Genomic DNA, 126,528 nt, shown 5'->3' with positions numbered 1-126,528 from the left:
CAGAACAGCTCTGAGAGAATTGTGACTGACCCAAGGTCACTCCATCAGGTGCAAGTGGAGAGTGAGGAATCAAACCTAGTTCTCCCAGGTAAGAGTCCGCGCACTTCACCACTACGCCAAACTTGGATCAACCACCAGTCTTAGGCGGGTGGCTTCTGTGTCCTCTTCCCCTTGGCATGACAGCCCCCACTGACACTTTTCCCAGCACCCACAAAATGGTTCTAGAAAGTGGGTGGGGCCAGTTGAGGCTTTTGCCCAGCAAGGCTTCCGATTGGCCATTGGAGATTTGATTGGCACAAAGATTTTCACTGTACAATGGAAGGTGAGCTCCGGTAGGCATTTTGTGGCTGGGCACAGCACGCTGTACCAGAAGTCTGAAGGTGCCCATGGCTTCGAATGAATCAGGGACCCCAGTCTTAAGATTTTTCAGTCTAGAGAAAAGATGTGGAGGATGGGAAACGGCCTACTTTTACAAAATAACGCAGGGTTTTGAGAAGCTTAATAGAGAGGATGCTTTCTTTCATTCAACTAGGGCAGTAGATTCAGGAGATGTAAAATAAACCACTCCTTTCCACAATGAGTAATGGATTTGTGGGACTCACTGCCCCTGGATGTAGCAAAGGTCTCCAATTTAAATGGTTTTAAAAGGAAACGAAGGGGGGAGGGATTATGGATGGTTAATCCGTCACCAGCTGTTAACCATGATGATCCAATGGAACCACTAAGGGCAGCATACCAGTTCCTAGGTCACCAGAATTAGTCCAGACAACAACAAGGCAACCCCTAAAATACAAGCCCACTCAAATATTTACTCCCCGCTCCACTGAAGACTTGCAGCCGGATCCAAGGGACAGCGAGAAGTTCAAGGAAGACTCCACTCTAGGGTGTTCAGAGAGCTCAGCCCTGGCCCCTCTCCCAAAATCTGGTCTTAATGAGTTACACAATGGGGCTTCTCGGGCAGATCGGATTACTTCACAGGTCTAGATTAACGACTGGCCCCCAGGGATTCCTCAGCAAATGCTCCTGCTCTGGGATGGCATCTATTTCAAATGAACACCTGAAGCGGCCTTCAACTGAATCAGGCCCTTGGCCCAGCAAGGTCAGTCTTGTCTACTCAGATGGGCAACAGCTCTCCAGAGTCTCAGGCAGAGTCCTTTCCCATCACCTACCGCCTAGTCCAGGGGTGGCCAAACTTTCACACATATTGTGTGGCTCTCAAAGTCCTCAGTGCTCGGTTGGCCTGCTTGGAGAAGGCATTGGTCTCTTTAAATCACCAGCTTGGAGAATGCATTTAAAGTTAAAGTTGCTTTCTTTCCACCTCTCTCCATGCATCTATTTTCTTTCCTTCCGTTCTTCCTTCCCTCCCTTCCCTTCCTCTTGTGGCTCTCAAACATATGACATTTATTCTACGTTAAGAAAGTTTGGCCATGCCCGGCATAGTCCTTTTAACTGGAGGTGCCAGGGATTGAACCTGGGACATGCAGAAAGTCCCAGGTTCAATCCCTGACTGACCCACAGCCCCTCCCCCAGCGGTTACCCGAATGGCTGCTCTGATCCCTAAAGGGTGCCTTGAGGGCCACCCAGGCATTGATACTAACTGTAAACAGAGCCTCTTCAAAACTTTGTTTTTTAAAATAAAAAATAAAATATGTGCCATCTTTCTGCCACTTTTTTTACTAAAGGATGATGCAAATTCAAATCTGGAACATGCTGTGAAATGAAAGAAGAAGTGGAGAAGATGATGATATTGGATTGCAGCTTTCCTTTATTTTAAAATTTTTTATTTATTTACTTACTTCATTTAACCCCTGCCTTTCTCCACAAGGGGGACCCAAAGACCCTTAGCATGGTTCTCCTCTCCTCCATTTTATCTTCACAACAGCCCTGTGAGGTAGCTCAGGCTGAGAGCGTGCAACTGGCCCAAGGTCACCCAGCGAGCTTCTATGGCGGAATGGGGATTTGAACTTGGGGTTCCCAAATTAGAGTCCGACACTTTAACCACTATGCCATGCTGGTTCGTTATACCAATAAAAATTCTCTCCCTCAGTACTTCCACATTAGCTTCAAAGCAAATTTACAGAACCATCCGTAAGGGGTTGTGTGAATACAACAGACATCATCTGGCATCTAACTCTAACTGCAAATTTGCCAGGTTGGGGAGGAAGTCCCATAATCTGGATCTCAGCACCAAAAAGACCATGCCTGCCCCATCTCTGAAGGGAGAACACCTGGCAGAGCTCCCACAGGTAACCCCAAGGAGTGGACAGGTGTGGCTTCAGATATCCTGAGCAGACGTGTCAAACTCATTTGTTACAAGGGCCAGATCTGACATAAAGGTCGCTTTGCCAGGTCGGACCATGTGTACCATAAAAGCTAACGCCAGGTACCAGAGATATAAACATTATAAAGGACACAGGCAAACCCAACTAACTATTAATTCTTTTACTCTAAATACAAACATGCTTAAAACATTTAACATTCTTACAGTATTTCTGATGTCCACCCTCCCACTTCCACCGCCTTTTACTCCTTAGTGCTGGGACACTATGCAGGGGACGGTGGGGAGGGACGGTGGCTCAGTGGTAGAGCATCTGATTGGGAAGCAGAAGGTCCCAGGTTCAATCCCTGGCATCTCCAAAAAAGAGCCCAGGCAAATAGGTGTGAAAAACCTCAGCTTGAGACCCTGGAGAGCCGCTGCCAGTCTGAGAAGACAATACTGACTTTGATGGACCAAAGGTCTGATTCAGTATAAGGTAGCTTCATATGTTCATGGACATAATTCACAGCCTCTGAGAACCTGTTGTGCCAGACTGGAAGCAGAGAGCGATTGCTGTGAAGTTAAAGTGACAGAGCACTGGTTCCAAATTTAATTGTGGGCAAGGAAGAAGAAAGCGGAAACGTGAACGATACCTAGGGTTCATGTTGCCGCTGGAATACTGCTTATACATTCTACAATACATCCAGAGCAATGTTCCCTCTAAGCTGCAGAGTCTTGTGAGCAAAAATTCTACTTTGTGAGCTACTGGTATTAAAGTGGTGAGCTGCTGCATGAATTAGTGTGCTCTGGGGTCATCCTTCCTGAGCTAAGACAAAAATGTGTAAGCTGGAGGCTAAAAATCTGTGAGCTAGCTCACACTAACTCAGCTTAGAGGGAACCCTGGACCAGAATGTGGGCTATTATCGCATAGTGGACTGCTAAAGAAACTGAGCATAAGAAACATTACTACATTCTGCAAGCCTTCAGCAAGTCAACTGCAGCAGGCACACGCACAGACATTATTGGGACTGTTACCTTAAACATTAGAGGGACGGTGTAGTCCTTTGAGAATGTCTTATAAGTTTATTTTTGTTTATGCAATATGGTGAAATAGAGAAACAAATGTAGTCTTATATAATACTGGAAAAAAATAGAAATTAATGCTAAAACAATATATAGCTTTGTGTGTGTGTGTACATCTGCTGTAGTTTCCTCGAGTGTTTACACAATCCCCAGGTGGGGGCAGGGGATTCCCCAGTTTGGTGGCCTCCCCCTGCTTCAGGGTCATCAGAAAGTGGGAGGGATGGAAATTGCTGCTGAGCACTCCATTATACCCTATGGCAGTGATGGCCAACGGTAGCTCTCCAGCTGAGAACGAAACGTCTGGAAGGAAAACTTTCTCCAGTAGAACATGGCACTTGAGCCCGAAAGATTCTACAAACCCTAATGACGTTACCAGCCGTGAAAACCTGAAATCTTTGGTAGCTCTCCAGATTTTTTTTTGCCTACCTCTCCCATCAGCCCCAGCCAGCATGGCCAATGGCTGGGGCTGATAGGAGTTGTAGGCAAAAAAAATATCTGGAGAGCTACCGTTGGCCACCCCTGCCCTATAGAGATCGATTCCCATAGGGTATAATGAAGAATTGATCTGTGGGTATCTGGGGCTCCAGAAGGGCTGGGGGTTTTTTTTGAGATAGCGGCACCAAACTTTCCGCATAGCATCTAGTGCCTCTTCTCAAAACACCCCCCAAGTTTCAAAAAGGCAGGACCAGGGGGTCCAATTCTATGAGCCCTCAAAGAAGACACCCATATCCTCCATTATTTCCTATGGAAGGAAGGCATTTAAAAGGAGCATGGTCCCTTTAAACGTGATTGCCAGAACTCCTTTTGGAATTCAATCGTGCTTGTCATGCCCTTGCTCCTGACTTCACCCCCAAGGTCTCCTGGCTCCACCCCCAATGTCCCCAGATATTTCTTGACTTGGCAATCCTAGGTGCAGTTAAAAATTATATATATTTACTTCTCAGCTAATTGGTAATAGTTACGGATCTTGTTACTTACAGGTTTGTAGCATTCGTTCAGGTAGAGGAAAGTTTCTTTTAAAATTGAGCCAAAACCTGTTGAGCGATGGATGGCTTGTCTTATCTCTCATGGCCATGGGGAGTTTCTCTCTTGCTCTCTCCTTTGTTTCCTTTCCTACAATCATCAGGACAGAATAAAGTCTAGCTGTTATACTTAATGGTTTTTATATTTACTTCATATAACAATGCACAAATTGCAATTTGGGTTTTAAAATAACTTTTATTTACTTGTATAATTTTAACTAAATAACCACCACTATTATGTAATCCTGAAAACTCTGTACTGCATTTGTATGATTAGCCGCCCTGAGCCCGTCAGGGGAGAGCGGGATATAAATATAATAACATAATAAAATAAAATAAAATAAAAATTATAGTACAGATTTCTCCTGAAGTAGCCTCTTGCTGAAACATGCAAGGGAATTTTTAGCTGAGTAATAAAATATATATATTTTTTCTTTTTCTGGCAGCATTGGCCTTGGCCTTAGTTTTATCTCTTAGTGACTGAAGTGGCTCTTTTATTTTCTCCGGGTTCTAGCTAAATACATCACACACTCACACACTTCTCAAAGGCATTCCAAAGAAAGATAAACCATGTTGCAAATGACAGAGGCGGTATTCTGTCAACAGCTTTCTCCGTCTGGATTGAGCTGTGGTCTCACTGTCCCCTGTTCGGCCGCATTACTGACTCCAGTCCTGTTCAGGAGAGCCACAGCCCCACATAGATCAGGGGGGCCAGAAACACAGACGTCACCTGCATCCCAAGGTTTCAAAGGTATCCAGGTCAAAAGGCCTTCAAAGCCCCTGCTTCCCTGCTGCCAGCCACCTCTGCCAATCAAAGCCTGCCCGCTTCAGAAATGCCCGTGTTCCAAAACCTGGGCATGAAAAAAAATTAATTGCAGAGTTCAAGGACATGGAAACTCCAAGGAGCAATGGAATAATCGATTGCATGTTGCATTGTGTGTTAATGGCCTTGGCTTTGAAAGATGGCACTCAAAGGACGATGAAATGCATCCACATGGTGCCAGCTATCCAGCAGTCTGGTACCGGAGCAGCTTCGATACCTAAAAGGATTGCTTTGTTTCCAGGGTCCCGACTTCTCTGCAGTCTCGCGGCTCCTGTGTAAACACATTCCGGCACTGCCAAATTGTAAACAGTCCAACAATAATGGTTGAAGTGGAGCAGCGGCCATTATGAGCCTCTGTTTTGCTCTGCAGGTGTCCCGGTAAAGCAGAGTGAGACAGTTACATTGCCTGTCTCGCTTCCAGCGCCGTTCTCTCGATTACTCTGGCAAAATGCTCACACGCCTCGAGGCAGCAGCAAGAAGGGAGGGGAAGAAAAGGGATGGTGTGGAAGTTGCAGTAGCAAAGTCTCCCCAGCCGCTCAGTCAGGCCAGGAGCCAGGATTTCTCAAGTCAGGGGCCATTTTCGTTTCTTGGGGAGCACTAATTAAACACAGTGTTCCGAGTCAGCATCGTGTTCCGAGTCAGGGCATCGGTCCGCTCACGTCAGAAACTTTCGGGTGGGAAAGGCCCCAGTGGTGGTGGCACCCTTGAGCGAGTCCCAAGTGAGGCTGGACGGGTGCAGGTGGTGTGCGCCTTGCAGGCTTCTTCCCCAGGCTTGAACGTGCGCCTGGAAAACCTCATCAAAGCAGCACGAGGAGGGGGGTAGCCCAAGAAAGCCATCCATGGCTGAGCAGTCCTCGATGGCTCCAGAACCCCAGTGTGGTTCTTCCAGTCTCCCAGCCTGGTGATCCACCTCCCCTGCTGGGCTGCTCTCTGCAGCCATTAGATTGGAGGAGGAGGAGAAGATTGCAGATTTATAGCCCGCCCTTCTCTCTGAATCAGAGCGGCTCACAATCTCCTGTATCTTCTCCCCACCACAACAGACACCCTCTGTGAGGTGGGTGGGGCTGAGAGGGCTCTCACTGCAGCTGCCCTTTCAAGAAAAACTCTTGCGAGAACTATGACTGACCCAAGGCCATTCCAGCAGCTGCAAGTAGTAGATAGGGGGCCCCTATCATCATCAAGCCGCATTCCAAAGTGACAGCTGCCCCGCCCACACATGCACACACACATACAAAGAACGAACGCTGTATGTTTCCTTATGGGGGAGTGACGCAACAGTCCCCATTGGGAGGCTAGGGATCCGCCCACCCCATGGAATGCCGGATGTTTCCTAAGGGGGAAAGGAGGGTCAGCCACAGGTGTAGCAGGCTTCATATTGTTTGGGGAAAGCGTGTTTTGCAACACAGACGTTATTTAGAGAATTGTGGAGCAGAGGCTATTAGCCGCAGTATGGGTGTGTGTATTGGAACAGTCTGGGGCAGTGATGCTCTGTATTCTTGGTGCTTGGGGCGGGGGCAATGTGGAAGGGCTTCTAGTACCACTTGTGAACCTACTGATGGAACATGGGTTTTGTTTTGTTTTGTTTGCCACTGTGTGACACTGAGTGTTGGCCTGATCCAACACGGCTTCTCTCACGTTCTTATTATGGTCCGGAGCTTGTGTTTCACAACTTGGCGCACGCTTAAAGTCACTGTTACTTACTTGATCCCTTTTTAAGATTGGCAATGTGTGGTGATTAACATGTGGAATTCACCGCCACAGGAGGTGGTGGCAGCTACAAGCATAGTCTGCTTCAAGAGGGGATTGGATAAAAATATGGAGCTGAGGTCCAACAGTGTCTATTAGCCACAGTTTACATGTGTGCGTGTGTGTACGTACACACACATATATTGGGCACTGTGTGACACAGAGTGTTGGACTGGATGGGCCATAGGCCTGATTCAACATGGCTTCTCTTACGTTCTTATGTTCTCAGTGTGTTTTAAAGTAATTAGTTTCCCTCACATGTCAAAGCAATGGACATTTTAAAAAATTTTTAGTTCTGTGGTCTGAGAGTGCCTGCCACAATATGAATCACCCAGTAAAGAAATTTTATTTTTTACACAATGTATACTACTTATTAAGCAGTTAGGCATTCACAACTCTACCTTAGTAATATTTGCTTATAACATTGCAAATTATTGTGACTATCTCATATTATAAATGGTATTATTGCACCAATTTTTTAATTTTGTATTAATGTTGATATCTCACCCCTTGAAATAAAAAATAATCATTGTGTCTGGTCACAGCTATATAGCTTAAAATCCATCCCTGTCTTCATTGTTGGGGATAAAGACTGCCTCTTCTCCATGTAGGGGGAATGAAAACTGTCTCTCGTCCTCTGCAAGCACAGGGAGGTTACCAGTCTCCAGGCTGGAGAATCTAGCTCTGGCTGTCAAAACAAGAGTTCTCACAGAACCGTGTCTGGGAAACTAGTCTCTCCCAAGGTATCGTTTCCCACCTTCTAATTTGATCGATCTTATATATTGCTAATTGTTAGACAAAAGTATTTAACCCCTCAAACTGTCCTAAAAGGTCAACTGCTCAAGGCCAGTGATTTTATGGTGAGAAGTGCAGAAATGTATACCTCTCAGACATAGGAGAGGACACACCTGCAGTTCAACAAGAATGTTGACAAAATACGGATATTATTAAAGCTGACACAGCTTAGACCGGACAAGATAAACAGAGAGAAGCGAGGAAATTAGGTTCTCATGCAATATATTTTCAAAGTCAAGCAGCAAATTAAGATACCAAAATGGGCGTTTGAGAGAGAACTTGGCTGGAGGTTTCAGTTGACTTACAAGGAAGCGGCAGGAGCAGCGGAATGCAATCAAAGCCTGGGTTTGCGTGAAGGCTAGAATTTTTCCTTCAGAAGTCAACAAGCAACAGAGGGACTCCTGTGGAACTTTATGATTGAGTCTTAGTACTCAGTTTGGACAGCCTCGCAGAACTTAACATCTGCACAACTTACACACACACACGGGCAAAAACGGCTGTGGACGTATGTCCTGTGAAAAGCGATGAGCCTATACCACGCATCGTTGTTGAGTACAGCGTCGTTCATATGGAAATTTATTAGTAAAGATCTGGTCTGAACGATCTCTTTTTTCAGAAAGGCCTGGGGGTAAAGTGTTCCCACACGAATTCTCTTCTAGGCTGTCCTCTTTCCTTCTGAACATGTGTGCACGAATCCTGCCTTCTGTGTCCTGTCCAGGCCTCTCCAACACAGATTTGTAATTTTTTTTAACTCATCACAGAGCACAAACATCCGCCATCTGAAACAAAAGAACGATCCTAACAATTTGTGAGAAACGGAAGAGATTATGAGCAGCGCATATAACACCGGGAACAAACTTTGTGGCTTCAAAAATATAATGGATCATAACCAAATAGTGTTGAAATAAATAGTTTTTTAAGGCGGCTGGGCGATTTTATTTCCTTTGTTTACGGCTGTACCTATATTCTAGAACATAATAGCGTTGTTATACATAACAAATATCGTGAACACACGGAAGATGATCTAGAAGATGCATTTCAGTTTTAATACAAAGGCACGCAAATTGGGGCCTTTGCGGTAGTTTCTAAAGCATCCGTGCAATTCGGTGTTTTGATTACTCGTGTCTTAGTGGGTCACGGCATATAACTGAATAAAATATAATATGCAATCACAATGTATAACATTAGACAACCTTGTTACTCTGTAATACGCTCATCGCTAGCGATACCGCAACCCTGAGATAGGCCACCCCTTTGTGAATTCAGCTCTGCAACCCGTCTACTTTGCCCCCCCAAGCACCAAGAATACAGAGCATCACTGCCCCAGACTGTTCCAATAAAATGCTGTGGCTAATAGCCGCTGATGGACCTCTGCCCCATATTTTTATCCAATCCTCTCTTGAAGCTGGCTATGCTTGTAGCCTCCACCACCTCCTGCGGTGGTGAATTCCACATGTTAATCACCACACATTGCCAATCTTAAAAAGGGATCAAGTAATTAATAGTGACTTTAAGCATGCACCAAGTTATGAAACACAAGTTGCAGATCATAATAAGAACATAAGAGAAGCCGTGTTGGACCAGGCCAACACTCTGTGTCACAAAGTGGCCAATATATATATATATACCACATGTTAATCACCCTTTGGGTGAAGAAGTCCTTCCTTTTATTTGTTTTAACCTGACTGATCAGCAATTTCATTGAATGCCCACGAGTTCTTGTATTGTGAGAAAGGGAGAAAAGTACTTCTTTCTCTGCTTTCTCCATCCCATGCATAATCTTGTAAACCTCTATCGTGTCACCCCGCAGTCAACGTTTCTCCGAGCTAAAGAGCCCCAAGCGTTTTAACCTTTCTTCACAGGGAAAGTGTTCCAAACCTTTAATCATTCTAGTTGCCCTTTTCTACACTTTTTTCCAATGCTATAATACCAGAACTGTACACAGTATTCCAAATGAGCCCGCACCATAGATTTATACAGGGGGGCATTATGATACCAGCAGCTTTGTTTTCAATCCCCTTCCTAATAATTCCCAGTGTGGCATTGGCCTTTTTTATTGCAATCGCACATTGTCTTGACATTTTTTCAGTGAGTTATCTACCATGACCTCAAGATCTCTCTCTTGGTCAGTCTCTACCGGTTCACACCCCATCAACTTGTATTTGTAGCCGGGATTCTTGGCCCCGATGTTCATTACTTTGCACTTGGCCACATTGAACCTCATCTGCCACGTTGTCGCCCACTCACCCAGCCTCAACAGACCCCTTTGGAGTGCCTCGCAATCCTCTCTGGTTCTCACCACCCTGAACAATTTAGTGTCATCTGCAAACTTGGCCACTTTGCTGCTTACTCCCGACTCCGGATCATTAATGAACAAGTTAAAGAGCATGAGTTGTATCGACACGCAACCTGATGCAACCTGATGTTAAAGGGACGTGTTACACGTATAAGGTTAGCAGTGTTCAGTTTTAAAGCCATCATTTTATCTGTTGGGTACGTCTCCTCTCCAAACTATGTCCGCTTAGAACCGTTGCATCTCCACAATTCTCTAAATAACGTCTGTGTTGCAAAACACGCTTTCCCCAAACAATATGAAGCCTGCTACACCTGTGGCTGACCTTCCTTTCCCCCTTAGGAAACAGCCGGCATTCCTTGGGGTGGGCGGATCCCTAGCCTCCCATCGGGGACTGTTGCATCACTCCCCCATAAGGAAACATACAGTGTTCGTTTTTTGTGTGTGCGTGCGCATGTGTGGGTGGGGCAGCTGTCACTTTGGAATGTGGCTTGATGATGATAGGGGCCCCCTATCGACTACTGCTGCAAGTGGAGGAGTGGGGAATCAAACCCGGTTCTCCCAGATAAAAGTACGCATGCTTAACCACTGCACCAGACTGGCTCTCACAAAAGCTGCCCTTTCAAGGACAATGTGAGGGCTTCGGCTGACCCAAGGCTATTGCAGCAGCTGCAAGTGGAGGAGTGGGAATCCAACCCGGTTCTCCCAGATAAGTGAGCTATGGCTGACCCAAGACCATTCCAGCAGCTGCAAGTGGAGGAGTGGGAATCCAACCCGGTTCTCCCAGATAAGAGAGCTATGGCTGACCCAAGGCCATTGCAGCAGGTGCAAGTGGAGGAGTGGGGAATCAACCCCAGTTCTCCCAGATAAGAGAGCTATGGCTGTCCCAAGGCCATTCCAGCAGCTGCAAGTGGAAGAGTGGGGAATCAAACCTGGTTCTCCCAGATAAGAGAGCTATGGCTGACCCAAGGCCATTCCAGCAGCTGTAAGTGGAGGAGTGGGGAATCAACCCCAGTTCTCCCAGATGAGAGAGCTATGGCTGACCCAAGGCAACTCCAGCAGCTGCAATTGGAGGAGTGGGGAATCAAACCCGGTTCTCTCAGGTAAGAGAGCTATGGCTGACCCAAGGCCATTGCAGCAGGTGCAAGTGGAGGAGTGGGGAATAAAACCCAGTTCTCCCAGATGAGAGAGCTATGGCTGACCCAAGGCAACTCCAGCAGCTGCAATTGGAGGAGTGGGGAATCAAACCCGGTTCCCCCAGATAAGAGAGCTATGACTGACCCAAGGCCATTCCAGCAGCTGCAAGTGGAGGAGTGGGGAATCAAACCCAATTCTCCCAGATGAGAGAGCTATGGCTGACCCAAGGCAACTCCAGCAGCTGCAATTGGAGGAGTGGGGAATCAAACCCGGTTCTCCCAGGTAAGAGAGCTCTGGCTGACCCAAGGCCATTCCAGCAGCTGCAAGTGGAGGAGTGGGGAATCAAACCCGGTTCTCCCAGGTAAGAGAGCTCTGGCTGACCCAAGGCCATTCCAGCAGCTGCAAGTGGAGGAGTGGGGAATCAACCCCAGTTCTCCCAGGTAAGAGAGCTCTGGCTGACCCAAGGCCATTCCAGCAGCTGCAAGTGGAGGAGGGGGGAATCAAACCCAGTTCTCCCAGATGAGAGAGCTATGGCTGACCCAAGGCAACTCCAGCAGCTGCAATTGGAGGAGTGGGGAATCAAACCCAGTTCTCCCAGGTAAGAGAGCTCTGGCTGACCCAAGGCCATTCCAGCAGCTGCAAGTGGAGGAGTGGGGAATCAAACCCATTTCTCCCAGATGAGAGAGCTCTGGCTGACCCAAGGCAACTCCAGCAGATGCAATTGGAGGAGTGGGGAATCAAACCCGGTTCTCCCAGGTAAGAGAGCTCTGGCTGACCCAAGGCCATTCCAGCAGCTGCAAGTGGAGGAGTGGGGAATCAAACCCATTTCTCCCAGATGAGAGAGCTCTGGCTGACCCAAGGCAACTCCAGCAGATGCAATTGGAGGAGTGGGGAATCAAACCCGGTTCTCCCAGGTAAGAGAGCTCTGGCTGACCCAAGGCCATTCCAGCAGCTGCAAGTGGAGGAGTGGGGAATCAAACCCGGTTCTCCCAGATAAGAGTCCACACACTTCACCACTATACCAGAGAGGCAAAAAGCTGGTTGTGAGAGTGCAAGGACCTGCTGTGGCTGCCTCTCACACTCCCTTCCTGCCCTGCCAGGGGGGCCTCAGTAGGAAGTCAGAGGCAGGCCCCAGAGGCCCCCCTGTAGCTATGGGCCTGCATGCAGCGCTCCATGGCTGCTCTTTGAGAGCTTTTGAAATGGGGGATGAGAGCCTGGGACCCTCTGCAGACCAAGCAGATCTTTCACCCCTGAGCCACGGCCTCTCCCTGTAAGAAGCGACCCTGCACTGAGTCTGACCTGGGGTCCAGCACAGCCAGGATGGTCTGCTCAGACTGGCAGCAGCTCCCCAGAGTGTTAAGCTCTCTCGCTGAGTTCCGTCTCACCTGCAGGGCCGCTCTCTCTTTTAAAACCGCACTGTTGCTGCTGTTGTTTGTATTCTGCTCTCCCTGACTAATGTGGGGCTCAGAGCAGATTCCGACATATAACAGATAAAACATATATCAGATGAAAACATTTCAAGTAAAACAGTTCTAACAAACATCATCTCTTATCGGATAATATCACCAGAGGCTGAGGAGACATCAGAAATGCAAGAGAAAATTGTTCATATGTATTATTTCAAACATTTTCATGCCACCTTCCCACCCCAGCAGGGTCCGCAAGGGCTGTGATCACACACACTCAAGAAAGCACTGTCAATCCACTCCCAACGCACCTTCAAACTGGATTTTACTGGGTGAAGTGGCAAAATCCAGTTGGGAAGAGCACTGAAAGTGGATTGAAAGTGCATGATTTGGTGTGTGTGATCGCAACCAAGGTGACAAACTTAAAAATAAAATATTTCAACAATTAAAACTGCATTTAAAATGATAAAATAATTTAATTAAAAACACATAAGCAAACAAAGCCAGTAACTGGTATTGGGGGGGATGCCAGATTTGGGGCGGGGGGGGGGAGAAGGTCACATTGCTGGCTAAAGACACTGATAGAGGGGGGCAGACCAATCTCCCTGGAGAAAAGGAAAGGAAAGGTCCCCTGTGCAAGCACCAGTCGTTTCTAACTCTGAGGTGATGTTGCTTTCACAACGTTTTCACGGCAGACTTTTTACGGGGTGGTTTGCCATTGCCTTACCCAGTCTTTTACACTTTCCCCCCAGCAAGCTGGGTACTCATTTTACTGACCTCAGAAGGATGGAAGGCTGAGTCAACCTTGAGCCAGCTACCTGAAAACCCAGCTTCCACCGGGGATTGAACACAGTTCGTGAGCGGAGCTTAGGACTGCAGTACTGCGGCTTTAACACTCTGCACCACGGGGCTCATCTCCCTGGAGAGAAACCAAGTCACAAATTACAGTTTTGGTGCCAAAACTGAGAAGGCTCTTTCTCAGGTCACAACCCATCTAGCCTCAGTGTGCAGGGGCAATGGAAGTGAACCGGCAGGTTGATAGTCTAGAATAGTACAGGGAGCACTACTGAGGGCGAGGGAACATGTTCGTAAGGCCCACTGGATCCCACCTTCCAGGGAAGGAGAGTCTGAGCGGAGGTCAGGCCAGTAAGAGTTTCACTCTCAGGATATTTATTAAATTATTTATAACCTGCCTTTCTTTGGGACTCAAGGCAGCCAATTTAAAACACAGATTCAACAAAGCCCCAGATAATCCCTCCCTCCTGCTAGGAAAAAGACCGGAAGTCTGCCTGGGGCTTGGAGATTTGGGGGTGGAGCCTAGAGGGCGGGGGAGGGACCTCAATGGTGCAAGTGCCATAGGCATAGAGTTCACCTTCCAAAGTTTTGACTCCCTGCTTGGCCAGGCATCTGATCTCACCCAAACCTACCTCACAGGGTTGTTGCGAAGTTAAAGTGGAGGCGGAGAAAGAAAGGGAAGTGCAAGTCCAGCAGGCCATGGGAGGGAGCAAGGAAGGGGCAGGGTGGTGGGGAAGGCCCAGCTTATTGCCATGTGGGGGGGGGGGGAAGCACCTGCACAGGAGCTGGGCTTGGATTAGAGCGGCAGCTGGCCCTGGGGGGAGCGGCATAATGCGAGAGAGCAGAGGGCTGGTTTTGCTAGAACTCCATGAAAGAGGATTGCCTCCAGAGATCATAGGGGAAGGAGCAGAATGCTCCTCTCAGCAGCTCACTGCTGGAAAGGAGGATGCTGCCGTCCCCATCAGCTTAGCAACCCGACTCTGCTTCCTAGGGAGAAAGAAGCACTCGTATGCAGAGCATTTGCTCCAGAGCTGGGGCCGGCTGCAAGGCTTCAATGGAGCAAGCAGCTGGACGGTGCGGCTCAGGTTGAGGGCAGCTGCTCCAGCAGCCTGCTGCTTCCAGGATGTCTGTTGCCCTCCAGGTGGCACCTGGGGATCCCTCCGAATTACAGAGATCAGTTCCCCTGGAGAAAAGGGCTGCTTGGGACAATGGGCTCTCTGGCCTTGCACCCCACTGAGGTCCCCGTCCTCCCAGGACGTGCCAAGTAGCCCACCCTCCAAATAGGAGCCAGTTTGGTGTAGTGGTTAAGTGTGCAGACTCTTATCTGGGAGAACCGGGTTTGACTCCCCACTCCTCCGCTTGCACCTGCTGGAATGGCCTTGCGTCAGCCAGAGCTCTGGCAGAGGTTGTCCTTGAAAGGGCAGCTGCTGTGAGAGCCTTCTCCAGCCCCACCCACCTCACAGGGTGTCTGTTGTGGGGGAGGAAGGTAAAGGAGATTGTGAGCCGCTCTGAGACTCTTCGGAGTGGAGGGCGGGATATAAATCCAATATCATCTTCTTCTTCTTCTTCCAAATAGCCAGTGGCAATTCCAGGAACTCTCCAGGCCCCACCTGAAGGCTGGCACCCCTCAAATGTGTTCTGAGCTAGAGCTAGCCCTGTGTATAGAAGGGGGAGGTCAGGCCGTGAGGAGGTGAGAAGTCCCGAGGCAGAGCTGCAGGGTGGTCAGTACAGATCAGTGGCAGTCCAGCTGCAAAAATGTAACTCCCTAGAGGAAATAGATCCAGGTGGGCAGCCGCGTTGGTCTGAAGCAATAGAACTAAGTAGGAGTCCAGGAGCGCCTTTAAGACCAACCAAGTTTCTGAATAAAACTTTGTTAGTCTTAAAGGTGCTCCCTGGACTCCTACTTTTTTCCTAGAGGAAACACTGGCAAACTGTAAAGGGCTCTTGGGGGCACACATTGTAGGACAGCAGTGGCCTGGGTTCTCTCCTGCACGGTCTGCCTTTTCGAGAACCAGCATCTCTGTATCCTCCCTACATGCTCTCAACTAATGATCTCCTAACCTTTACGGCACAATGAGCCACAAGTCAGTAATTCTGGGTATAAGATCTCCCTTCAAACAGCCCTGCTTCGCCAGGGATCATCCCTATTTTCTGGTTCTCCCATCTCAGGTAAATTCCTGTCCTTCTGAGGATGCCACACTGAAAACATTGGTTTGCACAAGTCGCTGCCTTTGCCATTCTCTGAAGTTAAGCCTTGTCCCTTCCCCTCTCTAGCAGTTAATTCTTTGAGTTGGGGGGAGGGGGGGTGTTGATGGAATAGGATGGCTGCATCTTGCTGCTTGTCGGCATGGATGTGAATTCGTGGGGATGAACACCAAAAGCACTGCGCAGTCCCCAACTTGCCATCTCACACCCTGGTGAGGAGAATTTGGGTCGCTGTCTTGTTAGGACAACGTAGGAATCCAATAGCACCTTTAAGACCAACACTCTAACTTTGTACCACTGTTTTATGACTGCCCACCAGCTATATGTAGCTCTGCTCACTTGTACCCCACCCCCTTGCCTGAAGACGTGTGCCTGCATACGAAAGCTGACACTCTGAATAAAACTTTGTTGGTCTCAAACGTGCCCATGGACTCCTACTTTTTCTATTGCTTCAGACCAACAGCGACATTTTTTTACCTTGCATGCCTTGAAGCCAAAGAAGAAAGTCCCTCCTGGCATGTAAAGGATAAAAAAACCCACGTATGTCAAGGATAGATGAATTTCTGAACATCCATTTAGATATCAGCATTTCTGACCTCAGATACCAATTTCCATGTGTACAATGTAAGATTCAAGAATCAGAGAGTGAATCAGCCTGCTAGCTTTCACAGTGACCCCCCCTCCTGCACAAATGGTCCCATTTAATTATCAAGTGGAGGAAAGTATCTCTGTGCAAGCAAGTGTTTGTGAATGGGCTGGGCTCTCTCCCCTCCCTCACGATAAATTATAAATGCAGTAAAGGGAAATCTGTTCCCAATAAATCAGTGTATTGTCAAATAAAAAGGACTTCAGAGTTAAACGCCTGGACCACCAGCAGCTAATTTCCCTCGGCTAATACAAATTACTGTAAATACACCATAACAACAGTTAGATGGAGGCAGGGAGGGGGGGAGGGAGTGGAGAGGAGAGAAGACTCGCCCTGCCAACGTGGGGGAGCAGACCCAGCCTTCTCATTCAACCAGCAATTGTCTATTTAAATGCTACATCGAGCTTGGGAGTCATTTGCAACAACCACGTTTTGCATTATTTTAAGATCTCAAGGCTTTGAACCCGAAGTAGAAGGACGCAACAGTAGGCAGCAGGATCTGTACCTGTCAGCAAATGAGCCCTGAGGGCACTTTTCCCGCTGCTTCTAAAGAGGTAGAACTTCATGCTCCTAGCTCAGTCCCCCAAACAGAGAAGGGAGGGGGAAAGGAAGGCACTGGAAGGAGACCATCACCCATGTGCTCATGAAGAGATGGACAGTGGTGCTGCCTGGGTGGGATGAAGCTAGCAAGCTCTCCTGAGCACCACGGGACTTAACTGTGAGTAAAGCATGCGAGAGCCAGGTAGCTGCGACATAACCTGTTTATCTGCAGAGACAGAGGGATGGGAGGAGGGAAGCTTGTTGAATGTCAGTTTCCTTCTTTGCATTTGAAGTGCATGTTACCCCAAAGGAGGTGGGCAGAAGCAGGGCCTTTTTGTAGAAAAAGCCCAGCAGGAACTCATTTGCATATTAGGCCAGACCCCCTGACATCACCATCATTTCACACAGGGCTTTTTTTAAAGAAAATGCCCAGCAGGAACTCATTTGCATATTAGTCCACACCCCCAACATCACCATCATTTCACACAGGGCTTTTTTTGTAGAAAACGGCCAGCAGGAGCTCATTTGCATATTAGGCCACACCTCCTGACTCCCAGTCTGCTGGAACTGCATTCCTGTGCTTCATTCTCAAAAAAAGCCCTGGGTATCAGACCTCTCAGTCCAGGGCCTGAAACAGGCCCATAGCCACAGGAGGCCAGGGGGGGCACGGCCCCTCCCCCCAACCTCCACTCCCACCTGTGTGGCCCCTCCTTTCCCTGCCGCTCTCCCTGCGGCCCCATTTTCACTGCCATCACCGCTCTCCCCAGGCTCTTCCCACCCCCATCCTGCCTGCCCTGGTCTCCCGGCAGCCCCGTTTTCGCTGCCGCCGCACTCCCTGTGCTCTCCCCTGCCTCCCAAACTCTCTCCGCAGCCCTGTTTTTGCCACTGTCACTCTCCCCAGGCGTTTCCCTGCCTCCCAAGCTCTCCCTGCAGCCCCGTTTTCGCCGCTGCCGCTCTCCCCTGCCTCTCCCATTCTCCCCGCACTGCCCGCAGCCCCTATTTTGCCGCTGCTGCTCTCCCCAGACTCTTCCCACCCCCAAGAGCGTGAGAGAGAGACAGCTGGGGCCTGGCAGCTGGCTGCTAGAAAAAGCAGGCAAGCCTCCAGGCCCCCCCCCCCAAAGTTTTATGTCCTGGGTCCCCCACCCCAAAATTTCTGGCTACAGGGCTGGCCTGAAATGACCTCATATCACCATCGCCGAAGATCCCAGCCTCCCCTTTGAGCCATTTCATGGCTCCCCCAGGCTAAGCTCCAGTGCTTTATGACCTGTGGCTCAGCTGAGAGGCAGGGAAGGGCATGGGGGGGGGCTGCCATCCTCCAGGTAGAGCTTGGAAATCTCCCCAAATCACCGCTCATCTCCACATTACAGGGATCAGTTCCCCTGAAGGAGAAAGTGGCTGCTTTGGAGGAGATCAGGCCTCCCCAGGCCTTACCTCCAAATTTCCTGGAATTTCCCAGTCCAGAGCCGGATTGTCTCTCGGTTGTCGGTGGGCACTTCTGTGTCAGTGTAATGGAGGGACAGGGATGTGAGGAGGGAAGGGACAGGGCATACAGGCTCCACCCCCATCGCTGCAGCTTCCAGACTGGGGACTGGGGACAGCTTTTCCTGCCAGTTTGGTGTAGTGGATAAGTGCGTGGACTCTTATCTGGGAGAACCAGGTTTGATTCCTCACTTCTCCACTTGTACCTGCTGGAATGGCCTTGGGTCAGCCATAGCTCTGGCAGAGCTGTCCTTGAAAGGGCAGCTGCTGTGAGAGTCCTCTCAGCCCCACCCACCTCACAGGGTGTCTGCTGTGGGGGGAGAAGATATAGGAGATTGTAAGCTGCTCTGAGTCTCTGATTCAGAGAGAAGTGTGGGGTATAAATCTGCACTTTTCTTCTTCTTCTATTAGCATTTCACACAGTCATTGCTTCCCCAGCACCTTATCATCTAGGTCAGGGGTGTCGAACACATTTGTTATGAGGGCTGGATAAATGAGACCTTGTTGGGCTGGGCCGTGTGTCTCATAAAATGTAATGCCAGGCAGGGGACAATCAATCTGATTTCTGTGTTGCCCATCAGGTGATGTCCACGTGTAGAGTCGCCTTTTAGGTTGTTGGAAGAGGGTGTTTGTTATAACCAGCTTGTTCTCTTGACAAAACTCTATTAGCCTTTGCCCGGCTTCATTTTGTTCTCCAAGTTGTCAATTGTTCCGGTCACCTTTTGACTTCCCACTTTGGCATTCCAGCCCCCTATGATGAGGAGGACATCTTTTTTTGGTGTTAGTTCTAGAAAGTGTTGTAGATCTTCATAGAACTGGTCCACTTTAGCCTCTTCTGCATCAGTGGTTGGGGCATAGACTTGGATGACTGTGATATTGAATGATTTGCCTTGGATACGGACCGAGATCATTCTGTCATTTTTGAGATTGTATCCCATTACTGCCTTCCTCACTCTCTTGTTTACTATAATTTTACAGATTTTGTAATTATGATATTGTCCAGTTTGGATGTGGTTTGTTAATGGTTCTGTAAGGTTTTTTTGATGTTGTAAGCCGCCCAGAGCTCGCTTGCGGGATTGGGCAGGGTATAAATCGAAAAATTAAATTTAAATTAAATTAAACAATTTGTTCATATAGCAGATGTTGAAAATGAAATGTGCTTGGTATAAAATATGGCTCCTCTTCAGCCAGTGAGACACCCCCCCCCTCCCCAGTCTCTAGTGGATTTGGAGCCAGCGATCATTTCCTTCTCTTCCCTCATATTACTCAGATCCAACAGGAAAATCAATCATATGACTGTCCAGAGTGACTGTTGGACAAATGAAGCTGCCTTCTACTCAGTCAGATCCTCCGTGGTCCACCAAGATCAGTATTGCCTACTCAGACAGGCAGCCGCTCTCCAGGGTCTCAGGCAGAGAAAGATCTTTCACATCACCTACTGCCAGATCCTTTTAACTAGAGATGCCCAGAACTTAATCTGGGACCTTCTGCATATATCAGGCAAAGGCTCCAACGCTGAGCCATGGCCCCTCACCTCCATTGCTGCTCCTTGCAACTTCTCAGCTGTATTTTTGTCTGCTCTTCCTGTCTCAGGTGAGCTTAAGCCAAAGGGTAAAGGTCAAAGGGTCCTGGTCCATGGCTTATAGCCTGTGTCTCCTTCCCCCCGGGCTGGGTCACTGGCCCCAGAGTATCAGTTTTTTTAAAAAAATAATGTTGCACCAGGTACAGTTCATCTATTTTTGTAGATATGGATTTTATATAATTGAATTGTACCTCTTTTATTGTATCTAATTCTATTTTTATTTGTTGCAAGCTGCTTCAGGGAGAATAGCAGCAAATAAATCTACCAACTAATTTCCCTCGGTCCCTGGAATTTGGTCCCCTCCCCAGCAGTTCTGTGAAGAGGAGAAACCAATCCCCACAATTTTTCTAAAAGGGCTTTTTAGATTGGCATCTTGGGTTGCTAGGCAACTTAAAATGCCTTTTGTTGTTGTTGTTCAGTCGCACAGTCGAGTCCGACTCTTTGCAACCCCATGGACCAAGTCACACCAGGTCCTCCTGTCTTCCACCATCCTCCGAAGTCTGCTCAAATTCGTGTTTGTTACATCAGTAACGCTGTCCAGCCATCTCATCTTTTGCCGTCCCCTTCTTCTTTTGCCTTCTGTCTTTCCTAGCATCAGGATCTTCTCATTTGGTAGCAAAAGTATTTGAGCTTCAGCTTCAGCATCTGACCTTCCAGGGAACAGTCTGGGTTGATTTCCCTTAGGACTGACTGATTTGATCTTCTTGCAGTCCAAGGGACTCTCAAGAGTCTTCTCCAGCACCACAGCTCAAAAGCATCTATTCTTCTGCGCTTGGCCTTCCTTATGGTCCAGCTCTCACAGCCATACATTACTACTGGGAATACCATTGCTTTGACTATACGGACTTTTGTCGGCAGGGTGATGTCTCTACTTTTTATTATACTGCCCAGGTTTGCCATAGCTGTCCTCCCAAAAAGCAAACATCTTTTAATTTCATGGCTACAGTCACCATTTGCAGTGATCTTGGATCCCAGAAATGTGAAGTCTGTCACTACTTCCATGTCTTCCCTGTCTATTTGCCAAGGTGTGATGGGGCCGGATGCCATGTTTTTAGATTTTTTGATGTTGAGTTTCAAGCCTACTTTTGTGCTCTCCTCTTTCACCCTCAACAAGAGGTTCTTTCGGTCCTCCTCACTTTTTGCCATTAGAGTAGTGTCATCTGCATTGCGGTTGTTGATGTTTTTCCCAGCAATCTTAATTCTGGCTTCATTCAGGCCAGCATTCCGCATGATGTACTCTGCATATAAATTAAATAAGCAGGGTAACAATATACATCCTTGTCAAACTCCTTTTCCTATTCTAAGCCTATCAGTTGTTCCATATCCTGTTCTGACAGTTGCTTCTTGACACTTATACAGGTTTCTCAGGAGACATGTGAGGTGTGTCTGGTACTCCCATCTCTTTAAGGACTTGCCACAGTTTGTTGTGATCCACACAATCAAAGGCTTTAGCATAGTCAATGAAGCAGAAATAGACATTTTTCTGATACTCCCGTGCTTTCTCCATAATCTATCGAATGTTGGCAATTTGATCTCTAGTTCCTCTACCTCTCCGAAACCCAGCTTAAACTTCTGGTAGTTCCCAATCGACATACTGCTGAAGCCTAGCTTATAGGATCTTTAACATGACCTTGCTGGCATGTGAAATGAGTGCAATGGTGCAATAGTTTGAACATTCCTTGGCATTACCCTTCTTTGGGATTGCACAAAATGTTCCCTTGATTTCTCCAGTTTTTTTTTAATAGATCTCTTGTCCTTCCCATTCTGTTATTTTCCTCTACTGCTTTGCTTTGTTCCTTCAGGAAGGCCTCTTTATCTCTCCTTGCTGTTCTCTGGAAATCTGCATTCAGTTGGGTGAATTTTTCCTTTTCACCTTTGCCTTTCGCTTTCCTTCTTTCCTCAGCTATTTGTAAAGCCTCATCAGACAGCCACGTTGCTTTCTTGCATTTCTTTTTCTTTGAGATGGTGCTGATTGCTGCCTTCTGTACAATGTCATGAACCTCCGTCCATAGTTCTTCAGGCGCTCTGTCTATCAACTCTAATTCCTTAAACCTATTCTTCACCTCCACTCTATATTCATAACGGATGAGATCAAGGTCAAACCTGAAACCTTACAATCTCCTATATCTTCTCCCCCCTGTGAGGTGGGTGAGGCTGAGAGGGCTCTCCCAGAAGCTACTCTTTCGAGGACAGTTCATGTAAGAGCTATGACTGACCCAAGGCCGGCAGCTGCAAGTGGAGGAGTGGGGAATCAAATCTGGCTCTCCTGGATAAGAGTTTGCACGCTTAACCAGTACACCAAACTGGCTTTCAAGATCTGGGAAGATGTATCCTAGCCGTGCTTGGCCTTCCCTTGCAGGTTTTTTGATCCTCCCATCATTAGTAGGGGGTTGGACTAGATGAAGAAGAATTGCAGATTTATACCCTGCCCTTCTCGTTGAATCAGAGACTCAGAGCAGCTTACAATTCCTCCGTAGCTTCTTTCCCCACAACAGACACCCTGTAAGGTGGGTGGGGCTGAGAGGGCTTTCCCAGAATCTGCCCTTTCAAGGACAACCTCTACCAGAGCTATGGCTGACCCAAGGCCATTCCAGCAGCTGCAAGTGGAGGAGTGAGGAATCAAACCCGGTTCTCCCAGATAAGAGTTCACGCGCTTAACCACAACACCAAACTGGCTAGATGGGGTTGGACTAGATGAAGGGGGTTGGACTAGAATCCCAGAATTGGCCCCTTCCAATTCTGGGATTCTAGGATTCTATTAGATACATATTATAGATGGAATAAAAATAGACCCATCCAAGATGAGTTTAGGAATCTGAAAGGCATTTATGGCACCTTTGCCCCCCCCCACCCCCACGCCGATGGCAAAGATGCCAGATTCGCACACTGCTAACCTCTCTTTCCGCACTAGACTTTTAATCCAGGTCCAGCTCTGTCCCCAAACTGAAATTCTACACTTGAATCATGGAATCATAGAAATCAACTCTATGCGTTTATGATTCTATGATTCTAGTGTAGAAAACTTGATTTCCCTTTGCACTCTGGACCATTCCTCTATTAGAGACCTTCTGCCGTCAGCTGAAAATTTTCTTATTGCAGACGGCCTTTTATAGTAAAGTAACTCTCTGGTAATTTTAAGAGGTTTTAATGGATGCTATTTGTTTTATATTGCTTTTTTTGAGGCTGTAAAGTTTTTGTAAGTTTCCTTGAGTATTTCTTTTTATTAGGAAACCTGGATATAAATGTTCTTAGACCTCCAGGGTCATCTAGTCCAACCCTCTGTAAAATGCAGGAAATTCACAAATACCTCCCCCATTCTTAATAAAATTTTTTTTTTTTTAAGAATGTGGACCCATGAAGCTGCCTTGCTGAGTCAGAGTACTGATTTATGAAGGTCTGACTCGTCTGCTCTGACTGGCAGCAGCTCTTCAGGGACTCAGAAAGAAATCTTCCACAACACAGACTTATCCAATCCTCTTAACTATTGGAGATGCTGAAAAAGAAGAAGAAGAAGAAATTGGATTTATATCTCGCCCTCCAATCCGAATCTCAGAGTCTCAAAGCGGCTCACAATCTCCTTTATCTTCCTCCCCCACAACAGACACGCTGTGAAGTGGGTGGGGTTGAGAGGACTCTCACAGCAGCTGCCCTTTCAAAGACAACCTCTGCCAGGGCTCTGGCTGACCCAAGGCCATTCCAGCAGGTGCAAGTGGAGGAGTGGGGAATCAAACCAGGTTCTCCCAGATAAGAGTCCACACACTTCACCACTACACCAAATTAGCTCTCTTGAACCTGGGACTTCTACCTGCCAAAAGGTGCTGCAGCCACTCTGCTCCATATAAAAAGACGTTAAAAGAGAGAACACTCACACAGCTGTATTTGCAGAGTTCATGTTTGGGTTTCAGGGTGTGACTGAAATCCAGAATCGGTAGGCCCTTGGAGCTTGTGATTTCATGGCATCAGGATGAAGCAAGATGTACTTGGACCAAAGTATTAACAAAGTTTCCTATCAAACCAAGCAGAAAATGGCTCCTCCGCCCTGTCAAGATTAGGGTTGCCAAGTCCAATTCAAGAAATATCTGGGGACTTTGGGGGTGGAGCCAGGAGACTTTGGGGGTGGAGCCAAGAGACATTAGGGATGGAACCAAGATGAAGGCTGTGACAAGCATAATTGAACTCCAAAGGGAGTTCTGGCCATCACATTTAAAGGGACAGCACACCTTTTCAATTCCTTCCTTCCATAGGAAATAATGGATAGAGGCACCTTTTGGGGGGGCTTATAGAATTGGACCCCCTGGTCCAATCTTTTTGAAACTTGGGGGGTATTTTGGGGAGAGGCACTAGTCGCCATACTGAAAATTCAGTGCCTCTACCCCAAACAACAGCCCCCCCCCAGAGCCCCAGATACCCACGGATCAATTCTCCATGATTTTCTATGGAAATAAAGCTCCATAGGGAATAACAGAGTTCCCAGCAGACATTTCCCTCCCCTCCCCCCGCTTTCTGATGACCCTGAAGCGGGGGGAGGGCCTCCAACCCGGGGGATCCCCTGCCCCCACCTGGGGATTGGCAACCCTACTCATCACCTACCTTGTCCATTGAATAGTGGGTGCAGCTGCATAACAATCCCTGGATTAGGAGAGCGGGCAACCAGCCAGCCACCTGGGGCTTTGCCATGCCCCCAGCAGCCCTCATTCACCCCTGGAGAAGCCACTCCACCCTTTCTCCACTTCTAATGTGATTTTGGGTGGCAGGTGGCTTGCTGGCCTTTTGACTGGGGGTGGGGACAGCCCAGGAGAACCCCAGGCAAGCGAGACCTGCTTGGGCTGGCTAGATCTCTAGCCAGCCCAAGTAGGCCTCGTTGACCCTGGGATTTCCTTTCTTGCATCGGGTTGCTTTTGGCTTGGGGGGGGAGGGGGATGGCATATGCTAATGAGTTATGCTAATTAGTTCCGCCACCTATTTTTCTACAAAACAACCCCTGATTAAAACTTTCCTCTGTCTCCTGTATCTCCTCTGTCTCCTGTGTCCCCTGAGCCACTTTGGTGGGAAGGGCGGGATATAAATTGAAACTAAACTAAACTATCTGAAGAAGTGTGCGAGTGCACACAAAAATTCATACCTTGAATAAGCTTTTGTTGGTTTTAAAGGTGCTGCTGGACACAAAATCTGTTCTCCTGCTTCAGAGCAACATGGCTGAGCACCTGGATCTACTCTCCTGAAAAATTAGTCTATTCAGGTCTTAGAGCTGCAGCACAGCAAACTCCTGAAGTTTAAAAAAAACAGCATCTCTTCCAGTCCTTCTATTATTAGGTAAACAAGAAATGCAGTAAACAGCCAGAAAGGGCAAAATCTGGTCTTGCCAGTCAAAAACTAGTCAGCTGCCAACATTAATTTAAGAAGTCATGGATTCTCCATTCATTTATTTGACCCCCACCATGATATGATAGCCCAACCTAACAAGGATGACCGGCAATGGCCTCAGACTTAACCACAACACAGATAGTAACTTAAAAATTCATTTGCAAACCAACAGCAGATCTAAATCCTGGACTGTTGCCAGATCTGTCCCCTTTCTCTGAGCCTTAGGATTTAAAAAATAAATAAATAAACACAAATAATACAATAAAATAGTGGTACAAACCTTTAATTAGACAAGACAATTTACGTTAATAGGCTTGGTTGATAACTGAGGAGAACTGCACATTACAGTGACAGGCATTTCAACAGTTCTTGCTAGAGTAAAAAAAGGAAAATCTATTAAAGAAAAGAGAACAAAAGGAACTGTGAATTTAGCCATGAAAAATGGAAAGAATATGCAAGTCTCAACAATAGGAGTAGTTCTTGAGAGTGCTTTCTATGGCAGGAACTAGCAAATGTACCCAATTTGCGAGTGGAAAATCTACATAAGCAAAGAAGGCAAAACAACACCAATGCTACACACAGAGACAGACAAAAATGTGTGTGCGTGTAGAGGGGGGAAGCCATTGATTTCTAAAACCTGACAGTCTTTCCATGAGTTTTGTTTTAGAAAAATTAATACTATTTTGTGATACTGGGAAATGGGGAACTTGAGCCAAAGTCTGGGCCGGTCTTTGCCCAATCTGGAGTTTGTGAGCCAAGGTCTGGGGAAGACGCCTTCCCCCAAACACTGACTTTAATTTTTAATTTAATTTAATTTTTCAATTTATACGTTGCCCGATCCTGCAAGCAGGCTCAGGGCGGCTTACAACATTAAAACGACATTAAAACGAATCACTTCAAGAACATCATCACCACAGAAAGGTCAATCAGATTCAAGTGCAGCAATCAGTACAACAAACCACACAACATTGTGTAGCCTGGAAACTTTCAACACAGCTTGAGCACCTTGATGGTAGGGTGCTGGGTAGGCTTCCCAACCCCCCCACCTTGGCGGGGGACCCCCAAATTTGCAGCCTCCTCCCCCGCTCTCCAAAAATCCGGACGCGGGGGGGGGGGGAGAGAACATACCTGTAGGCATCATGTTGTTGTAGAGCTTCTGATCCATTTGTAAAATGTGTGCCCCTTTAAGGCTGCGCAGGAAACAGGAAACAGGAAGGGCTTCATTGGAAAGGGTCAGTAATAGTTTTGCTGGAGAACGGCCCCTCCCTTTCTTTTGCTTTCGTTTTCACAGCAAGTGAAGTACTGCAGGAAGAAGAAGACCCAGTAAGTATTTGTGTGTGTGAGAGAGGGAGGGGGCAGGGGATTCCCTGGTTTGGAGGCCCTCCCCCCCTTTAGAAAGCGTGTGGGGGGGAGAGAAATGTCTACTGGGCACTCTATTATTCCCTATGGAGAACGATTCCCATAGGGAATAATAGGAAATTGATCCGTGGGTATTGGGGGCTCTGGGGGGCTATTTTTTGAAGTAAAGGCACCAGATTTTTAGTATAGCATCTAGTGCCTCTCCCCAAAATACCCCCCAAGTTTCAAAACGATTGGACCAGAGGGTCCAATTCTATGAGCCCCAAAGAATGGTGCCCCTATCCTTAATTATTTCCTATGGAAGAAAGGCATTTAAAAAGGCGTGCTGTCCCTTTAAATGTGATGGCCAGAACTCCCTTGGAGTTCAATTATGCTTGTCACATCCTTGTTCCTGGCTCCACCTCCAATGTCTCCTGGCTCCACCCTGAAAGTCTCCTGGCTCCGCCCCCAAAGTCCCCAGATTTTTCTTTAATTGGACTTGGCAACCCTAGTGCTGGGTGACAGTGTTCCCTCTGAGTTAACGTGAGCTGGCTCACAGATTTTTAGCCTCCAGCTCACACATTTTTGTCTTAGCTCAGGAAAAGTGACTCCAAAGCACAGTAATTTCTGCAGTGGCTCACAACTTTAATGCCAGTAGCTCACAAAGTAGAATTTTTGCTCACAAGACTCTGCAGCTTAGAGGGAACATTGCTGGGTGAGCGATGCCTTCATAGGACACCTGTTGGATCAAGTAAAAGCCTGGTGGAAGAGCTCCATCTTACAGGCCCTGCAGAACTTGGATCGGTCCTGGAGGGCCCGAATCTCCAGCAGGAGTTTATTTCATCAGGTAGAGGCCCAGATGGAAAAGGCCCTGGCCCTCACATCAAAGCCAGGTAGGCGTCCTCAGGCCCAGGAATCACATGAAAATGTTGTGTAGCTGACCGGGGGAGTGGGGGGTGTCATATGGGGAGAGGCAGTTCTGAAGCTATGCAGACCCCAGGCCATAAACGGCCTTAAAGGTAAGGACCAACACCTTGAAACGGATCCAGTACTCAATGGGTAGCCAGTGCAGTTTGCGCAGCACCAAGTTTTTCTGATCGGTTTAGCTCACGTATTTGGCAAGCCACTATCAGGTGGCACATTCAGGCCTTGACCCTGTTGCACCAGTGTTATCCATAAGTGATGCAAGCATGTTCCAGGGAACACAGGCGCACCGGGGCAGGGCTGGATGCCACCGAAATCAGTTCAGTTCAGGCAGGTTTTTTGTTCAGGGGGTTCAGTTCAGGGCTGCTTGGTTCCTGAGCCCTGGACCGAACGGGGCTTTTCCAGTCTGTGCCCATCCCTATTGGGAAATATTCTTTTGTATTTTGTGTGTTTGTCTGCACCTGGAAGTCATGTTGACCTCTAATGACTCACTCCTACTGGGGGCCTGGAGGATATTCAGGGAGGCGGCTGAATAAGCCTGCCCTCACCTTCCAACTGGGTATTTCAAGACCGTCTCCCATCCAAGTACTAGCCAGAGTAGACTTTGCTTGGCTTCCAAAATGTAATGAGATCAGGCTTGCCTGGGCTATCCAGGTCAGGGCTGGGAAATTATTTTCTAAACATTAATTTATATTCTGCCTTTCTCCCAGTGGAGACTCAAAGTGGTTTACGTTGTTCCCCTCTCTTCCATTTTATGCTCTCAACAACCCTCTGAGGTAGGTTAGGAGGGTGTGACTGACCCAATGTCACCTGGCAAGTTTCCATGGCATGAGTGGGGATTCAATCCTGGGGCTCCAGATAGTAGTCCAGCACTCCTAACCACCACACCACACTGGTGCCCCCTTGCCTTGTCTTAGGCACGGCAGCTGGCAGAGAGAGAGAGAGAATGAGAATCAGGACTACTGATAGACCTTCTGCAGAAGAAAGTAGAATGGGATGTTGCTTCTTTGGGCTGCAGGAATCCCCAGAATGAGGCAGTATGTTGTGTCTTTAGAGTTAGTAAAAAATTGCAGCAAATGACACAATGACGGATGGTTTCAAATGTAATGAAGCAGTCTCACGCCATGGAAGCTGGAGCCCCCAAGGAGCTAAGGGCTACAAAGAAGGAAGCTCCTGCCACTGACTCCCTTGGTCGCCTTGGGCATGCCCTTCTGCCTCGTCCACCTGTCTGCACTAATACTCACTGACGCTGTGGTGCCATCTTCCACATCCAGCCTCTAACAGCAGCACTACACTGACTTTCTTTAGGCTGAAGATACACAAAGGCTTTTTCCTTGGGAGGTGGTGGGCTCTCCTTCCTTGGAGGTTCTTAGACAGAGGCTAGAGGGCCATTGACAGCAATGAGGATCCTGTGAACTTAGGGGAAGGTATTTGTGAGTTTCCTGCATGGTGCAGGGGGTTGGACTAGATGACTTCGGGGGTACCTTCCAACTCTATGATTTTATGAAAGAGGTCAGAGTGTAGAACTAGGATCTTCAAGACCCAGGTTGGAATCCCCTCTGCCATGGCTGCTGGCTGGGTGACCTTGGGCTAGTCACAGATGCTTTCAGCCTCACCTACCTCACAGGGTTCTTGTGAGGGTAAAAGGGAGGTGTGGAGAACGATGGAAGTCCCCGTTGCTGAGAAAAGTGGGAAGTATCAAGGAAATAAATCAAACATGGGTGTGCCCCAGAGACAAGCTGTTCCCGCTCTTCCCGTGTGGAAGGAAGCTGTAGTCTGAGGAATGAGGACTCCGGTAGTTCACAAGGGTGAAAAGGTAAGAAAAAGGACAATCATTGACTGTGATCAAGTACATCTGGGCAGGTGGTTCTTATTGCTGGCCCCATACTTAAGCTCTTGTTGGCTGAGATGATTGGTAATTAGGTTGCTGTTGCTGTAGGGTTTTAAGGTTGGAAGTCACCCTGAGCCCGCTTGCAGGATAGGGTGGGGTATACATTGAAAAATAAAATAAATAAAAAAAATAAAATTTCTTTTAGACACAATTTAGTTTTGGTTTTAATTTGTTAGTAGGTGGATGCTGGCTTTAACGAACCATTTCATGTTATTGATGCACTGACGTATTATTAATTGCTGGTGATCGACTTGAATGGCAGATGTGTGGGTATATTTGCCAGTCAGGGTCTTTTCCTGCTTTGTTGGGATTATGGAGAAGAGCCCTGGGGACATGCTGCAGGTCGTAGATACACTGCACCCACCAACACCTTTCCTGGTGCCGAGTATTTTTAGAATGTGGGTGAGGCCTAAAGTTGCCAGGTCTGTGTTGGGAAATACCTGGAGACTTTGGGGGTGAATCTAGGAGAGGGTGGGGTTGGGGAGGGGCCTTAGCATGGTACAATCTCATAGAGTCCGCCTTCCAAAGCAGCCATTTTCTCCAGGGGAGAAAAAAAAGTCTGCTGTAAAAAGTCTGCCGAGAAAACCCATAAAAAGTTTGCCGCGAAAACGTTGTGAGAGCAACGTCACCCCAGAGTCGGAAACCACTGGTGCTTGCACAGGGGACTACCTTGACCTTTTTTAACTGTTTGTGTTATCTGACAGATTGGCTTTTAAATGTGTATTGTGTGCCACTTCAGAATTTAATGGAAAGTGACACATAAATCTCTCCAGATAAAGAGATTAAAAACACACACACACATCCTCTCCCCAGATCTGTACAGAGGTTCCCGAAGAGCAAAGGACCTCTTATCATTAGGTGGACAGGCACAATCTAACAGGGCTGGCTGCCTCAATGCAGACCTGGCCTGGGGGCACCTTTGGAATTCTGCGAGGAATGTGGCAGGTGCTGCCCCAAAGGACTTCTCCAGGAAGCAGAGCCAGCCAGGCAGGCAGCTGCTGCAGCTTAGCCTCACAGGGGAAGGTCCTTGGGCTCTGCTGGCAGCTTCTGCCTGAGCAGCAACATTTAAAGAAATGTAGTGGGCACCAGGAAATGGCACTCATGGGCACCAAGTTGGGGACCCCTGTGAAGACGAATGGGGAAGACTTCTGATGACGGATGGCAGCAGTTACTAGGAGAGTGGAGAAGAAGACTGCAGATTTATACCCCACCCTTCTCTCTGAATCAGAGACTCAGAGCAGCTTACAATCTCCTTTACCTTCCTCCCCCCACAACAGACACCCTGTGAGATGGGTGGGCTGAGAGGGCTCTCACAGTGGCTGCCCTTTCAAGGACAACTCCTGTGAGAGCTATGGCTGACCCAAGGCCATTCCAGCAGCTGCAAGTGGAGGAGTGGGGAACCAAACCCAGTTCTCCCAGATAACAGCCCACACACTTCACCACTACACCAAACTGTCTCCAGCTGGGCACCCTGGCACTGTGCACGAGCGCAGCACTGGCAAAGTGTCCCATCCTCCTCGCTGTGGTCAGCTGCCAGCATCATGTCTGTCTCTGTTCTCTCTGGCCAAACCCAGCAGACGCAAGCGGCTTGGCTGGAAGGGGGTGTGGTGGGTAAATAGCAAGAGCAAGATTTTTGCCCCCTCCTGGCACAGCTCCTAGCTGTTCTCACCTTAAGGCTTTCCAGCAAGAGATGCAAGATGCTCCCACAGAACACCTGCTCAATGTAGAGTGTCGTTGCACATCCGTTTCTAGAAGCCAGCACAGGTCCCAGAGGGAATCGGCCAAACCTGCAAACTGTTATATCCCAAAGTACCGTGCGAGAATTTTAGCCTTTCAGAACTTCAATCTCTGCAATGCTTGCATTGCAGTTTGTTATGAACACAACATCAGATGATAAAAACAAGAGTGATGTATGATCTCTCTTAGCTTTGCCTCCAGAGATCTGGGTGAGCTCCCCCAGACCACTGCTAGCAGAGCCGGTTTCTTCACTGGAGGCAATCACCTCTGCTTGTGGAATTGAGTGGCAACAACTCACACAGCGGGGGGGGGGTGGGGGGGAGGAATCCCACATCTCCCCTCTCTCTGAGCCTGGTGAGGCTCCAGCCCCCCCCCCCCCCACCCCAGCCTGGCTGCCAGAGCCTCCTCAGCTAGTATCATTAGAGAAACCATGTTGGATCAGGCCAATGGTCCCCATCCAGTCCAACACTCTGTCACACAGTGGCCAAAAAACTAGGTGCCATCAGGAGGTCCACTAATGGGGCCAGAACACTAAAAGCCCTCCCACTGTTGCCCCTCCCCCCCAAGCACCAAGAAGACAGAGCATCACGTGCCCCAGACAGAGCATCCAGCTATACCCTGTGGCTAATAGCCACTGATGGACCTCTGCTCCAGATGTTTATTCAGTCGTCCCCTCTTGAAGCCATCTGTGCATGTAGCTGCCACCACCTCCCGTGGCAGTGTATTCCAGCAGGGCCTGCGGCGCCTGGACTGTGCAAACAACACAGTTGTATTTCGGGCAGGGGGTGGAATTTAACCCCCCTATAGACTATATTTTTGAATTTACTTGATTTCTATATCCTGCGCTTCCTGCAAAGCAGGCTCAGGGTGGGTTCCCTCAGAAACTTGACATTCAGATTTTTCTGCAAACTTGGGAGACCTATTTAGTGTCAGTGTGGCCTCAGTCCACAGACTTAGGTATCCGCAGATGGGAGCCATGGCATATAGATGATTCAAATAATGGAATGGGGAATTCATGGCATCAGCCATTGGTCAACATGGAGTTATGATAAAGGATCAGATTAATCCAAACTCATAGTAACCAAGGCCATGACTATTAGCCATACAAACTAGTGGGGCCTCCATATTCAGAGACCTGACGCCTCTCCATGCCTGCTGATGCTGAGCTTCCCAGAGGCATCTAAGCAGCATGGGAAGAGGGCCTGGGCTTCCATGCTGTCTGTTTGGTCCACTGTGGCAACCAGCTGGCCCCTCTGCGATAGTGTGCTGGACTCAATGGAGTGTGGATCCGGCATGGATGCTCTTACGACTGGAGAGGAGTTCTGGTTTCACGTGCAGGGACAATTCATTTTCTTCATATGGGAAGAGGAGCTGGCCATCTCACTGCTGACGGGAGTTGTCAAGCAGGGGGTGATGAGGGAGAGGGCTAAATATAGTTAACTTCCAGCAAACTGGAGAGAGCCTACCACAGATTGCATGTGTGATTCAACAGCAATTCTGGTAATGACAAAGCCTTGTTCTACGTACGTATCTGGCTGGGATCCAAAAAGCCAACACAAGATGGAAAGATACAGTGCTTCAGAAGAAACCTGCTTTTGGACTCCCCGTTCTTTTCACTGGCAATTCTGCCGGTCTAATGCAAGAGGGGTGAGGGGAAGAGAAGATGGGGGGAGGAAATCGATTGCTGGATTTGGTAAGTTTTCAAGCACTTAAGACTTCTTCCCCGACACCAGACTGCTGATGAAAAACCCAGCTTTTGCAAGGCGCCATCCCTTAATGGCTGGCCCGGTTCCAAGGGCCTTTTGCGAACTTGAAGGCCCCGCCCACTCGATATTAAAAACAAACAAACAAATGAAGGTTGCATCAGAGCCGAAGCTCCATAATTCATATTCTGGACATTTCACAAGGGAGTCACTCATCTGTACTTACAGATACATTTAAGAAAATGCATCCTCTCTCCTCTTCTCTCCCGCACCATTTATGGCTCTCGGTCTGATGGGCAACCATCCTCTCTCTTCAATTAAGGGACACCTTAGGGTTCATCATCACACGATTGCTCCCAGAGACCCCATGCCAAATGCTCTTTTGGCACCGAGCTCGGAAGATGAATTAGAAGGAAGTCTTCTCAGTAATGCCCCCTCTCTAATTCCCAGCCCCATCATCAGCATTTATACCTCCTCTCTCCCTCTTCCATTCCCCCCCCCTCCTCCACCCGAGTGGCTTTTACCGCCCTGTCTTTCATGCGGGGGGCCCAGCTTGATTCTCTGGAGGTGTATTTAAGAGATGTCATATCCCCCCTTTTTCTTCCGGCTTTCAATGGGCCTTCAAGTTGCCACTTTTGCAGATGGGGTCATCTTTTTTCCTCATCAAGCAGATGCTGGGGTATTGGGGGAGGGGGGGGGGGTGTAAACTGGTGGAGGTGGCGGAGGGTGGGAAAGGAAACCAAGGTTGTCGACGATAACGTTATCGTTATCATGGGGTCTGGCCCAATCCACGTTGGGAGCAACGACTGAAAAAGTTTCTTGGCGTTGGGGAAACCCAATTTCTTCCCAAAGGACTTACACTACCAGGGGCCCGTGGGCGCAAAAATATTCTTTTAAGGAGCACAGGGGATAAAAGAGTAGAAAGGACAGGGATATAACTGTGACCCCCCAACAGCAACAGAGGAAGCCCCTGTATCAGCCCCACCAACAGAAGCTTCCTTTCACTGGGTGATCTTCTGACCGGGGATTGCTACTTAACTATCATGGTCGCTTACTTTGGGGTGGGCGACTTTTTGTAGCAACACAGAAATGGCACTTGCACATGATGCCCGGAGCAGAGCAGGATTCGAACGACAAAGCCACCCTGGGAGCAATGAAACCCACCAGTCAGTTGTGTTCCCCTCCCCCAGTAAGACTTTCCAAACCAAAGAGACGCAGGCTGCATTCGCTGCAAAGGCAGCTGCTTCTACAGGCTGTCTTGGAGGAAAAGGAGCAGGGACCAAACAGATTTAATACTTAAGCCACAAGACACCTTGTGGAATTTTTTTTATTATAGAGAGAGTGTAAAATGCAACTGTCAGTCAAATAAAAAGAACAAATTTCTTTGTTTAAAACACATCATGCTCAACATTATCCAATTGTGCCTCTGTATAGTTAGACATTTCAAGCATTATAAAGAAATAAAGGGCGGGGGGGGGGGGAGGAAAGGTCTTAGAACAGTCACTTCAGTACATTTCAAAACGGAATGTCCCCGGAGGTCAATTAAAAATGTCCAGAAAAAATAGCTTTACTTCTGGGTTTTTTCTCTTTTAAAAATACACTGTTATCTGTACAAGAAAACACTACAGTAAACATTGGAAACCATATTATCCCTTTTATTAAATCAAAAAAATTATTTAGCGCATACCTGTGGTTAATACTAGATTTCATTTTATTTCTCTAGGTAAATTCTGACAAATATTAAGATAAGAAAATACTTAAAAAGAAAACCAAAAACCAAAAATGAAAACAAATGACGGGGGGAGAGGGGGGGGGAAGCCAACACACACCCTGGAATTAAAAAATAGCTACTACTATTTTATATGTTTTAATGTTCCACAGTGTTTGTTAAAGGTACTAATAGCAGTTTCTTCTTAATATTAAAAATAACAGTATTTATTTCTGAAATAGACAAAAAGTATTTTGTTTGCTTTTTTTTCTATTTTTTAAGACAAAGCTTGGAGGTCTTAGATACACAAATGCAACCAACAACGGAGACATGGAAAAAAATAGTATCGCTAAAAAATTAAACATTGTTTTTTTATATTAACCCTTTAGATCTCTAGAAATTATACAACCCCTACAAAATTCTCCCCCCCAATAACCTGCTGGACAGCGGACAGCGAGGCTGCCTTGATAAAGTCACATAATTACAATACATACCATAATTCAGTTTTTTTTAAAAAAATGCAATAAAATCAAAAAAGACAGCCAAGATACAAGAAATTAGAAGTAAAATATTTAATGAATTTACATATTTAAGAATATTTAAATACTGTTTTTTTAAAAATTTATCTTTTAGAATTTGTTACATACCACCTAAGACTTCCAAGCCTCTTTCTGTTACAACAGAAAAGATTTAAAATTAAAAACACAAGGGAGGGGGGGAGAACACACAAAAACCCACAATGTTGAAATGTCACAGCTCTGGGGTACATTTTGGTGCCGTCTGTACTCTGGCTTCCCTCCAAAAAGAATCCCAGAGATTTCTTTTATTTTTTTATTTTTTTTCCTTACAAATTTGGAAACAAAAAAAGCCAAAGGGTGGGGGAGAGAATAAAATTAGCCCCCTCCCAAATTACCCAGCATGTCCATGAAGTTTAGTACATTACTAATTGTTCCTGATTCTTAGAAAAGTTCAGTATAGATTATCCTAACAACTAGTGTTTCACAAAAAAACAAACAAAAAGTCTTCATCAAAATGTTGCAAATCTAGAAACCTCTGTTACAAAAAGGTTTACTTCCACATTGATTCCAAGAGAAAGAGAAGGGGGGGGGGGAGAAAAAAAAAGGTCACGCAGACTTCGTCCTACTGTTCCTGCAAGAGAGAGGAAACGGGAAAGTCGGTTAAAATCTCTGTGCTCAACCAGGGGCACCCAAAAACTTAGCAATAAGACAACTGCCCCCCACCCACTCATGCTCCCTGGAGAACCACCTTGTGTGGGAGCAGAACACTTGTGTCAAGTCAGACAAACAGCATGGATCTGCTGCCTGGATGGCCACTGTTGAAAGCAAGATGTTGGACAAGGCAGCTCCCTTTGTTCTCACCTGGCACGGGTCTTCTAGTCTTTCAAAACCAGTAGACAAAGTCACGAGGTTCAACCTCCAGTTAATTGGAACCTCCCAAGTACAGGGGAAGTCTGTTTTGCTCACAGCCGCTTATTGACCCACCCTCCGTGAGCACATCTCATGGCTGCCCCTCTGGAGCTGACCAGGCCACCATCCTGCCCCAGCAGTGCCCCCCCCCCCAACCCTTTTGAGAAACTTCCCTCCACCAGGCATCTATAGCTGTGCTAAATGTCGAACTCGGAAGTTGCAGCTAGTGCAGAATGCCGTGTCCCGGCTGCTGTTGGGGCTCCCAAGAAGGGAGCACATCCGGCCGGGGCTCCGGGATCTGCACTGGCTGCCAATAACCTACCAAGTCCGGTACAAGGTGCTGGTTATTACCTTTAAAGCCCTATATGGCCTAGGACCTGCCTACCTGAAGGACCATCTCTCCCCACATGTTCCCCAGAGAGTACTGAGATTGGGAACTCAAAACCTCCTCGTTATCCCCAGGCCAAAAGAAGCCCGCTTAAAATCTACCAGGGACAAGGCCTTCTCTGTTATGGCCCCTTCCTGGTGGAACCAGCTGCTGGAAGAGGTGAGGGCTCTGCGGGACCTTGCTCAGTTCCGCAGGGCCTGTAAGACAACCCTCTTCCGGCTGGCTTATAACTAACCGGCACAAGAAACTAAGTGTGGTTCTATTAGACTTCTGTTGCTCTTAATGTTTTAAATATTTTAACTGTATTAAATACCTAAACTTAATTTATGTGGGATTTTATGCTGTAAACCGCCCTGAGCCACTTGGTGGGAAGGGTGGGATATAAATCATAAAATAAATAAATGGAACTTGGCAGGAGCACAGAAACGCTGCGAGAAGACAAAATTTGTATTCCATTTCTCTGAGAGGGAATTTGACCAGCCTTCCATGGAAATGATCTGGACACACGTGAAATTAAATCTAAGGTCTGGGCAAACCAGAGTTGGTGGGAATAAAACTTTACAACAAGAATGAAGCGCATGTCTTTCTCAATTGTCCGTCTCTCAAAACCATCAGGAAGGGCTGCTGGGCCATTTAATGGGGTATAAACTGCAGGTATATTTGGGGAGAGGTGGGGTGATCTGGCGGTTTTAAATTGCGGCGATGTTTCAAAATAGGATCTGTAGATACATTTCTGCTTCTGCTAGCGAATCTCTGAATGTGGATGAAACGGCCTTCTACAGATTCAAAGTACAGGTCCAGCAAGACCAGTCTTGTCTCAGCAGACAGGTTAAAATGGATAAAAGGAAGTACTTCTTCACCCAAAGGGTGATTAACATGTGGAATTCACTGCCACAGGAGGTGGTGGCGGCCACAAGCATGGCCACCTTCAAGAGGGGTTTAGATAAAAATATGGAGCACAGGTCCATCAGTGGCTATTAGCCACAGTGTGTGTGTGTATATAAAAATTTTTGCCACTGTGTGACACAGAGTGTTGGACTGGATGGGCCGGTGGCCTGATCCAACTTGGCTTCTCTTATGTCTCTTCTGACCAGCAGGGCTCTCCAGAGTCTCAGGTTGAGGTCTTTTGCATCACCCACCGCTTTTAAACCGGAGATGCTAGAGACTGATTCAGGGCATTTTGCCTGCCATTGAGCCTCTCCCCTTCTCCTCTTGCTCTTGGATCACTTCAAGCACCCTTTGGAGATTCCGATCACTCATGCGATTAGAAGCGTGCCTGGCTCCCTCATTTGGGTGACACACGGGCCACTTTCTGGGTAAAACTTTAAAGCAAACCAAAGCTTTTGGCAGTATCTTGGCCCCCACCAGGTGTCTGCTGTTCCCCAGGCCCATGGAAACATCTGCTCTTCAAACCGTTTAACCTTATGTGGCAGAGACACCAAAGCCACAAGCCGGAGCCTTTCCTAGTGCTGCTTCTAGATGTCTTGCCACCATAAGGAAGTTGCCACACTTTGGGCTTCTTATGACTGGGGAAGGCAATGGCAAAGCACCTTGTAAAAAGCCTGCCAAGGAAACGTCCTGACGTGACATCACCCCACGGGTCAGTAACAACTTGGTGCTACCGTTACCTTTTTTTTTGGGGGGGGGGGAGAGAATGAGCTCTGAAGGACCGCTGTCTGAGTAAAGTTGTAACTGTCCCTCTTACAGCTTGGGACAGCTCACAGGGCAGAGACCGTGGCTTCGGTAGAGCCTCTGCTTCTCATGTGAAAGGCCCCAGGTTCAATCCTCGGCTTTTCCAGTTCACTCGATCTGGCGGTAGGTGCTGAGCAAGGCCTCTCCCTGAGACCTGGGAGAAGCAGCATCAATCCAAGGGGGCGACACTGACTTGGATGGACGAAGAGTCGGATTCAGCAGAAAGCAGCTTCCTGTGAGGGGCCGTGCAGCGTGTCCCGGGCTCCACCTCTCTTGCCAGAGACTCTCGAATGCTCCTCCCCCCCAGATCTGGTCCATCTCTGAGGCGCTTCTGGACTTCGATCTGGCTGTTCTGTGGCAGACCAACAAAGCCAGCCTCTGAAAGGCTTTCCTGCCTATCGTTTGGAAAGTGCTTAGATAATGAGAGCTCCTTTCTGGATCTGATCCCTGGGTTAGCCTGCTGCTTTGCTTCCAAAGGTGGTCAGCCAGCCCCCCTGTGTCTCTCAGCATCTCATCCTTAGAGGGAAGTTGCTGCAGCAGACACTGAAGTTCCATTTGGCTGTTGAAAGTCCTAGCGGCTCCGCAGAGTTTTCATTGTCGCCCTGCCGCGTTTCCAGGATGACCGGAGCAGGCCTGGAGCCCTGTGGGGAAGAGGTTCCCACTAAAGGACGCCCCAACGGTAACGAACGGCTGACCTGACTTAACACAAACCGGAACACCATCAAAGATGGCGCCTGATCAATCCTGTCACTTCAGAGCTGCAGGCCAGGACAACTGCCGTGTGGCTGGTGGGAATGGCTACTGCTCTACAAGAAATAAAAGGCTCCCGTGAGGATCAACTGCAACCTTCTGCCTGCTGCATCTCTGTATGATTCACTGTTCTATTCTCATGTCTCAGACAGTGGCTCCTGAGAGACAACAGAGGCGAATCTCTACGGCACAGACAAGGTGAAGTTGCCTTTCAGAGGAAGCTGCATCTTGCCTGTCTGTACGAATAACTTCTGAAGCCATTCAATGAAGAGGACTCATGAAGAGATGCAGAGGGTAGGCTCCTGTGATGGCAGGTGGTTAAAAAAATAAAAGGCACAGCTAGGACAACAAAACATTTTCCTAATTTTTGTGCTGGCAGCTAGACAATCCACTGTGGGCAAGCCACATCTGCTCGGCCTGCAGGGAGTTAAATTCACTTCTAAGTGACTTAGGAAATGTTTGGAAATGGACAGCTGGTTCCACACACACGCCCCTCCCCTTCTGTGCAAAAGTCTGGGCATTCCAAGAGAGATCTGTGAGGCTGAACCCAACACAGGCCGGCCGGCCAGGAAAGCAGGCTGTGCTAGGGATGAAGCAGACAGGAGAACACCAACCTGGCTGTGGGCCTGAGCCTGCCCTAGTGTCTGCCCGTAATAAGCCGCTTGCTGTCTGTAATACTCTGCCCAGGCCATCGTGTAGTCTGGCTGGGAGCTTGCTTGAGACGCAGCAGTCGCAGCGTGACCTGGAGGAGGAAGAGAAACACGCACAGTCAGGAGGCGAGGAAGCCAGAATGCAAGTACTGAGCCCTCCCCTGTACAGACAGAGCAGACTTCTAACCGCAATCAGTGATAATGGTGGTTAGCCCTGATGGGGGGTGTGGTGTGCGGTGTGCGTAGGCTCCAGATGCCCACTTGGCGGCTGGTGAGCAGGCAGGTTGGAAAGGAAGGAAGTCTGCCTTAAGCACGGTTTGCTCAGTGCAGATTACGTAAGAAAAGCCAATGCCCCATCCGGTCCAGCACACAATGGCCAAACCACCCTGAAGTGCTTAACCACCCCTTTAGAAACAGTATGGTACAGTGGTTAGAGTGCTGGACTAAGGCCTGGCAGACCCAGGTTCGACTCTCCATTTGTGTCATGGAGTCTCGCTGGGTGATCTTGGGCCCATCACACTTCCTCAGCCTAGCCTACCTTGCAGGGTTGTTCTGAGGCTAAAATGGGAAAGAGCCGAACAATGTCAGCCGCCCTGCGCCCCCCACCACGGGAGAAAGGCGGGACACGCATGAAGGAAACCAACTAGTGCAGACTGATCAGAAGCCAGCTGCAGGAAGAAGTTCCACATCCTGTGGCCATTCCTTCACCACAGTCGCGGCACGGAACCTTGGTCAAGGAAAACAAAGCACGGGTGGCTCATCCGGATGCCAGCACAGAGCCAGGGGCTGTCTAATGGACCGAGGGCACCAGGAGAGGGAGAAGCTTTGGAACAAAATGCCGCCCCCCCCCCGGCCCCACCCAGCTCTCACAGCCATACGCAGCTAGAATATCTGGCAGGAGGGATTCCAGCTCAAGGTCTCTACAAGGAGCAGAAACGCTGGACCATGCCTGGAACACTGGTGAGGTCGCCATAAACTGGTGTGGGGAGAGGAGGTTTTGCAGCAGTGACTGTTTTGGGGAATGAGAGTGATCCACAGACCCTTGAGCCAAGGTGCTCCACAGCCCGGATGGTGTCTGGGGATGGGTGTAGCAGCAAGGCTGGTCTCCACCAGCCCCTCTGAAGGCAGGGTCCCCTCCTGGCCTGCTTCCAATGCACAATGCGATTTCCCCCTCTGACCCAGAGGGCTCTTCCCTACTTAAGAGCTGATTAAGAACTGGAAGTCCTAATACAGAAAGGAGACTATGACCTAATAGGCCTTACTGAAACTTGGTGAGATGACACTCACAACTGGAATATTAGGATTCAGGGGTACAACTTATTTAAAAGGGACAGGCAAATGAGAAAGGGAGGAGGCATAGCAGTATATGTGAAGGAGGTATATACCTGTGAGGAAACGTGTGAATCTGAGCATGGCAGCTCAGCTGAGAGTCTCTGGGTTAAAATAAAAGAAGTAAGAAACAACAGTGATATTATTGTGGGGGTCTGCTGTAGACCACCAAGCCAGGCAGAGGACTTGGATGAGATACTCCTACAACAGACTGCAAAGTTCTCCAAAAGATGGACACAGTGATCATGGGAGATTTCAACTACCCGGACATCTGTTGGAAGCCCAACTCTGCTAAAAATGAAAGGTCAAATAAATTCCTGACTTGTCTTATTGACAACTTCCTTTCTAGAAAGCGGAGAAGGAAACAAGGGGACCTGCTATTTTGGACTTAATTCTCATCAACAAGAAAGAGCTGGTTGATGAGGTGGAAACAGTGAGCACCCTGGGCAGTAGTGACCATGCGATTTCGGAATTTACGGTCTTAGGGAAGGGAAAAGCTGTATGTAAGACGTATAGGTTGGACTTCAGAAAGGCAAACTTCAACAAACTTAGAACTATGTTAGGTAAAAATCCCATGGTCAGAAATACTTAGGAAGAAAGGAGTTCAAGATGGGTGGGAGTTTCTTAACAGTGAAATACTGAAAGCACAACCACAGACGATTCCTATGAGAAGAGAAAATGGAGCTGAGGTGGCTCCATAAACAGCTCTCTAAAGACCAGAGAAATAAAAAAGACTAATTTAGGAAACGGAAGGAGGCCTTATAACCAAGGATGAATATAAACAAAGCACCAGTGCTTGTGGAGAATGAGTTCGGAAAGCTAAAGCTCAGTATGAGCTCAGGCTAGCAAGACATGCTAAAAACATCAACGTAATAAAAAGAGCAAAGACCATGTGATTCGGCCCACTGCAGGGACAGGAAAGTGAAATTGTAACAGGTGAGGAACAGAGGGCAGAACTGCTCCATTCCTACTTCTCTTCTCTTGTGAGGGGAACGGTGCTCAACATGGCAAAAACAGAACATATAAGGAGGGTAGAGAGTTGCAACCTAGGCTCAGCACAGGAGTAGTACAACATAAACACCTCGTTTCTTTAAATGAAACGAAATCCTCAGGGCCAGATGAGCTGCATCCAAGAGTACCAAAAGAGCTTGCGGATGTAATTCCCAAGCCTCTGGCCATTATTTTTGAGACTTCTTGGAGAACAGGTGAGTATAGTGCCCAGATTATATGAAGTGATGGTATCACTTTACTCTGCTCTAGTATGACCTCACCTGGAGTATTGTGTTCAGTTTGGGGCACCACATTTTAAGAAGGATATAGACAAGCTGGAACGAGTCCAGAGGAGGGCGACAAAGATGGTGAGGGGTCTGGAGACCAAGTCCTATGAAGAAAGGTTGAAGGAGCTGGGGAGGCGGCGGCTGGGGAGGAGGCGGCTGAGAGGTGATATGACCACTTGAAGGGCTGTCATATAGAGGATGGTATGGAATTGTTTTCTGTGGTCCCAGAAAGTCATACCAGAACCAATGGGTTGAAATTAAATCAGAAGAGTTTCCAGCTCAGACAGAGCAGTTCCTCAGTGGAACAGACTTCCTCCGGAAGCGGTGGGCTCTTCTTCCTTGGAGGTTTTTAAACAAGGCTGGATGGTCATCTGACAGCAATGCTGATCCTATGAAGTTAGAGGCATGTATTTGTGAATTTCCTCCATTGTGCAGGGGGTTGGACTAGATGACCCTGGGGGTCCTTCCAACTCTATGATTTTATGATTTGTGCTGCTCCGTGCCTTTTAATGTTTCTCCCACCATCATGCTCAACCCGAGGGTAAAAAAAGAAACCATCCAACATTTGAAGTACTTGAGGGGCAAGCAAAAAGTAAGTATTCTGAAATTATAGAATCTGGATTAACCCTTTTTGGAGCTAACAAAGGAACTGGAGAACTGCCTTTCTGAGGCACCAACCCGCTGCTCTATTATTCAGGATGTCCAGTCTCCTCCCACTCCTCTCCCCACCCCTCCACAGCCCAGTGCTACTCACTCTGTTTTTTGTAATAATCCTCCCATGCCTTGCTGTAATCTGGTTGGCTGTTCTGCTGCTGGGTCTGTTGACCTACACAAAGACAACACAGGAGAGATGCCCGTCAAGGGTGGGACACTGCCTCTTGCCCAACGGCCAAAAGCGCTGCAGGGTAGGTGAGTAGAGGCCCCGACCAACGCTGCCCCTTCCCTTGTACCGCACACCCAAATGAGCTGCAGAAGGTGGGACGTGTGTTTATGGCCAAGCAGTCCAGGCCATTTCCTCTGTTCAAGTCACAGGAGGAAAGTTATCTTGGAAGTAGAGAGAAAGGGATACTAGGGAGAAGAAGACGGCAGCTTCATCTCGGCGCCTGACTGTCTGAAGCAGGGCCGTTTATGCACAAAAAGCCAGGGGAAAAGGGACCAGGGCAAGCAAGTGGGTTTCTGGATGTGGAGCCCACGAGCGGCGATGGCTGCTTCTACCATCTCCCCTCCTTGCTGTGTGTACACACACCCATTTGCTTCCTTTTCCACTTTGCCCTCAAGTTCTGCTCTGCCTATTTCCCACTCTGCAAATGAAAAAGATGCTTTTAAACACCCTCCAGAGTGGGCAACACCCAAAATCCTTTGGGAAGAGCTTTTGGGGCCTAATCCCAGGCACCAGGTCCTCAGCAAAGCAGCCAATCTCGGCCTGGGTTTGGATCACTTGACACCACCACGCCTCAGGGGTTCGCAGGGCTGTTAACATTGAAAGAGCTCCCCCAAACCAGGAAGTCTGGGAGAAGGGTTCTCATCTAACCTTCAGCACTCACCCCTCTGTTCTCCAATCTGGCTCCTCGTGGGCTTTGGGTACGTTTCTGAGCAGCCACAGGAGCAAATATGCTCCTACTGCCCTCACACCCCTTGAACTTGCTCATGTGCTATTTCCCGTACCTAGCCCAAGGCACAGCAGGACACGCTCACCACCGGCCTCCAATTTAGGGGTCAAAAGCTGGTACCAACCTGGGGTGTGTCCTGCCTGGTCTGCAATTCCATCCTTCTAACACTAGAAGACAAGTTAGATCCCGCTTGTGGGATAGGACGGGATATAAATCCAAACATTAAATTAAAATCTAAAAATCCTGTGGCTCTCCTCCACCAATGGTGACAGTTCCATTTTGGTGTAGAGCCAGTTTGGTGTAGTGGTTAAGTGTGCGGACTCTTCTCTGGGAGAACCGGGTTTGATTCCCCACTCCTCCACTTGCACCTGCTAGCATGGCCTTGGGTCAGCCAGAGCTCTGGCCGAGGTTGTCCTTGAAAGGGCAGCTGCTTTGAGAGCCCTCTCCAGCCCCACCCACCTCACAGGGTGTCTGTTGTGGGGGAGGAAGGGAAAGGAGATTGTGAGCCGCTCTGAGACTCTTCGGAGTGGAGGGCGGGATATAAATCCAATATCTTCTTCTTCTTCTTCCCTCTGCTGCAAGAAGCCCTTCCACCCACCTTCCCGTGGGATCCCCTCAGACTTCCAAGCAACTTTCCCCTGCTCCCAAAGGGGGAGGCACATTTTGCAAAGGAGAGATTTACTCTTTCTCAGAGAGGCCCATCTGCCTCCACACTTGTGATCTGAGCAAGGCGCTAGCGGAGTTCAGATGCGAGGGCAGCCCTGTTTGCTTGTGGCAGGAATGAGCCTGGGGAATAATGTGCCCCCCCCCCTTGTGCATGACTTAAAAAATCAAGCAGTTCCGCATTTCTCATTTTGCCTGAGTCCAAATGACCGTTGGTGCTTTTCTCACCAGACTGGAATTCCACAGCATCGGTCATTTCACTTCAAACTCTTCTATCCAGCCCCTCCCATTAGAGCTGCTCAAGGCAGCTTACAGACAATCACGTATTAAGATGACGTTTCAGAGTGAAAAGAAAACCTGGGCGGAGCCAGGCCTTCTGCAGTCTGTGCCTAGAAATCTGCACCTGCTCAATGTCTGTGGGATGCCTGTACCGGCACAGAAAAAAGCCCTCCCTTGCGTGCCCACCCACCTTACTTCAGCTACCAATGGGATGTCGGACAGGGCATCAGATGATGAGAACAGTAACCAGGTAGGTTTCCATGGGAGCAGGCAGGCCTTCAAGCACCCTGGACCCAGGCCACGGAAGGCTTTCGAGATCATAACCAACACTTCGAATTCAGCCCAGAAGCAAAACAGCCCTTGGTCAAATGGGAAAGGGGGGGGGGCAGTGGCATAATTCTGGCATGGAGGGAAGAGAAGAGGCCAGAGCGTGCGACTATCACAGAACACTTGCTTGGAAAGCACAAGTGCTGAGTTCAAGCTGCATGTGAGAGCAGAATAGGGGGCTCCAGAGTCTGTCTTGTAACAAAAAGCCAGATGCAAGGGTGTTGTCACATCTGAACCACCTCAGCCATGCCAGTGACTGGCACAGAAACCAAACCTGGGCTCTTTACAGGACGTCGTGCGTCATTTATAATGATCTCTGAACTGAGACTGCTGCAGGCGGATTTCCTGATGGGGGGGGGGGTGCTGCTTCCTAGGTTCCAGTGGGCGGGAGGCTGCTTTTGTCCTTGTGTCGAGATCCATGGGAACTAGATGCTCCCCATCCCCAAAGACCCCCCCAAAAAAAATTCAACACCCCCCACATTTGAAAAGGGAAGCACATCATAAAGAATACGAACCAAGAGTCAAAAGATTCAGGCAGCAGGCAGATGAAAATGCAGGGGGAGGAAAGCAGCATGCATTTAAGGAAAGGGGGGTGAGGGGGGACACGAAGCAGGAAAACCACCCAGGAGAAGAGCCTTCGGACTGTCCAAGGACACCCAACCTCGGGCCTCTGCAGGAGCAGCAGCAGCTCCTCCGAAGAGGTTGTGGAAGGGAAGGAGTAAGTGTGAAGAGGATGGAGAAGAAAACTGGCCCTTGGTGGTGGAAAGCAGGAAGGGGGAGGCGTTGGGGGCACTTAAAAGGCTCCACCAAAGCTGGAAGTCAGCAACTCGCCGGGGGTCAGAGCCAGCGTGGCAAACCCCACCCCCGCTAATGCCAACAAAGGCCCCCTTCAACGCCTTTTCTTCCAAGCAGAATTACAGGCTACAGGCAGGTCGAGAGGCCACGCTGGGAAAAAGTGTCTCAAGGCAAAGTGTTTTCACCCCGGGGCTGGCTAACGTATCAGAGGTGGGAAGTAATTAAAAACTAAGAGGACATGTGGGGGGGGGGGGCTGGGAGATACAGGCGTGAACAGACTGTTCCTCTCTCCCCACATGCAAAATGGCAAGAGGATGTGGCTTGAAGCTACTGGGAGAGAGGAAAGGAAAAGGAAAGGTCCCCTGTGCAAGCACCAGTCATTTCCAACTCTGGGGTGACGTTGCTTTCACAACATTTTCATGGCAGACTTTTTACAGGGTGGTTTGCCATTGCCTTCCCCAGTCCTCTACATTTCCCCCCTCCCAGCAAGCTGGGTACTGGGAGAGGGACAACCCTACAAATTCTGCAAAGAGGGCTAGAAAAGAGAACAGCCCAGACATGGGAGCAAACCCTGATTTGCTGACACATGCTTCCATTCCTACGTGCATGGCAAGAGAGTTCACTTGCAAGGGAAACCCAGCTCTCACACATGGGTTCATGCACACTCATTGGTTTGCCTTTTTAAAAAAAGGTCATAGGTGTTACACCAAGCTTGTGGTCTTGTGTAAGTGAAGCAATTAAGCCAGGTTGCTTTCTTCTTGTACTGTTGAGGTGCTATTTTTAACGTTTCCCTTGGATTTTGCTAATCACCGGGAGGACAGGGAACTACCTGCAACCCTCAGGAGCCCACCCGGAGGAAGCCTTCAGCCACCGACTCCAGCTGCCAAGGTTCCAGCACGCACTGCTCACATGTTTTCAAGTATATAACTGCAACACAAAAGTGCTAGAAAGAGGCTCTTGGTTTTAAAACCAAACCCAGGAAGCAGAACAAGGTCAAGCAATGTGTTCATGCAGGTTTTCCTGCGTTCTTTCGGAACTGCAGCGCGCGCACAGGGTGCCCTGTGTTATGTGACACAATGGAAGGTGGAAATGCTGAAGGCGTGCAAAAATCTCGAGCCATATGAAATGGAGGCTGATGGGGATGGGGTGTTTGTGGTTAAAAATAAAGTGAACAAATGGGGGAGAGAACTAGGCCATGAGGAGTTTTGTAGGTTATTTACCTAGTTTCTTATAATAATCCTCCCATGCTTTGGTAAACTCCACCTGGCCTGACTGGGTGCCATTGTGATCTGCAGCAGGAGGAGAAGAAACCCGTGAACCCCACGTTGCACTCATCTCCCCACCCCCCGACGACCACAGGAGCCTGTAGCTTGGCCACAATTGGGGGGCAGCAAAGAGGATGCTGGGAGAGCACAAAGTCAGCCCCCCAACCATCATCAGGATGGTCAAAGAGACCAGCATCGAGACCTGAGCCAAAATTCACCGCCTTCTGATATTGCTGGCAGGCAACTGCATTTCCATTTGCACCAGTCACCAACAGAAACTTTTGAAAAAGGGTTCTTTAAGGATATTTAGGCTAGTGGAGGACTAGAAAGTTTTGACTCCCTGATCCTTCCCCTGCTCTCCCCCCTACCCCCACAGGTAAGCCGAAGAAGCTGGCAGCAGAAGGGAGGGACAGAGAGACAGGAAGCCGAGCGGCCCCTGGGGCTAGCCTGAAGCCTTGCCAGGTGGCTGGAGGGCAGGGGAGCAGAGGGGGATTGGAGCCCCTGAAAGCAGAAGGCAGCACACAGACAGCCGGGAAGGGAAGAAAGAAACTGTGCTTTGAGGAACAAGGAGAAGCAAAGACACGGGGGAGGGGGGGGGGCTCTGACAGGACTGCTTTCCTTTCTTAGGCGGGGGGGGGGGCAGGGCAGTGCAGAGCAAGCTGCACACACTGAGGAGCTCCCAGCTCCCACTTGCTCACTCAAGAGAGCTCAGCTCAGGCTTCAGCTCCAGACTGGCCATTTCACTGGCCTCCTTTCCAGCAGGGTCCAAGGGGGACTGCCTGGATGCGGCATGAACCTTACTGGTGCACCAGCCCCTGGGCCAGCTTCCTACCCTCAGTCTGCACCACAGAGAAGTCACAGCCCAACCTGGAAATCTGGATTTTTCGCACCGGACCTGGTTATAAACCAGACTCAACTTATCTCTTTTATCTTTTTCCGTTTATGCAAAAAGCCTTCCGGCTACAAACTGTTCAGATGTTATTTGTACCCCAAGAATATGTTAGATTCCCTATACCCTGCTCAGAGTGAGTCTTTAATTTTTTAAAATTTTTAATTAAAAAAAAAAATAACTTCTATGTCTATTCTAAATAATATTGGTGTTAACGTGTCTTGATGCAATTGCGTCTATTTGCTTCATTCGATCCCCTGACAAAGCTTATCGCAAAATGTGTCGGGGTCGAGAAGGTCCAATAAACTGCTCTCCCTTGCCCCCTTGTGCTTTTGGACTTTCAGCGCGGTCAGGAGTCAGACCCCGCTGTGCCCTGGAGCTGTTTCACACCCGGGGCTGCAGGAGGGTCATGCCACAGGACTGTACCCAGCACATAGTTGTTGAACGACACTGGGAATCTTGGAGCATGAAAAACAAACACAGGAAGTTTCGCAGGGATGAGGGAGTGTCCAGAAATCCAACCGTCCACTCCCCAAATCTGCAACCTGAAGACGAAGCAGAGAATTCCGGCACTCTAACATTCAGTGGCCAAAAGTCAGTGGAATTGTGCAAGGCGGCCACAAAATTTACAATGGCTCTCCCCAGCATTTGGCGTAGAGGTAACTGCATCTGAACATGAAGGTTCCATTGAGCTATCCAGCCAGTTTGGTGTAGTGGTTAAGGGTGCGGAATCTTATCTGGGAGAACCGGGTTTGATTCCCCACTCCTCCCCTTGCACCTGCTGGAATGGCCTTGGGTCAGCCATAGCTCTGGCAGAGGTTGTCCTTGAAAGGGCAGCTGCTGGGAGAGCCCTCTCCAGCCCCACCCACCTCACAGGGTGTCTGTTGTGGGGGAGGAAGGGAAAGGAGATTGTGAGCCGCTCTGAGACTCTTCGGAGTGGAGGGCGGGATATAAATCCAATATCTTCATCTACCTCACAGGGTGTCTGTTGTGGGGGAGGAAGGGAAAGGAGATTGTGAGCCGCTCTGAGGCTCTTCGGAGTGGAGGGCGGGATATAAATCCAATATCTTCATCTACCTCACAGGGTGTCTGTTGTGGGGGAGGAAGGGAAAGGAGATTGTGAGCCGCTCTGAGACTCTTCGGAGTGGAGGGCGGGATATAAATCCAATATCATCATCATCTTCTTCTTCTTCTATGGGCTAGCTGAATCTGTCAGATCGCGCTCTTTTTTAGCTAGCTGCTAGAGGGGTCCCGCTTGTCTTGGGGCAGCCACCACAGCATCTCGCAGCAATGAATTCCAAGCGTTGCAGGAAACAAAGGACTTCTGCTCGGCCTCGTCCTGATTCCACCTCCCCCCAGTTCTGTAACCCTGAGACACTTACTTGGAACCTGCTGTCCCGGCTGCTGCCACGGCTGGTAAGTGCCGCCCCAACTCTGCGTCATGAACGCCTGAGGGCCACTGCGGAGGACAAAGCAAGAGGGTTGGTGGAGCAGGACAGACACGCTGGTGCTAAAGGCACAGTTGGGCTGCACACAGAATGATCGCCAGCGCTCGCCGAGATGCGAAACGGCACCCTGAACACCAATGCATCACGTAAGCACCTTGTTTGGGCCCATTCTGAGCACCAGCTGGATCAGGAGAATGTCAGTCTCAACAGATTATAGGAGAGCCCATCCAAACACCATCCCCACCCCAAGAAAGGCTGCCTGGCAGGAACAAATGCATTTATGTCTGGGAGGCCAAGCCTCACCTGGGGAGCTTGTCTTCCTCTTTCATATGCAGATGGGCTCCCTTGCTAATTTAGCCCCACAGAGCCCACCCACCGACTGACGAGGCTCACACAGGAAGCTGCCTTACACTGAATCAGACCCCTGGTCCATCAAGGTCTGGACTGTCTACTTGGACTGGCAGTGGTTCTCCAGGGTCTCAGGCTGAGGTCTTTCATATCACCTCCCGCCTGACGTTCTTTAATTGGAGATGCCGGGGATTGATCCTGGGACCTTCTGCATGACAAGCTGCTATCTGTTGGCTGGGCCCTGCTCCCCAAAGTGATACCATCCGAATCAGATAATGGTGCAGGAAGATGGAAGGGGCTCTGGGCCCTTTGCTATTTAACTTTCATATTAATTCAATGGCGCAAGATCTCTTGAATCCAGATTTTGCCTGCCAAATTTAGCAAACAGAGGAATATCCGCTCTACTAGATTCAGACGACAGAGCCACTTTCTCCTATTCTGAAATAGGGTTTTGAAAAGCCCAAAGAGACCCTGTGCAGCTCCAGAGGGTCCTTCTAGGTCCTACTTCAGAATAGGATAAAATGACGGTGCAAGAGCACACTGCAAAAGGGAACAACTAAAAATAAATTTCCAAAAGACTAGAATTAATGTTCCCTTTAATCCCCCCCCCCCCCAACACACTGAGCAGAGCAGTTCCTGTCCTGAGCAGAATAGAATTGCTGCAATCTTGGGACAGGCAAAAGGCAAACAGAAGACCTTGTGTGGCTCCTATGTGAATGAGTGGCCGCTCACCCGCACAGTTTAAAGGGAACACTGGCCAAGGTTCTAGTCTTCACCAGGAGATACATTAACTGCAGATGGCAAATTAATGGACATGACATAGAAGAGGAGAAGATCTTCAAATATTTAGGGGCAAAGTTTCAATCAACAGGTTCATGGATGGCTCAGATGACACAGGTTACTGAGATGGCACAAAGACCGGAATCAGCTCTTCTGAGGTTGTTCTAATCAAAAGGTAGGGGAGCTCATGTATCCCCTCTGTAATTAAAGTTTTCTAAGGTAAAGTAACACCTCATCATTGTTCACAAATCTTTGTGTCTGAACCCTTCTGTCCCTTGGAAGCACTTCAGTTCAAATTCCTCAGACATATATTTGGCGTTCCTCGTTGTGCAGCAAATGCAATTCTCAGAACAGCCGCAGGGCAGACGTCACCTGAAGCTTGGACTTGATATGTTTTTGGCTGAAGCTAACCCACCTGGACCAACCCTCTGAATTATTGCAAAATGCCACCGCTCAAGTCGGGTGGATACAATGGAGAACAAAATACAACTGTGTGGCTTCTTCCCATTAGCAATAGGACATCTCAGGTTCTCAGGAATCAAATAAATACTCAAATAATGAATTTGGGAGACAGCTCTCCAAGCTGACAGAGCTCAGGCAGGGAATCTGACAGTAGGAAACAACAGTCAAAACTTTGACCCAATGAACTCTTTATACTTCAGAATTCCCCAAACACAGCAGAGCTTTTCACCCTAGCCTGTTTTAACCCCCTACCCTCAGCATTACTGGAAGGGAGATACTCACATATTCCCTACCCTCAACTTCTGTGTTCCTGCAAGCTGAACACAGTCAAAACAGTGGAATATGTGCTATTAAGATTGTCCGTTTTAGAAGGACATCCATTCCGCTTCTCTTACCCGCCCAGTCTATCCATGTGCCTAGGAAGATCAGAAAAATTCTCCACATATCTCCTCCTTGCAGGCTGCTCCAATGTGACCAACTCCGAAAGTGGCTGAACTTGGTACTGAGACTCTTTCCATAAGAAAGCAGATGTCCCAAATTTTTAAATAACTTTCAAGTATGATTAATTACAATAAAATATGAATCTTAACCTCTGCATATTAAAGTTATGTTTATATGGAAACTACATTTCTTTGTTGATTGATTTGTTAATCATAATCGATGACTGACTGATTGATTGATTGCGGGACCTAGCTGGCCTCTGTACCCCAAGGTAACGCCATCCAAATCAGATAACGGTGCAGGAAGATAGAAGAGACCAGATACGTTTCTCAGGCATTGCCAAAAGCAGGTCTGATCCCTTGTCGTCCGCCCACCCCCGAACTGGGCATGGCTCGTCTGCCAACTGAACAAGGTGGGGAACTGTCTGGCCTTGTATTCCCGCCCCCCTCCTCTGGTAAGCCACTCTAACAGGCAGTCACTATAACCACACAGGCAGAAGCTCTGCATGTTACTGGTGCTGTGTTGGAGTTACCATGGAGGCAGCACTATTTTCTTCTCCCCCCCCCCCACACACTGTGCAGCCTTATTCTCACGGTCAAGGAGACCTCTCAAGCCAACACTTACTTCTCTGTTCCCTTTATTTCCCCTAAAAACGGAATATCCCACTTAATGTTCTACTTAATACAACAAAAAGTGCCTGTGATGTTAACTTAAAACACAGCACATCAGACCAACCAGAAATAAAATACACCCAAGCATGTGCTTCAAAGACCAGCCACCCCTAGAAGGATTCAGCCCCAAACACAAAAACGTTATTTCTACAAGAAGCCACACAACAGAGCCCACCATAACGTAACCCCACCCCAATCCGAAACAAAAGTTCGCAGTCCAAGTAGGAGCCAAGGTGACAGTTCTATTTATTTCTTCCTTTCTTTAAAACATTTGGTAGCTGCCTTTGTTCCTAAAGAATTTGCAGATGATACTAAATTGCGGGTGGGAGGGTAGCAAATACAGCAGAAGACAGAATCAGGATACAAGATGATCTTGACAGGTTAGAAAACTGGGCTAAAACAAATAAAATGAATTTAAACAGGGATAAATGTAAAACTCTACATTTAAGTTGGAAAAATCAAATACATAATTATAGGATAGGGGAGATTTGTCTTGGAAGTAGTCTGTGCAAAAAGGATCTAAGGGTCTTAGTGGACCATATGCTGAACATGAGTCAACAGTTTGATGTGGTGGGTAAAAAGGAAAATTCAATTCTGGGCTGTAATAACAGAAGTATAGTATCCAGATCACATGAAGTGATGGTGTTGCTTTACTCTGCTCTGGTTAGACCTCACCTGGAGTCTTGTGTTCAGTTTTGGCCACCACAATTTAAGAAGGATATAGACAAGCTGGAACGGGTCCAGAGGAGGACAACAAAGACGGTGAGGAGTCTGGAGACTAAGTCCTATGAAGAAAGGCTGAAGGACCTGGGCCTGTTTAGTCTGGAGAGGAGGCAGCTGAGAGGTGATATGATCACCATCTTCAAGTACTTGAAGGGCTGTCACGTAGATGGTGTAGAATTGTTTTCTGTGGCCCCAGAAGGTAGGACCAGAACCAATGGATTGAAATTAAATCAAAAGAGTTTCTGGCTCAACATTAGGAAGAATTTTCCTGGCAGTTTAGAATGGTTCCTCAGTGGAACAGGCTTCTTTCAGAGGTGGAGGGCTCTCCTTCTTTGGAGGTTTTTAAACAGAGGCTAGATGGCCATTTGACAGCAGTGCTGATTCTGAGAACAGGCAGATCATGAGAGGCAGGGAAGGGAGGGCTGCATCAGGGCTTATTTCTGGTGGCCCCTTCTTACACGCCCAGCTAAATGCTGCTTACCAATTTGGGGTCCAGCAGCAATTTTTCTCCAGGCCAGTTTGGCAAGGGTCCTGAAGGTTTTTTACCATATCCTAGGCATGGAACTGTGGTCAGAGTATATGTGTGTTGGGGGCGGAGGAATTTGTGAGTTACCTGCACTGTGCAGGGGGTTGGACTAGATGACCCTGGAGGTCCCTCCTAACCCTATGATTCTATAAAGGAGTTCAAGGAGGTTTACAATGTAGATAAAACACATAGAATTAAAAACCTTAAAATTTAAAACCACAACTTGGGACTGCTATTAAGTTGTTCAATTGTGGGGCTGCCACTGAAAAGGCCGTCTCTTGTGCTCCTGTTCAAACAGTACTAAGTTACCTAATGGGGAGAAGTCTTCCTAGCAGTGGCAACATTATCACAACTTCATCATTCCCTTTAAGGCATCCCCCCAAGTCATCCCTTCAGCTCTGCTGCTCTCAGATGTCTGAAGCTCTTCTGCAGCCCCTGGCATCTTCCGTTAAAGGATCCCCAGCAAAGGGATGGAGAAGTCCTGTCTCTGACCAAGGCCTTGAAGGGCTGCTGCTTCTTGGAGTAAAGAATACCCAGCTAGATGCATCGACTCAGGATACTGGGCAGCATGCCCCTATCTTATGGTCCCTGGATCAGGGACAGGGCAACCGCACTGCATGCAGCATGTCCCAGATTCAATTCCCATGCTCTCAAGTAGCTCTGTCATCCTGGTGTTTGTGGGGAGGGCTTCTAGTGTCCTGGCCCCACTGGTGGACCTCCTGATGGCACGTGGGGTTTTTTGGCCACTGTGTGACACACAGTGTTGGACTGGATGGGCCATTGGCCTGATCCAACAGGGCTTCTCTTATGTTCTTATGTCTGGGGCAGGGATGCTCTGTATTCTTGGTGCTTAGGAGGGCTTCTAGTGTCCTGGCCCTACTGGTGGACCTCTTGATGGTGCCTGGGGTTTTGGGCCACTGTGACACGGAGTGTTGGACTGGATGGGCCATTGGCCTGATCCAACAGGGCTTCTCTTATGTTCTTATGTCCGGGGCAGGGATGCTCTGTATTCTTGGGGCTTAGGAGGGCTTCTAGTGTCCTGGCCCCACTGGTGGACCTCCTGATGGCACGTGGGGTTTTTTTGCCACTGTGTGACAGAGTGTTGGACTGGCCGGGCCATTGGCCCGATCCAACATGGCTTCTCTTATATTCCTAAGTGCTAAGGGTGTCCTTGTCAAAGGAGGCAACACTGAGCAAGATGGACCAATAGTATACAAGGGCTTTCTATGTTCTTAACAAAAGGGGCCAGACACATGCCCAAAGGCATCAGACGGCCAAAGGTGCTCTGCATTCAGGAAACCACAGCATCAGCCTCCAGAGCCTCTAGCCACAGGATCCCAGGATTGAGGGCAAAAATTCTCTTCCTTCCTGAGAGCCACTGCCAACACTACGTTTGATGAATGGGACACACATTCGTCCTCCATTGACCTGGCTTCTCTCCTTCCCATGGTTTCTTGCATGAAATTTTATATTGTGCTCTCTTCCGAGGCAGGGACTGCTCAGCTTAGCAGTTACCCACACCAGGGTGCTCTGCAAAAATGCTAATGAAAACAAGACACTGGGGTGGGGGGGAACGGCATTCAAGAGAGGCAAGTGAGGAAGCTTACTTTTGATGAGTAGCAGGTGGCTGGCTGAAGGGGTTCTGCCCAAAGCCTCCAGGGCCCCCCAGGCTAGTACCCTGTCAAAAGAGAAGTCGGGGTGGAGGGGAGAGAAAGGAGGCTTATAGGAGGCTGTCAAAGGGGTCTCAACATCTTCCTTTTTAAAAAAAAAATCCAAAAGCAAATTGAGGTTTGGTTTTTTGGATCTTCGTAAATGCAACATGATGGGAATGGTAGTGACCACTCTCCCCCTCCCACCAGTCCACACCCTTCAGTGGTGTTGCTTCCACCTAGTCCACCAAAGAGGAATGATCTTGTGGGGGGGGGGGATGCTCTCCAGTGGCAGTTCCAGGACCGGAGGCCTCCAATCAGGGCAGGGTCTGAGAAACCTGAGCGCCTGGCACTGTACTCACACCAACTTTCTCATCTATGAGATGTCTGGCAAGCTCGATCTGCTGGGGAACTCCCCGAAGGGTGAATATCCGCACGTTGGGGTCAGTGTTGGGAGGCGGGTTCCTCTGAAGTTCCACGTGGGCTCCTGACTGCTGGTTTATGCTCTTGATGTTCTCGCCGCCTGGGGAAGAGGAGAGAAAGGGGGAAGGGAAAGGAGAGAAAGTTCAGTTGCTTTGGACATTTGCTTTATGTTATGCCCAAAGGCAACAGACGGTCAAAGGTGGAGCCACTTGCTCTGCATTCAGGAAACCATGGGAATGGTAGTGACCACCACCCTCCACTAGCTTTATGTTATGCCCAGGTGATCACTGGGCATTTGCTTTGTTATGCCCAGGAACAGGCTTCCTCCTCGGGAGGTGGGGGGCTCTCCTTCCTTGGAGGTTTTCAAACAGAGACTAGATGGCCACCTGACAGCAATGAAGGTCCTGTGAATTTAGGGGGAGGTATTTGTGAGTTTCCTGCAGTGTGCAGGGGGTTGGACTAGATGACCCTGGAGGTCTCTTCCAACTCTATAATTCCTGACTGTGAGAGCAGTTCCTCAGTGGAACAGGCTTCCTCCTTGGGAGGTGGTGGGCTCTCCTTCCTTGAAGGTTTTCAGAGACTAGGTGGCCACCTGACAGCAATGAAGATCCTGTGAATTTAGGGGGAGGGGTTTGTGAGTTTCCTGCATTGTGCAGGGGGTTGGACTAGATGACCCTGGAGGTCTCTTCCAACTCTATAATTCCTGACCGTGAGAGTGGTTCCTCAGTGGAACAGGCTTCCTCCTTGGGAGGTGGTGGGCTCTCCTTCCTTGGAGGTTTTTAAACAGAGACTAGATGGCCATCTGACAGCAATGAAGATCCTGTGAATTTAGGGGGAGATGTTTGTGAGTTTCCTGCATTGTGCAGGGGGTTGGACTAGAAGACCCTGGAGGTCCCTTCCAACTCTATGATTCGATGATTGTTTGTAGGGGGAGGGTTTACTGTGGCCTGAGCCCACAAACGCATGTTGGGGCCTCCCAGGCAGATGTCAGGAAGGCCCAGAACACCCGCCAGTGGCCTTTTGAAGCTCAATCTCTGCCCTTTTCTTGCAGGTAACCATTTAAAACTCGAGCTGTCCCAGAGGCGTAAGTGGAAGGGCAAAAGGCTCCTGGCTTGGATCTGGGAAGTCCTGCTGGTAGGAAGAGGCCAAGATGTACTCCCATTGGGGAGCAAAGTCAGTCACCTGCTATTCTGATTTGCCACTTTGCATAGGCTTAATGTGCAGCCTGCACAGGTGGATGGGTCCTCCGGTGAAAGAAACAGACAAGACTGCCTCAATCGGCCAATCAAAGAGCCACTATTATTTTAGCATTCTTCCTACATGAAAAAACAATCTTGTCAAGGAAACAATAAACCAAGCAACAGGGACCCCAAGCGTGTGAAATGCGAAAATATGGAAAACCAAGGGTAGACCACAAAAAAATTCTCAAAAATTCACAAGTACTAGTAGACATCAGTCTATTGAAACATAATCATAGTAAATAGAGACGAAGTAGAACTGGTGGCCACAATTCAAGCACAAGTAGTAAGAACGAAATAACATGATTCAAGAAACATTCTTCAATAGTAAACATTAATCCAGCAAGAAACTCCTCTGTGCTCCTTCATATAATAGTGGAAGAAGACGACCGCAAATTTATACCCTGCCCTTCTCTCTGAATCAGAGACTCAGAGCGGCTTACAATCTCCTGTATCTTCCTCCCCCACAACAGACACCCTGTGAGGTGGGTGGGGCTGAGAGGGCTCTCACAGAAGCTGCCCTTTCAAGGACAACTCCTACGAGAGCCATGGCTGACCTAAGGCCATTCCAGCAGCTGCAAGTGGAGGAGTGGGGAATCAAATCCAGTTCTCCCAGATAAGAGTCTGTGGACTTAACCACTACACCAAACTGTCCGAAAGACCTCCTAAAGTCCAAAGAGAAGGCAGAGGACGTCCCAGAGAGACTTCTACAGCCGATATATCCTTCCCAGGTATATGAGACGTATACAAGACTGTGCAGACTGGGCACAAGGTTCCATCTGAGATATGAGGTGTGCCTCGAGTAGTATGGAAATTGGGTTCCATTTTTCAGCCGCATAACTGATGAAGGCGCACAATGGGCAGCCCCTGTTCTGTTATGTCTACACTGGGGAAAGCTAGAAGGCACTGAATTCAAGTGAATCACTGTGCTCAGTCACACACCAAGCCGCCTTCTACAGAGCCAGACTATCAAGCTCAATATTATCAACTCAGACTGGCAGTCACTCTCCGGGGTCTAGGGCAGAGAGCCTTTAAAGTGGAGATGCCAGGGACTGAACCCGGGACCCTCCGCATGCCAAAGAGATGCTCACCTGCTGAGCCACAATCCCTCCCCAGTCCCTCCATTAGAAATGAATAGCACCAGTGGAGGGAAAATGCAGATTCATGAAATGAGTAGAACACTGGTACACAGCATCGTGGGGATACACTTTGGGATCAAAGAAACTTTGTTTTAATTATTTCTCGCAGCACTATAATGTGCACACCATCACAAAGCTTTGCCCACTCACACCCTTGAAAGAAAACTGATGCCCACCTGCCTCGAACAAGACATCAGCCCCCCTCCCTTCACCTACCAACACAGACTCCTTAAAATGAGCAAACAGAAATGGCTCGCAATAGGGAGGAGCGGGACTAGTGAAAGTTTGGTTTGACTCGGCAGCCAAAAGGAGAGTAAGAAAGAGGCACACACACACACAATTTGGGGGGCGTGGGGGAGAAACGGTGTCTTGGCCTCAATGAAAGTTGCCCGACAAAGGCTTCTACTGCAGCTCAAACGGCTGAATTCTCTTTCCTTCTTTTGGAATTTCACACGGCGTCGGAGGGTAGCCTCACTTAAGCAGAGCAAAAGGGGGCGGAGAAGCGCCATACCTCGCGTGACCACTCCCGCCCTCCCTGAAGTCCTGGATGGGGCCACCAGCAGGAGCCAGGAGGCCAATTTGTTGAACTGGACGACACCAATTAGGAAGCATCTGCAACCACTTGCCCTTCCAGTGGGGATATGTTGGCAAACAAGTCAAGGTGCTCTTTCCTGGCCGATCCTCCCCCCACCCCTAGTATATATATTTATAGCCAGGAGACAGGCAAGCCCTTCTTGCTGTAAATAGACAGCTCGTGCTCTCTTGGTCCAGAAGAACAGAAACTGGACTATGCAAACAGTCAATCACACAATCCAAGAGGCTCCTGACATGCAGCTGGGAGTCTGCCAGCAGAGGGTGGGGAGTGGCACATACAGAGGCTGGTTGCCTACCGTTCCGACCTGCCACCTCCCTTCTGACTGCAGTGATGCTCAAACCTCCAGCCCAGAGAAAATCAGCACAGCCCACCCACTCACCCCTGGGAACACAGCAGTTGTTAATACAGACCATTAATTCAAGCAGACTGTTTGAAGAGTTACAGCCCAGGAACATAGATGCAGCTGGGCAGCCATGTCGGACTGAAGCAACAGAACACGTTTGAGTCCAGGGGCACCTTTAGGACCAACAAAGTTTCATTCTGGGAATAAGCGAAAGCTCATTGGGCTGACTCCAGCCAATGGGGAAAAGCGAACTTTACCCAATGTGGATTTGCATCCAGGTTCCCCAAGTAGAACTCAGTAAAACACAACACTTTGCTGTGTGTGTGTGTGTGGGGGGGGAATACGGAGGGAGAGGGGAGAACAATAAAGTTCCATTAGCACAAACGATGAGGCAGAATTTATATAGAGCTTTTACCTGTCCTACATCCCCCTGCTAGGACAGCATTATTTTGCAATTGTCTTCACAGCAACGAGCAAAATCATTCGGTTATGCGTTTTAAGTACTTTCAGTATTTAAGGTCATTTTCCTGAAATGTTCCACAACACGCTGTAACGCGTTATTATGGTTTATCACTCCGTCCAGTAGGGAGGTGGTCGGCCTTCACGCCAACTGTGAAATTAGATAAATCAGGTCAAAACCGGTGCTACTACTTGGGGCATCCCAAGATATGCAGAAAAACGACACACTGCAAATTAAATTTTTTTGGGAGGGGGCAGCATGTCCCAGAAAGGCCCAGAACACCAAGAGCAGCTAAGAGTCAAATGATAAAAGAAGAGTAAAGGAACAAAGTCAGTCTGCTCCCCCACCCCAAGAATGTGCCAAAACATGAAGGGGGGGGGACCCTTGGGGATGGAATGGGGATTTTTTACAAACTGTCTCTCCCCCCTGGGATTTCAAATGGCACCTAAACTACAAAAACAATTAATGTAGTGATGACTGAAAACAACAACATACCCATGAAAAGCTGCTGAATAAATACTAGGTCTTATTCTGCAGTTTAAAGTACTAATTAAAACATTACCACACCATTAGTAATAATTATTCCAGTCTTATTTACGCTGGAAATGAAGCACCAGATCAGCCTGGATTTGAAATACGTTCCTGGCAAGGTGTCAATCAGCAGAAAAGGAGACGCGGAGACATCATTAACCTCTTTGCAGCCCATAAGGCGCAAGCAGCAAGGAATCCTCTCCCCCTCAGCCTGCCTGTCCTTCGGCCTTGGAGCAAAGGCCTTGATGGGAGGGACCTTTGCCCTTAGAGAGACCTTCAAAAAGACTCTAAATGCCAGCCGCTTCCTCCAGGAACAAGAACAGGGGACTGATAAATAGCTACTAAGAGCTGCTGCTCCGCCGATTTAATTTTTGACCAGGGCTCGTTCAGAAGGTGGCTGTGAGATCTCCCCCCCCCCCCACTTACTCCTGAGCCCACCGAAAAGAGCCAGGGCTTTGGTTGCAAACAAGCGACAGCTTTGTCCGAAAAATACAAAAGCAGCACCATTTGTTTCCTGGGGTGCGAGAATGTATTTCTTTTGTTGCTGCTGGTCAAAACAAGTTTTGCAGGTTTGGGAAGCACCACAAAAAACCAAGCCAAGCCTCCATGGAGACAACAGCGGGAGCAGCCTACCGGCAGTCCTCCCCCTCTGAGCCAGGGAAGCCCTGGGGTTTGGGAGAAGGCAACGAGGGACAGCAAGCACAAGGCCGGGAGATGTCCCTCGCCCCTTTGCACAAACCCGCTCAGCACATGGCACCCATCCGCAAGAGGCATTCAACGGGTGCACTCCACTCTTCAAGCTGAGGGGAGGGGGGACGCCACTGCTTGAACAGCCCCCCTCCCCCCCAGCTGGACAGCAAAATTGTAAAGTAATTAATCAAACAGCAATAAAAGGCAGAGTTGACAAGAGCAGGGCTGGGCCACATTATCTGTTGAGATCGGGGCGTTTATCATGGAAATCCCATCAGGGGCCCACAGAGGCTGCGGTCTGTTTCCAAGTGCTGGCACGCAGGGGTGGGGGGGACTGCCTGCCCTTCTTTAAGAAACAAAGGAAAGCTGCACCCCACAGCAACCCCCAGAATACACAAGGGAAGGGGGGGAGGACCAGGGACCCACCCACAGCTCAAGGAGTCAGCTGAACACGGGTCTTTGGGTGCAGGCAGGGAAGTAGCATTGGTGGGCACAGCTTGCTCTGAGCTTCACCTACTGGTGCCGACATTTCTGTGAGCAGCTGGGCAAGTTCAGAAATATGACCTTGGTAGCTACTATCCCCTGGCTCAGATGCCGGAGAACCTCTCAGACCAAAGTCTTCACGTCTTCCAGAACCAGGAAGATTTTTATAATCAAATGGACCTTTGGCACTCAAGGTTAAGGAGGACGAAAGTTGACATAACAGCGGGAAGAACACGGCTGGATCGGTCCAAAGGCGAGCAGATCGAAGACTCTGTTTCCCCACAGTGGGCAGGCAGGTAGGTCCCCACTGAGGACACAAAGCAGGCCCCCACCCCCAGCAACCGGCATTAAAGGGACACCATCTCTGATCATGGAGGTTGCATTTCTTTAAATTTGTATCTCACCCTTTGGAAAAAATGCTTTTCCGGAGATTTAAAACAACAACAACATTAATACACCATAAAAATAAAACTGAAAAGCAATCAAGTGGAATAAAGCAGAAGGATGAAGACAGCACGCAGTAGATCAAATGGCAAAGAAACAATCTGAACAGTGCAGGCAAAAGAAATGAGTTTCTCCCGGAACTCAGGAAAAGGGTGCTACCAACAAGCCTGTCTAGGCAGAACAAAATCCAAAGCATCATCACTGAGCCACCACAGCTGGTCATGAACTGTTCAAATCCCATTAAAGCTAAACCAGGGGCTGCCTTCGCATCTATTGGCTGTGAATTGCATGACGGTTGCATTTTGTGCGAAGAAATACTCCTGTCTATGCCAACAAAATCAGCTTGCTGTTCACCACGAGTCCTTGGGAAGGCGTGAGCTATAAATCCAGCTGAAGCCTCAGGATGCTTCAGATTATACTGAGTGTGTGTGGGGCCAATGGGACATCTAGCAAAGGGCTCCACAAGGTGGGGCCTGCCAAGCGTTGTCAGAAAATGGGTGGGGTTTTTGCCAAGCAGGGCTTCTGATTGGCTGTGCAAATCAAAACATTGCTTCCATAGCACCCGCCAACAACTGTGCTGGTTTTATTCTTTGTTGCACTCTTGGTGTGAGAGTTTGCTGCAGTGGTTAAGTGCGCGGACTCTTATCTGGGAGAACCGGGTTTGATTCCCCACTCCTCCACTTGCAGCTGCTAGAATGGCCTTGGGTCAGCCCTAGCTCTCTCAAGAGTTGTCCTTGAAAGGGCAGCTGCTGTGAGAGCTCTCTCAGCCCCACCCACCTCTCAGGGTGTCTGTTGTGGGGGAGGAAGATAAAGGAGATTGTGAGCTGCTCTGAGACTCTGAACTTTGGAGTGGAGGGCAGGATATAAATCAAATATCTTTGTCTTTCCCAGGGTTTTTTTTTTTTAATTCCTATACTTCTCTCCAGTAATTGGGCTTCCTCTGCGTGCCTCTGCTTCCCACAGGAGCCACTTCTGGCTGGCTCCACCTCCCATGGCAACCACTTTGTGGCCGCACCCATCACCCCGTGCCCCAATTCAAAGGTTCCCTGCAGGATGATAAATGTTGGGGACCCATGATCAAGAAACACCAAGATGGGTCTGTCTGTAGCAGCAGAAAAGAGCAAGAAGCGCCAGAAGTCAGCAGTGACTCACGAAAGCTCACACCCTGCCACAGATTTCCTCAGTCTTTAAGCTGCTACTGAACTCTTGCTCTTTTCTACTGCTAAAAACACCAGGGGGTGTCGGTGCAAACTGGCTGATTCTCCCAAGCATCGAAGAGCTCCCAGCTGCTGAGCACAAATGGCTGTTGCAAAAGCCCACCAGCAACATGGACACATGAAAAGGAGGGACACAGAAAAGCACAGAGACATAAAGAAGGTGCTCCTTGGGAAGAGATGACAGATCGGCAGAGATCCTTTCCAACTCCTCGAAGTAACAGCTCAAGCGACTTTCCTTCGTAAGCTCACAGGGAGGAGCTTCAATGCCCGCGCTGCTTACCTTTGCCAATGACAAGGCCACATTTATCAGCCGGCACCGTGTAGGTGATTTCCTGCACGCCTCCGGGAGTCCCAACACTCCAGTCCCCACGGCCACGGCCTCTCCCCCGGGCCACAGCGAGGCTTCCAAAGCCATCACGTTCCTTCAAGGAAGAGAAACAGCACACGTCAACGCATGGAGAAGCATTAGAATTTCATCACTAAAACCACAAAGGAGCATTACTATTATCACTGCAAAAACATACTGGGTTAGAGCTCATGGACTCACTCTGTCAAGACCAGGGCTTTCCAAGAGTGCAAGGAATGTCCTCCCAAAGCAGGTGACTCCTGCACCAAAGAGTGTGACGAACAGCTTCTTTTTTTTGGGGGGGGGGGGAAGAAAGGTGATTGGCTGGTTCAACTGCCTCCCCTACTTCCAAGCAGATGCAAAGCCCCTGCAGCCCAATATGGAACCTCTGCTTTAGAAGTGCAGGGGAAGGTATAAAGCCAGGATCCCCAAGGTGGTGCCTGTGGGTGCCATAGCACCTGCCAAAACCTTTCTTGGTGCCTGTCAAGTGTTTCTTAGAAAGTGGGTGGGGCCAGGCAGGCCTCCTGCCCAGCCCAGCTTCTGATTGGCTGTACAGGTTTAAAAAACATTGTTTTAGTGGTAGCTGCCACTACAGGGCTGGTTTTATTCTCTCTCTCTCCTTTTTCCCCAGTGTATTTTTAAAAATTATGCTTTGCACTTCATGTCCATGCTCCCTCTAAGCTGTGGAGCCAAAAAAAATTGGGGTCTCCTCAATATTTCCAAATCTGAATACCACATCTGTATTGAGATTTGGGAATATCAGAAAATACCGATTATTTTCCTGGTTCAATACACCTGAACCTAAAAAATATTGCGGGGGGTTTTTTTTGGGGGGGGAGGGTGCACGCCCCTAGTGGGACTCAGCAGCAGCCCTCAGGAGTCCGATGGGTCTTGTTGCCATCCCTCTCGCTTGCAGTAGCCATGAAGCAGCCCCCAAAATATTCCTTGCAATGCAAGCAGATGGCCACTCTACCCAAACTCCAAACAAGCTGCAGGAGTTTCGGTCCTGGGCAGTGGAGAGCACGTCTGAACAAAGCTGATGTGCTACTGAACTCCAGCCTGAGAGGTGCCATCACAATCCATCTCTATTGTCACCTCTTTCTAAGAGCAGGCCAAAGTGTAGCCTCCACGGGAGGCAGACGCTGCAATGCTTAGAGGACTGTCACCCTCCTGGATGCAACCATTTGGCACATCAGAGATACGGCTCCTACAGTGGCAGAAGCGAGCAATGCGAATGTGCGCCTCTGGGCTGTGCTGGCACTCCGGAGGTGCAGGAGGCTGCCCCACTCACCTGTGCCGTGAGAATGAGCTCATTAATTATGTGAGCTGCGTGCTGACACCGATCCGGAAGACCCATGACCTGTGCGACTCTTTCTGGGCTAATCCCATCATCTGTGGAGAAAGAGGGGATAGGTGAAATTAAAAGCAGAAGCAGAAGGTGTGTGCTCCAGGCTCTCCTGTGTAAGGAAAGAGCCCCCCTGCACTTTGGGGAGGAGGAAAAACATCTTCATGGTGGTTTTGCAGAAGCCTCGTAACAAATGCTGAAGGGTAAAGGTCTCCGGGCAGCCCACCCATAACGGCACAGCCACAGGAGAAAGCGAGGCTCAATCTAAACTGACACTGAGAAGCGCAGAGAATGGGAAAAGGCCAGGTCCCCACAGGTGCCTCCCAAGGCCCGATCCCCCAATATTCAGCTTCTGCTAAAACGGGGAAAAGGCAGCAGCCTTGAAGAGATACAAGGAGACACAAACAAGCAGTGTGTTTCCTAAAGAGGAGCATCGCCACCTTCCAGAATTATGGCCCCTGAACACAAAGACACAGGGATGAATAACACACTTGTGAGAATCTAGACTCAGCTTTGTTAGTCTTATCTTATTTTGATATGTGCCTCCATTCACATTTCTGCCAGTTTCCATGGATTTGCGGAGCCTCTTCCCCACAAAGTGTACCCTTCTATTTCACCTTTACCTCCCCCTCCCAAAATTTATGATGGGTTTGCATCAAAAGGGGAGGGGGACAGAGAGAGAGAGAGAGAGAGAGAGAGAGAGAGAGAGAGAGAGAGAGACCGACCCCTGTCAGCAGCAGAGCCAAACCAACAAACCTGGTTTAAATTGAATTCTAACGCCAGCATCGTTCTGGATTTTTTTGATCATTTCTCCGTTTCTTCCTATTACGATTCCCACAGCAAACCTGGGCACAGACACCTGCCGGGGAAGGGAAAGCAGTGAGAAGGGAAGGCAACTGGAGGAATCCCGGCTAAGCAAGTAAGACTGCCACCAAAACAGAGTCAAGCGGCACACTCAGGATGCTGCCTTCTCTTTGAGGAGAAGGCAGCATCCAATACGCTTCTCTGAAACTGCATCAGAAAGGGAGGAGGAATTAAATATGATTCTCTGCCCTCCCTGGTTCAAGTCTAAAGGGTCTACAGCCACACGGAAAGCAGAAGGTTCTGAGAGAGAGAGATGGACCAGTTACTACAGTTCCTAGACAGACGTCATGAAATGATCAGATGTCCATCCTTCCTCCCACTGAGTATTTTGTTGGTACCTGGTGGACCTTACAGCTACAGCTTAGCCTTTCCCCTGCTGTACAGTCCCTCCGATTTGGGGGGTTTTCAGGACTCGCTTTGTTACAGTGGACCAGAAATGCAGTGTCGCGTTCGATTTTGTTAGCACAAAGACCTCACTGCCCGCTATGCCAAAGGTAAGCTTGCCAGTTTAATAGGAGCTTGGGCACAATGGTGAACTCTTCCCTGTCCCGCCCCAACCCAGAGCACTGCACAGTTGCACAAGACCGACCTCAAGTACTCGCTTATTTTATTAGCTCCCTATGCCAGCATTCCATCATACAGCAGCTGAAGCCTTTGCCAGGGTGGAGCAGTGGTCAGAGTGCTGGACTAAGATCTGGGGACCCAGGTTCAAATCCCCACTCTGCCATTGTAAACTTATTACTGTTGTATGCTGCCCTGAGCCCTGTTTTCAGGGGAGGGCAGCTAAAAAGTCAAATTCAATAAACACACAATGGAAGCTGGCTGGGTGACCTTGGGCGAGTCACACACTCTTGCCCGAACTGACCTCACAGGGTTGCTGCGAGCGTCGAACAGAATGAGGGAAGCTGCTCTGGGCCGCCCTCAGGGACAAAACAAACAGGAAAGAGCCATGCAATAATTCTGCAGCATCCACAAACAGAATATGCACCTTGATCGCAAGGGGAGATCAGAAATAAACATTTTCAATCTTGCCTATTCAAGGCCCAGAACTAAACCGAATGAGGAACAGGGAGCCAGTTCAAGCGTGACAGAGCAGCTGCGGGAGTCCAATGGCACCTTTAAGGCCAACACAGTTGAGTTCCCGGTATAAGCTTTTGTGTGCATGCACGAAATACCCAGAATTGATCTTGAAGGAGCCACTGGACTCCAACTCTGTTCTCTTGCTCCCACCTAAAGCAGCTGCAAAGTTCCCCTGAGGCGGACAAGAAAGCAGGAGGGGATGGGGGAGCCACTGAGGCCTAGTCTGGTCTTTTCTTTTGCTACTTATTTCCCCCTAGGGGTTGAGAGGCAGGCGGGATGAGTCTGGGCACAGCAACACCCTGCCTGAGGAGGTCAGGAAAGCTCCTCCTCTCCTGGCCTTCTGCAAGCTGCACAAAACCAAACTATTTGAGGGGGCTTTTTCTGCACAGGTAAGAGGGCTGATCTGCCCAAAAGGGTTTTACAAACGCGCCCGGCTAACGATGAGGGAGTGTGCTCTATCCCGCTGGGTTTAGTTTACTGAAAGCAGGGTTCTATTTATGGATTTCTGCACCACTTGATGTGGCGTGTGAACACTTAAACTACACTTCAGTTCTGTCCGGGGGTTCCAGACTTCTACAATCCTAATGCCCTGGTTACTGAATGCCTGATTTTGGTGACTGCACTGGCTCACCAGGTGTAAGCCACCTGGGGTCCCAGGGAGAAAGGCAGACTACGAATAACATAAATCAAATAAATAACGTATATAGGTTACGTTGCAGCTAGGCACAACAGCTTGTTATTCTTCCTCGAAACTCTGCAAAAACAAAACTATCTTCTAGCAGCTACCAGATCCCACTAACTTTCAAACACAGAGGCAGAACACGGGGTCCACCTCCTGGCACTGCCAGTATCTCAGGGGGCCTGGGGAAAAGGCCTGGAGAGCCACTGCCAGCCACAGCAGATGGTCTGAGATTGACAGAACTGTGGGCTGACTCAGAACGATTACAAGAATCAGCCACACCTCCATGGCAGCACGCATGCTTTGTACTCAAACCAGTCCAGGTGCGGTTCCTGGCATCTCCAGATAGAAGGATCTTGGGCAGCTGGGGACACTCCGTGGCTCATGGGTCTGGAGAACCACTGGCAGCCACAGCAGCCATTGGGCAAGCGAGATTTGCCCACTAGAGGCAAGCCAACATCCACCCCTGCCCCCTCATCCTTGCCGCTGACAATTCATCCACAGGAAAAGATGTCGCATATCAAGACGGCACATACCTCTATGCTGCCTCCTCCCATTCTGGAGGTAAAGTCGTTGCGTACACCTCGGAAATCGGCCTGATCTTTCTCCCGGATGATTTCCAGTACCATCTCTCTTGCTTGCTAGATAGATGCAAGAAGATGAGAAAAGGTTTGAGATTAAAGCTAAATAATATTGCGGCCTCCCCTCCCCCAATCCCTTCCCCAAATCCACTAGGGGTAGCAATCCTCTTGCAAACTTGGAACAGAATCAGATTCCTGGCAGGAAAGTCAACATCGTGACCTTCCGTAGTTTCCATTTTCAGAGAATGCCATAATTCATGTAGGCATCTAAACTCTTCAGCAAGAAGCTTCGACAGCGTGTTGCTGCAAGTGAGCGAGTGGGTGACACTGTGGCTTTTGGAAAGACTTAGTTTGGCGCTTTATCCCTGGACTATTGTGAAATCTGAACATTTGGATTATTTGAATTTGGACCACTGTGGAATCTGAATATAAAACACTGGACTGAGACTTGTACAAAAGCAATGCATTGTTTATAGAAATTGCACAGTTTAAATCTCAGTGTCAAGTTACTTGGCTGCACAGTGTTCTTTTGGACACGACTGCTACACAGGGCAGAGGCAAACTTCAAAAATATAGTCAGCATTTTTGTTCTAAAAAAACAACAACACAAAAACATGCAGTGTTTAGGGAATGGAATCCATAAAACCTTCCCTCATTGCACCTTGTACCACCTGTCTATGTCTCTAAGAACTTCTCACTGCCCAGCTTCCATGTAAAAAACCAAACCAAACACCATTTTAAGTGCAGGGTATGAGGCCCCTCGAGCTTGGCTAACGTCACCTTCTTGAGGAGGGCCTTCTTCTCTATTACCAAAAATAAAGCTGATGAACACACACTCTCTTGTAGGTAGAAGCAACGGGTAGTTTTACCCCCCCGGCCCCAGCCCCAAACAAACATGAGAAAAATCAAAATGTTCTTCCCTTCTAAAGAAGAATTGCAGATTTAAACCCCGCCCTTCTCTCTGAATCAGAGACTCAAAGCGGCTTACAATCTCCTATATCTTCTCCCCCCACAACAGACACTCTGTGAGGTGAGTGGGTCTGAGAGGGCTCTGACAGCAAGGTTATCTTTCAAGGATAACCTCTGCCAGAGCTATGGCTGACCCAAGGCCATTCCAGCAGCTGCAAGTGGAGGAGGGGAGAATCAAACCCGGTTCTCCCAGATAAGAGTCCATGCACTTAACCACTACACCAAACTGGCTCTCTAGAAACAAGCAAGAACAGCAAATACCCCTCCTTGTTGACAGTTGCCCCCTTCCCTTTTGCCCACCCACAGAAACAACAGCTGCCACTCCTAGGAGAGTCTTACTTGGTAACAGAATCTAGAGTGGAGGTTCTAAACCAGTCACAGTACAAGAGCACTCAGAAAGTTCTAGAGCTACAGCCAAGCTGGCTCACGGCATCATTCCTTTGAATGAAGACAGTTCCCATTGTTCTGCAATTTCAAGAGGCACTGGCTAGATAACTACATTTTCTTTTTTGGTGATACAGAGATTTGCACGCCTCTCTGGTTTTCTTTACTTGGCAGAACTCAGTTGGGGAGGGCGCTAATGTAAGGAGACCTGATGTAAATAGGTAGAGGACTGTTTCGCCTGCAGGCCTGAGAGTCTCCCCTCCCCTCCCCTCCCCAAACACACTCACACACACGCACACACGAGAGTGGCTCACGAGCACTGCCAACTGTGCCATTATTCCAAATCCTCCTAAAACTCTATCAGCATGACCGCAAATCCTCTTTGATACACACCTGTACTTTAAAAGCATCTCCGGTAATCCGAAGAGGTTTATCCGCTCCAGTCGGTAAAGGGCCATCTTGGATCATAATCATTTTCACGCCTGTTCGTTCCTGCACATGCAACATGCAGACAATGGAAAAGCAAGAATAAATGGAATGCCAAAACAGGCAGAAGGCCATGAAAAGGAGAGAGGGAGAGAAATAATAAGAGAAGCCCCAAAGTGCTGGTCAATAATCTGTTAAGCAGCTTGATCCACCTAGCTTGTCTTGACATCTCCATTTTTTAAAAAGGCAAAAATCACAGGAAATCTAGCAAGGAAAGACGCTGGTGCACCATTTTACTTTATAGGAAAATCCTCTCTTAGGGCATGTGGTGGGATCTTTGCCCCACAAAGCACTCTACCAAAAGTCTGCTGCAGTTCAATAGACCTGCCATCGAAAGTGGGGCTGAAGCACAGCAGTCAGCTTGCTAACAGCAACACGAAACGTTGAATGAAACCTAGAGCTCTTGCCAGTGACAGAGCGCTAAGCAAGGCAGACCTTCCTTCTGATCCAACAAAGTTCTTTATGTTCTTGAAGTACAAACTGACTGAGGCTTTGGTTATCCTGAAGCCAAGCAACTCAACCACAAGATCGCTAAGACTCCACCTCACACTTGCTGCTCACATTTGGTCTGCAAAAGCAGCACTGACTGAGGTTCTTTAACTAGAGATTCCAGGGGCTGAAGCAGAACCACCTGCAGGTGTCCTACCAAATAATTGGTACTATTATTATTATTATTGTTTAAAATGTTTATTAGCCACCTTCCTTCCTGATGGAGTTCAAGGCAGCTTACAACAATGACCAAATACACAAATACTGTACATAAAAAAATGGAAAACCAAAATTTAAAATCAAAGGTTAGGACTGGCTTAATCAAATACAGTCCTTAAAAAAACCCCTCTTCACCTGCCTCCTGAATTCTGAAAGTGAGGGGGCCAGGCATACCTCCCCTGAGAGGCTGTCAGATAATCGTGGGGCTCCCACCGAAAAGGCTCTCTCTCGTTTACCCACCACAGGAGCTTCTTTGATGGGTGGAGCAGTCAGGAAGGCCTCTCCCTGTGGTCTTAATTCCCCGGGCAGGAACTACGTTCTTTTGTTAATGGGCTGGATCCCGCAACTCCCTGCTGCCAAGTCCTCCTCCAACGGACGATGTTCTCTATCGATGCATTGGACAAAGCCTTGGTAGAAGGGAGTTGAAGGACCTGAACCCACAACTGTGTAAAGTGGTGATGCTCTGGTGGTGCTGTGGCAGAGTCAGAAAGCAACAGACTCTGGGTTAGACCTTGAAGATCTGTTCCTCTAGCAGAGGTGCTCTCTGGAAGAAAGACCTCCAGTGCCGGAAACCTCCTCCCCTCGTGGAACAGGCTCGCACGACTCAACCCTCTGCCTACAACTGGCACGGAGCATAAGCGCTCTTGTCTGCAACGGTGTGGAAGCAGAAGTGAGCTGGGGAGGAAGACACAACATTCTGCCCACCTGCAGCTGCTTTATCGTCTCCCCGCCTTTGCCGATGACCAGGCCTACTTTGGATGCCGGGATGAGGATCTCCTGGATTGTGCTGTTGCCGTCCACATCATTGTGGAAGCCGGGCCCGTTCCGACAGCGGTCCACGATTTGTCCCAATAGCCGCTTTGCTTGTCTTTGGAAGGGGGAAAAAAGCCATAAAGAGAAAACTCAAGGGGAAAAAAAACCAGCAATCAGACTACACTCTACCCATCTGGCTGGGTCTAGGCGAAATAACATCACTGGGATGCAGGAAGTTTGAGGGGGGGGGGGGAGAAAGAGAGAAAGGAGGAGGAAAGAGAAACAAGAAGGTAACCAGCAGTCTCTATGGCAACTTGGCTTTCTGGATCAGGCTTCCTTAGCACGTTTTAACTCTGGAGTCAGGGAGGAAGAGAAGATGACAAAGATGCAGAAGCATCTCATTTGTGTTTTGGAAAGGGCCCTCCACTTAAGCCCACCTTGTTAGACTTTCCCCTTGCTAATTTCAACCCCCACCCCACACACATGCAGTTCTGGAAAAATCCAGGGTCCCTACTTGGCCAGGGCTTGACTGCTACCTTCTACCTGGATGGTTGTTGACAGCTATCCTCTGTGCGCACCAGGAGAGGAAGAGAAGATGCCCATCTGGTCTGCTGCTGATCCTGATGGGCTACAAGATGGCCAACACTAGCCTCAGGGCAAAATAATCACTCTAGACCAGGGGTGTCAAACATGCAACCCAGGGGCTGAATCAGGCCTCTGGAGGGCTCCTATCAGGCCCCTGAGCAACTGGCTGTCATCTGCTTCCTTTCCCCTCTCTCTTGCTTCCTTTTGCATAACAGTTTGCTTTGCCAGACTTGCTCAGCTGCACAGGAGCTCCAGAGCAAAGCCTCCATTTTCTCTATATTCTCTATATTTCTCTATATTCTCTATTTTCTCCATTTCCCTTGGGGAGAAAGGGGAGGGGAGAAATAGTTTGCTTTGCCAGGTTCTCTCAATCGCACAACAGAGCTACTGAGTCAAGGTCTCTCTTCCTTCTACTGGCTGAGGCTTCTCCCCTTCCTGGTCCCCTGGGGAAGGAGGGAAAGAGTCAGAGCTGCCTTTGCACAGTTCCCTGGATCACACAGGAGAGATACAAAGAAAGCACCTTTAAGAGCAGCAGGTGCTAATGTTTTAAGCATGTTTTAGTTTAAGTTTAAAAAAAGTATTCATGTTTGTCTGTGTTCACATCTCCACTACCTGGCATTGCATTTTATGACACGCATGGCCCAGCCTGACAACGTCTCATTTATGTCAGATCCAGCCCTCATAACAAATGCCTTTGACATCCCTGCTCTAAACCCCAGGAACACAAAGTCTCTTGGTACTTCCTGTCTGCCTGGGTAACACTGATGGCTGGTAGAAGTAAACAGGAAATGCATTTACATTAACTAGAATTGAGAACCAGTGGGCCAAGGAAGACCCAGGTTCGAATTTCTGCTCCACCATGAAGCTCAAGACCATTCTCTTGAGGGGTTCCGGTAGGGATAAAACATGAGAAGGGAAAAGTACATACCCTACCCCCTAAGCTTCTTAAAGGACGGGCCGGATACACATTCCCCGAGAATAACGGGCCAGGGATCCTCGGTGGAATGCCGCCAGTCTTCAGCACGAAATGAGGGCCACCCTCAAGATGCACAATAGGACACTTGTGGGCCCACAGTGCCCTGGGCAGGTTGTGCATCCAGGATTCTAGGACATGGCGTGGATGAGGCAGCCAAAATTGTAGGCCCGAGCTTTTTGCTACAGCAAGGTCCACAGGCTTTCCTGCTCTGGTGCGGGAACTTCCCACCCTCCCAGATGACTGTACCACTCATGCTTCCTGCAGCCCGGGGTGACCCCCAACACACTGGAGTCCTTCCCCCCCACACTCCTGTGCACAGCAATCCCTCGTTGTAGGCATCTACCATGGCATGTGTAGAATAGTATAAAAAGCAGAGGGGTCATCCAACAAAACCTTCTCTTCCCCAGCCTTGGTCTCCTACCTGGCTCTAAAGAGCCAGCTGCGTAAGCAGAAGCTGGGCAGGAGGCCTGGGGCCTCAGTACAAGGCAGGCCTGGCCATGGAAGCATCCCCTCCCCCACCATCAGGCACACTTAAAAGAAATAATAAAGATCTTACAGCTTTTCATCATTTTTCTTCTTGCTCCAAAACATCCATTTACAGCAAGGGCAGGAGGGAGAAACCCACCTCAATAGTAGCAAAAACAAATTCCCCATATTGCTTGCCCTATAACATGCACCTGTCAATCCTACTCATTCTGCTTCAACGCTTGCAGAATTGCAGCCCTACAAGACCCTCAAATGCAGAAACAAAGCACACTTCTTCTTTTTTCTCTCTTTTTTAAAAAAGCACAACCTCTAAGGCCTGAGAATTTCAAGGGTTCTTCCATGATTTTTTCCCCCAAAGCACCAAAATGCAACTTTTTTTAAAAAAAAATAGAAGATTCTGGGATGGATTTGGAAAAAGCCCACCTACCCCAAAGGCCGGGGGACAGAAAGAGCCGCTCCGTTTTGTTAAGTGGGTTCCTGTAAGACTGAGGCTCGTGGCTCCAAGTCCGAGTGGGGAGATCCTCAAAAAGGCTTGGGAGAGGCAAACCCGGCTCCTGGGAAGGGGGAGGGAGGAAAGACTGCCCCTAAAGTTTCTATAGGGCTAGAGAGAGCGCAGAAACCCCCCACTGGGCTGCCACGTGATAGGACCTTGGGGAGAACCCAACAGCACGCGGGCGGTGTTGTGCCAAACCCATGGTGGTGATCGGGGGATTACAGACATGCACGGACCAAACTAAAAGATCTGGGCAAGTCTCAAGCGGGGGAAAGGCGGGGGGTGGGTGTATTTTTGCTGCAACTACCCAAGTTTATTCAGGTGCTGCCGACAGCGTTTGGGACAGTCTTCTTGTGCCCACGTTTAGATAGAACTGGGAAGACTGCAGGGGTGGAGGAAAGGGCACAGTCAGGGAATCCAGTCTTGTAAACAGCCACCAGCAAGTTCACCTGTGGCGACTTGCGTATTTGCTGCAGGCAACCAAACAGAGAAGGTTCCACGAAGCGCAAGAGAGCTCGTTTTTGGACCGTTAACATGGACACTGGTTGGCAGGACTCTTTGGAGTGTCTCACTCCCGTGTCACTATTTACAAGGCTGGTGCAATCAGACAGGCCTCAGGTGCCCTAAAAGCATTTTTCTGAAAAGACCGGCCTGAATTAGGAAAGGGAAAGAAGAGGGTCATATTCAAGGCAGCCTTGAACAGGTGAACTGTCTTTTCCAAGAGGCTTTGGAGAAGAGGGACTGTTTGGCTGGGCAGGGGCCACTCCTTTTTTGTAGGGGCTAAGCGGGAGCAGCAATGCAGAGAAGAAAAGTGTTAAGGTGTGCCGGGGAGGGGAGAACAGAAGAGGGAAGAGTAAAGAGAAGAGAAAGGAAGGAAGGGGCTTAAAGCAAATAACGCATTTTTAAAAGACTCACTCGATGCTCTCTGGTGTCCCAGTGAGCACACAGGGTCTCTCGGCCATGCCGCCACTGTCTACAAAGACAAAGAAGAAGATGACGACACATGTATGGGGGCCCATATCACAGTTCTCAAACTACCACCCTTTGCCAAGCTCGTGATTTGCGTTTTAATTCAGACTTGCAGCCTGGGTTGTAGGTTCTGCATAAACAGAACCTGAGATTGGCACCATAAAAAGCTCCATTCTGCACCTGGTTACAGAGTGTGCAAAACAAACCATTTTTGCTTAAATGTTTTTGCTTTGCATAATTTATCTGCTTCTTGTAGCTATGGGGGAAGGCAACCTACATGGGGCGCTGAATCCCAGAGCCCCGCTCCCCCACTAGGCAATCACAGCTGGACACCTTTCGTCATGCAGAGATTTCAGTGGGCACCAGCCACCTGCTAACATCGCCAACCCCGTGAGGGCAAGAAAATAGCTTACGAGTTTAGAGTGTGCTGGGATGCTCAGTTCTGCCCCCAACACAGAGCTCCTGTGCATATCCAGAGCTGCAGGAAAACCAAGGAGAGCCCAACAGTGCTAAGAACTCAGTATTATCAATCCAGCAAGATAGGCCACTAGGCTCAAACGTTCACATACCCATGGGCTCCTTAGACGTGACATTCCCAGGTGACCTTAGGCAAGACCCTTTCAGACATATGGCTGAGCCTGCTTCCCAGAGTAAGAGAATTAAGATGTGGAAATGTAAGTACAGCCTCTTGAGTGCTGGGGAGAAACAGTAGGAAGCTGCCAAGCCAGACCGCTGGCCCCTCTCATCAATTCTGATTGGCAGCAGCTCTCCATGGTTCCAACTAAAGAAGGTGTCATGAGCCCCCCAGGCCTCAGACTGGGCTCCCACTGGTTCCTCTTTGGCTCCCTGGATGGCCCTGTGGATCCCTCGGCACTGTAGCTTCTTCCTTGTATGTCTCTTAGCTTCTGAGCTCAGGTCTCCTGGCCTCTCTTTCGCTCTACTCTAACTCCAGAAGCTACCCCAGCTCAGCGTCTGGCTTTCCTAAGCCTTGCTGGTTCCATGACTCCACCTCCAGCCCATGCCTCCCCCCAGCTTTCCAGGGCCCAGCCAACTTGCTTCTCCTCAGCTGGCTGCCTCAGGCTTCCACCTCCAGCCCACCACCTCCCCCTGAGGCTCCTGGAAGTCAGGGTCCTGCCCCTCCATCAGTGGCACATGCTGCTTCTGGACCAGCTTCGTTTCCTTTGGATTGGGCCTCCCAACACCCGTAACTGGAGACGCTGGGGACTGGGAGCTTCCGTAGGCAAAGCAGGTGCTCAGCACCTGAGCCACAGTCCCTCTCCTCTCTCCTATCATCAACCAGTGATGTAAAGTCTATGTGCAAAAGGAAACACTCATTTCAAAGCGGAATCCACAGGCTGTTAACAGTCAAGAGCGTTAGATAAGTCCTGAAAGTATCCGGGTTCAAATCTCCCTCTCAGGCATGGAAACTCACTGAATGACGCTGGGCCAGTTGTGCTCTCTCTCTCCGCCCTGCAAGGCTGTTGTGAGGATAAAGGCAGCTATCTGGAGAATTTAGGGGGATAAAACCCTAACTGCGAAAGGAAAAGGCCTCCACTCATCAAGAACCATTCGGAAGTCCCTGAAGGAAGAGCACTGGAGTCCCAGGAGATCAGGGAAGAGAGAAACCAGCAGTTCAAGACTGCATGTGCAGAGCATCACAAAGTGGTCTGGGGACCTCGTGGTAAAGAAAGAAGTAAAAGTAAAGGTAGTCCCCTGTGCAAGCACCAGTCGTTTCCGACTCTGGGGTGACGTTGCTTTCACAATGTTTTCACGGCAGACTTTTTTTTTACGGGGTGGTTTGCCATTGCCTTCCTCAGTCTTTTACACTTTCCCCTCAGCAAGCTGGGGACTCATTTTACCGACCTCAGAAGGATGGAAGGCTGAGTCAACCTTGAGCCAGCTACCTGAACCAGCTTCTGCTGGGATCGAACTCAGGTCGTGAGCGGAGCTTAGGACTGCATTACTGCAGCTTTACCACACTGCGCCACGAGACTATTGAAGAGGCAGGATATAAAAAGCAACAAAATACACAATATGCACATCAGGGACAAAGCAGACACCATTGCAGAAGAGGGATCCCCTCGTGTGACAGAAGGGAGAATGCCTCCCTCACACTGGAGCTCACTGTCCGCACTTTTTGTAAGTTATTTTTAAATATAAAAACAACTGTTGCCCAATAAGCCAGAAGGAGTCCTTTTGGGCAAACAAAATATTCTTTAAAAAATTATTCAATGATGCGGGCCTTTTCCTGTCATTTACTTTAAAATAGCTATCCCCCCCCCCAAAAAAAAAAAAAGCTATCCAGGGCTTTCAGCAGCCTTTAGGTACAGAGGTGAACACTTGCAACTTCCCTTCTGTACCTGCCTCAAGCATCTACACACCCTCAATGAATGGGAGCAGACTGGCCGCTTAAATTTCCCAGCGGGCTACTGCTGTAGACAACAACAGGTGACTAGTTTGTAGCACTGCTGGGCCACTCCGCTTGGCTTGCTCTGGAACCATTTTAACTTTCCTGCCAGCCCCTGCCAAGGATCCCAGAAGCAGGCGGGCAAAGACACCCCCACACCCCTCCTTCTGGATCAGAGAGTTCCAACTAAAGACACCCCCGCCCCCTTCAGCTTCTCACCCAGCCCCATGTTCAGAGAACCTAAATGCTCTCCACATGGCAGCAAGTTTTTTAAAAGACTTCTAAAACTGGCTTTTTCCCCACTGCACTCTGAAATGTCTTTCAAACCTGTTCTCTCCAACTACATCTCCTTTCATGGGTCCATTTATCCTCTTTTTGAATGGAAAACTGGTGCATTTCTTTATTTATTTTAATGAAACCTCTCGCACTCAATGTGAGTTACTTTCAGAGCTCCAGTCAAGAAGAGAATCATAAATCTGACTCCATCGATCAGGGATGATGTTTGCCACAGCCACTTAAAGACACATCCTGCCAGGCAGCTGGATTGAGTGGCAAAGCTTTTTTCCAGCTTGAAGGCAGTTCATGCTTGAATTCTCTGGAAGCACCCAGGGGTTCAGCTCTCGCAGCCTGCCTGGGACCAATCTCAACCAACGCCCTGGGCAGACACCCCACGCCTTTACTACCCAGCTGAAGGCAGCAAGGGCAACCTGCTCCACAGGTAGGCAACAGAAGGGGGAAATCATCTCATACCTGGAGCAATCTGAATTTTGCAGCCCGACTCCGCCTGGATCCGGGAGATCTGCTCGCCGCCCCTGCCGATAACTGAAACAAAATTCAGGATTTAGTCATCATTGCTTTCAGAAGAGCAGAGCAGGTTTCGACTTATAGTTATCCATCAAATGCGGTCACAGCTTACTCAGCTCTGGCTCTGAGGAACGGACAGAAGATCTGTCCTGACCAATGACTTCCTTGTCCAATGAACTGTCTAAAAACACCCCACCATATACATTGCAGTGGCTGCTGTGGATTGACTGCAGAGGGTCAATGCACCCTCATCTCTGCAGGAGAAAGGAGAACTTCTTTGGTTAGCCTTTCCACTCCCACTGGACTCTGCTCTGGTCCTGCCAGACCAAACTGCAGCACACAGAGAGACTCCAGTGGGTGTGCTCTTTAATATATGGGGATATTTCCTGGCATTATGGTCCTTGGGATGATCACTGAGGGAAAACCAGCAGGTGGAAATAGCAGGATATGAGGACAAAGGCAGCTGGGGGGGGGATCTAAGAACCTGCCTGATCACTACAATCATCTCTGGAGGCTCTGCTTTGGATGCTCCCACCTTCTGATATTAGGTGGGTGGCCACCCACGAGAGGGCCTTCTTGGTCATGGCACCAAAACTCTAGAACCCCCTTCTCTAGGGAGAAGCATCTGTCCCCTTCTGTTGCTGTCTTCCGCCAGCAGGTGAAGACCATATTGTTGTGTTTGAATTTCCCTTAATGGTCCCTCCTTCCTCACCAGTATTTAAATTATGCTTTGCACATTATTCTAACTCTGTTCTTCAGCTATTTTAATGATGTGAGAGTTTGCAGCCAGTTAATTTTAATGGTTTTTAAATATAATTTCATCACAGATGTTTTAAATTGTCAGCTGCCTTGGCGGCCTTCGCGAGGGCAGATGGGCAGGAGACACATTTTGCAAATAAATAAAAGTGAAAAAAGGTCTTGCGGGAGGGCGAGGGACTCTGAAGGCAGGGCAGGCAAAAGGCGCTTTCAGGGAAGAGAGCAGGGCAATGGCAACACAAGCTGATGGCTGGCTACAAAGCCCACCCAAAATTTGGTATTACCAAAAGGTTAACTACGGGGGGGGGGGGGGGTGCACAGAATGAAAGGAGAACTCTTCAGGGTGAAGAAAGCACTATGAAGGTAACAGGCTTTGGCCAAGGACAGAGCTACTAAGATGGGAAGCAAGGTCAGAACCCGCCTGGTATAGAGGCAGTGATTTCCGATACACTCAAGCTGCAAAATGCAAAGCAGGGATTCTGTTAATGCCCTTATCTCTGGAATTCCAGATGAAGAAGACTGCAGATTTATACCCCCTCTTCTCTCTGAATCAGAGACTCAGAGCGGCTTACAATCTCCTGTATCTTCTCCCCCCACAACAGACACCCTGTGAGGAGGTGGGGCTGAGAGGGTTCTCACAGCAGCTGCCCTTTCAAGAAAAACTCCTACAAGAGCTATGGCTGCCCCAAGGCCATTCCAGCAGCTGCAAGTGGAGAAGTGGGGAATCAAACTCAGTTCTCCCAGATAAGAGTCTGCACACTTAACCACTACACCAAACTGGCTGAACTGACAACGTGGTGCTGCCTTGTTCCAAATGAGCATCTCAGTGCAGCTAGTGCTGGCTTTAACCAGCCACTACTGTCTCCAGAGAGAGTCTCTATCTCAGCCCAGTCATCAGCATCCTTTTTTTTTGGAACTAGCAAGGACTGAATTTGAGAATTGGGGTGTGCAAAGCAAGTGCTCCCCCCCACCGCCCGACTTCCCTCTCCTGCAATTTCCCATACATTCACCACCTAGGCAGAGTTATTAGCAAAGTTTGCCATCTGGCTCTTTAACTGCAGGTCACTGTAGCTGGCAGGAAGTAACTAAATTATCCTCAATTGATTTTAAAGTTCACACAGGGGGGAAAAATGCATTTTCCCCACCCAAAATTGCCTCGTTTTCAGCAGCACTATTCAGGCTCATACTGTTATGCCGAACAGCTACCTATCATAATACAGATTAGGCTGGAGCGGGAATAACCATTCAGCAGGCCCCGCGTGCAGAAAAGGGGAAAATCGCCTCCGCTGGAATACTTACTGAATCCTACCATCTTGTCAGGCACTTTAAATTCTTCAGTTATTACTGCCCTGAAAAGAAGAGAAAGCAAGACTCATTATCATGGAGAGAAATTCTAGCCTTTCCACAGACGGTCGTGGTCATGGAATACAACGCTTCGGAAGCTCATTGAGTTCCAAGATGCTGAACCAAAGAGAGAAAACTCTCACACCACACAAGAAGGAAAGGAGCTTTTAGCCAATGAGCCAGTCTTGTCCTCGGAGGCCAGCCTTTGTCTTCGAGCACACTTATGGAAAAGAACAGGGCAGTGTTTCCGAACCTATGAGTCAGGATTCAAAGTGGGATGCAGGCCAACATTCTTTAATGTCCCCCACCCGTTCCATTGGTCTCTTTTGTATATTGGAAACCAAGATCAGGCCCTGAAGACATTGTTCATTTTTTCTTCACTGCATGTTCAATCAAGTGAAATGTGTCCTGATGGTCACTAGACTGAGTGAGAACCTGAGGGGATATTAGAGGGAGGAATGGAGAAGGAGAGGGTGAGCACCTCCATCTGCAAAGGCTGTGCATGTCAGAATGCCCCTTGCTTGGGGTTCATAGTGGAGGCAATTGTGCCCTTTGGTTTCTCCAAAACATCTGGACAGCCATTGTAGAAAACAGAATGCCAAACTAGATGGGTGCCAAAGTCATAGTTTGCCACGGGTGCAAAAAACCCCTGAGCTAGTTCTGAAAAACGGAAACTTTATAGAAGCAGCTACACAGAGGACGTGGTTTCTGCACCCTGCTCATGTGTTTTCCAGGGTCATCACTGTGCCAGAACAGAATGTTAGAATTGATGCAGTCCCAGGAAGGCAATACTGACATTCCAGCCCCCTGCCCCAAGACCACACCCCCACTGCTTTTTGCACCTCTTTCATAAAAGTATTTAACAAAAACAGCTGTTGCTGCAGAAACTGGACATTTGTTCCTTAAACGAATGTCTGGACATCCAGAGTACCCCCAAACACACTTAGAGGAGAATAAGAGTATGGATTTCCTTTAAAAAAAATAACCTGAAGTGAATCTGGCCAGGACTTTGTCCATGAGAGCTGGATCTCGCTACAAAACTGAGCTGTGGACCCACAAGTCTCAGGTGCAAGTATTGATCCAGGCAAAGGGTGGTCTCATCAGGGAGGCCAGCCCTCAGACCACTACTCTATTCCTTCTTGCAGTTGGGGAAGGAAGCACACCAACATCCATCTATATGCAAAGGGCTGAAATGTTAGCTGAGTTTCCAATAGCTTGTAAGCTGTCTCAGGCAGGTCCCTGGAGAGGTGGCATATAAACTCAATAAGCAACCACCCTGAGAGCTGCCCCGATGAAACAGGCCAAAAAAGCCCCATCCAGACCAACATCCCACTTCTCACTGGCCAAGGTCTCCAAGAAGCCCAAAAGCAGACAAGGAGACAACAGTCCCCCACCCCATGACCTCAAGGATGTAGTTCCACTATTTCTTGCACCAGCAAAAGTCAAAGTCCAGTGAACAGTGCACAAGTCCTAGCTGCTTAAGGGGGCTTCAGGCTCCCCCTGCCCCCGCCAAAAGCCACACAAGCAAGCTGTATCTGGGGACCAGAGAAGGCAGGCTGCGACGGGATGATGAGGATCTACCTGGGGGCGGGGGGGACTGTCTTAGCAGTTCCGAGCAGTTCTTGGGAGCCTGGCACAAGATGCTGGAATGGATTTCTCGGATGCAACTGACTGACAGAGGGGCCTTTCTTCAGGAAGAGGACGAGAAGGAGGCTTCCTCTGTCATACAAGATTATGAGGAAGAGGAAAGAGCCCTCCATCAGTGGAACAAATTTACAGGCTCTGACCCACCAGCCTCCCACTTCAGCATACCCTGTGCTCAACCTAGCCTGCCAGCCCTCGCCTCTCTCCTCGAAACGCAGGCATGTCTGAGGAGCACAGGCCAAGAACTTCAGGCTGCAAAGACGCGAGCATTGGGGGCCGGGCGGGGAGAACTGAGCCTTCGCAGTTTTCCCACGTCCTCAACCTCTGACTTCCTAACACTCTGGTACAGATGGGCGGATCAATAAACAATTAGAAGTGATCAATAAATAATAAAACATAACCCACTGCTTACCTTTGATGTACCAGGGCCCCTAACTGGTTACCTACTGTGGCAGAGAAGAGAGAAAAAAGAAAAATCAAAGCATTAGCACGGATAAACTAACTTCGCCTCTATAGAAGAGAAGAGTTCTTACCATTTCCATCAAGGGAAAGAAAACCCCCCAAAAAACAAACAAAAGGGGGGAAGAAGGAAGCAGCGGCGGCAGCAGCGGAGGACTACAAACAGCAATTTAGGTTCGGTGGCTGAAATGAATGCGTTACATGGGACGAAAACAGGAGGGGATTTCTTGATCAACAACAGCCTAGAAGCAAAGTGTCCAGCTGAACACAGGATAGGAAATTGATCCAGCTCACCCTCATGCTGAGAGGCACGGGAGAGAAGTCTGCCCCCCCCGCCCCCGCAAATCCCTGGAAAGTGTGGCACCTCCTCTCTCTCCCCCGCCCCAGCCTGACCGCCACAAAGCAATCTTCCCAAATTAAACCCAAAGTAAAAAAGATCAAGCGGATTGGTATTCATTAAAAAAAAATAAAAATAAAAGAAGAAGCCAAAACACAGAGATTTGGGGAGATTTTAGTCTAATCAACAAAGCATTGAGAGAGGGCTTATGACATACTTCTCTGGGTTTCTCTTATCTGTGCTCCATGGAGCCAACTTAAACGAAGACCTGTTAAAGGAATAGGGCGGTTAAAGAACCGTGTGCCACCAAGTTGCAGCCGTTATCACATTTCTACTCAATAGGACCGGGTTAACATCCCCACATCTGAATGCCCCCAAATGCAATATGTGCCATCTTCCTCCCTGCCCTCAACTACATTAACCTCTCCTGTCTTAGGGAAATTTAAGTGTGTGTGTCTGTGGGGGGGGGGACACTCCAAAGGAAGAAGACATCCTTCAGAAATATGTGCACAGGGGAATGAGGGAGGACAACTGATCAGACATGGTCAAACGTTTGTGCACCAACTAGATGAAACCATTCACTTCTGGTTGGTGTGAAAATTCAAAGTGCTGGGGTGGGGTGAACATCTCTTCCCTTTAAAAGCTTTTTCTTCCACACAGAAATGCTTGTGGGGGGAAGAAGTCTCTTTTAGGACAGTCAGAGTTGGCTACTTTATTTCACTATGAGCTTTCAGGGGTCACACAGCCCATTTTGCCAGATTGCTGCCATCTTGAAATTAGCAATGTAACAACACGAACCACTTGAGAAGTTGAATTTTGAACATTTTCTTGATTAAGCAGAGTTTCCCATGTTCTGTGAAACCATCTAAGAAGCATTTCTTAGAAGCTCTTGGTCTTGATTCCAGAGCCCACATTATCTTTATAAGAACGTAAGTGTGGCCATGCTGGATCAGGCCAACTGCCCATCCAGTCCAATGCTATATCACACAGTGGCCCAACCCAGGTGTCCTCAGGAGGTCCCCAAGCGGGGCCAGAACTCTTGAAGCCATCCCGCTGAGGCCCCCAAGCACCAAGAATTCAGAGCACATCACTGTCCCTGACGTAAGTGTTCCATCTTTATGGACCACGAGCGCAGGACCTGCTAGCAGGGAAAGGGAAGGGTGTTTGCGGAAGAAACCCCTGTCCTGCTGTATATGGTGATCGTGCAAGATACCTTTTTGATTCAGAAAACCTTTAGAAGCTGATTCTTGAGATTTTTCTCAGTCTAAGGACAGACTTCCTTGACCTGGATAGCCCAGGCTAGCCTAATCTAGTCAGATCTTGGAAACTAAGCAAGGTCAACCTTATTAGGGTTTGTAGACTCTTTCGGGATCAAGTGCCGTGTTCTACTGGAGAAAGTTTTCCTTCCAGACGTTTCGTTCTCAGCTGCGGAGAACATCCTCAGTGGCGTTGCAGCCGGAGCAGGCGCTCAGACCTTCTTGGCTGCTGTGCATTGAGTGAGTAAGGTCAACCTTGATTAGTATTTGGATGGAAGACCACCAAGGAAGTCCACAGTTGGTACCCAGAGACAGGCAATGGCCAACCACTTCTGACATCTCTTCCCTTGACCACCCTATGTGGCTGATGCAAGTTGGCTACAGCTTGACAGCACTTTCCCCTACCAAGATCAGATTACAATCTAAGAGAACCAGGTTCAAAATTCCCACTCTGCCATGGAAGCTTGCTGCGTGACCTTGGCCCAGTCACTCTCTCTCAACCTAACCTACTCTTTCCAAAGGGGACTATGAAGAACAAATGAATGATGGGAATACAACAAATGCCACCCTGAGCTTCTTGGGGGAAAGGGTTTGGTAAAAATAAAAACATAAAATCAATATTGTTTTTGTGTCATGCAACTTGCCAACATTATGACTCTGGATCTTGCAAATCTGTTGTAGTGAGCAGCAGATCTCTACCTTGTCACAGGGAGCCTTCAGATTTGATCCCCATAAGCAGAAAGCACCGGAGTATGCAGAACAGTTCCACAGGATCCAAAGTTACGCTCCAGCAAGATGATATCACCCAAGGACAGAGAGCAGTCCCAAACAAGGAGGGGGAATGGAGTGAAACATTTCCTAAAATGCCTGCAGCAAACTGAGATTGCTCCAAGTGGCTGATGGCCCTCATTGCCCCAAAACTTTCCTGCTTCTTTTGAAAGCTGTGCCAAGTTACACATGTCCACAGCACAAGGTTCCCTCCTGCACGAGAGCTACACGAACACAATGCAAGATGCTCGCACACAAAAGAACCTCCACGGAACTACCTAATGCAGCTCACTTTGTCCGTGCAAGCTCTAGCTGAACATTACAGGAAAATGGGCCACTCAGATCTAACAACCAGTTGAAGTCCATTTCAATTACATTATATCGCTGAGGGGCAGAGAAGGCAAGTACCATGGGAAAATGAGCAAGCGGTGATTAGATACATTTTCTCAAGCCACGCTCTTGGCTACCTATTCCTTTTGACCCAAAACGAAGTGGCCACTCCGGGAATCAATGTGGGGAACAAACATGAGGGACATGGTAAGTACCGCAAGCAAAGAGGGGGAAAAACACAGCAACTCTCCGATTAAGCATATGTGGCAGAGAAATAAACACAGACGAGGAGGGCTAATCTATTTCTGTTCTACATCAATAGCTTCATAACAGTCCAAGTATCGACCAAATACATATGTTTTTATTACTCTCCATCTCAGAGAAGGGGACTGCTGCTGTGCTATTGATGCCCAGATCCCCCCCTTCGCAGGGTCGTATTGTGAGGAGAAAGAGCCTCTTATTGGCTACTTATCAATGCCAAAGAACCGGTGTGGGACCGGAAGGCTACAAGCGGCCATGGCGCAGGCAACCAAGGAAACAAGAGACAAACTTGCAAGGCGACAAGGGAACCTGGTGATGAGGCACACTTCGGTATTCCATGGGTGCAGACTTGGTCTTTGCCACTCAGCAGTTTCAGCAAACTCTCCATGGCCCCACTCCTCCTGCTTAAGCCTCCTTCATCTTCTCTACAACACACAAGTTATGCCTGCCCAACTCAGCTTACTTGTTGCCCTGACAGTCAGAATTTTTACCACCCAGTCTTCTGCTTGCTGTGGTTCTTCTCCCACCCACCCAGCGATGGGGCTAATGTCACCAGTGATAAAATAGGAGTTCTACTACAGTGATCCAAGCAGAGACACCCCAATACATTGTCTTCCCTGAGTTATTCCTGGAGGGACATTCTGAAGTTTTCACAACGGGTCTCTCCGGCTCCCAAGACCTGGCAGCTGGACTCTGTTGCCTCAAGCCCACCTCTTAAAGCCCAGGGGTCTATCGCCAAAGCACGAAGCATTGGCTGGGAGTCCACAAGGCCCGGAATCCCTGTCCTCTGTCCCAGTGGAGAGGCAGAGGTGTTAACCATGCAAGCTGGGGAAGTCCAATTGCGCAGGTGCACCTCCTGCCTTCCAAGGAGAGTTTCAGGCCAGCCACAACGATGACAAGCAGCTGGATGAAACCGGCACCCACTGGATGGACCTGGTTCCACCTGATGCCACCAGGCTGACTGGAAGGGCATTTGAGGGAGACACAGTTGTAGCCCCAAAAGCTCATTGGTGCGGGTGGTGGGATTGGCTCAGGGGAATAGTTGCAGGAGGAGAGGGAATAAAAGACAGAAGGGTGAGGAGTCGAGAAGGAGAAGCTCAGTCAAGGGATCAGGCAGAAAGAGACAGAGAGAGAGAGTCCGGTCTGAAGTTTCCTCTGAGACTCGGGAGAAGGGCTGCAGGTGCTGTTATGAACTTCCTTCCTCGAGAATTCTCAGACTCCTAAAGCCCACCGATGTAACTTCCTTACCCTGAAGGTCTTTTCTCCCAATGAGGGGAGCTCAAGCAACAGAGAAGTTGACAGGGTTGTATCCAAAATGAGCTTTCCACTGAGTGATGGTACTTTTGCCAGTGCGGGGGGGGGGGGGCAATTCCCCCAGTCCACTGTAGACTTGCATACTGTGTTGAATACACTCCTGGAGCAACATTTCAAAGGGTCAGTGGGCAGCAGCAGGGAAGGGGAGGTGGGAATACTCCATTTTCCTATGCTGGACTGCATGCAATGCCATCTATCACATTTTCCATCTTACACTTCCTTCGGAGCCCAGGGCAACACAGATGGTTTGTCCCTCCTCCATTTTATTTCTGAGAATATTTGTGGGGCAGCAAACCCAAAGAAGCTCCTCACATCGTACTTCAACATGATCCCACTTATATCCCCCAACCATTTGCCGTATCTCAAGGCAGGAGACACAGAACATGCCCCTGCTCAACCTGTTAAGCAAAATATGTGCTATCAGGCAAGCTTCACAGCTGACCATGGATCTGAACCCAAGGCTCTTTAGCCCATGTCCAAAATAGCTCTACCCTACCACAAGGCAGTAGCTCTTTGACAAAGCTGAAGGCGACAGGAGTATCCTACAGTGCATAAGCCAGTTTGGTGTAGTGGCTAAGTGTGCGGACTCTTATCCGGGAGAACCGGGTTTGATTCCCCACTCCTCCACTTGCACCTGCTGGAATGGCCTTGGGTCAGCCATAGCTCTGGCAGAGATTGTCCTTGAAAGGGCAGCTGTTGTGAGAGCCCTCTCCAGCCCCACCCACCTCACAGGGTGTCTGTTGTGGGGGAGGAAGGTAAAGGAGATTGTGAGCCGCTCTGAGACACTTCAGAGTGGAGGGCGAGATATAAATCCAATATCTTCTTCTATCTTCAATAAGATCCCACAACAAAACTGGTGATATTTTTAATGAAAACATTATTAGCTCTCCTTCCAGCCAGCCACTGGATTCCCACACCTTGTCAACAGTGACATCAAGCAAGCATAATGGCACAATTGTGGTTTTTCTTGGTCACGATTAAATGGTATGGCTGAATACTAACACCATGGGTAATCACTGACGGCAACCCAAGGTGTGAAACCATGGTGTGCCTTCAGTTGTGGTGAAGTATTGCAAGGCACCAAGCAACTCATGATGAAAGCACATCTCCCTACACAGTCAAAATGAATAGGTAAAGTTAAGCTTAGCAAAGCACAAGACGAAACCTCTGGCGTGCTTGGTATTTTGACCAGTGTTAAGTATGAACAATGCTAGATATAGTTAAGCTTCAGGTCTGTCCGGAGCTGTTGCAGCGGAATCTTCTGTGGATATCTTAGTTTGGGCTAGCTAAGATACAAACAAAATTACAAGGTGTCAATTCAGCCTTTCCTGAAGGATATAAAACCTCTTAGAAGGAAAGGGAAGTGAGGCTTGGATGCCACATAGCGCCTCAAAACATACTTGGGAGTATGCAACAGGCAAGAGCCGATGGAAGGCAGAGCAGCACAAAGAGAGCTGAGACAGGAAGTTCTGAATACGCAGTGGGTGCTTTCACACAGTGACTGTTTGCAAGTAGATTTTGCTGTTTTTACACAGTAAAAATGCAGTTGCAAAGCACGTTATTTAGTGTGTGTGAACGCACTCAGAGAGAAGCCTGGGGTTAAAGTCATGATTGATACATTGATTGAGCCATAGTTGATACATTCAGGTTTGTGAATCCCACTAAACACACTGGGGCTGACTCCCAGGTAAGCATGCCTAAGAATCCAATTCAAAAACTATCCCTCCCCTCTCTTCCATAGTGCAAAACCCAAACAGATCCACAGCAAATCATCCGGACATAAACCAGAGAGCCTCCCACAGAACCATGAGACTGCCACATACAATCTGAAAGCTCCTTTGCCGTCAAATGAGCCCATTTTGATCTGAAACCAGAGTGCCTAATAGAGAAGCAAACTGAGGGGCACGGAAGCGAAGGCAGCCAGAATGCATATGGCCGTTTTACAGCCCAGGCAGAAGAACTTCCCATCAGCCTGAAATAGGAGAGGAGGGGCGGCTGAACTCACAGGCCACGCTCGTGCTACACCACCACCCCCTCCACTTCTATTGAACACAATTTAGGTATAATGGCAGTCATTTTACTGCAAAATAAGAGAAAGTACTGCATAAATCAGTCCTATTTCCCATCAACGGCCTCTGCCACGCAAACCTCCCCAGCCAAACTACTCCAATCCAGCTGCTGCTTTTTCCTTAACTGAGTTTGGCCCTAACAAAAGGAGGGAAAAACAAGGCAGGTGTATTTTTGTCCACATAAGAAAACAGCAACACTCATAGGAACATAAGAGAAGCCATGTTGGATCAGGCCCATGGCCCATCCAGTCCAACACTCTGTGTCACACAGTGGCCAAAATTTTTATACATACACACACACACTGTGGCTAATAGCCACAGATGGACCTCTGCTCCATATTTTTATCTAAACCCCTCTTGAAGGTGGCTATGCTTGTGGCCGCAACCACCTCCTGTGGCAGTGAATTCCACATGTTAATCACCCTTTGGGTGAAGAAGTACTTCCTTTTATCCGTTTTAACCTGGCTGCTCAGCAATTTGATCTCCCATGCATGGGACATGACCCATCCGATGCATTAGGGTTGGGAATTTAGCATAATCCACTGTCCAGTTGTCCTGACAGATCTTCTTTGAAGTAAATGCAAGTCGAGAAAGAGGGTAGATGTCTCTCTTACACAGAGAGTGATTCAAATGTGAAACTTGCTGTTGGAGGATGCAGCGATGGCCACAGGCACAGAAAGCTTTGAAAGGGGACTAGACAGATTTGTGGTGGAGAGGCTGATCAATGGCTACTAGCCACAGTGACTATCCAGAGCCTCCCCATTCAGGGGCAGTCTCTGAATCCCAGTCCCAGGAGGCAACATCAGGGGAGGGACTCAGCCTCTATACCCTGCCATTCACTCTCCAGAGGAACTGGCTGGCCTCTGTGTAAGACTAGATGGATCACTGGTCTGTCTGGACAACACAGGTCACTAGTTTGATGCAGCAGGGCTCTTCTTATGTTCTTTTGTTTCTAACTCCCACATTTAAATGGCCAGTAGCTGCTGGTGGAGGTATCCACCTCCCCATACCTTGTGAGAGCTCTACTCACTTTGGGATTAAATAAGAGAACATGAGAGAAGCCATGTTGGATCAGGCCAATGGCCCATCCAGCCCAACACTCCGTGCCACACAGTGGCCAAAAAACCAAGCGTCATCAGGAGGTCCATCAGTGGGGCCAGGACACTAGATGTGGAAACAATCACACAAAGCAGTGCTAACTCAACAGCAGACATCCCATCATGCTGGGAAATCTTAAGAGACACAGGACAACCGATATCCTGCCTCTGGAATTTTGACCATTTCTTCTCTCTTCAGATTTCAGAGCGGAGGATTTTGTTCAGCGTGGGGTATTGCACCACGGAAATATACACTCAGCTGGATGGTCACACTTTCTGAGATTGGCATAAAACTTGGACACTCAAACAAGGCCCACTGGTGTATTGGTCCATTGGTTACAGTGTGCAATAAGGACTGGGGAGACCTGGGTTCAAACCCACACTCCACCAAGAAGCTACCTGGGCAGCCTTGGGCCCGTCGTCCTCCCTCAGCCACAGAGAGTTGTTGGCAGAGCGAATGAAGGTCATGGGGGCATGATGTCCACAGCTTCTTTGAGGAAGGCAGAGACAAAAATGGGACAGAGAGGACCCGGTGTGAGATGCAGAACTTGCCTCACAGTGAAGGCAGCACAATCACCATTTCAGAGCCTCTGTCATCCTCAGGTGGTGGGACCGCGGGCCTGAACTTGAGTTGCAGCAGGTTGGAAGTACTGCTCTGTGAACCTGGTAAAGCCAGTTTCATGTCTACCATAGTAACAGTGAAGGAGAGTGTTCAACTCCTTTACTGAGCCTCTGATTCAGAGAGAAGGGCGGGGTATAAATCTGCGGTCTTCTTCTCCTTCCTGTGCCAGAAGAGGGCTTCTGAGGTCTGAAAATGCCAAGTGCTTAACCAAAATATTCAACAGTCTCAAGGGTCTGACACTCCTGGACAAGACTGCTCCCCTCAACTGTGGCACCACTCACTACTGTCACAACCTTTAAGATTCAACGCACACACTCACTCAGCCAATGTGCACTGTTAAACTCTTAGAGGCAGTGTCCTCGTTCCCTCCAGACTCCACAGAAACAGGGTGGATAAAAATAAATGTGTGTGTGTTTTTTAATGGATTTTTAAAATTGTAGAGCTTGTAAAACTGAACTTTTTAAACAGGCCTATAACAACTAGGAGAGAAGGCTGCCGCTTTCATGCTACTGGGCAACTCCACCAGAAGGACCACCAACAGATAAATTGTATGCTCTGTAGAGCACCAATACTTGGTTTTAAATTGTTTTAAATTATAACTGACTGTCCTATTTTTTTATATTTGAAATTGAGATGTTGGTTTTTATAGTCGCCCCGAGTCCATTTGGAATGGGAGGGATATAAATGGAAAGTAAATAAATAAAATAAATAAATAAATGAAAATTTAATTTTTTTTTTAAAAAGTGCTTTTGGAGGAAAAAGTTTTTCCAAAGATAGTTTTCTATTTAAGATATAGTCCAAAGGTTATTCATCATGAAATAAGGATGCTTTTTTAGTTATGTACCGTGAGACTGTCTATTCATGCAATGTTTACATTTTTTTGGTAAATGAATTCCATTAATCCATTCACAATATAATGCTTTCCCAGAGGTTTCTGTAAGATTACTTTGGGCAGTTTTTCCTATCTAGACTATAACAGATGCTTGGTTTTGCAGTTGTCAAAACTGTGAATCTGTTTCTGCAGAGATAACATGCCACGTCTTCACAGCAAAAATGCTACAAACTAAACATACAGAGTTAAGAGACCTCAGTCCTACCGATCCCTCTCAAAATCTATGCACACAGAACCAACCTCTTGTCTAGGCTTCCCAATCCCCAGCTCCCAGCGGGGGATCCCCCGTTTTGACAGGCTTCTCCCCGCCCCCAGCCAGCTGGCCGGCGGGGGAAGCCCCGCCCCCACAGTCATCTTGTAGTTTTAGAGCTCCTGCAGGTTTAGAAATCTGCAAACAATTTTTAAAATGTGTGCCTTTAAGGCTGAGCAGGAAACAGGAAGGGCTTCATGGGAAAGGATCAGTAACAGTTTCCTCAGAGAACGGCCCCTCCCTTTTGCTTTCGTTTTCAGATCAAGTAAAGTTCTGCAGGAACAAGACCCAGTAAGTATTTGTGTATGCGAGAGAGGGAGTGGGCAGGGGATTCCCTGGTTTGGAGGCCCTCCCCCCGCTTTAGAAAGCGTGGGGGGGGGAGGGAAATGTCTACTGGGCACTCTATTATTTCCTATGGAGAACGATTCCCATAGGGAATAATGGGGAATTGATCCGCGGGTATTGGGGGCTCTGGGAGGGCTATTTTTTGAGGTAGAGGCACCAAATTTTTAGTATAGCATCTAGTGCCTCTCCCCAAAATACCCCCCAAGTTTCAAAACAATTGGACCAGGGGGTCCAATTCTATGAGCCCCAAAATATGGTGCCCCTAGCCTTCATTATTTCCTATAGAAGAAAAGCATTTGAAAAGGTGTGCTGCCCCTTTAAATGTGATGGCCAGAACTCCCTTGAAGTTCAATTATGCTTGTCACACTCTTGTTCCTGGTTCCACCCTCAATGTCTCCTGGCTCCACCCCCAAAGTCTCCTGGCTCCGCCCCCAAAGTACCCAGATATTTCTTGAATTGGATTTGGCAAACCTACTCTTATCTCTTAAGCGCTAAAGTTCAAGAAGTTCGGTGAATGTAAGATTGTTTGGGTGGAACAGCTAAGATGTTAAGAGCTGTGAGGAGGGAGGAGCAAGTAGTCCAAATGAAAGTGAAACTTTTTGAGCAGAACACTCCAGAAATCTAGACATCTTTATGAGCATAGCCTCACAGAAGTGTTAGCAAATACAAGAGTACACATGTTATGTAATTTTATTGTTTGAATTAAATAAAACAATTTTAATTGTTATTGTTATTATTTTTTTCCTTCCAATAAAGAACAGAAGAAAAGTTGTCCAGATATGAATGAATAACCTATTAAACTGGAAATATTGCAATGATTTCATAATTCTCTATATAACCAAAAGTAACCTGGAAAGTTGTTATACTAAAATGAAACCTTCATCTGGGTTGTAAGTAGTAAGACCAGCAAAAATTAGACTTTATGTATAAACCCATGATTTAAGTCAAGTCTTACTGACTAGTGATTTAAATCAAATCCACCATGGAACACCTGCAAAAAACCAGTAACCAAAGGGGGCAACTAGTTTAGGTGACTTCCACCATCTTAGCTGGGATTGTACTCCATTTTGCTGGCAGCAAACCTGACACAACCCACAGGGTCATGCATATGAGGCAGTCCTATAAGTAGGCACACACACACCCCTACAGCATGTCAAAGTTCCCTCTGGGGCACGCAGGGCAAGCTTTATCAAAATTGCTTTTCTACTTCCCACTTGCCTCTTTCAGGTCACCAACATACACATGTGCTACCCTTTTCAGCTTGTGGGCACCCTTGGAATTCTGACACCGGTGGGGGGGCACACACACCCTTCTTATGGCTGCCGTTGATGGCAGAGCCAATGTTAAAAGGTCAGGGAGTGAGATTATGTAAAAAATCAAATAGTAACTTTCAGATTTCAGCTAAAAGCCCTGAGTAACAGAACACCTTTTAACATTAATATATCATTTTAAAATAATTTCTTCAATACACACAGCTTACTTTCAGTCACAGCCAGTTCTTGTGCTGAGGGGGCAGCTGTTGCTGAAGCAATTTTTTAAAAATCCACACAGCCAATCACATGCCCTACTAAGCAAAAGCCTCCCTGATCTTGCCAACTCTCTGAAAACATTTGGTGGCTATCAGGAAAGGTGTCGGCAGTCCCCATAGTACCCAGAGGCAACATTTTGGGGACCACTGGGCTACTGAAATTTGAAAGCCCATAGCTTGCATAAAAAGGTAAAGGTAGTCCCTTGGGCAAGCACCAGTCGTTTCTGACTCTGGGGTGACATCGCATCACAACGTTTTCAAGGCAGACTTCTTACGGGGTGGTTTGCCATTGCCTTCCCCAGCCATCTACACTTTCCCTCCAGCAAGTTGGGTACTCATTTTACCGACCTCAGAAGGATAGAAGGCTGAGTCAACACTGAGCTGGCTACCTGAACCCAGCTTCCGCTGGGATCGAACTCAGGTCGCAAGCAAAGCTTGCACTCTGTGCCATGGGGCTCCCCATAGCTTGCATACTTGCTGGCAAATATGAGATCTGAAGGGAGTGGGAAAGTGAAAATCAGATTTGTGAGAAGACGAATGGTGGAGCTTGAGATATGAGCACGTGGCACTTCTGATACCGCTAAAGACCACTGGTGCTTCTAACTCAGTTCTGACTCCTTTGACTGGCAGATAATCTTCAGGACCTTAGGAAGAAAAAGGCCTTTTTCAACACTTTCAGCTGCAAATTATGGGGAGTGAACTGAAGATCTTCTCCATGAAATGCACAGTGCCCCACTCTCTGCTAAAGCCCCGCACTAAGTCCTTTTGGCAGCTCCTTGAGAATAGCATCATGGAAGTGCAAGTGAGCATCTTTTGAGCAACACAATTACTACTGAGTTTTGGTTGATTGTTTCAAGGAAAGGCAGGCACATTAATTGAAACTGAGGCAAGGGAGAGAATCAACGTCACATTTCAAGCTCCATTTCCTGCCCACTGCCCAGGTCAGTTCCACAAATTCCAACCGCTGCAAGACACAGATTAAGGCAACCTGAACAGAAGGGGGGGAGGAGGGGAGATATAAACCCCTGCCTTAGGAAAGCTCTGAGAACTTGTTATGATCAGAGTCGCCCACGGCTGCACCTCAGATCCATAATCTTCCATCAATCAGCTGTCTGTTTGTAGAGATGGAGAGGCACAGAGTTATCCCAGATACTGAACCTTGTTGTCATTCTGGCCATTAGGAAGCAGGATTGAGAATACGCAAGAGTGACACAGACAAAGAGAGAAAGAGATTTAAGGGTTCATCAAGGCAAGGCTCTCCCTCCTCCCATATGCCAGCCAATCAAGGCTACCTGTAACACATAAACACACAGACACAACCAAGCTGCAAAGACAGTGAAAGAGAGAGGAGCTGGCTAAGCCCAGGTTACAGTGGAGGATTTAAGTCAGGGATCAGCAACCAGAGTCTCTGAAATGTAAACTGGCCCAAAACAGTTCTCCATCCCAAGGGCTGAGTTGATAATATTGAGCTTGATAGTCTGGCTCTGTAGAAGGCAGCTTGGTGTGTGATTGAGCACAGTGATTCACTTGAATTCAGTGCCTTCTAGCTTTCCCCAGTGTAGACATAACAGAACAGGGGCTGCCCATTGTGCGCCTTCATCAGTTATGCGGCTGAAAAATGGAACCCAATTTCCATACTACTCGAGGCACACCTCATATCTCAGATGGAACCTTGTGCCCAGTCTGCACAGTCTTGTATACGTCTCATATACCTGGGAAGGATATATCGGCTGTAGAAGTCTCTCTGGGACGTCCTCTGCCTTCTCTTTGGACTTTAGGAGGTCTTTCGGACAGTTTGGTATAGTGGTTAAGTCCACAGACTCTTATCTGGGAGAACTGGATTTGATTCCCCACTCCTCCACTTGCAGCTGCTGGAATGGCCTTGGGTCAGCCATAGTTCTGGCAGAGGTTGTCCTTGAAAGGCCCATTAGGAGGTGGGCCACAGCTCAGTGAAGGAGCCATGCGTTGCTCACGCGAGTCCCCAGGTTCAGCCCTTGGCATCTTGAGCCAATCTCCCCACCAGCATGTTTCCATAAACCATCTCCAGAAGCAAGTACAGGGAAAACCCTTTACCTGGCTGAGATCTTGGTGATGAGAAAAGACTGGCTATGTGGGCCAGTCCTCTAGCACCATGGAAGACACCTCCATTTGCAGGAGGGCCTTGGCTGAAGGGAAGAAGGCCAGCTTTGCAAGAAGGCCTCAGCTTCGGCCCCTGGCCTCTCCGACGAAAGGGTCTCAAGGAAGAGGGGCCCTGCTTACCCAAGAGGGAGCTAGAGGAACCAAAGGTTACATTCAGCACATTTTCTACGAGCGTTGTTGGTTCAACAAGTCACGAATAAGGCAAGAGTGATCTAAATTGGTCAATAATGAGGGGGTAGGCATGTCCCTCTTTGCCAGAGCTTTCAAAAACCAAAGAAAAGTTTTTGCTGAGTTTTGTTTTCTTGAGTGAATTTAAATAGGCATACTGCATACAAATGTAATAGGTATATTTCGCACTGATTTACTCTGAATTTTAACTCGCATAAGAATAACATCTGAGTCCAGTGGCATCTTTAAGACCAGCAACGTTTTATTCTGGGTTTTCATGTGCACACAGTTATACCCAGTTATTACCCAGCATTACTCTGTTGGTCTTAAAGGCACCCCGGGACTCAAACTTTGTTCTGCTGCTGTCAGACCAACACAGCTACGCACCTGAACTCACATAGCTAGACAAGTTTGTCATGTTGTGCAACAGTGTAGCATAGTGAGAAAATGTGGGGAGACCCAAATTCAAATGATGACATTCATTGCATGACTTTGAACAAGGCACACCTTCTCAGTCTGAACAACCTCACACAGGACGCACAGACCAACAAATACTGGGGTGGAAATCAGGACTGCCTGTCTTTTCAGAGGAACAGCAGCTATTCATTGGTTTCCTTAACTTCTGAAAAATAATTATGACTGTAAGGAGCTACAAGCTGCTGCCCCATGACTTCCTTAAGCACCTAACAGCTGGCAAACAGAAAATTGAAAACAGAACCCATCTGCACCGGGGTTAAGCCAGAAAAATTATATTACTAGTATACAGAAATACTTGTAACTCCATGCTACCAAGCAGACAATTTACCTGCATATGTCTAGCAAAACAGCTCAGAAAATTCACATACCCACAAAGGAATGAACACGCTAAAGGGATAGGAGGTCACTTGCATATTTAGCTGAATTTTGTAATAATGCCTACAAGTCAGAAGCTGTTTCACAGCATGGGGTTGCAATTATTATGGCTACAACATGCAGGAAATGTACTGCAGTTTCACATAATATGCCTTAAGACTGTATACTTGGGTAAAGGATAAACAGCTGCTGCTGTAGCAGTTTGCAGTTATAATACTTTCAGGATGATAAAATGCATTTCCTGAGAGATATTTTTCAATTTCTCAGGTTTCCATGCCATGCTTCAGGTTGCAAAAAAACCCAAACATATACCTGCTTCTAAATTCAGCCCCTTGCAATTTGGATGCTGTTCAAGAGGGTCCCCAACCCCCCAACCTTCCCAAGCAGCTTTCTAGAAGAAGCACAATCCTTCTGTGAAGAAGAAAGGGCATATAAACCTTCTATAGCCTGGAGCCTGTGGGCACCTTGGCACTGCTGACACAGGGACTTGGGCACACTCACAAAATGGCTGACACAGGAGGCAGAGCTACACGCCAAGCGGAAGTCCAAAAGCAGAGGAAAAGAGGAGTGATTTTAAAAATACACTGAAAAAGGAATAAAACCAACTACGGTGGCATTTCCCACTGAAACGTTATTTTAATCTGCACAACCAATCAGATCTCCAATCTGAGGTCTTGCTGGGCAAGGGATCCACAAAGCCCCGCTAACTTTCTAAAAACATCTGGAGGACAACAGAAAAGGTGTTGGAGGGTGCCATGGTGCCCAAGGGCCTCCTCTCTAGTCTCCTGGGGGGGGGGGTCTGAATTTTCCAGCTCCCCCTTCCCAAGTCCCTTCCATTTGCTGAAATCTGTTCCAAGTTAGCAGTCTTCAGGGGGCTCCCTGAAGTGTCTGAAAACATGGACACCACTTACAACTCCAGAACAAAACAATGTAGGCAGGGCTTCTTCACTGTTCTCAGCTCTTTGCCCCTCCTCAGCAGCCCTGCACAGGAAGTGGAAAGAATCCCCCTTGGATTTATCAGCAAGCACCAGCAAGACACTCTCCTACCACAGATCACATGAGCCCAAATGATGCCACAGATTACTTGCAAAGAAGAAAAAAATGGGTGACAAACAGAGCAGGCCACCTCAACAGGAAGAGAGGATTTTTTAAGGTTCTCTGCTGCCTTCTGTCTTAAGCATGATCTTGCAGAATACAGTAGCTGCCAGAGCATACAGCGCCGACTCTAAAGGACTTCCCATTTGTCAAGCGCACAGCCTACAAACGCGGGCTCAGTGAGGTTAACAGCCACTCCACGTGCGCTGCTTCATACATATATTTGTCCAAACACAACGATGTAAAATCAAGTAGGTCAGGCATGCCTAACACTGCATAGGATTGCAGCCTCTTGAAAGCCCTCCTCTTTTCGCAAGTGACAGCAAGCCTGGCACTGGTCCAAGAAACTTTCAGGCGCCTAGCAAAAACTCTTCTACTTTCTTAGGCCTCTCGGATACCCCTCCCCTTTACAAGATTGTGCTACTTTTGACTGTATTTACTTAATTTTTGAAGACATTTCCATCCTGCCTTTCCTACTGGTTCAGGGCAGCAACAATAATGATAACATCAACTAAAATCAAAGATATAAGAAAAGCCCCAAATCCCCCTTCCCCCCAGAATAATTGGCTGCTGCTCAAACACCCTAAAATAGCCTAGCGAAGAAGAAGAGATTGGATTTATACCCAACTCTTCACTTGGAGTCTCAGAGCGGCTGACAATCTCCTTTCCCTTTTCATCCCCACAACAGACACCCTGTGAGGTAGGTCAGGCTGAGAGAGCTCTGACAGAAACTGCTTGAGATGAACAGCTCTGAAAAGAGTTATGACTGGCCCAAGATCATACCAGCAGGTGCAGGCGTGGGGAATCAAACCCAGTTCTCCCAGATAAGAGTCCACACACTTAACCACTACACCAAGCTGGCTTACTACACCAAACAGGCAGGCCTTGCAGCACCTCCTGAATACCTCCAGGAGCCACAATGGAGAAGACCTGGGCTCTGGTTGATGCCCCAGGCTATCCTGAGCGGTGGGATGATCAACAGATGACTGCCCAACAACTGTGGTTAGTGCACAGGGATATATGGAAGGAGAAATCCTTCAAATATGTGGCTCCTAGATTGTGAAGAGCTTTAAAGGACATAACCAGCACCTTGAATTGAACTTGGAAACAGCCAGTGAAGCTGCTCCAAAATGGGAGAACCTGTTCCCAGGGGCTAAACCCTGACAACAGTCAGCCTGCTGCATTCTGGACCAGCTGTATCTCTGGGTTGTCTTCAAGGGCAGCCCCAAGTAAAGCAAATTGCAATAATCCAGCGGTGAGGTTACAGAAGCATGGATCAGCGTGGCCAAATCAGCTGGGTCTAAGTAACGGATGCAGTTGATAGAAGGCGCTCCTGGCCACCATGTCAACTTGCTTTTCAGATGGCAAGGCAGGGTCCATGAGCACCCCCGAGCTCTTCGCCTGCTCTGAAAATGCCATCATTACATCTAGGACAAGAGGATCCAGTCCCTTCAGAATATCAGCCTTCCCAACCAGCATTACTGGTGTCTTGTCTGGATTCAGCTTGTTCTGCCTTAGCCACCTAACCACTACCTCAAAGCACCAGTTAAGATCCAAGATGGATGCATCTGGAGGCCTGGATAATGAAATATAGAGCGGGATGTCATTTGCATACTGATGATGCCCAACCCCAAAGCAATCTCGTTCAAGAGCTTCATATATACAATGGAGTTTATATTAAGGGAATGAGCCCCGTGGCACAGAGTGTTAAAGCTGCAGTACTGCCGTCCTAAGCTCTGCTCACGACCTGAGTTCGATCCCCGGCGGAAGCTGGGTTTTCAGGTAGCTGGCTCGAGGTTGACTCAGCCTTCCATCCTTCCGAGGTCGGTCAAATGAGTCCCCAGCTTGCTGGGGGGAAAGTGTAGATGACTGGGGAAGGCAATGGCAAACCACCCCGTAAAAAGTCTGCCGTGAAAATGTTGTGAAAGCAACGTCGCCCCAGAGTCGGAAACAACTGGTGTTTGCACAGGGGACCTTTCCTTTCCTTATAGTAAGGGAGCCGTCTGTTGAGGGCCCTGTGGCGCAGAGTGGTAAAGCAGCAGTACTGTGGGTCTGAACTCTCTGCTCACAACCTGAGTTCGATTTCGGTGGAAGCTGGATTCATGTAGCCGGCTCAAGGTTGACTCAGCCTTTCATTGTTCTGAAGTCGGTAAAATGAGTACCCAGCCTGCTGGGGGGAAAGTGTAAAAGACCGGGGAAGGCAATGGCAAACTACCCCGTACAAAGTCTGCCAAGAAAACGTGAAAGCAACGTCACCCCAGAGTCGGAAACGACTGGTGCTTGCACAGGGGATCTTTCCTTTCCTTTTCCCGTTGAGGGTGTCACTCTTTTCTGACTGGACACAAAGAATCTCTCCCCAGAGTGTGTGTGGTCAACTGTTTCAAAGGCTGCTGAAGTCCAGCTATAAACAAGGAGCATCCACCAGCGCAAACTAGGGCCACCTCAGTACCAACTCCAGGCCTGAAGACAGAAATGGGCCAAAGGCAACTGTGTTCTTCAGCAAACCCTGGAGCTGCTCTGCCACTATCCTGTGGTTCTTTATCCAGTTTCATTTAATGCTGGTTAAAATTGTTCCATTGCATTTTGTTCTGATTCCACCAATTTCTATGCTATGGCCTCGCTGCTTTACTGGGGGGGGGTTTAGAATTTTTTGCTGCTGTAAAACGCCTTGCAAATGTTTGTATGGTGGCAGCGTATAAATATTTTATATAAAAAGTAAATGTTCCACTGAACTTCACTTTCACTTAACCCAGGGTTCATAATCAGGTTTCACCAGCAACTATGAACTCACTGGCATTTGCCACAATTGGCTTTATCTGGGGAAAACAAAGCACTTTATCTGGGAAGTTCAAACATCACTGCTATATACAACATTACTCAGCGAACCTGTCTTCTGGGATTCCAGAACTATTCTGTTCTTTCACATCCAGGACTCTGGCTGACTGTGGCTTTTCCCATCTCGTACAAAATACCACCCAAAGCACCTGGGGGGGCGGGGAGAAAGGTAGAGAATAAGGAACTTACTTCCATCATCCAGGGGCCGTTTTTGTACTCCGTAACCGTAGACTGAGGGATCCACAAGGGGTGTGGAATTATTCAAGTGGGGAATATCTCCAATTTTAGCAGCAATCTGTTGAAAAGAAAACATTTAACATGTTAGCATGGATACTACCGTTTACATGAGCTGACTGACTGAATTTGCCTTTCCAGTAAAGTATACATGAGCGCTTTCACACATGCTGAATTATGTACTTTCAATCCACTTTCAGTGTACTTTGCAAATGGATTTTATCATGCAAAACACTTGGATTATTTCCACTTGGAAATAATCACTAAAGTGCATTGAATGTACACTATTCAGCCTGTGTGAAAGCATCCTATTAAATCCTTCTCAAACATTCCATAATACTCAAAGCCTGACCAAAACAGCATCCAGGATGGTGATATGCTGATGAGGCAGTGGGACCATGCAAACAGAAGCAGACTTGAACTTTGACAGATGGGAAAACCAAAGGATAGGTGCAATTTCAGCCCTCTCTCTGGATGTGCTCTAACTTTTTCCCATGTCCTCAAATGGCTGATATTCACTTCCTGAAAACTGAACTGGGGGTGAGGGTGGTACGGCGCAGCAACTCCATTATTTGATAGCTGCCTTGCTACCAACAGGATTCCAAAAGGGTGGCCCCTTTCTGGGACTTTGCAACAGACAAGCTCTTCCGCCCTTGCACACCCCTCTCTTCCACCCCCCACCACATCACAGGCTAGCGACATGTCAAGAGTTACTTAATCCTCACAAGGGGCCCATATGAAAGTACCTCAAGGACCTGCAAGGGTACAATCGGGCCACACTCACACAGAAGTGTGTTTGCGTGAACCATCGCCACATGGGGCTGAGCAAAGAGGCTGGGAGCACAGGAATTCCCACAGCTCACACGTGTAGAAGGTATCAGACATTTTTTTAAAAGTTGCTTCCTCCACTCCCACCCAGACTCATTGCCAGAAGCCAGGATATTGTTTTGTAATTTACAGTTCTCAAAAGTTCTAGCCCAGGAGTGGCCAAACTGTGGCTCAGGAGCCACACGTGGCTCTGTCACACCACATATCATGCAGCTCTCGGAGATCAAGGAAGAACTTAATGCAGGCTTACTCTCAAGTAAGTGTGCTCAGCATGGGTACCTCAGTCAACCTCTGAGTGCTGACCCTATTTCCCCCATGCATGAAGTGGGGAAGGAGGGGGAAATAAGCAGGCTTGCAAGTACTGAGGGAGTTATTGGAAGGGGGGACAGAATTAAAGAGGGTGGAGCAGGGTTCCCCCTTTGTTTCATAGCTTTTGTAGGAGCTGTGTTGACTAACCTTGGTCTCAAGGCAAAGAGAGCTGCATAATGATGCAAATGGTGGTCAGTGTTTTGTGTGGTACATGTGTGCTTTCTTCTCCCACTGGTGCAAAAAATAATTCCCTAACCTTTCCTTATACTGGTTTTATGGGGACTGTTATTCCCAGCTTTAGTTTTTGAAAAAGTCTCCTTCCAGCATGGTCATGTTGTCAAGTGCATACATATGTATTTTCTCTTTCTATGCAAAGACAGCATTAAGAGTTTTAAGAAAGACATGTGTATAATATTAGTTCATGTCTTGCAGCTCCTCAAACATCTTATGTCAAGCAAGTTTGGCCACTCCTGTTCTAGTCAATTTCAGCAAATCAGCGGAAACTGTGTGGTGCAGAGAACTGTGCAAACAGCCAGCCATGCATTGACTCATGAGACATATTTTCTGCAGACTTTAGTTTTATAACTGATTGTAACAAACAAATACCATAGCACAAGTGTCCCCTTCAGTGATGCTACAATAGATGCGCCTAGCATTTATATAGCCTGTTGGGTGTTCAAAATGCTTCGCACATAGTAATCAGTTGACGCCCTTGTAAGGTAGGCCAGAACAACAACCCCTACATTGCAGATGGGGGTGGAGATCAGAGACCGAGAACGGTTTGCCCAGTGCCAAGCAAGTCTGCATCAGAGGAGAGGGTTGAACTTAATGCAGAGCATAGCTCATTTTCTCGGCCACTGTGTTACACACCAGTTCCGGCCGTCAAACTATGACCGTCAGAGCAGATTAACAGATTAGTCTATCAATCTGGAGACGTCCAAGCAGGGTAAGAACTTCAGAGCAAAGGGAGCTCAGCTCATGGTGCAGGTGAGCACTATGAAAGTGGCTGGTGCGAGTCCTTCGTTTTGCAACTTTGGCAAAAGATTACTCCTACACTTTGTGAACACCTAGGCAGTCAAGTATTTGTGACATCTCCAGCTCTGGAGGGAGGGGTTTATCACAGCACTAGACAGACAAAGCCTTGTTCCACCTAGAAGCCTTTCTAGCTGTTCATTGTACCAGCCCCCCCTCCCCCTCCGGCCACAATTTTTTATTTATTCCCCGAGCTAGGATCAAGTCGATCTCAGATTATCAGAATTCAACAGCAAATCATAGACAGTCCTCTCGCTCGGTATATTTATAGGGACAAAGCCAACACAAAATCCGTACAATCATGCACCCTAAAATGTGAGATTGCTCTTCTTTAAATTACCAAAGGGCTGGGGAGAGGGAAGGGGGAGATGACTTGCTTATGATGATGATTTCTACAAGGAGACAAAAGCAAGCAGCATGATTTGACAGGATAACCCTGGCAATGCCTTTTTTTGTCCCTCCATAATTCACTTCTCCTTACCCTTTGCAAAAAAAAAAAAAGATCCCTATGTTTATTCTCACTCATGTCACAGCAGTAGACAACTATCTAAACCAGGGGTGCAGTTCAGGGGCCAAATCAGGCCCCCAGAGGGCTCCTATCAGGCCCCCGAGCAACTGGCTGTCATCTGCTTCCTTCTCCTTCTCCCTTGCTTCCTTCTGTGTAACAGCTTGCTTTGCAAGGCTTGCTCAATTGCACAGGATTGACAGGGGAAAAAAACCCTCTATTTTCTCCACTGGCTGAGGCTCCTCCCTTGGGAAGGAAGGGGGGAGGAATAGCTTGCTTTGCTAGGCTCTCTCAATTGCACAGCAGAGCTACTGAGCCAAGCCTCTCTTCCTTCTATTGGCTGAGCACCCCCTCCCCAGTTCTCTGGGGAAGGAAGGAAAGAGCCAGTTCCCTGGATTCCATGGGGGAAATACAAAGAAAGAATCATTAAGAGCAATGAGTGCTAACGTTTTAAGCAAGTTTTAAGTTTTTTAAAATATATATATTTGTGTTTGTCAGTGTTCTTTATAAAATTTATATCTCTGCTACCTAATCTTAAATAGGTACAGACATGGCCCAGCCCGAGATGGCTTGGCCCAACATGACATGGCCCGTCCCAACAAGGTCTCATTTATGTCAGATCCGGCCCTCATAACAAATGAGTTCGACACCCCTGATCTAAGCCATCAGAAGCATCTCATGGGCAGCAGTTTTCTATATGAAAGTCCCATATCGCTCTACTTAAGGGCGCCCTTTTATCTGACACATGGCTGGAGGCTGTGAGGAGCAAGGCCCTTTCTGTAATGGTCCCGCGCTGAGGAAATATCTCACAAGACAGGCACCCCAGATTAATACCTTCCAGGGTAGATGGACCATAGCGTTCCAGGGGAATGACTGCTCTCTAGTAGCTCGTTTGGCCCCTTCCAGGATGCCTGGACTTCAGGGAGAAGGTGATGTTAGCGCAAACTCTTTACTCATGTCTAGGATGGGGTGGAATGAGGAGGAAACATGCTTAAGGAAAGACCACCTCCAGAAGCAGAGAGGCTGTTTGCCTTCCCAGAAAGCTCAAGACTCCTGGACGCTCCTGCTTTTAAGAACATTGTAAAACCCTTTGTCGAAAGCCTTGATTAAAATGTAGTAGGGACATGGAGGGGGGCAGTAGACTACCTTTGTCACCAAGAAGATAGTGCCTAGATGTCCTATGAAGCTAACTTGTTTGTTGTGCAAACAGCCGCTTACTATTCCCCACCCCCAGTCATTCTGATATCATTTGTCAGAAAGGCCAAGTGGAAGGATTACTTGTTCCCACTCCCTGCAGTGTGTTTGGGGCAGGTGGGGGAGAACCCAGTAGGAGCTCTCCCTATATAGCTCCCTGATATGGCTTCCAAACAAGAGTATGGTCAGCATGGCCACCTTTAAAAACTCACTTATGGTATTTAGTAGCTGCTGTTTATTTGCATTATTTCTGCTCTATGTTTTTAAATGATTGGTTTTTGCCCTGGACTAGAGGTAGCCTAAGAGAAGACCTGTTACTAGGTTTACTCCCATGGATCCATTCGCTGCACTTCTAGTTCTTCTTTCTTTCAAAAAACCCAAAATCAATCCAGAAAAAAGAACGGGGTGGGGGAGACGGACTCAAAATCTAGCAGCTACATAGAATTTGCTAAAAAAAAAATTTACACAGAGACAAAAACGTATCGACAGTGGTTGCAGATCTACATGTAAGTTTCTATAAAACGTTTGCAAATATAAAGCCCACACACAACTGTCATCTATATGCCATACATTCAGCTATTGAAAGAGTTCTAAAGTTCTCAATCAGTGAATCTACAGGAGGTGGACTTTTATTTCTCCAATGCTATCATACAAGTCTTTAAGCTGTAGTTAAAGGCACAGAAGGTCCATATTCACTGACCATCAGTTACGTCTCCAAGGGATGTGCATATAGTTTAAATGTACATAAGCATCCTCAAAATTCAGTGAACATTTGAATATAAAATTGGCATGAGTAATAACTTCTTACTGGACCTGCCCAAAGCACATGTCTTAAGGGACACATCCTGTGAGTTACAAGGCCAACAGTCCGGGCATTTTTTGCACAGGAATGCAGTTCTGGGTGGTTTGGCATCAGGGGTGTGGCCTAATACGCAAATGAGTCCCTGCTGGGCTTTTTGTACAAAAAAAAAAGTCCTGCCAACCATTAAGGCATGAGTCAAGAAAAAGTTCCCTGCACCAGAGTAAAAGCAGCATCATTTGCAGCAAACACTTGCAGGATCCAACCCAAAATGAATAATGAAATTAGGAATAATGGAATAATGGCATTCTTATCCAGCCTGACCATACGCTATTAGCCACAGTGTGTGTATATATATATAAATAATTTTTTTGGCCACTGTGTGACACAGAGTGTTGGACTGGATGGGCCATTGGCCTGATCTAACATGGCTTCTCTTATGTTCTTACGCACAGATAAGCGATATGTTTTCATTATCCAATAAAATTAATGCATTAAAATACTCCACCCAGTGCTGACTGATCACATCATGTGTCTGTGTTCACATCTTTTTTGACTAGACCAATGGCCATCCTAAGAGAAGGCTCTCTGTGAAAGCTGGATAAGGCAAGTGAACCATATGTCGGGTGAGGTACCTCAGGTTGAAACATTTCTGCTTCCTAAATCATTTGAAGGAAACTAATTATGTTTCCAGGTTAGCTGCACATGCTAACTACGTGTGCTGTCTTGAGCTCCTTGAACGGTGTAAAGAAGGGGTAAATAAGTGACAGATTAATGCATATGGTTTTTTTTAATTAGATTTTATTTTTATGATTTCAAATTAGCTGTTAGATATTTCCATGTTTTACTAATTAATGAACTGCTAGGAGGACTTTTCTTGGCCCAAGGCAGTGGGACACTGCTGGTGGAAATAAATACCACCAAACCATCATACAGCACTTCTCTCTTTTCTCAGCTAAGCCGTGGGACACTACACAGCTTAAAGGCAATTTGCAATGGTCAGATGCCAGACTATTGCTCCGTTTTGGCCCTGGGGCCATGTGTGCCTTCTCTTCTCTCTGCTAGCAGCTGCTCAGCAAACACTTCAAATCCAGCTTATGTAACACAATCCACTTCCCACAAGATAAGCAAAAGGAGGAGTGGGCAGAACAAGGTGGTCGAGGGGAAAGAAAACCAGCAAATTAACCTTCACGATAGGCCAATTCTTTCATTGACACTGTGAGCTTTGGTACTTGAGGGCACCAATTCTGACCCCCTTCCACCCCAAGCCACCTACTGCCTACACTCAATTCAGCTCCAGGAGCACCAGGCAGGCTTTCAACTGTCCAAGTACAAGATCAGCTAAGCCACTTACCAGGTGCCCTTTGCAGGCCAAGGAAGGGCATGCAGACCAAGGTGCAGCAGATTCAAACCTTTTTTTCATTGACAGCACAGCATGCTACTCAAATGACTGCCATTGATTCGGTCCCATTCAAGAACTGTCATATATTCCAGAGATTCTTCAGCCCTTGCAGAAGGCAAAAACTGCAATGGGAAAGGCAAGCTAGCCACGAGCAGGCAGGCTAAATATTTCTGAAGGAATGGTAACTTCTGAGGATTTGTGCACAGTGCTTTATAATGCAACCAAACCTTTCCTAATGATACGGGGTGGGGTCAGCAGCCAGGACTAGCAGGAGGCCCTCAACTGCCCTCTACAATGGCTGATTTCTGGCTTCACTTCTCTTATTGCCTGCTGGAAGAAAAACAGGCTTCTCTGAAAAAGAATACTGGATTTGGGGGGGGGGGGGGGACAGCAAACACACCCAAGAGCAGCCACACAGGACAGAAAGTTCTCCACTACTGTTTTTCTTTGTGGAAAACTCTCCTCATCAATGACAAGCAAGACCAAAGTCCCCGAGGGTCCCAAAGATTCTGCTGGACCTCTTTCATGTTGCCCAGCCCAAACATCCCATGAGCCACCCTGGCCCTACTAAGACAGGAATGGTGGGTTATAAAGCCCCCCCTCCCAAAAAAAACCTAGCACACTGGTCCCTCAGAAGTTTGCCCCCCAGCTCCCTCTCCTTGAGTAGGCATGATTATTACAAGCACAACTAGTGAAGGAAGCAGGATGTGATACGTTATTAAAAGACTGACGGCAAGTGGAACCAGGAGGAAGAGATTCAAGATCAAATCTGCCTCATTCTGAATCAGAACTGGGCAGTGTAAAGGCTTCCCTGATCTCATCATATCTCGGAAGCTGAGCAGTGACAGCTCGAGTTAGTCTCTGAAGGGGAGATCACCAAGGAAGTCCAGGGCAGGCAACAGCAACTCTTCGCCTCTTGTCTTGAAGGACACAAGCCAGCAGTGAGTCGACTGCACCTTCCAAGCAGTTTTCCTGATGGCGATGATGAAAACAAAAATGCCTTCAGCAAAATACAGTTCTTGGAGCAGACTGAGGAAGGACAGCAACACATGCAGTGCTCCTTCGTGGATGCTAAGATTTCGGACTTTAATCTCATAGATGGTTTCTGCTGACAGAGAGGATAGGAGGAACAGCATTCCAGGGGGCATTTTGAGCCACAGGCCGAGGAAGTTATTTTGTCCTGACTGAAACTCCTTCCATCAGTGGTGATGTTTCAGAGGATCCAACCCGAAGCCAAAATGTTATGGGAGGTGTTTTTATGTTTGCTTTTTGCACCCTTTTACATTTGAACAATGTGAGGGGAAGTAAATTGGGCCAAGTTGTCACATCTTAACGTACGGTATTTAAAAGTACTTCAGCAAAAATAAGTCTTAAAAAGTAAAAAAAAACCCTTTTCTGCACTTGAATTTTTTTTTTAAAAAAAATTATGTTATTTACAATCCACCTTTCTCACAGGGACTCAAGACGGATTATGTTTAGTGAGTCAGTACAATCAACAAAACGTACAATCATTCAATACCCAAATGCATTAGGATCACAGAAGGCTGGAACCACCAGCAAAAACCAAAGCAGAGTAAAAGTATTAACATGACACATTAAGCAGTACAGGAATTGCATAACAGGATCCTACTTACAAGAAGCTAACCACAGCAAGATAAGACCACATTCCTTCGTCATTCATCCAAGCAAGATTGTACGGCCATTTTGTCCAGGGTCTTACCAATACAGAAAGGCCTCCTGCATAGCTCAGTTTCGCACTGATGACGGAAGGCCAGGAGTGTGGGAGATTTCTTAATACCCTTAAACAGGCCTTTCAACAAAGCAGGAGCCAGAACAGAAACCATGTAGGCGACGTGAAATGTATTTTGCTTGGATCCACCACCCCATCAAACATTTCAATTCAATTAATTTTATCTATCAAAAAAGACTATACTGTATGAAAGATTAACCAAGTGAACTTCTAAACATTTTGTTGACTAATCATGACTCAAGCAAGCATGCTGAATGAGTCCCTAAATGATTAAAGGCATTGCAGATATGCCCATATTAAAAAATCCTGGGAACTCCCATACTGATGCCGAGCGGGTGGCATCCAGGAATCAGGACTGCCACCCAATATTCCCTGGACCTTCCACACCATCTTGCAAGAGCCTTTAAATATTTTGCAAGGGACTGGACTACACATTTTTTTAAAAAAAATTAAAAATTGCATGATTGTGTTTGCAAATTATTATAACTACTAGGAGTAAGGCCCGTTGTGGGAAAAAAAATACAAAGGGCTCTAGAAGGAGGCTCTGGGCCAGTGCCTGCCACCCTTGCTGTCTTCCCACCCACCCAAGTGAAGGCATTAACCTTCCCCCATTTCAAGGGGAGCTTATCTCTGCTATCTAGAGAGAAGTTGTAAATCGGAGTGCTCTCCAGTGATTCCCTAGGAGGAAATGGCAGTATACCTGTCTGAGGTTCCACCCCTCAAATATCCAGGAATACCCTAACCTGGAGTTGGCAACCTATCTCCTTCCCTTTATCTGCCCCTCTGACTTCAGCTTTCCATCTCCTTCCCCCTCCCTGCAGCTTCTACATAGGCGGTCTTTCTCCACAGTGGAGGGTGGGGAACCAAAACAGCTTACATAATTCTCTTCTGCCCCCTTCGATCTGAGCAACAACCCTGTGAGGCAGGTTAGGCTGGTCTGTGACGGGTCTGAAATCAGTCAGTCAGCTTCCACAGCAAGGATCTGGGTCCAGCAGACCCCACTCTGAAGCCTTAACTCCTATGCCCTCCTCAAAGTCCATCACAGAATCTCCAGGAATTTCCCATCAACATGGAAAGGTACCACTCAAGGCCTCTGGGCAAGTGTCTGCCACTCTTGCTGGGCATTCACTCCCCGCCCCCACCTCAAGGTGAGCTGATCTCTGGCATCTGGAGAGCAGTTGTAATTCTGAGTGATCTCCAGCCCTCACCTGGAGATTGGCAACAGGAGGAAAGGCCTTTTGCTCAGAATCCATTCTGTCATATCAGCCCACTGTAGCCTAATTGGAATAGAAAGAGTGAAGAGCATTGGCAGGCAGAAAGGGCCCTTCCCTGCTGTGAATTAACATTCTTTTTGCCTCAGTTGAAGAGAAGGAACCCAACTGTTTTCTCAAGAGCACAGGCCTGTAAGGGGGGGGGGGGGCGGTCTGGGGGGCCAGGCACCACAAACTTCCCCCGTTTTACACCCTTGCACTTCCTTGCCCACTCTCAGACAGACTGTCCTGGACTTCCTACAACAGGCCCTGAGGAGAGGTCCTGCAGATCAGCAAGCTCCCTGTCAGCAGAGAACTGTCTCCCTCCAAGGTCAGTGGGCTTATGCTGGAGTTATTGCCTGATGGGGCTGGAAGTGGGCGGGGAGAGCAGAATCAGCCAATGGCACGGCAGAGAGAGTGTGAGCCAATCCTGTGCAAGCCGCATCTAATAAATGAAAACCCTCAGAATTGCCACCACGGTTGGGCTGTTATTTATGTAACTGATTATTACTTTAAATTTCTATCCCGCCCTCTCCACAAGCGGACTCAGGGCGGCTAACAATCAGTTCTATAAAACAGTTTAAAGCCAATAAAATACAATTTAAAACATTATATGGTGCTACACAACTTCAATATGGCGGGAATGAATGTTTTCTTGATGTCTGACAATATTTTACTGAACAACTTTTAGTTCTAATCAAATCAGCCTTTTGGCAGCTGTGGGGAAAACGTCTGCAAGGGACAATTAGGGTTTTTATGAGGGGGTGTCTTAACCCCACTGTAGTGATCATTTGTCTACTCAAAACTGTGCCTCCCAGTCACAGACCTATTTGTCTTGGTGGCTAAATCCCCACTGTCAGATAGATGCCTGCTTCCTAATCTTGAGGGAGGACTGTTGCTTTCACTGCTGGAAATGAAACTCTGGACCAGAAGAACCCTTGGCTTGATCCACCTCTCATGATGGCATGTAATATGCTAGTTAGTTTGCTGGGATGCTGTGCTAGATGTCAATGAGGCTTCCTCAACTTAGTTAGAAACTGACAACTTATCATCTAGTGGGTTTCTTCCCCCCCCCCTTCAAATGTGGCTTTTCCCACACCTCATTCTACCTAACCTTCCAGCAGTCAAGCCAAATATTCTAACTCTTCTTTTAGAAGTACCAACCCGAATGTCAAACCAGGAAACATGCCTATTTTAAGGTTCCCACAGGTGACAGGCAAACCACTTTTCTCAGTACAAGCTGCACAACAGAACAATTTGGGGAAGTAAATGTAATCTAATTTTTTTTCATGCTTATCGAGGATACCTGTTACATCACTAGAGAGTGGATACCTCACACACACTTGATACAACTTTCAACATGCTTTGTACTTGCAGCAAACATGAATGGCCATTTGAAGACGTATAACGTGGACAGCAGCACTGGGTGGGTACACGATATTAATGCTGGGATATACATCCACAGCACTTCACCTAACAAGCAACACATGCATGCAAGTATGGCTGAATGAAAAGACCTCCTCAGTTGGCGTAGGGCATCTTTTTCTGTTCACACTGTGACTATGACTACCATATATGTACAATGGTCAACTCAGACCCTGGAGCTTTATATGTGAATAGACCGCGCAAAGTTGCAACGTGAGGGTCTGAGCCCCCAAATTCAAAGCTAAGCAAAGTATAATATACAAGCCCACCTGAAAATCAGATTATCCCATTTCAAAACTCACACCATGCTTACGCATTATATATAGACACATGATGCACCCACGACTGGTCTGCTGATTCTTCCCTCCGTACAGGCTCAACAGAGAGAGCCCCTTTCCACCTTCCAGCCAAACCTTCTCCTAAGACAGGGAAGTCCACCTCTAGCAACTGCTCACATGTCTGAAAGGAGGCCCCAGTTGCACTCCATCAGTCCCTGAGAGGGCTCTAAAGAATCACGTAACCAGCTCAAATCACCACTAAGAGACTAAGCATACTTCTTTCCATGGCACTTTTGGAACATGGAGATGGGAGGAACATACACAGCCCTTCATATTCGATCTGTGGAATGGTAGGAGGCCCCGCAGTTAAGACAACAAAATCTTATAAGCCTGCACAAATACAGGCAAAGGGTGCAATACATATATTTTAATAGCAGCCCCCTTGGCCTTTCCACAGACTAGAAAGACATCTCTAGGCTCCCTGTGAAAGGATTTTCTAACACAATTGTCCTGTTGAATATATACTCAGTAGAACAATCATGTAGAGAAACCTCAGCCTTAGAGGTGCTTCTAGAGAACCAAGAGCTGTTTTCCTGGAGAGCCAGTTTGGTGTAGTGGTTAAGTGTGCGGACTCTTATCTGGGAGAACTGGGTTTGATTCCCCACTCCTCCACTTGCACCTGCTATAGCTCTGGCAGAGGTTGTCCTTGAAAGGGCAGCTGCTGTGAGAGCCCTCTCCAGCCCCAACCACCTCACAGGGTGTCTGTTGTGGGGGAGGAAGGGAAAGGAGATTGTGAGCCGCTCTGAGACTCTTCGGAGTGGAGGGCGGGATATAAATCCAATATCTTCATCTACCTCACAGGGTGTCTGTTGTGGGGTGGGGGGAGGTAAAGGATTTTGTGAGCCGCTCTGAGACTGTTCGGAGTGGAGGGCGGGATATAGATCCAGTATCTTTATCTTCCTCACAGGGTGTCTGTTGTGGGGGAGGAAGGGAAAGGAGATTGTGAGCCGCTCTGAGACTCTTCGGAGTGGAGGGCGGGATATAAATCCAATATCATCTTCTTGCCTGTGGGAACCGTCTTGCTAGGAAAGAAAACACTGGGGTGAGACTGAGCTGCTGGGCAGGGGTCAGAGTGGGGCAGTGCACTGGCCAATGGATGGCATTCTGCAGTACAGGAGGGATCCCTAAGAGTACACTTTGAAGTTACTTGCAAAACTAACACAGCACACTAACTTTGGAAACCTACGCTTTAGCTGACAATACTGCCTCCTCCTAACTGGAGAGACTCCAACTGACATGCACTATACATCTAACAATAACAGGCATTGACACAGTGGATTTCATAGCACGATGTTGACAGCGCAAAAGAACTTGATTAAGTAACGTTATCTGTTATAATCTCCAGTGAGGAACTTGATAACATATTTTATAGAACAAGAAACTTGATATGCATCAAGATTCACATTTTGCCATTTTCAGAAACCACTTGAGAGCTCTGGTAAGTGAGATGACAATGGAGGGACTCTTCATGCAAAAGACCCAGGATACGAAGCACTGGGTGCACCATTCTTGCATTCAAAGGTGGACTTAAGGAAAAAGAAATGAGGCAGGCCTCTAAACCCAACCAAGACCGACACAGCTAAAGGCTAGCAGCAAGCTGCCAGCTCATACCACAGACCAAACATGTAGTAAAAAATCTGCTTCTCTGAATTTATGTGCTGCCCCTCCATGGCTTTGTTCAGGGCGGCTACAGCAGCCACTGATTCTGAAAGGGGCTACTGAGTCAGTGAGTCCCATTTCGGCCTTCTCTCAGAACCATCTATGCTGCAGCCACACCCAAAGTTCTCTACACTCAACCAAGGTGAATATCAAAGCGGATGCAACTTCCTTTTCCCTTTCGACCGCAGGAAGTCGAATTCAGATACTGTCAGGGGATGCAAAGAATGCACCCGTGTGGTCCATGAAGCAACTCAAACAAGGCTCCCTAAGTGACTCTATCATGTTAAAAACAGATGGAAGAGCCATGGACCAAGGAGGCCGAGCATCTGCACTGTATGAAAAAGGTTCAAAGTTCAATCCCCAGCATCTCCAATTTAAAGGATCAGGTTGTAGGTGGAGACATGGATTTTACAGGAAAATTTGAACCAGGAAATTTTTCAGATCAAATTTATATATTTAAATAATGTCAGCATTGTGTAGATGACTGGGGAAGGCAAGGGCAAACCACCCCCGTAAAAAGTCTGCCATGAAAACGTTGTGAAAGCAATGTCACCCCAGAGTCGGAAACGACTGGTGCTTGCACAGGGGACCTTTCCTCCTTTCTTAGCAATATTTACATAAATGTTAGAGAAAAAAGGCTAATATACCAGCCCTGGGGTTTATCCCTGTTTCACAACTCACATTCAGCCCATCTAACATGACTTTTCTGCAGCACAACTATAGATAAACAGACTATCTTTACATATGATGAAAGGAAAATCTCCCATCTTGGAAAAAGTTTCCCTTAACTGGTACTAGGTGATGTGAAAGACTTCTGTCTGAAACCCTGAATAGATGCTGCCCTGCAGAGCAGAAAATACTGACCCTAACAGACCAACGGTCTGGTTCAACGTAAGGCAGCTTCATGTGTTGAAACCAATAACTACTACAGTCAGACGGAGGCTTCCTGGCTACATGAAAGCTCAGTTTGGAAAAAAGTCTGACGTTATCCAAATCCAGAGTGAGGTTAAAAGCTGACAGAGACCTACTAGCATTTTTAATCACTCATCAGGATGGCTTGGTCCACTGAACTATGGAAAAATTACCCTCCAAATTTAGAGACTAGCTCCATCCCGATTGAAGGCTAAGATGACTAAGAAGCCAAATTACATTTCTTTTATGGTCAAAGGGAATCTACACAAGAATTCCCACAGATTAGGAGATGTCAGCCATTATTTCAGCACACCCCAATGGTAATTATTCCACTCTTGTGTAATATATCTGGGCTTCTTGGAGCAAAATGGCACACGTGTTCTTCCCTCCAGCGGCAAGGCATCTCCAAGACCACATGTCAGGGTAACTGGCAGGGACAAATGTGCAAAAGTGCAAGAAAAAGCCACTAGGCTTTTCTCAGAAGTTTCCTGTGGAAGCTTCCGGCACAGAATTTCCAGCAGGCAAAAACATGCAGAGGATGCATCATTCCTGTGAAAATTACATTCAACAAAAGAGAAAGGTGGACAGCAACTTGGAGGGCAGAGTGTTGCCTGCACTCTCTGCAGCCACATTCCACAAACAGCAGAGATCTCCTCCAGAGCAAGAAGCCTTCTGCTGGTGACTTGTAGAAGGCCTCTTGCATTAGAAAAAAGTGTCACCATAAGTGGAACAGATTGCCAACCCATTCCATCCCCAACCCTCTAAAACAGGGGTGTCAAACATGCTACCCAGGGGCCAAATCAGGCCCCCGGAGGGCTCCGCTCAGACCCCTGAGCAACTGGCTCTTGTCTGATTCCTTCTCCCTCTCTCTTGCTTTCTTCTGCATCTCAACTTGTTTGCAAGGCTTGCTCAATCACACAGGAACTACAGAACGAAACCTCGATTTTCTCCATTGGTTGAGGTTTCTCCCACTCCTGGTCCCCTGCAGAGGGAGGGAAAGAGCCAGAGCCTCCTTTGCCCAGTTCCCTGGATCCCATCGGAGAAATACAAAAAAAGCACCTTCAAGACCAACAAGTGCTAATATTTTAAGCATGTTTTAATTTTTTTCTTAAAAAATATTTTAAAAAACTTTAGTCATGTTTGTTTGTGACCTTTAAAAAAATTATGCCTAATATTCAATAGGTACACGCATAGCCCAGCCCAGCCTCACAAGATCTCATTTACGTCAGATCCGGCCCTCAGAGCAAATGAGTTCGACGCCCCTGCTCTAAAACAAGAATTACTACAAAAGAGGCAATGGTTTCGCCATAGGAAATGGAAGCCTCCGCTTTATCTGACAGGATTGCTTTAACAAGGTTTGAGGAGATGGAACATTATTTCCCCCAAACTCACTGAGGGTGAATTGTTTTTCAACATTATCTGCAAATGCAATCATGCTGCTATCTTTGCAGGGCTTTGAAGTGTTTCAAGTAATGGACTAATCAGTCCCCTTTATCAGAACCTTGTAAAGTAAAGTGGGGGGGGGGAGGAAGGGGTGCACCTGCCTAGTCCAAGATAGCCTGACCTCCTCAGATCTCAGAAGCAAAAAGCAGAGTCAGCCCTGGGCTACTATGCATAAGCAGGTAATGGCAAACTTTGAACATCTCTTGCCTGTGACTTGATGACACTTTCCACCACCATACTGAGGGAGGGGAAGGTGCAGAACTCAAGAGCCGCTAATCCCAATATGTTGCTTGTGGGTACCACAGTGCATGCCAAACCTTTCCTGATGCCAGCCAAGTAGTTTTACAAAGGAGGTGGATCTTGGGGGAGGGGGTTGCCCAGCAAGGCTATTGATTAGCCACCGAAGATCTGACTGACAGTGCAGATTATTAAAAATGTTCAATTGACAGCAGATGCCCTCACAACACAAGGATCTCTGTAGCTAAAGGAAAGTCACAGCAGCTATGGTGTGTCTGGCTCCATCATTTTGTGGCTGTGTCAGAATTCCAAAGGTATCACAGGCTCAAAAAGATTGAAACCCACAAGCTAATCTGAGGTCACTTAGTAAAATCATGGCTGAAGCCAAGATTTGAACCCAGGAGTGCCTTATTCTCAGCTTTCTCTTCCTTTTAGTTCGGAAGACTGACATACACCAGGAACAGACAACCTCCAGCAAGTAGGTTTACCAGCACCATCCCAAAGACCCAACAGGCATGGCTTGTAATTGAGCATCAGCACCTTTCATACCTGGGCAGCCTCCAGCCTGGTCCAACACAACTCTCTGAGATCAAATGTTGCATTTTCCCAGTATTTGGGCCAAGAAGGGTGCCAATTCCCCACATACAATGCCACAGGGGGCACAAAGAGTCCCTAACTTTCTTCTCTCTTCCCAAACAAGCAGAAAAAACTTTCAAGGAAAATTAGGCTGTGGCTCAGAGATAGAGCATCTGAGGTTTAATCCCTGGCATCCCTGTCAAAGGCTCTAACATCACACAAGTTTGCCTTACCCGAAGTCTATCACAGGCAGTACTGAATACTCTGACAGGCACTGACTTTCCAGGATCTTAGGCGGGCCTTTTCTACTCACATAGCAGCTATTGGAAAAGGCCAATATGTTAAATGATTGAGAAATTCTTTCAGGTCAGGCAACATTGTGCTAGATAGGCCGAGTCCCTTCATTTAAAAGGGCTCAAGCAGCAGGTGTTAAAGAGATTCTTCTCTACATGAAATGCTGGAAAGCTGTGACCAACCAGTTGGCCCGCATCATTTTTAGATACGTGGACCACTGGTATGACTCTATATTAGGCACAAAGTTACTAGGATTTTGGGCAGTAAAGATTTTGGGCAGTATCAACAGAAGTATAGTGTCCAGATCAGGTGATGTGATGGTATCGCTTTACTCTGCTCTGGTAAGACCTCATCTGGAGTCTTGTGCTCAGTTTTGGGCACCACATTTCAAGAAGGATATAGACAAGCTGGAACGGGTCCAAAGGTGGGTGACGAAGATGGTGAGGGGTCTGCAGACCTATGAGGAAAGGTTGAAGGAGTTGGGGATGTTTAGCCTGGAGAGCAGGCGGCTGAGAGGTGATAGGATCGCCATCTTCAAGTACTTGAAGGGCTGTCATATAGAGGATGGTGTGGAATTGTTTTCTGTGGCCCCGGAAGGTAGGACCAGAACCAATGGGTTGAAATTAAATCAAAAGAGTTTCCGGCTCAACATTAAGAACTTCCTAATCATTAGAGCAATTCCTCAGTGGAACAGGATTCATCGGGAGGTGGTGGGCTCTACTTCCTTGGAGGTTTTTAAACAGAGGCTAGATGGCCATCTGACAGCAATGAAGATCCTGTGAATTTAGGGGGAGGTGTTTATGAGTTTCCTGCATTGTGCAGGGGGTTGGACTAGATGACTCTAGAGGTCCCTTCCAACTCTATGATTCTAGGAGTTCAGTAGTATAGATCTTGCTTACGGGTTTGAGATTTAACCTCAAACCCGTAAACCCTGCACCTAAACCTCAAACCCGTAAACCCTGCACCTAAATGCAGCAGGAATAAAAAGCAACCTTTCTGCACTACAGACAGCAGAAAATATTAGACTAGACAGACCAGCGACCTAATTCAATAAATTTCAAACCATGGATAAGCAGTAAAAGCACTTGCTCCATATGCACGAGACAGCAGCTTTGGTTTCTGGAACGCCACTGCAAAATATGCCAGGAAAGACCTTTTAATACCCAAGAGAGCAGATGCCAGCCAGAGTAAACAACTCCAATCTAAATACTTAAAACAAACCAGATAAGTGTGTCCGATGTAAGGGCAACCTTGACATTTACCCACAAGCACTTTCCCTGGTCAAAGCGCTCTTCATGTAACCAGAGCCAGCACAGCACAACAGTTAGTGTTGGACTCAGAACTGGGATTCAAGCCCCCATGCTGCCATGGAAGCTTGCTGGATGACCCTGTGCCTTCAATTCAACCTACATTGCTGGGTTGTTGCTGTGAGGCTAAAAGGCAGGTGGGGAGAAACCAAATCCACCCCCTTCTGCTCCTAGAAGAGTCAGGAGCATTAACAAACACATGCTAGAGAAATACCCTATTCAGGGGTGGAATTCTAGCAGGAGCTCCTTTGCATATTAGGTCACACTCCCCCCACCCCCGATACAGCCAATCCTCCAAGAGTTTACAAGGCGAGGATTGGCTAGATTAGTGGGGTGCAGCCTAATATGCAAAGGAGCTCCTGCTAGAATTCCACCTCTGACCCTATTATTCTGCTCAGCAGTATGATGGCCACCTTCTTATAAAGGAAGCAGCTCAAGAGACAGCTGCTGCCAAAGGCCCACAGGACAGTTTGTAGCCCAGACGAGAGCTCAGGGCTCGCCGTCCTAAAAACATAAGAGAAGCCATGATGGATCAGGCCAATGGCCCATTAAGTCCATCACTCTGTGTCACACAGTGGCAAAAAAAATCAAGTGCCATCAGGAGGTCCACCAGTGGGACCAAGACCCAGTGGCCCTCCCACTGTGCCCCCCAAGCACCAAGAATACAGACCATCCCTGCCCCAGACAGAGTGAGCCATCAATACACTGTGGCTAATAGCCACTGATGGACCTCTGCTCCAGATGTTTATCCAATTCCCTCTTGAAGGTGGCTATGCTTGTAGCCGCCACCACCTCCTGTGGCAGTGAATTCCACATGTTAATCACCCTTTGGGTGAAGAAGGACTTCCTTTTATCAGTTCTAACCCGACTGCTGAGCAATTTCATCGAATGCCCACGAGTTCTTGTATTGTGAGAAAGGGAGAAAAGGACTTCTTTCTCTACTTTCTCCATCCCATGCATAATCTTGTAAACCCCGCAGTCAAGGCTTCTCCAAGCTCAAGAGCCCCAAGTGTTTGAGCCTTTCTTCATAGGGAAAGAGTTCCAACCCTTGAATCATCCTAGTTGCCCTTTCCTAGACTTCCTGGCCCTCAAAGAGCTCACTCAGGGCGGGGGAGAGGCCGAAGCCACCTTCCCCACCTCAGGGTTGAAACCACAGGAGGGCCGAGGAGGGGGAGGGAGTCAGACGGGGTCCCGCCAGGCGCCATCTCGCCTCGGCCTCTGGCAGCGCCCGAGCCTGGGTGCCGGAGTGAGGCGGCGCGGCCTGGCGTTCCCTCCCCCGTGCCAGGCTCTGCGGCCTCCTCCTCCTTCTCCTCACCTGGCGGACGCGGTGCAGCGCGTCGGCGAAGCCTTCGGCCTTGATCCCCCCCACGGGCGCCGCGTTCGGGCCCTGCGCCAGCTCCGCCATGACACGCGCCGCCGCCGCCGCCTCTTCTTCTTCCTCCTCCTCCTCCTACCGCCGTCCGTCACTCAGCCGCCGCCGCCGCCCGCCCCTCTCTCCCGCCGTCCTGCGCCCAGGGGCTCAAGCGCTCTCGCTCTCCCTCCGCCTGGGGACCCGTACCCGGAAAAGGAAATTCCTCCCTCGCTTCCGGCGGAAAAAGGAAGCGACGGGGCAAACATGGAAAGGAGGGGGCGGGGCGAGGCGTCCTAGGGCCGGGATAGAGGACTCTCAGCGTGACGTCAGCGCCAGGCCAGAACGAGGCTGGCCGCGCGTGGCGCCGCTTCCGGAGGACGGGAGGCTCGCGCGGTCACGTGGTCAGGGCGGCTCCGCGTGGCTCCCCGAGAAGGCCAAGGGGGCGGGGCGTGAGCCCTTCGCGGGTTGGGGCGCCTGCGCGGGGCGGCGGGGCTGGAGGGAGCGCGGAAGAAACGCCATTAAGGGCCCTGCTGGCTTCCAACGCCTGGAAAGAAGGCAAGGCGGCATTAAAAGCCAACAGCAGCCGCTTTTCATTGCCAGCATTTGGGATTAATAGCGACCAGGACTTTTTCTGTAGGGAAAAACCAGTAGGAACTCATTTGCATATTAAACCACACCCCCTGACATCACAATTGATTCATGCAGGGGGGTGTAGAAAAGACCAGCAGGGACACATTTACATATTAAGCCACACCTCCTGACACAAGCCAGCCGGAACTGCGTTCCTGCTCAAAAAAAGCCCTGAGAGCGACACACAGTTAAAGTTCGGAGTTTGTTCTGCTGCTGCAGAGTGACAGGACGGCTGCTGCTGCCCACCTGGAACGTCATTTGATCTTACCAACATTATCTCACAGCGCGTGTTGCAATTGATATTGCTGGTTCCTGGAAGTAGCTATTAGAGAATCGGCGTGTTGTGATGGTTATAGCGGCCAGATTTAGAATGGGCTCAAGTCCCCACTCTGCCCTGACACTTTCTGGCTGACCCTGGTCAGTCACTCTGGCTGCAGTCATACACACTAAATAGTGCACTTTCAGTGTACTTTCCAACTGGATTTGCCAGTTCACACAGTAAAATCCAATTGGAACGTGGATTGAAAGTACATTTGTGGTGCCCAGTAGACCCTCTAGCCAGCTCCCTGTGAGGAGGTCAGTCTAGGAACTTACTACCAGGGCACTTTAAGTCTAATATCAAAGGGGAGGCAAAGCTCTTCCCCGTAAGGCTGCTGCCCCCAGACTGGTATTTTAGTAGGGCCCAATCTCCCGTTTCCCCTGAAGGAGCAACAATTCCAGATAACCAAAGAGATGCTTATGGCATTTACACCTTCTTCTGAGTAGGGCCAAAAGGCACTGGTCCCTTTGCAAGTCACTGACACCAAACAAAAGGTTCAACATAATTTTTTTCTAACAGTACATGTATTTTCCCAACACCATGTAACAAAAAGCTTTAAAAGCTGTCAAGTTACCTTGACCCTCAGGCCAATTGCAGAGAGCTAAAACGGTTCAGAGTTCCACAAGCACCAGGGTTCCCAAGAATACTCTTATTAACCCCTAGGTCACCACAGCTCTTTGCCTAAGCAAGCAGCCGGAAGACTAAAACTAGGAAAAATCTCTTACTAGCCCACCAGCCTCTAACTGGCAATCAAGGCCTGATGCTTTTCAGCTGGTGGCTCCACCCTGGGTCTTACAACAGAAGGTGAAAAACCCTGTAGAATTTAGGTCAACTTAAAACTTAGCCTTGGCACTATTGCATTATTTATAAAGTATGTATGATTGCAGCTTCCATCTCCCTCACAGGCTGGTTGTGAGACAAGGCAGAGCGCTTCTCTTCCCACTTCAGGAATTAGAGAAACAGTAGGACTGACTGGAAGGTCAGATGTCGAAGCTGAAGCTCAAACACTTTGGCCACCAAATGAGAAGGGAGCACTCACTGGAGAAGACCCTGATGCTGGGAAGGACAGAAGGCAAAAGAAGAAGGGGACAGCAGAAGATTAGATGGCTGGACAGCATTACTAATGTAACTAACATGAATTTGAGTGGACTTCGGAGGATGGTGGAAGATAGGAGGGCCTGGTGTAACTTTGTCCATGGGGTCACAAAGAGTCAGACTTGACCTTGCGACTGAACAACAACAAGGACTGGTTGTACCTTGGAATTCTTTTCTCTTTATGAAAAGGGCTGCTGTATGGTGGAATAGAAATTCAGCATTCAACCAGTCTCCTCGCCATACATTTCTTTGGTTGTCCCTTCTGAATTCCAAGTCCAGGCATACCACGTTATCTATTGGACACATGTCCATTAGTTGCTAAGCTGAGGTTCCAGCAATCTATACACAAAGGAAGCATGATTTCTGAGAGAGCAAGAAGGTCTGCACCGACTCTTTGCTTCAACCACGGACAGTATGTTTTCTTGACTCGCTTTATTTGATCTTTTTAAATACCCTTTTGTTGCCATCTAGCTGATTTATGGCACCCCCTTGAGGTTTCAAGGCAAGAGACAGTAGGAGGTGGCTTGTCACTGCCTGCCTCTGCATAGCAACTCTGGACTTCCTTGGTGGTCTCCCTTCAGAATACTAACCAGGAATGACCCTGTTTAGCTTCCAAGATCTGATGAGGCTGGGCTAAGCAGAGGGAATACTGGTCAATTTAAATACCCTAAGGTTCCTCAAAACATTACCCAGGGTGGTTTCCAGTTACACTACAGATTATAGAAACATGATCAAATCACAGACAATGAACAAAAATCCAACAGCAGCAAAAATTATATAAAAGCTTATCACAGCATAAAACTCTGAATATCATAAAGGAACAAGGATCCTAGTATATCATAAAGGAAAAGCGGGGTGACATGATAGAGGTTTACAAGATAATGCATGGGATGGAGAAAGTAGAGAAAGAAATACTTTTCTCCCTTTCTCACAATACAAGAACTCATGGGCATTCCATGAAATTGCTGAGCAGAAAGGTTAAAACGGATAAAAGGAAGTACTTCTTCACCCAAAGGGTGATTAACATGTGGAATTCACTGCCACAGGAGGTGGTGGCGGCCACAAGCATAGCCACCTTCAAGAGGAGGTTAGATAAAAATATGGAGCAGAGGTCCATCAGTGGCTATTAGCCACAGTGTGTGTGTGTATATATATATTTGGCCGCTGTGTGACACAGAATGTTGGACTGGATGGGCCATTGGCCTGATCTAACATGGCTTCTCTTATGTTCTTACCCTAGTATAAAACAGCGTAGAACACATAACACCAGAGCAATCCAACAACAGTACAACCAACAGTGTTGTAGGTCCTTCTCCAGGGGAACTGATCTCTGCAGTTTACAGATGAGCTGTAATTCCAAAGGCCCCCCAGGGTCCCACCTGGAGGCTGGCACCCTTGTGGGGTCAGGTGCAACTTTTGCCCAGCAAGACTTATGATTGACTGTTGGAGTTTGGCTATGCAAATTTTAACGTTTTTATTTTGGTAGCCACCATAGCACACGAATCTTCACTGTGTGACTCAAAGAAAGCTGCAGTGGACATTTTGTGGTTGGCTCCGGCTCCTGCAGCAGCCATTTTTGTAGCTGCTCCCACCACACTATATCAGAATTCCAAAGCTGCCAGCAGTAGGGTTGCCAATCCCCAGGTGGGGGCAGGGGATCCCCCGGTTTGGAGGCCCTCCCCCCGCTTCAGGGTCATCAGAAAGCGGGGGGAGGGGAGGGAAATGTCTGCTGGGAACTCTGTTATTCCCATAGAAAATAATGGAGAATTGATCCGCGGGTATCTGGGGCTCTGGGGGGGGCGGGGTTTTTTTAGGTAGAGGCACCAAATTTTCAGTATAGCATCTAGTGCCTCTCCCCAAAATATCCCCCAAGTTTCAAAATGATTGGACCAGGGGGTCCAATTCTATGAGCCCCAAGAGAAGGTGCCCTTATCCTTCATTATTTCCTATGGAAGGAAAGCATTGAAAAGGTGTGCCGTCCCTTTAAATGTGATGGCCAGAACTGCCTTTGGAGTTCAATTATGCTTGTCACAGCCTTGATCTTGGCTCCACCCCCAAAGTCCCCAGATATTTCTTGAATTGGACTTGGCAACCCTAGCCAGCAGGCTCAAAAAGGTTGAGGACCCCTGGTCTGGACTGATGTGCGAAAGCAAGCTGCCAACTCTCCTAGAAGGCTGTATTTAGCTCTGTGGCCCACAGTTGCACCGACGTGATGTAAAGTCTGGCTGCTTTTTTGGGGGGGGGGGGCTGCACCAATTCTGTGGGCTGCTTTGGAAGAGATTTGAAAGAGCCGCTACTTTGCAAAAGGCATGTAAGACCTTTTGCTTCATGGGACATTTTCAGATTTGATTTGTTTTCTCATGGTTTGTGGAAACGTTTTATGATTTGTAAGGCGTGAGTTCAAATCTCTGCTCGGCGGGACCCCAACCTTTTTGAGCCTGCAGGCACATTTGGAATCCCAACATGGGATGGTGGTAGGGTTGCCAGGTCTTACCTGGCTGCCAGCAGGGGACTTTTTTCAAGCGTGCATAGTGTGCCCAGCGCAATGATGTCACACGGAAGTGACATCATTGCGCCAGGCATATCGTGTGGGGGGGGCCTCTCTAACTAGGGTTGCCAAGTCCAAATCAAGAAATATCTGGGGACTTTGGGGATGGAGCCAGGAGACTTTGGGGGTGGAGCCAGGAGACATTGGGGCGGAGCCAGGAACAAGGGTGTGACAAGCATAATTGAACTCCAAGGGAGTTCTGGCCATCACATTTAAAGGGACAGCACACCTTTTTAAATGCCTTCCTTCCATAGGAAATAATGAAGGATAAGGGCACCTTCTTTTGGGGCTCATAGAATTGGACCCCCTGGTCCAATCCTTTTGAAACTTGGAAGGTATTTTGAGGGGAGGCACTAAATGCTATACTGAAAATTTGGCACCTCTACCTCAAAAAACAGTCCCCCCAGAACTCCCGATACCCATGGATCAATTCCCCATCATTCCCTATGGGAATCGTTCATGGAGGTGCATGATGGTTGTGGGGGAGGGGCTTCCCCCGCCAGCCAGCTGACTGGGGGAGGGGGGAAGTCTGTAAAACCGTGGGATCCCCCTCTGGGACCTGGGGATTGGGAAGCCTATCTCTAACATTTGGTTGAAAACTCTATGGCACCATAGAGGGGGGGGGTTGACTCAAATGCTAGAGTGTCCCCCATGCGACATGCCCTGCACGATGACATCACTTCTGTGTGACACCATTGCACCGGGCACATCAGGTGACAATGGAGTTCTTCAGGGGCGGGGCTCTGGGCCAGTGGGTTGAAGGCCCTAAAATCAGGGGAACCCTTGCTGCAGGCGGGGGAATGGGAACCCTACATGATGGGTACAGCAACAAAATAGCTGCCACAAAATGGCTGCCGCAGGAGGCAGTGCCAACAAAAAAATGATTGCCATGGGTTAACTTCAGCCACACAGTGTACATCCTTGAGCTGGGGTGGCAGCTGCTTTCAAAGCAACATCAACACAGCCAATCAAATCTCCAAGGGCCAATCAGAAGTCTTGTTGGGCAAAAGCACTGCCTAGCCCCTCCTACTTTCTATAAACACTTGGCAGGTGCTAGGGAAAGTGTTGGTGGGTTTAGTGGCACCCACAGGCACCACTCCGGGGATCCCCGCAATAAACAGACTAGGAAGGTATACCAAAGCCAAGTAGAAGAAGAACAGAGAGAGGGAAGAAGCACCAAGAAAAGGTCATACCATAAGACTTTAAAAGGGGAAACCCTGGCTGGGGCTGCCAGAGCTGACGTTTGGGTGGTTTATTCTATACTGTTATGCTGTTCTGATGCCAACACCAGGTTGAAAAATTCCCGGAGATTTGGAGGTTGAGAATAGGGTGTGGGGAAGGGTGGGACATCAGTGGGTTATAATGCTATACAGTCCACCTCCCAAAGCAGCCATTTTCTCCCAAGGAAATTATCTCTGTCATCTGGAGCTTAGCTGACATGTTGAGAGAACTCCAGGCCTCACCAGGAGGTTGGCAGCCCTGGTTCATAAACCCCACTGGGTTGAATGAACTGTAATAGAAATAAAGAAGAAAGGAAATGTTTTCATGTGCAGGGGGAAATAGTGTTCTCTGCAATGACACTATTTCATACTCTCCCAGGTCTCCTTTGGAGGGGAGCATTGGGGGCATTAATGATGTTCCAGCTCTCTGTCATATCCCCTCCCCCCCCCCCAAGATACAGAAACATAGTCAAATACTAGACAGCCAGTGTGGTGTAGTGGTTAGAATGTCAAACTAGGACCTGAGAGACCCAGGTTCAAATCCTACCCTTCCATGGAAGTAGGGTTGGCAGGTCCTCCCTGGCCACTGGTGGGGGAGGGGGGGTGAAGGGGTTGAGTTGCCACCTTCCGGTTGGGAAACCTCTGGAGATTTGGGAGTAGAGATTGGGGAGGTCAGTGACCAAACTGGGGTACAATGCCATAGAGTCTACTCCTCAGATCCTCCATTTTCTCCAGAGAAACTGATCACAGACTGGAAATGAGCTTTCATTCCAGGGGATCCCCAGGTCTCACATGGAGGCTGGCATCCCTACATGGAAACTTGCTGGGAGACCTTGAGCCAGTCACACACACTCAACCTAATCTAACAGGGCCGCCGTGAGGACAACATGAAACAGAGAATGGTTTGAGCCACGTTGGGCCCTGGGGGAAGGGTATAAATGAATAAATCAATGCCTAGATTTTCTTCCTCTAACATCAGCCGCAAGAGCTAGAAACTTAGGATCTAATTTTGCATTTGGTCAAGTGCCAAAAGTTTTAGCAGAAAACTTGAGGCTGATGCAAATTTGAGAACAGCCAAGCTAATAGCCAGGTTTCCAGAAACACCCACACAGACCACAGTGCCTTACGCCAGCTTGTTCATGATTTGCCTCGGCTCTTTTTGCCTTTGTCCCAAGTCCCTGCTGAGTTCACAGATTAATTTCAAAAAGGTGAACTGTTAGAGCTCCAAGCCCAGGTAGGAGAGAAAAGAAGAGGGGGTCCTAGACAAGACAAAACAGAAGGCAAGCAGGGGCCAAAGAGGCTCAACAGCTAACCCCTGAGAGGAGGAGGGGCAACTGCCAAGTGTTCCCTAGGGAGAGAATTCTCTTAGCCTTCCCCTTCCTAGATCCCCTCCCAGATCTGAATGGCACATGGCGTGTGGACTGATGTGATGATTCACTGCCTTGGCTCCTGGTGCCTCTTGTTCAAGATGGCTGCTCCCCCTGTTCCTTCCTTGTGAATTTTATGTGATGGTTTAGTTGACAGAAGAGCCCGGTGGCACAGAGTGTTAAAGCAACAGTACTGCAGCACTGTGATCTGAACTCTCTGCTCACGACTTGAGTTCGATCCCAGCGGAAGCTGGTTTCAGGTAGCCGGCTCAGGTTGACTCAAGCCTTCCATCCTTTCGAGGTTGGTAAAATGAGTTCCCATAAAGTGTAAAAGACTGGGGAAGGCCATGGCAAACCACCCCGTAAAAAAAAGTCTGCCGTGAAAACATTGCACAACGTCACCCCAGAGTCGGAAACGACTGGTGCTTGCACAGGGGACCTTTCCTTTTTCAGTTGACAGACTTTAAATCATGGAATTCTTGTTTCCAATCAGGTCAGAGACACTTGCACTGGACATGTTTATGTTACTTATTTAGTAGATGTGATATCTGGTGAGGTCTTCATCCTATTAGTATCGCACCCTTGCCTGGGGCAGTCTGCATGAATTCCTCCCCAACCCTTGCCAACAAACCACTCTGCAGAGCAAGTTCATCTGAAACAAAGTGACTGGGCATTATTTATTGTATTTACGAATCACCCAGCAGGGCTCCAGGTGGTATAAAGTCTGCTTCAAGTCTGAGGAGAAATCCAAACTCAGGGCTCCCCATTCCAAGTGTATTTTATTTTATTGGGTTTCAGTCCA

General features: G+C 48.1%; 1 protein-coding gene across 8 annotated transcripts; it reads right to left on the bottom strand.

Annotated features, from left to right (window-relative positions):
• Positions 1–34,054: 34,054 nt before the first annotated feature.
• On the bottom strand, positions 34,055–118,796 carry FUBP3 (far upstream element binding protein 3). 8 transcript variants are annotated; one of them, XM_060250445.1, is made up of 21 exons: positions 118,664–118,796; positions 118,512–118,624; positions 99,892–99,997; positions 82,099–82,149; positions 81,498–81,531; positions 79,397–79,446; positions 77,288–77,359; positions 74,077–74,134; positions 70,574–70,736; positions 69,068–69,166; positions 67,277–67,381; positions 64,874–64,976; positions 64,064–64,164; positions 62,707–62,848; positions 55,226–55,386; positions 54,822–54,892; positions 49,198–49,274; positions 46,882–46,950; positions 42,742–42,813; positions 39,346–39,473; positions 34,055–35,623 (listed from the first exon to the last, which is right to left on the bottom strand). In XM_060250445.1, the coding sequence occupies exons 2-21, from the start codon at positions 118,599–118,601 to the stop codon at positions 35,615–35,617; spliced, it is 1,761 nt and encodes a 586-aa protein (XP_060106428.1). In that variant the 5' UTR covers positions 118,602–118,624; positions 118,664–118,796; the 3' UTR covers positions 34,055–35,614. The 8 variants fall into 8 exon arrangements, with proteins under 8 accessions (XP_060106428.1, XP_060106427.1, XP_060106429.1 ...); XM_060250444.1 differs by having other exon boundaries at positions 118,512–118,627; positions 118,664–118,793; XM_060250446.1 differs by having other exon boundaries at positions 81,498–81,528; positions 118,512–118,627; positions 118,664–118,793.
• Positions 118,797–126,528: the final 7,732 nt, after the last annotated feature.

The sequence above is a fragment of the Heteronotia binoei genome, chromosome 12 (assembly GCF_032191835.1).
Source record: "Heteronotia binoei isolate CCM8104 ecotype False Entrance Well chromosome 12, APGP_CSIRO_Hbin_v1, whole genome shotgun sequence".
Classification (NCBI taxonomy): domain Eukaryota; kingdom Metazoa; phylum Chordata; class Lepidosauria; order Squamata; family Gekkonidae; genus Heteronotia; species Heteronotia binoei.
This window is presented reverse-complemented; position numbering and strand designations above follow the sequence as displayed.

What these genes read in the sequence shown, in the direction of transcription:
- FUBP3 (XM_060250445.1), bottom strand. Translation starts at nt 118,601, where the DNA reads ATGGCGGAGCTGGCGCAGGGCCCGAACGCGGCGCCCGTGGGGGGGATC. An exon ending in ACGGCCCCTGGATGATGGAA is followed by an intron (nt 82,150 to 99,891) that starts GTAAGTTCCTTA and finishes TTCCTTTAACAG; the next exon opens with GTCTTCGTTTAAGTTGGCTC. An exon ending in CAAAATTCAGATTGCTCCAG is followed by an intron (nt 74,135 to 77,287) that starts GTATGAGATGAT and finishes TTGTCTTTGTAG; the next exon opens with ACAGTGGCGGCATGGCCGAG.